This window comes from Loxodonta africana, chromosome 4 (genome assembly GCF_030014295.1).
Source record: "Loxodonta africana isolate mLoxAfr1 chromosome 4, mLoxAfr1.hap2, whole genome shotgun sequence".
In the NCBI taxonomy this organism is placed as follows: domain Eukaryota; kingdom Metazoa; phylum Chordata; class Mammalia; order Proboscidea; family Elephantidae; genus Loxodonta; species Loxodonta africana.
Window position 1 is genome coordinate 130,176,018 of NC_087345.1, and position 138,274 is coordinate 130,314,291.

At 38.1% G+C, this 138,274-nt stretch overlaps 2 protein-coding genes across 5 annotated transcripts; one reads left to right on the plus strand and one right to left on the minus strand.

The window, feature by feature from the left end:
• Positions 1–9,098: 9,098 nt before the first annotated feature.
• On the minus strand, positions 9,099–39,643 carry CLEC12A (C-type lectin domain family 12 member A). 2 transcript variants are annotated; one of them, XM_064284634.1, is made up of 6 exons: positions 39,291–39,635; positions 35,376–35,474; positions 34,929–35,096; positions 33,674–33,825; positions 31,430–31,536; positions 9,099–11,528 (listed from the first exon to the last, which is right to left on the minus strand). In XM_064284634.1, exons 1-6 carry the CDS (start codon positions 39,379–39,381, stop codon positions 11,366–11,368), a joined length of 780 nt encoding a protein of 259 aa, XP_064140704.1. In that variant the 5' UTR covers positions 39,382–39,635; the 3' UTR covers positions 9,099–11,365. The 2 variants fall into 2 exon arrangements, with proteins under 2 accessions (XP_064140704.1, XP_064140705.1); XM_064284635.1 differs by lacking the exon at positions 35,376–35,474 and having other exon boundaries at positions 39,291–39,643.
• On the plus strand, positions 35,470–81,997 carry LOC111750869 (early activation antigen CD69-like). Of its 3 annotated transcripts, XR_010321912.1 has the most exons (6): positions 35,470–37,785; positions 48,091–48,183; positions 59,449–59,636; positions 60,440–60,546; positions 63,021–73,458; positions 76,103–81,997. XR_010321912.1 is itself a non-coding variant. In XM_064284636.1 (5 exons), the coding sequence occupies exons 2-5, from the start codon at positions 48,111–48,113 to the stop codon at positions 63,133–63,135; spliced, it is 483 nt and encodes a 160-aa protein (XP_064140706.1). In that variant the 5' UTR covers positions 35,470–37,785; positions 48,091–48,110; the 3' UTR covers positions 63,136–81,997. The 3 variants fall into 3 exon arrangements, 1 of the variants encoding a protein (XP_064140706.1); XM_064284636.1 differs by having other exon boundaries at positions 63,021–81,997; XR_002785922.2 differs by lacking the exon at positions 59,449–59,636 and having other exon boundaries at positions 63,021–81,997.
• Positions 81,998–138,274: the final 56,277 nt, after the last annotated feature.

Sequence of the window (138,274 nt, forward strand, 5' to 3'; positions counted from 1 at the left end):
TTCTTGCTACACCACTGTAATAGGTTTAATTCCCCGAGAAGCAGACTCTTAGATGAAAATGACCTTGTAGGGGGTTTATTGTGCAGTGTGCCTGGGCTTAAGTACCTGTGGAAGAGAAGAAAAGAAAGAAGTCTGTGCAGAAGGAGAAATTGATAAGTGATGTATTCTAAAGAAAGCATTTGGCTGTCTTTATGCGGAATTCGGAAACCCTGCTGGCATAGTGGTTAAGAGCTATGGCAGCTAACCAAAAGGTTGAGAGTTGGAATCCCACAGCTGCTCCTTGGAAACCCTATGGGGCAGTTCTACTCTGTTCTATAGGGTCACTATAAGTTGGAATCCTCTCTAAGGCAGCGGGTTCGGTTTTGGTTTTCGATGGTAAATTCTGCGGCCCTGGTGGTGTGGCGGTTTAGAGCTTGGCCACAAACCGGGAGGCCCACAGTTGAAATCCATCACTGCACCTTGAAAACAACATGGAACTGTTCCGTTCTGCCCTATGGGGTCGCTATGAGTCGGAATTGACTGGATTGCAATAGTTTTTCTTTCTTTTTTTTTAAATGGGGAATTCTAAAGAAGCCCTCCTGGCTAAATGATTAAGGGCTTGGCTGCTCACTGAAAGTTCGAAAGTTTGTAGGGACTAGCCCCTCCGTGGGAAAATGACGTGGCGATGCAATTCTATAACGAATTATAGCCTTGGAAACCCTTTGGGGCAGTTTTACTACAGGGTCTGTATGCGTATGAGTCAGAATCTGCTAAAGGGCGATAAGTTGTTTTTGGGGGGCAGGGGCAGAATTCTGAAGCTGGGATCGCCCTTCAGAGTTTCCCCACATTGGGACAAGTGGGCAGGGTGATTTTACCCCATGCTTACCAGTCACCGGAAACGGAGGGAGATACGGAGAATATGGGGGAAGTGGATGTTACTTTGACAAAGCGACCACATTGCATGGAATTTTTTTCTTGCAGCCATTTAACAGATTTTTTTTTAATTTATTGTCATTTGTTTTTGTGTACTGTTATAAACGGTATTGCTTTTTAATTGTCCTTTTTTTTTTGCTGCCTATATATATAAAAAAAATTTTAGCAGCAATATACATTAGCATATTATTGTATACAAATATTATCCAGTGATATTGATAAATGTGTGTATGCATTCTAATATTTAAAAAAATATTTAGATATTCTAATAGTGTTGGATTTTTAATATACACCAGCATATCGTTTACAAAAATGTTTTGTTTGTTTCTCTCCCATTTTGATATTTCTTATTTATTTTATTGGCTAGAACCTTCACTAGATAGTGGAGCTTGTTAAAAAGAAGGATTGATAACAGCTATCATTATCTTGTTTCAGATCTCAAAAGAAAAACAAGTCACCATCTTACTGCAAGTTGGAAGAAGTACAGCCAGCATGTTCCTTAGAAGCAAGAATAGTGAAACTTCATCTCACTTACTTTGGACATGTGATCAAAAGGGACCGGTCCCTGGGGAAGAATATCATGCATGGTAAAGCAGAAGGTCAGTGAAAAAGAGGGAGATGCTCAACAAGGTGGATTGGCACAGTGGCTATAAGAGTACACTCAAATATAGTAACAATTGTGAGGCTGGTGTAGGGCTGGGCAAATATCCTTCTGTTATAGGGAGGGTTGTTATGAGTCAGAACTGACTTGACAACATCTAACAAAAAATAAAAAGTATGATGTTAGCTTTTGGGTTTTGTTTGTTTGCATTTACTGTCCATAAACCAAAAAAAAAAAAAAAAATCTGTTGCTGTCAAGTCAACGAATGTCAATTAAAAAAAAACAAACCCATTGCTGTCGAGTCGATTCCATATTCCTTATTAAATTAGAGAGACCTTCTGCTCCCAGTTTTCTGAGAGATTTTATCATCATTGGGTGTCGAATTTCATCAGGTGCTTCTAGGTCTACAGAAATGAACTTATTCTCTCTCTCTGTCTTTCTCAATGTTAAATCAATCTGGCATTACTGGAATAAACCCTAATTTGTAATGATGTTTTATTCCTTTTATGTTTATTTGGTTTAATTTTCTCTGATTCTCTATAAGGTTGGTATTTATCCTATTTATTTTAGGAAGAGTAGGAGGGGGAATGAGCTTCACATTCTTGTCTTCTTACCAGAAAACACTGTGTTTATGTTCATCACTGTCTGGAGTATATCTAGATGATAAATTATGACTTTATGTTACTTTCACATAGCAAAAGAGGAGAAAGAGGAAAGTTTGAAGATGGAAACGTTAAGAAAAAGTTAGAAATTTTAGTCTCACAGCATCCTTATTCCGTTTTTGTAGTCTATGCTCCCTAAAATTGCCTTCAATTACAAGATATCAGCTGGGGCAAAATAATTGTACTAACTACCCTCTTCCCTCTGGAATTTTAATCCTCAGTGTACTTTCAGTCTTCACAGGACTCATAAGTTTCTCACATACGAATTTTTTTGTTTTAATACAGTCATCGTAATAAATACATGGTCCAAAAATATATCCACAATATATCTTATCATTTAAATGTCCCTTGTTTCTTATGTACCTGGAAGAGAAAAATAAAGAATTACTCTTGGCAGGACAGGCAAGACACTGACTCCAAAATCCTATTCTTATATTTACTGACTGTCAAAATGGTCTGACGATGCAGTTGTACTATGACATACAGAGATATGAAACCAAGTCATAATATAGAAAGTGGTAGTTTCGAACCAGCTTGTAGAATTAAAAAAAAAAAAAAGAGAGAAGAAAAATAACATATAGTTCAAAGACTTTAATTTCGGGAAAAGCTTTTCTTATTTGAAAACTAAAAGAAAGCCAGAATGACTAAGAAATTGTGGTGAAGGTGAGATATGATGTTAGAAGAGTTCAAACAGAAGTGGAAGACAGATTACCCACAGGTTTCATTAGCCAGAGGGAGGAGGTAAGATCTGTTAGCCAGAGGGAGGAGGTTAGATTTGTTAGCCAGAGGAAGGAGGACCCACTGGAAGCTTTTAATCAGGAAAGAATAACAGTGGTTTATTATTATTTTTTTTAAGACCACAGTGACTGTATGTGGTGAACAAATTTCAGGGTGAGAGCACAGAAATCAGGGAAAATAGCCTGAAAACTAATGCGATATACCATATGAGAGAGAATAGTGACTTTGTTTACTTGTATTAAGTGTTGTGATGACCCATGAAAAGATTAAGAATATATTTTGATGTTAAAATTCATAGCACAAATTTTTGAATTGTTTATAAGGGATTTTTGATTTGAGAAAGTTGATGGATAATGAAAACACACTTTTATTAGCAAGACAAGAAAAAAAAAGGTTGCAGTGGAATTGATTCTGAGCATAGTGACCGTATCGGGCAGAGTAGAACTGTCCCATAGTGTTTCCAAGGAGCAGCTGGTGGATTCAAACTGCTGACCTTTTGGTTAGCAGTTGAGCTCTTAACCACTGCAACATAGGATGGTGGTAAGAAGCACAGCACAGTCTCTAGGGCTAGAATGCCTGGGCTTCAATTCTTGTTCTGTTGCTTATCACTTGTGGACTCTTGGCCAAGTTACCTAACCTCTATTTATCTCAATTTTTACATGGGTAAAAATTGGAAGAGCATAAATTAATCACAATGAAATGATTTAATAGAAAAGAGCCCTGGTGGTTCAGTAGTTAAGTGCTCATTTGCTAACTGAAAAGTCAGTGGTTTGAACCCAACAGATACTCCTCAGGAGAAAGATGTGGCAGTGTGTGTCCATAAAGATTACAGCCTTGAAAACCCTATGTGGAAGTGCACCTCTCTCCTATAAGGTCTCTGTGAGTTGGAATTAACTGGATTGCAATGAGAATATACTTAGAACAGTGCCAACACAAAGAAAACACTTGATCGTTGTCAGATTTTTATTTGTGTATTTAATGAGATGAGAGTGGTTGGAGAAAGTTAGCAGGTTTAGGGGAAAAAATATTCTATTTTTTCCATTTTTAATTTGAAATGAAATTAGAGCTCCATGTGAAAATGCCAATTAGATATTTTAGTATTTGAGTTTGAAGATCCAAAGAATGGCTGTAAAGAGGCATTTGGGAGTTATGATGATTGAAGACAAAGGATAGAATGAGTTAACTTAGAGAAATATATTGAGTGACACAAAAAAGGGAACCCAGAACTGAGCCTGGAGTTTTCCGACATACAGCATTTGGTCCAAGGAGAAGAGTCCAAACAGGAGGCTGAGAGGGAGCAGATATTGTGATGGCACACAACCAGACTGAGTGTGTCCATGGGGCTATGCAAAGGAAGAGCTTAAAGAAGAAGAGCTGCTCAACTTGGTGAATGTGGCAGGGAATTCAAGTAATAAAAGAACAGAGATGTGATCATTGGGATGAGACAAGGACATCGCTTGTGACCTAGACGAGACAGATGCTTCACAGAATAATGAGGACAGAAGCCTAATTCAGTCAGTTAAAAAGAAAATGAGATAAAACGATAAAGATCATGGAAGAAAAAATTGGGACAACCCTAGGAGCCCTAATACAAGGCATAAACAGAATACAAAACATTACCAAAAATGATGAAGAGAAACCCGATAACTGGGAGCTCCTAAAAATCAAACACCTATGCTCATCTAAAGACTTCACCAAAAGAGTAAAAAGACCACCTACAGACTGGGAAAGAATTTTCAGCTATGACATCTCCGACCAGCGCCTGATCTCTAAAATCTACATGATTCTGTCAAAACTCAACCACAAAAAGACAAACAACCCAATCAAAAAGTGGGCAAAGGATATGAACACACATTTCTCTAAAGAAGATATTCAGGCAGCCAACAGACACATGAGAAAATGCTCACGATCATTAGCCATTAGAGAAACGCAAATTAAAACTACGATGAGATTCCATCTCACACCGGCAAAGCTGGCATTAATCCAAAAAACACAAAATAATAAATGTTGGAGAGGCTGCGGAGAGATTGGAACTCTCATACACTGCTGGTGGGAATGTAAAATGGTACAACCACTTTGGAAATCTATCTGGCGTTAACTTAAACAGTTAGAAATAGAACTACCATACAACCCAGAAATCCCACTCCTGGGAATATACCCTAGAGATACAAGAGCCTTCATACAAACAGATATATGCACACCCATGTTTATTGCAGCTCTGTTTACAATAGCAAAAAGCTGGAAGCAACCAAGGTGTCCATCAACGGATGAATGGGTAAATAAATTGTGGTATATTCACACAATGGAATACTACGCATCGATAAAGAACAGTGACGAATCTCTGAAACATTTCATAACATGGAGGAACCTGGAAGGCATTATGCTGAGTGAAATTAGTCAGAGGCAAAAGGACAAATATTGTATAAGACCACTATTATAAGATCTTGAGTAATAGTAAACCTGAAAAGAACACATACTTTTGTGGTTACGAGGCGGGGAGGGAGGGAGGGTGGGAGAGGGTTTTTTATTGATTAATCAGTAGATAAGAAATGCTTTAGGTGAAGGGAAAGACAATACTCAATACATGGAAGGTCAGCTCAATTGGACTGGACCAAAAGCAAAGAAGTTTCCGGGATAAAATGAATGCTTCAAAGGTCAGCGGAGCAAGGCCGGGGGTCTGGGGAACATGGTTTGCGGGGACTTCTAAGTCAATTGGCAAAATAATTCTATTATGAAATCATTCTGCATCCCACTTTGAAAGGTGGCGTCTGGGGTCTTAAATGCTAACAAGCGGCCATCTAAGATGCATCAATTGGTCTCAACCCACCTGGAGCAAAGGAAAATGAAGAACACCAAGGCCACACTACAACTAAGAGCCCAAGAGACAGAAAGGGCCACATGAACCAGAGACCTACATCATCCTGAAACCAGAAGAACTAGTTGGTGCCCGGCCACAATCGATGACTGCCCTGACAGGGAGCACAGCAGAGGACCCCTGAGGGAGCAGGAGATCAGTGGGATACAGACCCCAAATTCTCATAAAAAGACCAAACTTAATGGTCTGACTGAGACTAGAGGAATCCCAGCAGCCATGGTCCCCAGACCTTCTGTTGGCACAGGACAGGAACCATCCCCAAAGACAACTCATCAGACATGAAAGGGACTGGTCAGCGGGTGGGAGAGAGACGCTGATGAAGAGTGAGCTAATTACATCAGGTGGACACTTGAGATTGTGTTGGCAACTCTTGTCTGGAGGGGGGATGGGAGGATAGAGAGAGAGAGAAGCCGGCAACATTGTCACGAAAGGAGAGACTGAAAGGGCTGACTCAAGAAGGGGAGAGCAAGTGGGAGTAGGGAGTGAGATGTATGTAAACTTATATGTGACAGACTGATTGGATTTGTAAACGTTCACTTGAAGCTTAATAAAAGTTAAAAAAAAAAAAAAAGAAAATGAGAGGTAAGAAATTGCGAGTCAGTGACCAGCAGTGTCACCAATGGGCTCAGGGGTACAGACTGCACTGAATGATGCTGTCAGAGTGGGTAACACCAAAATGACTGTCTATAAAATTTTTGTGCAGTGTTTCAGGAGAAATTTGTTATTATTTTTTATAAAAATATCCCCGTAGTTAGTTATAACAACAACAACAGAAAAAACACTTTTAGGAAGCCCAGCTTACATGTATCAATATACCTACAAGGCTAAAACTCTATGCTAAGTTACTTTTGAATGTTGTCTAATGCACTAGGGTCCGTTCCGAGTGAATGTAAGCTGTTTTGACTTATTGTTCTAGTAGAAATGAAGAAAAAAAATTTTCTCAGATCAGTGGTCATATACCATATACCTGAGGCCATGATAGTCTGCTCTAGCAAAGATAACTTATTTGGCATTAGAGCTTTTATTTGGACTTGTTACTCGTTTGGGATTTTGTTAGTTCAAGGACATCCTCCAGGATCCTTCTGGTTTTTATATAGATCAGAATGGTGAATTAAGTAGAGATATTATGAGGGGCGAAAACTCTGGTGGTGTAGTGGTTAAGTGCTACAGCTGCTAACCAAAAGGTTGGCAATTTGAATCTGCCAGGTGCTCCTTGGAAACTCTATGTGGCAGTTGTACTCTGTCCTATAGGGTCGCTATGAGTCGGAATCAACTAGACACCACTGGGTTTGGTTTGTTTTTGTTTTTTTTTTTTTGGTTAGAGCAGCACCCCACTCTCCGTACCAAATTTTATTTTAGTAATCTATTGCTGCCATAACAGAAATAAAACAAGTGGTTGGCTTTAAAAAAGAGAAATTTATTTTCTCACTGTCTAGTAGGTTACAAGTCAAAATTCAGGACTTGGTCTGCAGGGGAAGGCTTTCTCTCTGTGTCAGCTCTGGAGAAAGGTCCTTGTCCTCAATCTTCCCATGGTTGAGGAGCTTCTCAGGCACAGGGACCTCGTGTCCAAAGGATACATTCTGCTCCTGGTGCTGCTTTCTTGGTGGTATGAGGTCCCCAGCTCTGCTTGCTTCCCTTTCCTTTTATCTCTTGAGAGATAAAAGGTGGTACTAGGCACACCCCAGGAAAACTCCCTTTATCTTGGATCAGAGAGGTGACCTGAATAAGGGTGGTGTTGCAATCCCACCCTAATCCTCTCAACATAAAATTACAATCACAAAATGGAGGCCAACCATACAATACTGGGAATCGTGGCCTAACCAAGTTGATATACACATTTTTGGGGGGACTTAACCGAAACCCTGGTGGCATAGGGGTTAAGTGCTACGGCTGCTAACCAAAGGGTCGGCAGTTTGAATCTGCCAGGCATTCCTTGGAAACTCTATGGGGCAGTTCTACTCTGTCCTATAGGATCACTATGAGTCGGAACAGAATCGATGGCACTGGGTTTGGTTTGGTAATTCAATCTGTGACAGCTACTACCCAAAAGGTTGGAGGTTTTTTTTAAATAATTTTTATTGTGCTCTAAGTGAAAGCTTACAAATCCAGTCAGTCTCTCACACAAAAACCCATATACGCCTTGCTACACACTCCCAATGACTCTCTCCCTAATGAGACAGCCCGCTCCCTCCCTCCACAAGGTTGGAGGTTTTTGTCCACCCAGAGGCGCCCCAGAATGAAACCTACCAATCTACCTCCAAAATCTCAGTCACTGAAGGTCCTATGTAGGAGAGTCCCTGGGCATTTCCAAGGGTTGAGCGCTCAACTAGTAGCTGCAAGGTTGGCAGTTTGAGCCCACCCGTAAGGGTCTTGGAAGATAGGCCTGGTGATCTGCTTCTGAAAGGTCACAGCCTTGAACACCCTATGGAACAGTGCTATAAAACCCAGATGGGATCACCCTGAGTTGGAATTAACTGCATGGCAACTAACAACAACAAATGCAAAGAAGCAGCTGCCTCTTCTCCTCCTAAAAAGAAGAAGAGAGGAAGAAAGAAAAAAAGGGTGAGCAAGGAGTGAGGGACAGGCAAGGAGTGAAGGAGGGAGAGAAGAAGGAAGGAAGAAAGAAATTAAGAAAGGAAGAGAAAAAGAAAGAAAATAAAATCCCATGGAGGACCGTTCTACTCTGACACAACTTGGGGTCACCATGAGTTGGAGCCAACTCTGCCACAAGTGGTGGGTATCTAATGTTCTGCCCCCCGCCCTTTGTCTGCACTCTGGCATATGTACTCTCCCTACTCCTGCTATTGTGACATGTTGGCCAAGTACTGCAATTCCTGGTTGTTTTTTTTTTTTTTTCTCCCTGGCCAGGTTGCCCAGTTATTTCCCTTGTGGGTAGGAGCTAAGGTGGGTGAAGATTTTAAGGGGGCTGAACCTCAACTTTTAGTGAAAAGCCTCTACGTTGTTTTCAAGCAAGGGGAGAGTGCTAGCTATTAATAGGGGAGAGTAGTTAACTTCTCTAGTCTCGGAGAGTTCAGAAAGAGCTGTAGATAAAGATCTTGAGGGAAATTAACCAAGAGGTTTTCGTGCTTCCCTAACCAATAAAACTTTTGCAAAGGTTTTCCTAACCCTTGCAAAGGATAAAGGGCCCTAACCTTGGCAAAGCAAGTTGGCCTAGGTTAAAATTTTCACATTCTTTGAAGCTCTACAACTCATGTTATTAAGTTCTTGATCTGGTTGTCAGCTCGCTTTGTTCTCTAATTGCAGGAGATGTGTCACTTTATAAGATACCCTGACAGCATTCATGCTTAGCTTTTTTTTTTTTTTTTTAATTTATTTTCTCATAGTCTAGTAGGTTAGAAGTCCAAATTCAGGGTATTGGCTCTAGGGGAAGGCTTTCTGTCTGTCTTCTTCTTCTTTTCTGATTATTCACTTTCAGTCTGCGTTTAATTGAGCTTAGAAACAACTGCTAATTCCACTGTCCTTTTACTTTTTATCTGTTCCCTCCTATACTTCTCAAATACTTTGGTGGTATAATAATTAAGTACTCAGCTGCTAACTGAACACTTTGCGCTTTGAACATATCCAGCAGCTCCATGAGGAAAGACATGGAGATCTGCTTCCATAAAGATTAAAGACTAGGAAACCCTATGAGGAAGTTCTTTTCTGTCACATGGGGTCACTAGGAGTCAAAACTGGCTTAATGCCAGTTAAAACAACAACAGTGCATTCCCTTCCACTGGTTCATCAACCCAGTTCACCACTGGTAGGATTTTTCACAATCAGTCTGTAACTGTGCCTCATACCTGTAATGGGGTCCTCCTCATTGTCAGCTGGGCAGCAGGTGATTCATGGCCCGTATTTCTGCTTAAAGTCTGCTTTCTTGGACCATTCTTCCCACCCACTGTAACAGGTTTGGTTCCCTTAGAAGCAAACTTTTTGATGGAAATGAACTTGTGGGGGGTTTATTGTGGAGTGTGCCTGGGCTCACTACCTGAGGAAGGGAAGGAAAGACAGCAGGGTTGGGCAGAAGGGAAAATGATATATTCTCAGTGGAGTATTTGACTGTCTCTACTGAGCATTCCTAGGAGGTACAAACAGTTAAGCTCTCTACTACTAACAAAAATGTTGGTGATTTGAACCCATCCAGAGGTGCCCTATGAGTAGATATCGACTTGATGGCAACAGGTTTGGTTGGTTTGATTTAGAGGTGCCATGGAAAAAAAAGCCTGGTGATCTTCTTCTGAAAGGTCATAGCTCTGAAAACCCTGTGGATCACAGTTCCACTTTCCGACAGTTGGGGTCGCATAATTTGGAATTGACTTGAAGGCAACTGGTTTTGGTTTATGAGGAATTCTGGTGCTGGGATTATTTTTCAAAGTGGCTCTACGTCGGGGAAAAGGGCAGAGTCATTGTTCCTCCATGCTTACCAGTCATTAGATATTGAAATCCTTGGGTAAGGGATGTTACTTTGGGCTGGGGAATGACTGCAGATTGTGTGCAATTTTTCCATGTAGAGCTTTATCTCACTTTTATTTGAGTTAGTGCTATTTTAAGTTTTGAATGTTTTTTTAGATGGTATTATTTTTTTTAATTTTACTTATATCTGCTAATATATAGAAATATGACTGACTTTTATAGAGATTTTATCCCATTATTCTGATAAATGGATTTATTTAAATATTTCATATATTCTATTGGACTTTTTAATGTACACAATTATTTAAAAATAAAAATGTTCTTGGTCCTCCTTTGTACATTTTTATATTTTCTATTTCTTTTTCTTGCCTTATTCCAATAACTAGGTCTTTCATTACACAGTAAAAAAATTACACAGTGGAGGTTATTAAATAAAAGAAATGGTAATGACTATCTTTATCTTGTCCAGAACTCAAAAAAAAACAAAGACAATTTTACCAAGAGGTGTATGATCTTAGCCTTAGGCTTTTTGTTATCTTCACTTTTTTAAGGTCGACACAGTTTATTAGATTAAGGAAGTCTTCTGCTTCTAGTTTTCTGATAGGTTTTATGATGACTGAGTGTTGAATTGCATCAAATGCTTCAATATTTATAGAAATGATCCTTTTTTCCTCTTCCACTCTTTCTATCAAAATATTGAATCATCCTGGAATTACTGTGAGCCCCAATTGGTCAATACATATTTATATACACATAATTTATATATATATTTCAAAAAGAACCCCATTGCTGTCAAGAAAATTCTGACTCATAAATATACATAAATCAATATGTTCTTGGATTTAATTTTCTCTGATTTTCTATAAGGTTGGTATTTATCTTGCTTATTTAACGAAAAGAAGGGGAAAATCAGCTTCATGTTCCTGTCTTCTGACTAGAAAACACTGTAGTTATGCTCATCAGCATTTGCAAATTATGAATTTTCATTCCTTTCATTAAGAATATGAAGTGAAAGAAGAAATTTGAAGAGGTAAATGTTAAGGAAAAGGTAGAAATTTAGTTTTACCACATCTTTATTCTTCTTGTATATCCCAGGATATACCTGCTCTCTAAAGTTGCCTTCAACTACAGGATATTAGCTGAGCCAAAAAATTGCACTAACTACCCTCTTTCCTCTGGAATACTAAGCATTTCAATCTTCACTTTATCAGCCAGTTTCTGACATACGAATGTTTTTCTTGCAGTACAGTCATCATAATAAACATATGTGGTGGCTTTATATCCACAGTATTTATCATTTAAGTGGTCTGTGTTTACTGTAAACCTGAAAGAGAAAATAGACAATTATAGTTGGCAAGTCAGACACCTGAAACACATTAACAAAAAATTACCTTTCCAACATGACATTTTTGCTCCTAAGGTCTGAACTGTCTACAGTAAATTTGCGTTATTGTTCGCAGTATCAAGGATGTCCACGTTACTTGTTTTAATCCACAATTACACAATGTCAAAGACTTCCTTGTTTCTTTTGTCTTCTCCACTTTCTTACACCTGGATTATTTGCTGTCCCTTTCTTCCAGGATTAGCTCACCCACCCTCTTGTCTAATATGATATAGAAGAGTGCTATTGCATAAGATTCCCCAAGTGGTGTTTCCTTCTAGCCAGTTTCGGACATTTTACTATGAAGTTCTGAATAACAGCTGCTTGGCTACTAATCTAAAGGTTGGTGGTTTGAACCCACCCAGAGGCTCCTCAAAAGAAAGGTCTGGTGGTCTACTGCTGAAAAGCCAACCACAGGAAACCTATGGAGCACAGCTCTACTCTGCACACATTGGGTCCCCGTAAGACAAAATCGTGTCAAAGGCAACTGGTTATTGGTTAGACTAGATTAGTGATCAGGGGCTATGCATTTAAGCCAAACTTGTAAACTGAGATATTTATCATTTGGAGAAATATAACATCAATACTTGGGCCAATAAATAAGGATTAAGATACTAAATAAGTTCCATGATTGAATTTTCAAGAGGGAGATTTCCTATTTGTGGTGACACAGTACAGATGACATTGATCACCAACCCCTTCCAGAAAAACATCCAAAAATAGCAATAAGGTGGGGAAATGTTATAGATATACATTTCAGATATAGATATATATCATATACTTTCACGCTTATAAGCTAGGCGCACAAGACAGATGATATGAAAACCGGGCCGAGTTAAAGGGTGACACAAACAGAGGATGCCTGTATTAACAAATTACAGGCAGATCTGCCTGAGTACAGACTTTGTCAAAGAGGATAGCACACTCTGCAAGATCAGCAAATGGCACTTCATTTGATACATCTCGTTTGAGATAAGTGGACTGGATTCAGAGACCCGGATAGACCTACTTGAGATTGGGAGCTTTACGAGGAAAATGAAAACAATTTATGTTTAAATAAGCCAATCACCCATGTAGTAATCCAGAAAAAAAAAATAATAATAATAATTCATGGGAAGTAACCATAGAGCTGGTAATCCTTACTAGCTGCAGAGACGAGAAAGCTAATTCACCCTCCCCAAAACACAAACAAAAGTAACAGATACGGTATATACTGGGTTTCATACAGAGCTCGGGAGATGTTCCACCGGTCTGGAACAGGCTCATTTAGCTCACAGTAAAAATACTTAAAAGAGACACAACTGAGGCATCAGGACACAGAAATGTCAAATATAAACAAATGAAAGAAGGTATCATGCAAATATTAACTAAAATGATATCAATCCAAAGCCTTTGCCATTGAGTTGATTCCAACTCACAGCGAGCCTATAGAACAGAGTAGAACTGCCACATAGGGCTTCCAAAGAGCGGCTGGTGAATTTGAAAGCCAGCCTTTTGGTTAGCAGCCTGAGCTCTTAACCACTTTGCCACCAGGGCTCCACAATGATATCAGTGAAACTAAATTAATATCAGACAAAATAAACATTAAACAAAAAAGATAGAACCAGTGTAAGTTTCAATATAACAAAAATTTAAAAGTAAACGTGGATAAACTTAAAGAGTGTCAGTATGTATGACAGAAGTACAGATAGAACGTAACCTAAGACCGCTGTAGTGAAAAATTTCAATATACTTCCCTGACATTGATCAACCAAAAAAAAAGTAGAAGATTTAAACCTCATAATTAATAAAGTTGATCTAATCAACCTATACAAATCCTACATTTATTAACACTAAAAGCACACATTTTCTCAGGCAATCAAGATATTTATAAATTTCGTAAATGTAGTGGGCAAAAAACCAATTCTCAACAAATATAAAATAATATGTAATATTCAGACAACATTCTAGGATCAAAGTCTAATTAATTTTGAGAATAATGGAAGGGAGATATGTGAAAATTCCCCCATATACTTGCATGTGAAGCACATGCACTCTTAAATAACTCAAGTTCAATGGAAAAAAAAGAAAATTTCTAAAATACTCAGGAATTTTTATAATTAAATACACCAAGTGCTAGTTTTCAATTTGTAGCCTTTCAGTCCCAAATCCACCCATTTTTTGCCCTGTTTTAGGACACTGCAGATACTTCCCCATGGCCTTTGTTAGTACAGGGAGTTTCAGGGGCACTGGACAAAGAAGGGAATTAATTCCTGGTTTTGATGATTTTGTCCTTTGCTCCTATGACAGGGTGACTTGCGGGTAATTCTTTTTGCCAGTTGTATGCTGGAGACACAGTGCAATACACCCTCCTGGAAATTGTGTCAGTACTTCCTTAAACAACTGCCCTGTGAGTTTGGCTAGATCTCCAGGGAGCAGCTTCTTAGTGGAAGAGGTTTCATCCAGTTTGTTGGAATCCGATGAGTGATTTCCCTGAAATTCACCCCAATACTGCAGCAGGTGATTTCCCAAGTAGTTTTGCTAACACCTCAGAAGAGAGAGTCCTTAAGAATGAGTGTTTGCAACATTCCAGTTAATGGATACATGGAGTTTCACCAGCAGGAGGCTTTCTTTTTGCCAGCCCTGGCCTGCAGGAACTCAGAGAGCTTCTCTGACATCTAGTAGGCCACAAACACACCCTTTCCAAGGGTGGGAAAGTCATAAATTCAGGCTTGGGTGGGGACCCTCCCATAAGTTTCAAGTACTTTCTTTGGGAACTGCTCCCTGGGCCCTCATCTCTCAGGGATTTCAGCTCTAGAGCTCTTTCTTTGCTAGAGGTAATCTCCTCTCGCCAGTTAACAATTCTTAGCATTCAGTTTATCCTGTTCAAATTGCTGGTGATCACTTCCATTTCCTGAATTAACCCTGAATGATAAAGAATTGCTAAAGGAGTGGCCTGTGGAGATAGACACATGAAGATGTGATTTGGGGATTAATTTGTTCAAGTTAGCTTCAGCCCAGTGCTCAGCTCCTTGCCAGTGGAAAATGAGATATTAATGATCCAAGAAACCTTAGCGGCATCACCATTAATCAGGGTATAATCTCTGATTAATTGTGATGAAGTACCAACTGAAGCAAGTGCCTTGAAAGCCCCAGTCGTGCTGCACTAAATCTTAAGTTAATAATGACAACTACGAGGACTATGGTGTGGGATGGAATTTCCCGAGTGCACAGGAGCACTTACAGAAAGAAAATAATAAGCTCAGGGTTTTTACCTCCCATTTAAGTCATGGCCTGAGAATTGGTGAACTTCTAAACAGCTTGTAACCACAGTCTTATTCATGATAATCAAATATAAATTTAACAGTGTGTTGTTGTTAGGTACCACGGAGTTGGTTCTGACTCATGGCAACCCTGTGTAAAACGGAACAAAACACTGCCTGGTCCTGCATCATCTTCACAATTGTTGTTATGCTTGAGCCAATTGTTGTAGTCACTGTTAGTTCACCTTGATGAGGTTCTTTTTCACTGACTCTCTTCTTCACCAAGCATGAAGTCTGTCTCCAGTGACTAGTGCCTCCTGATGAAAACCAAACAATAACTAACCCACTGCCGTCGAGTCGATTCCGACTCATAGCGACCCTATAGGACAGAGTAGAACTGCCCAATGGAGTTTCCAAGGAGCGCCTGGCAGATTCAAACTGCTGACCTCTTGGTTACCAGCTGTAGCACTTAACCACTATGCTACCATGGTTTCCACCTCCTGATGACATATCCAAAATATGTGAGACAAAGTTTCATCATCCTTGCTTCCAATAAGCATTCTGGCTGTACTTGTTCCAAGACAGATTTGTTCGTCCTTTTGGCAGTCCTTGAAATATTCAATATTCTTCATCAATGCCATAATTCCAAGGCATCAATTTGTTTTCGTCTTATTTATTCATTGTCTAGCATTCATGTGCATATGAGGCAATCCATAACACCATGGCTTGGGTCAGGCATGCCTTAAAGTGACATCTATGCTTTTTAACACTTGAAAGAGGTTTTTTGCAGCAGATTTGCCCAATGCAATGTACTGTTTGATTTCTTGACTGCTGTTTCCGTGGTCCTTGATTGCGGATCCAAGTAAAATGAAATCCTTGACACCTTCAATCTTTGTTCATCATCATGTTGCTTATTGGTCCAATTGTTAGGATTTTTGTTTTCTTTATGTTGAGGTGTAATCCATACTGAAGGCTGCTAACCAAAAGGCTGGCAGTTTGAATCTACCAGGTGCTCTTTGGAAACCCCATGCTGCAGTTCTATCCTGTCCTATCGTGACGCTATAAGGCAGAATTGACTTGACAGCAATAGGTTTGTTTGGTTTTTGGTTTACATACGTGTGTGTGTGTGTGTGTGTGTATTTGTTGTTTTTGTTGTATACAATTGAGTTGCTTTTGACTCATAACCACCCAATGTGTGGAGAACAGAACTGCTCCACAGGATTTTCAAGACTGTGACCTTTTGGAAACAGATCGCCAGGCCTGTCTGCCGAGGTGCCTCTGAGTGTGTTCGAACCACCAACCTTTCATCTAGTAGTTGAAAGCTTAACCATTTAGACTACCCAGGGAGATAAATACACAGGAATACATTATCCTAAAGGGAAGGTAAGCACAGTGCTTACCTTGCTTACCAGATCATCTGTAATGAAAAATTCCACATTCTTTCAACACATCAATGATTCTGCTTCTAAACTGCCACGTCTTTATTCCACGGGGCCTCTGGTGGGGTCTAACTGCTGACCTTTCGGTTAGCAGCCGAGTGCCTCAGTACTGTACCACTAGGGCTCTTCATATTTTTTCTAGTGTCTTATAAATGTATTGCTTCCATTTACATTTTTAATTTATTTGAAGTATTAAGAGGAAGTATAAATATGTTTTCATTTAACTGAATAACTAATTGTGCCTGCTAACTTATTTTGTACTTCCTTTTTTCCCAATAATCTGAAATTCCAATGTCTAACCATTATTAAATTCCCTGGATACCTTTTTTGTCTAAGTTAAACTGTTCCATTTATCTATTTTTCTGTCACCATATCTTAGTTACAGGAGCCTGAGTTGCACAAGTGGGGTGTAATCAGCTGCCTACCTAAAGGCTGGTGGTTTCAATCCACCTGCAAAGCCCTAGAAGAAATGCCTAGTGAACTGCTCCCTAAAGATGACAGCCAGAAAATCCTATGATGCACACGGGGTTCTACTCTGTATCACAGGGGCTTGACTCAAGGGCAGCAGATTTTAATATTCCAATAACTTGATAGTTTTTAGTACCTGCCAAAGAAATTTCCATTATAAAGCTTCAATTCTTTCAGAAAACTACAATGGCATTTGCCTAATTGCAAATTATAATTAATCAAATATGAACAACCAGTAATCCTAGTACGATTCTCAGTAGCAATGGACTAAATGTGTATAAATTAACTAGTGGAGATTTAATCTCTTAATAATATAAAATTTTTCCATCTAGGAACATCAGATGGCTTCTTATAGTTCATGTTTTGTTTTATAACTTTGCTTCAAGTGGTTTAGTTTTCTATATATAGTCCACGTATCTCTCATTAAATACAGACCTAGATATCAAAGAAAGAAAAAAAAGATTCTACTTCTAGGCATGCCTGGCATCTGTCTCTCTCCCAATCCCACAGCACCTTCCTACAGGATCAGAGCCTTTTTTCAAATTTACAATCCCTGATAGGGACAGATTACCCAGGAAACAAGGTAAGCATGGGCATACTTGTGCTTTACTAATCTGTAGTGAACAATTTCACATGGGTTACACCACATAGATTTCCCATGTGAAATTGCTCACTCCAGATTAGTAAGTAAGCATACAGTAAGCCCATACTTACCTTGCTTACTGGGTAATCTGACCCCGTACACCTAGAGAAAGATAGGGGTATCAGAAAATCCTTTTTTTCTGGTGTCTGAAAACCTGATTTCAGTTTCACAGTTGAGAATTACAACTTCTCATCCTGTTTCCTGACCTAAGCCAATTCACAGGCCCATAGCTCTTTAATTGAAAAGAAGATTGTGACTGCTTAGGAAGGATCCTATAGCTTTACTGCAAGGATGCACCATAATTATTCTTCCAAGACTTCCCCAAAGAGACCTGGAGCCACTCATTCCAATGACTTTGGCTGGGGAGGAGGGATTCTCAAACAAATCAGGAGTAATGAGACACTGAATTGATGCTAATTCCTGTAAACTCCAAAACACTAATGTGAATCACTAGACCCAATGGCAACTTATGGTAGGTAGTCAGTTGATAGATGGAATATTGGCTCATGTGTGGCTACCAGTATGCCCGGTTAGTAAAGGGATACGCCCTGTGATTATTTCTCTGATTTCTGAATGCATAATTGGAATAAAACAATTTGGCAATTGGCACAATCCCCACGTTGGTTCTCTTACAGGGTGAGGGCTGTTACGATAGAAGGGCCAAGTGAAAGCTCCTAGAACTTCTTTTCTCTATAAAGAGAGTTAACCTAAAGTAATACCAGCACCCTGGGTATATAGTAGATTAATGCAACAATCAATGTCTTGAAAATGAAGGAATGTGCTACCTAACTCATCCCTGTTTAACTGACTTATTTGGACTATACAAGAGTCACATGAATCTTGGAGAATGGGAATAAACTACACTAAAATTAATCAGATACTCTCTCAGACATCAAATCTTTACTGAAGCAATTAAACATAGCTCCTTATATTTGGTCTCATTACTATATGATTCCTCCATTCTGCAAATAATTTAATCCACAGAGATCTAGATCACCTAGACATTTTACAAAATATCACACTAGCTTGATGAGCTGCAATTAGCTAGAAAGTTAGAGATAATCTCCACAATAATTCAAGGGCCTACCATCTCATTGTAGTTCCTGGGGGACTCAGTGGTATGGAGCATGTCAAGGTATCATCTCCAAAAACAAACAAAAAAAAACCCAGCACAACGTTTTTTTAGGATTTGGAGGCAACATATACCATATTTGAATGCACTAAGGTGACTCAAGTACAGAATCACCAATAGAAACAGTAATTTACAATAGAAATAAGAGCAATAGAAGGTATGTCAGCAGATCTAGACTGCAGTTCAAGCTTCTGTAATATGTGGGGTTTATGATCCAGCAAATCCAATGATATTCAAGTGTCTGTGGCAAAAGGGGTGTTAAATGGAGCCCCTGGCAAGCAACAATGGAAGAATCAGAGTAGAAGTATGTGCTTGCTGTCTATCTACCAATCTATCTTTAAAACCACGCCTACCATGCAAATCTAACACCAAAGGTTTTGCACTACCCTATCTGCTTTCCTTATTCATCATTCTCTTCTGTGAAAGAAAGAAACTTGGCTCCTACTTTCCAAAATAAATTTATTGTTTACTTATTTGCTCAATGCTAGAATTCACATGATGCATTGCATTGGCCAAATCTTCTGCAAAAATGAAATTTTTCAGGTGTTAAAAAATAAAGATGTCACTTTAAGGACTAAGATGTGTCTGACCCAAGCCATGGCATTTTCAATTCCCTCATATGCACGTGAAACCTGGACAATGAATAAGGAAGCCAGAGGAAGAATTGATGCCTTTGAATTATGGTGTTGGTGAAGAATATGCTACGGACTGCCAGAAGAACGAACAAATCTGTCTTGGAAGAAGTACAGCCAGAATGCTTATTAAAGGAAGGATGGTGAGACTTTGTCTCACATACATGGAACATGTTGTCAGGAGGCACAAGTCCCTGGAGAAGGACATCATGCTTGGTAAAGAAAAGAGTCAGTGAAAAAGAGGAAGATGCTAAATTAGATAGATTGGCACAGGGGCTGCAACAATGGGCTTAAGCATAACGATTGTGAGGATGGTGCAGAAGGGTGGTATTCTGTTGTACAGAGAGGGATGTCGCTATGAGTCAGAATTGACTTGAGGGCACCTAACAACAACAAAAAGAATTCACATGAAATAGTTTCAGAGTTTCTAATCCATGTTGTTGTTGTTTGATGCTGTCAACTCTGTTTGAACAGAAAGAGCCCTACATGCAATAGAAGGAAACACTGCCTGGTTCTGCCCCATCCTCACAATTGTTATTATGTTTGAGCCAGTTGTTACAGCCACTGTGTCAGTTCATCACAATGAGAGGCTTCCTCTTTTTCACTAGACCTCTACTTTACCAAGCATGATGTCCTCCAGGGACTGGCCCCTCCAGATAACATATACTAAATATGTGAGATGAAGTCTTATCATCCTTGCTTCTAATGAGGATTCTGGCTGTACTTCTTCCAGGACAGATTTGATCATTCTTCCGGTAGTTCATGGTATATTCAGTATTCTTTGCCAACAGCATAATTCAAAGGCATTAATTCTTCTGACTCCCTTATTCATTGTCCAGCTTTTGCAAGTGTATGAGCAATTAAAATACCATGGCTTGGGTCAGGTGCACCTTAGTCCTCAAAGTTACATTCTAATCCATACAACTGTGAAATGTTAACTTATAAGCACAGTTCAATACATGTTTATAATGATCTTGTCTTTGGTTTGGGAACATTTAATCAAAAGAGTGGATAGGAGGGGTTTTGTCTTATTTTTTGAAATCACTGTGAATTTTTTTAATCTAAAGTACAAGATAGTTTTAAAAGTCAAAAGTATACAAAAAGGCATATTCAGAAAATTGTTATACCTTGACTTGAGATGGATCACTTTTTCTGTGGCCTTTCTAGCCATGATCTTGTCACTCCGCCTCAAATGACTGGGACTGACTGTGTGAAAGGTTAATTGAGGTCTAGCAACAGGATTGGTCATTTTTGCCATCCCCTTGGGCTTACAATGAGCCACCACAGAGGCATGAGAGTGGATCCTACATCCACCATGGAAGAAGAGCCAGATCATCCTTTGGAACTGGGATCCCTGCTCTGAGAAGCTCCTGGAAAAAGGAGATGAAGACAAAGAGCAAGCTGTAACACTAAAGGCAGCAGAGACCAGGCAGCAGAGACCCAGTAGCAGGAAAACAAACAAATTGGTCTTAGAAGGAGAAGCAGAATGCTCCTTAGAAGTGAGGATACAAGCAGGGCCAAGATGGCAGAGTAGTCAGGCACTTCCACTGGTCCTCATAAAACAAAGACCAAAGGAAAAAAAAAGTGAGTCAGTTATATACATGGCAAGATATGAACTCTAAGCATCAAAGGCAACGTTAAAAAATTGGACTAAGTGACAGGGGGAGGGAGAGAAGGTACAAAAACCGAAAGGAGATGGCGAGTCAGCGGCAGTGCTACAGTCTCTATTCCCCTGTGGCGGGACTGGCAGTAGTGTTTTGAGACATGGCTGCTTCAAGGAAAGAAAGCAAGCAAAGAGGCATACCACACAACCCCAGCTATGACAGCCGTGCGGATGGCGGTGGCATAAAGGACAAGGCTCTTCGGCGAAAGAAGGTAAATGAGGTACTGCAGCCCTGGCCCCGAGCATGAACATGGAGCCAGCACACAAAATCTACACATGCCTCCGGAATCTGATATAAAACAGCATTCTCAGCACAAGATAAATGATTTTGCCTAATTTACTGCACAGATCTAATAGCTCCTCCTTTTGAAAGAACTCTCTCCTATCTATCTGATCCCTCCTCCCTCGGCCCCGTCTAGCTTCATTAACAGTCGATATCCTTGTGCCTGAAATAGGTCCTGCTGCACTCCCTGAGGGATTCCGCTGGTCTTAGAGAAGGAACAAGTTAACAAATGGGGAAATAATACTCTGCTGACTCCCCTAATCTGGAAACTCAGAGCAAAAGTGGCCCCAGTCCAGGCGCAGACTTTGTCTTCACCCCTGCATAGATCCAGGTGGCCCCCTTTACATCAGATAAGATCTGGCTGTTATATTGCAAGGGCGAATCTGTTTGAGGTCTGACTATAACTGTTTTAGCTCTGTGGTGGAGAGTCAGGTTTTTGACATCTGATACCTCTCCGTCTGTTAAACACGGCCCTTAGCTACCCACAGCTAGGGCCTGAACTGGAGGCTCCACCCATACCACCTATCCACCTGCAACAGGGCTTCAAGGATAAGTGGTACCTGCCAGATCTTACACTTAAAAACACTGGTATAGCTGCAGAGCCCACCCAGTAAGTGCTCTAGAAAACAGGCATGTGCCTTCACAGACATTCAGGGGAAAGTTGTCAGCCCCTGCCTTCCTCAAAGTGTGACACACTGCTGCTACCAAAAACATGCACATACACCAATCGCCACTGCTCCTCTAAGATCATAGATGAGAGCCTGCGTCACACACTAGGTGACAGACTACCAGGACACCTGAGCTGAATCCATACAAGAATAGTGAATGGACTCCTAGGATCATATACCTGGTAATAGCTCTAGTCATGAGGTAACAGAACATTAGTGCTTCAAAGGGTATAATAGTCAAGTTATCCCACTCTAGTAGCCTAATATTTTTTGGGGGGAGGGGATATTTTCAAAGCCATGTGTATTTTAAAAGGGTCAAAACGCAGAACAAGCCAAGGAGAACACAGATAAAGCAGTTGAGGGTATAAAGAACATTACTCAGGAGTATCACGAAAAGTTTACTAGGCTGCAAGAATCCACACAGAGAGAGCAAACAGAAATTCAGAAGATTAACAATAAAATTTCCAAATTAGACAACTCTGTAGAGAGTCAGCAGAGCAGAATTGAGGATGTAGAAGCCACAATGTGTGAGATTGATAATAAAACACTTGGCAACAATATAGTCAAAGAAAAAACAGATAAAAGAATTTTAAAAAATGAAAAACCCTGAGAATCCCGTGGGACTGTATCAAGAAAAATAACCTACAAGTGACTGGAGTACTAGAACAGGGAGGGAACACAGAAAATACAGAGAGAATTGTTTAAAATTTGTTGGCAGAAAACCTCCCTGACATCGTGAAAGATGAAAGGGTATCTATCCAAGATGCTTATTGAACCCCATACAAGGTAGATTCCAAAAGAAAGTCACCAAGACATATTATAATGAAACTTGCCAAAACCAAAGATAAACAGAAAATTTTAAGAGCAGACAGGGATAAGGAAAAATTTACCTACAAAGAAGGATCAATAAGAATAAGCTCAGACCAATCAGCAGAAACCATCCAGGGAAGAATGCAATAGGATGATATATATAAAGCATTGAAGGAGAAAAATTGCCAGCCAAGAATCATATAGCCAGCATGAGTGCCTCTGAAATATGAAGGTGAAATTAAGTCATTTCCAGATAAAGAGAAGCTTAAGGAATTTGCAAAAACCAAACCAAAACTAGAAGAAGTACTAAAGGGAATTCTCTGGTTAGAAAATCAATAATATCAGATATCAACACAACACTAGAACTCAGGACAGAGCAACCACATATAAACCCAGATAGGATAATCACAAAAATAAATCAAGATTGAAAAAAAAAAGCTCAAAACAGGGAATCAGCCATATCATTATGTAAAAGATGACAACATTAAATTAATAAGGAGGGACTAAATAACCCAGTCATAGGTCTTCCATACGGAGAGGAAATCAAATTGATATAGGGATATACAAGTTCAGTTTACACTCAGAAAAATAGGGGTAAATATTAAAGTAACCAAAAAGCAGACTAAAAATTCTACACATAAAAATACAATAGAAGAAAAACATAAAAACTCAGCAAAAACAAAATCAACAGCAATGAAAAAGAGGAAAACACAATTTACAAAGACAAACTGCTCAGCACAAAAAAATAAGTGGAAAAATGAAACTGTCAACAACACACCAAAAAAGACATCAATATGACAGCACTAAACTCATGCCTATCTATAATCATGCTGAATATAAACGGACTAAATGCACCAATAGAGAGACAGAGAGCTGCAGAATGGGCAAAAAAAAAAAAAAGAAAAAATCTATAATCTGCCTACAAGAGACACACCTTAGACTTAAAGACACAGACAAACTAAAGCTCAAAGGATGGGGAAAAATATACCAAGCAAACAACAATCAAAAAAGAGCAGGAGTGGCTATACTAATTTCTGACAAAACAAACTTCAAACATAAATCTACCACAAACAATAAGGAAGGACAATATTTAATGATTAAAGCAACACTATACCAGGAGGATGTTACCATATTAAATATTTATGCACCCAATGACAGGCCTTCAAGATACATAAAACAAACTCTAACAGCATTGAAAAGTGATATAGACAGCTCCAGAATAACAGTAGGAGACATCAACACACCACTTTTGGTAAAGGACAGAACATCCAGAAAGAACCTCAATAAACACACCGAAGAGCTAAATGCCACAATCAACCAACTTGACCTCATAGACATATAGAGAACACTCCACCCAACAGCTGTCAAAAATACTTTCTTTTCCAACGCACATGGAACATTCTCTAGACTAGACCACATATTAGGATAAAAAGCACATCTTAACAGAATCCAAAACTCCAAACTATTACAGAACATCTTCTTTGACCATAAAGCCATAAAACTAAAAGTTAATAACAGAAAAATCAGTGAAAAGAAACATATGGAAGCTGAATAATACTTTGTTCAAAAACAATTGGATTAAAGAAAAAATTGGGTATGGAATAAAGAACTTCATTGAATCCAATGAGAATGAAAATACTTCCTGTCAGAACCTTTGGGACACAGCTAAAGCGGTGCTCAAAGGTCTATTTATTTCAATAAATGCACACATACAAAAAGAAGAAAGGGCCAAAATCAAAGAATTATCCCTACAACTTGAATAATAGAAAGAGAGCAAAATAGAAACCCTCAGGCACCAGAAGGAAGCAAATAGTAAAAATTAGAGCAGAATTAAATGAAATAGAGAACAGAAACACAATTGAAAGACTTAACAAGAACAAAAGCTGATTCTCTGAAAAGATGAACAAAATCTATAAACCACGGACCAGACTGACAAAAGAAAAACAGGAGACCAAGCATATAAACCAAGTAAGAAATGAGATGGGCGATATCACAACAGTTGCAACTGAAATTAAAAGAATCATAACAGAATACTATGAAATCCTGTACTGTAACAAATTTAAAAGACTAGAGGAAACGGACAAATTTCTTGAAGCATGTTACCCACCTAAACTAACACAAACAGAGACAGAACAGCTGAATAAACCCATTACAAAAGAAGAGATTGAAAAAGTAATTAAAAAAATCCCAAGAAAGAAAAGCCCTGGCCCCGATGGCTTCACTGGAGAACTCTACCAAACTTTTAGAGAAGAGTTAACACCACTAATAACAAAAGGTATTTCAGAGCAGAGCAAAGGAAGGAATACTCCCCAACTAATTCTATGAAGCCAGCATAACCCTGATACCAAATCAGGTAACAACAACACAAAAAAAGAAAACTACAGACCTATATCTCTCATGAACTTCGATGCAAAAATCCTCAACAAAATTCTACCCAATAGAATTCAACAACATATCAAAAAAATAATTCACCAGCACCAAGTGGGATGCATACCAGGATGCAGGGATGGTTCAACATTAGAAAAACAATGTAATCCATCACATAAATAAAACAAAAGTCAAGACCACATGATCTTATCAATTGATGCACAAAAGGCATTTGACAAAGTCAAACACCCATTCATGATAAAAACTCTCAGCAAAATAGGAAAAGAAGGAAAATTCCTAAACATTATACAGTGCATTTATACAAAACGAACAGCCAACATCACCCTAAACAGAGAGAGACTGAAAGCATTCCCCTTGAGAATGGGAACCAGACAAAGATGCCCTTTATCACCACTCTTATTCAACATTGGGCTGGTGCTCCTAGCCAAAGCTATTAGGTTAGATAAAGAAACAAAGGGCACCCATATTGGCAAAGAAGAAGTAAAGGTATCTCTGTTTGCAGATGACACGATCGTATACACAGAAAAACTAAAGAATCCTCAAGAAAACTACTGAAACTCATAGGAGAGTTTAGCAGAGTATCAGAATACAAGATAAACATACATAAATCAGTTGGATTCCTCTACACCAACAAAGAGAACATCGAAGAGGAAATCACTAAATCAATACAATTTACAATAGCCCCTAAGAAGATCAAATACTTTGGAATAAATCTAACCAGAGATGTAAAAGACCTATATAAAGAAAAATATAAGACATTACTGCAAGAAACCAAAAGAGACCTATATAAGTGGAAAAACATACCTTGTTCGTGGATAGGAAGACTCAATATTGTAAAAATGTGTACTCTACCCAAAGTGACCTATAGATACAACGCAATCCCAAGCCAAATACCAGTGACATTGCTTAACAAGATGGCGAAACAAATCACCAACTTCATACGGAAGGGAAAGAGGCCCCGGATAAGTAAAGCATTACTGAAGAAAAAAGAACAAAGTGGGAGGCCTCACACTACCTGATTTTAGAGCTTATTATACCACCATAGTAGTCAAAACAGTCTGGTACTGGTACAACCACAGATACATAGAATAATGGAACAGAAATGAGAATCCAGACATAAATCCATACACATATGAGCAGATGATATTTGACAAAGGCCCAAAGTCTGTTAAATGGGGACAAGACCGTCTCTTCAACAAATGGTGCTGGCATAACTGGACATCCATCTGCAAAAAATTGAAACAATACCCGTACCTCATATCATGCTCAAAAACAGCTCAAAATGGATCAAAGACCTAAATATAAAATCTAAAATGATGAAGACCTTGGAAGGAAAAAAAAGAGGGAAAACGCTAGAAGTCTTAATGCATGGCATAAACAGTACACAAAATACTACCAACGTTGTACAAACACCAGAGGAGATATTAGATAACTAAAACCAAATCAAACCCATTGCCGTTGAGTCAATTCTGACTCACAGTGACCCTATATGACAGAGTAGAACTGCCTCATATGGTTTCCAAGGAGCACCTGGTGGATTCAAACCGCTGACCTTTTGGTTAGCAGCCGTAGCTCTTAACCACTATGCTACAAGGGTTTCCATTAGATAACTGGGAGCTTCTAAAAGTCAAACACCTATGCTCATCCAAAGACTTCACTTCACCAAAAGAATAAAAAGGTTACCTACAGACTGGGAAAAAGTGTTTAGCTATGACATTTCCGATCAGCATCTGACCTCTAAAGTCTACATGATACTGCCAAAACTCAACAACAAAAAGGCAGATAACCAATTAAAAAATTGGCAAAGGATACGAACAGACACTTTACTAAAGAAGGCATTCAGCCTGCTAACAGATACAGGAGGAAATGCCATGATCATTAGCTATTAGAGAACTGCAAATCAAAACTACAATGAGATTCCATCTCACTCCAACAAGGCTGGCATTAATCCCAAAGACAAAATAATAAATGTTGGAGAGGTTGTGGAGAGATCGGAACACTTATACACTGCTGGTGGGTATGTAAAATGGTACGGCCACTTCTGAAATCAATTTGGCCCTTCCTTGAAAAGCTAGAAATAGAACTACCATAGACTAGCAATCCTACTCCTTGGAGTATACCCTAAAGAAATAAGAGCCTTCACACGAACACATATATGCACATCCATGTTCACTACAGCACTGTTTACAATAGCAAAAATGTGGAAGCAACCAAGGTGCCCATCAAAAGATGAGTGGATAAATAAATTATGGTATATTCACACAATGGAATACTATGCAATGATTAACAACAATGAATCTGAAACATTTCGTAACATGGAGGAAGCTGGAAGGCGCTATGCTGAGTGAAATTAGTCAATGTGAAATTGATTAACATTGTATGAGACTACTATTATAAGAACTCTAGATAAAGTTTAAACACAGAAGAAAATATTCTTTGATTGTTACGAGGGTGGGGAGGGAGGGAGAGGCATATTCACTAACTAGATAGTAGACAAAAAAATTTTTAGGGGAAGGGAGAGCAACATATAACACAGTGATAGTGCAACTGGACTAAGCCAAAAGTAGTTTCCTGAATACAACCAAAAGCTGCGAAGGCCAGAGTAGCAGGGACAGGGGTCTGGGGACCATGGTTGCAGGGAATATCTAGTTCAGTTGGCATAACAAAATGCATTAAGAAAATGGTCTGCACTCCACTTTGGCGAGAGGCATCTGGGGTCTTATATGCTAACAAGTGGCCATCTAAGATGCATAAATTGGTCTCAGCACACCTGGAGCAAAGGAGAATGAAGAACACCAAAGACACAAGGTAAATAGGAGACAAAGAGACACAAAGGGCCACATAAGCCAGAGACTCCATCAGCCTGCAACCCAAAGAACTAGATGGTGACCGGCTACCCTAGATCACTGCAGAGAAACCCTGATGGAGCAGGAGAACCACAGGATGCAGATCTTAAATTCTCGTAGAAAGACCAGGCTTAGTGGTCTGACTGAGAGTGGAGGGACCCTGAAGATCTTGGTCCCTGGAGTCTTTGATAGCCCAAGATTGCAACCATTCCTGAAACCAACTGTACAGACAGGGATTGGCCTGAAGTATAAGAGAGATAATGATGCTGGTGAGGAGTGAACTTCTTGGCTCAAGTAGACACGTGGGACTATGTGGGTGACTCCTGTCTGGTGGCAAGATGAGAAGGAAGACTGGGACAGGAGCTGGTTGAATGGACATGGGAAATACCAGGTGCAGAGTCGGAATGTGCTGTCTCATTAAGGGGAGAGCAGATGGGAGCACATGGCAGGGTGTGTATGGCCTTTTGTTTGAGAGACTGCTTTGATTTGTAAACTTTCACCTAAAGTATGATAAAGAAAATTAAAGAAAAAAAGGGAGAACAGCAAGACTTCAGCTCTCTTAGTTTGGGTAAGTCATCAGGACAGAGCAATTGCTAGAAAAGGACATCATGTTTAGCAAATAAGGGCCAGTGAAAACGGGAAACCCTCAATGAGATGACTTGACACAATAGTTGCGACAATAATTTCAAATATACCATGACCTTGAAGATGGCACAGGACCTGGCAATGTTTAGTTCTGCTATCACAGGGTAGCCTTGTGTTGGAATCAACTCCACAATAATTAACAGCAATACGTTCTAGTTTTGTCCTTGTATGGTGGGTGTATACTAACTTTTTTTTCAAATTCATAGCTAGTTGCTCTGATTGTATTTATTGGGATTTGTCATTTTACTGATCAATTTTAAATGCGTAGGGTTTCCCTTAATTTTTTTTCTATTCTCTTCAGCGTTTAGTGTTCTTTTTGTTCACAGCTAACATCTAGTTGGCCCCCAAATCATGGTACCCCGTGCACAACCAGATCAGACTATCATGGTGAGTCACAGGGTTTTCATTGGCTGATTTTTGGAAGTGGATCTCCAGGTACTTTTTCCTAGTGTGCCTTAGGATGGAACTAACTAGCACATATTTTTATATGCTCCTTCATATTAGTCTTTCATCTTTAATCACATACTCATTAAAGACTATTACTTTTCCTCTGAGTATAGTTTCTGCAATTTCTTATAGTTTGGTTGTGATGTATTTTTCTAACAAATTTGCTTTTTGCCTAGAATTTATTTTTGGGCAATAACTGTTTTAAATTCAAGTTCAGATTTCCCCATTTTATAATTTTCATCCGAAGTTATCAGTAGAAAATAATCTTAAAATTTAGAATTTATTGAAGTTTGTTTTCTGAAAAATTTGTAGCTGATCTTTGAGGAAATTACGTTATAGACTAGATAAATATCTCCATACCTATCTGTCCGTATATTTGCTCATATGTTGCAAATTTACTCTTATATTTAAGCAATCATTTTCATAATGTTACTTAGATCCTTTTTTAATCTTTAAAACTGTTTCCACTCTGAAAGAGGAATGTAAAATTTATTTTTATAATTCTATTTATTAAGTTTTAAATTACTAAATTGTTTTGTTTACTTATGTAGAATCTACATTGTTTGGTATACATATGCTAAGACTATTACTGTCTCATAAATCCAGCCTTTTGTCATCACATATCTCTCTGTCTTATATTTGGCTTTTAACTTGAAATTCCTGTTAATAATATTAATATTACAATATCATTATTATAATAAGATTGCTTTCTATTTATTTGCATTTCCTGATATGTATTTGCTATTTTTTTATTTTTTTATACTTTGACACCATGTTTTAGAAACAACTTATAACTGAATTTATTAAGAACATTTGACAGTTTTAACATGTCTCTAGAGGATTCAGCTTTCTTTCTTCAGTTGTTTTGATATATTAATTTTACTCTTTCATCTTGCTCCATGTTCACTACTTATTCCACACTGTGTTTTTTTCGTTTTTATTTTTCTTCATTTTTTGTGGTTTATCCACCTTTTTATTTCATTATACATGTATACATTTTTTTCCTCTAGTTAATTCTGACTTATGATGACCCATGCGTAACAGAGTAGAACTGTACTCCATAGGTGTACATTAATTTTTTGAAAGTAGATCAGTAGGTCTTCGTTCTCAGACACCTCTGGGTGGACTTGAACCTCCAAACTTTCAGTTAGCACCCAAGCTCATTAAAGCTTTTTACCACCAGGTTTTCTATGAGTTGGAAGCAAATTGATGGCAACAGGATTTTTTTTTTTTTTTGCATCATTAGTCCTTGGTAATTAGAAACATCTACTGTGTTCTCCACTCTATTGCGGATTACCTTCCCATTTGCTATAATTACAACTAAGCACACATTATTCTACTATATTCTCAACACGAGATTCCATCTATAGTCTCCAGACACGTACACTACTTTGCCTCTAGTTCTTCACTCCAAGTAGTACCTTTACAGCATATATTCTTCCTTCCTCCATTTTTACATATCCTTTCCCCATTCTGTCCTCTCATTGCCCAACCATCAAAGATAGTGCCACCTTTTTTTCTGACCCCAAAGCCTAAACCCACTATTTCTTTCTGAAGGAAAAAACAAACAAAATGGCAAAACTTGCATTTGCTCCTGACCCACTGTGCTGAGGATGCAGGAATCAGTGCTTAGATTCAGTGCGGCAGCACCCCACACAGGTGCCGCTGAGTTCTCTCCTGTTAGTTCTCTCAACTAACAGACCAGTGTTCACTCTTGGGCTTCCAACAGTATTCACCACTTTGAGACTCCTGTTTCTCTCTTTGGTCTGACCCTATCTGCTTCCCAAAGGTGGGATTATAAAATAGAATGGAATTTCAGAGTCGTTTTTATGTAAAGCAGTGAAGTGTCTTTCCCATTACAAGCTGGACAAATACAGTATAAAAGTCCACTAATAATAGCATAGGCATAAACACGTTCCTCAAGGTATTACACAACAAAATATTAGATACGGCCCACGCATGCAATATGCCGTGCTAAATTCGCTTCATTCTCTTGACTTAAAATGCGCTTCTAGACTGTCTCTATATATTTCACTCAAAAATGTCCTTTTGAAAGGTCAGTTATAACACACATTTCAAAGCTAAAATCTATTTTGGTTATTTTATATATTTTTACTGAAGCATTTATTATATTCTATTCTGTTTATCTCTGGATTGTTTATCAATCTGCACATGCAATTGATAACTAACTTAAGAGAAGAATCAATCTTTCACTTCTATTTGTATCTCCAGCACTTCGTCTCATTTTTAGTGTAGGTTAGAGTACAGTGAATTTTGTTGACCTCTAGAATTTCCTTAGACGAAAGTATTAGTCACTGAAGTTCTACCATATGTGGCTCTTAAACTTAGTATTGGTCAAAATAAGGACATTTATTGCAACTTTCTACATTTTCAAACATCAGAGAAGCCTGATAGAAAAGAGTTCTTGATGCATGCAGTTCCAGTCGAAGCTGATTGTAATTGGAATCTAAATGATCCAAAGGGAAATAACTCCACGCAAATCCAAGTAGAAAAAATTTGGCAAGAAATGAGGCTTACCAGTCAGAAGAGTTAATTTTGTCTTTCAAGAGCATATAGTCGTATCTCTTTTGTCCCGGAGATAATCCCAGCCAAACGTCATTAAACCTCTGGAGTTTTACAAATTCCTACCAGAAATAGAGGTGATCTGATTAAAATTTTTTTTTCTCATTTCTGCACCTTACCTCCTTACATGATTTTTTGCAAGCTACTTTTTAAAGGTAACATATTTTAGGTAACATTGTACTACTACTTGTCAACACCATCACAGGAAATGGAAAGAGTGCTTGCTTTGATAACCTCCTCATGATGCGGGTCGTGAAGAAGGGATTCCTGCTCTAGGGTGAGGGGAATGGCTGAACACACAGCACACAGCACTGCACAGATGAGATGGGCAGCAGTTTGTTAGTCACACGCACTCAGCTCAGGGAAGGAGGACACCAGCTGCCATGCAGGGCTACACAGGGGTTGTACTCGGGAACAGTGTGAACAAGCAGGGGCTTCGGAGGCAGGCTCTGTATTATCAAGGATGGGGTGCCCCTTGGTTTCTAAGGGAGGATGTGATTGGCTTGTTTGTATAATTCAGTGAACTGGCAGAAAACAAATACCTAGCCTACTACTCAGGGATAAGCAGGAGCTGATGTTAGCCCATGTGACAAGGAGTGTTCTTTGACTAATGGACCTAATCTGTGGGGGTGGGAAACTTGCAGTTAGGCCATTTGAGCCTTCACCCCTTCACCCCCTGCGGTACCAAGGCAGCACATAATATTGAACATTAATTTTAGATCCTACATCACAGTGCCCCTTACTATAAGATTTCCTCCAGCATTTGTACACTATGAAGTACTGTCTCACATGAAGAAAGGATCTACATTTCCATGCATAACTTTAAGTTAGGGTCAATGAAAGTTCACAAGTTACAGGATGCAAATATTTGAGTACTAAACATTCAGTCCAGGGCAAAAGAGGTAGTTAATGACTGTAAACTTAAGTTAATAGAAACGGAAAAAGAATAGGTGAAAAATGCAGCAAAGTCAGACGAGAGTGCTTATAAGAACAGAATTTGGAATCAACCCAATGCAGTTGAAGTAACATTTTTTTTTCTTATTCCAGGCTTTTTTTTTTTTTTAATAAGTAACTATGAATGTGTCATTTGAGAATGATAGAGAGAGAAAGAGATTGATTTCCTGTTGTATAAAGATTGACAAATATTCTCATAGCAGGGAAGCAGAGTCTCTTAGGAAAATGTAATTTTGCATAAAGAATAAATATATGATTATTTCCTGAGACATCAAAACAGAGTAATAAAAAAGCGTGGAGAGATTATTTAGATCCAAGAAAACATTAAATAAGTAAAATAAATAGATAAACCTACTAGAGAACTCATTTTTCCTGAGACCCAAAGACTCAGTGCCATATAAATGGTTGGTATTTGACTTTGCCATCCCAGCTCAATATTTACTTTTACATATTTTGATGACCTTTTCTAGGCATTGGCCTTTCGTGAGAAACTGTCCAGTGTGAGTGAGCCAAAGCCTTGTCATCCTCATTTCTAAGGAGCATTCTGATAGGATTTTTTCTAAGATTGATTATATTTGATAAAGTAAAGGGTCAGCAAAAATGAAGAAAACCGTTAAAGAGATGAATTGATATCGGAGCCATGGCAATGGGCTCAAAATGTCCATAACATGAAGATGGCTCAGGATTAGGCACCATTTCATCCTGTTTTACATAAGGTAGCCATAAGGCAGAACCAAGCAGATGGGGACTAACAATAGTTATTTCATCAAAACCATCTGCTGTCCTAGGATATCTTAACTTTTCCTCTTCATTAAAAAAAAAAAAAAAAAAGAAACCCAAAATGGTGAAAACAATTTCCGCCTGTGTAGCTTTTATGGAATTAGTAACCCTTAGAAATAATCCCCAGATTCCCTGTTTTTAGATAAATGTTCAGAAGCTGTGTTCTGAGATTTGATTTCAGAGCTCCAGTTGGAAATATTAAGACCTGAGTATTCCGGGTATGTTGTATCTATGCATACACCCATCAGTTTCTAAGTACCCCAGTGATCCTAAGGTCCTAGGCTAAAGAATAATACGACTTATCTTGGCTATGATACACAAAGGTAAGTCAGTTGATATCTCAACTAAAATAGGCAGAATCATGTCAGGGTTAATATATTTCTCCCTCCAAACGTCCCACTGCTTTCTATTCTTTGATGGAAAAGGGATTTCCATCCTCACAGGTAGAGAGCCGTGGGTCCTTACCAAAACACTTTCTGACGTAATCTTCAGTAGACTGGCATTCCAAGCAGAACATCTGCTTATACTGTTTTGCCATGTTTCAGCATCATCAGATAAGCCATAACAGGTGTCCTCATGCCACAGCCATTTCTCTGGACAAGGTTTACATTTGTGCTCTGGAAGAAGAACATGGTTTCATGTCACCTGTATTGTTATTCTCTGTCATTTTTGTCTTTACCTCTGAATTACTTTGATTAAATTCACTTGTATTTCTTCTTTTTTAATCAAAAGAGAAGAAAAAGAATTCCATATTCTAGATCTCTACCTTATAATAAGGAGTCCCCAGGTGTTGAAAATGGTGAATGTACTTGGCTGCTAATGAAAACACCAGAGGTTCAAGTCCACCCAGAAGCACCTTGGAAAATAGGCCTAGTGAACCAGCCACTGAAAATCAAACAGAGCACAGTTCTACTCTGACACACATGGGGTTGCCATGAGTAGAGCTGACTCCACAGCAACGGGTTACATGTCACTATAATGTGTCCAACACATAACCTGAAGCACCGATTTCAAATTAAGCACCTGGATTCCAGTCTAGCGCGTCTTCCTACTTTAGGAGTCCTGAAGGATGATTCATTACTTTTCCTATCTCCTTATTTCATTTTTTAACCCTCCCTGGCAATAAAATCTAATCACAAGAAGTATTCTATGTGGGGGAATCAACCCAAAATACCTGCGTGAACCATGTCTTCTCCAATAAGAGCACCTCTAGCTCTCTGACTTACTGGATACTTCAGAGGCTTCTCAGGAGCTCAAACAGCTCATAAGACTACAAATATAATCCCTGAATATTTTTTTCCTACTGACTATTTTTCTCCTCAAGCATTGACTATAATTTAGGAACTAGGTTGCCTATGCAGTGATATCCTTTCAGACCTATCTTCTATTGACCTCAGTGCCTCAGAATAACAGTAGTAAATGTCAGATAAGAGAAAATGCATCCTATGAAAATAATGGGATTGGCCTCACCATTAATGTGTAATGTTTTATGGGTAACTGTCACTCCTTGACAATTTGGGGGCTTACAGTTATTATTCCTTTTTCTATTTTTCTTCTAAGTGTGAGGTAATATCAATGAGTTCTCTGGCAGCAATACTTAATCTCCTCATTCAAATAACGGCTCCATCAGGAAAGGCCCTTAGTTACTGACAAAATGATTCTCAATTGACTCTAAAGTTTAGTTCACCGTCTAATAACTCAGAGAGGAATTCAAGGCTACCTTTTTGGGTTTTGTATAGCTCACGACACAATTCGGTGGCTATCTTTTGCAGTGTGATGGAAATATTCATGATGCTTCTGTGTTGCAGAGAAATATTTCTCTCAAGTTCTTCTTTGAGATTTTGCAGTTTATTCAGTTTTCTCATTTCTATCTTCGAGGTTCTGTAAACTCCAGATCAAAAAAAAAAAAAAAAAGAGCTAATCAAATATTTTTATCCCTGAATAGAACTGGCACCTCCTTTTTGCAGAAATAATACTGAGCAGATTAAAGGGGTAGAGAAGTAGTTGCTACACAGGAGTGAGAGAAAAAACTAAATACTGTGTTTATGTACCAAGTTGTAAGTGCCCTTTTTGGACACATCACCTATAATAACCCTAATGTCTCAAATCAAAGAGAAAATTTTGGTTGTAAAATTCATGCAATTCTAGGTGCTGAAGGAATACGTACATATGCTTCCCAAGATTCCCAATCCAATCAGCAGTAGAAGGCATAGAAGACTCAGGGCCCAGGTAGTTCGACGCCACACCCGGGATGGAGCAGAAGGTGCTGTGGGAGGCAAAATCATCATAGAGGTCTGGAAATGGTATACTTCTTAATGGGACTGATTGATTGATTTTTGCCAATTTTTTTTTAACATTTTCTTCTAAAGAAATATGATTTGCCAGAAACCACAGGCATTTAAAAAATCTTTCAGAAGAAGTCAAGAATAAGTAAAAAAAATTTAGTGTGCATGCAAATTGATTCTCACAGGAGAGGCAGTAAACTGATAGGCCAATTCAAGAAATGAAGAGTCAAAAGCAGGATTTATAAAAGAGAGAGGGAGAAAGTTAACCAATCTGGATACATTATTATCTTATTTGTACACATTTGGGAGAAATCAAACAGCCGTACTAACAAAGAAGTAACCTGGGTGTTCCTTGCTTTAGCAGCTAACATAGGGTGACAAAGAAAATAATTCCCTTTGTGTATGGATTCCCCAGAGCACCCTGAATTATTATTAAGTCATTGTATTCTATAAATACATTATGTGTACGTGTGAAGACTAGATATTTCAAGAAAATATAATTTGGTGATCACATGATAATCTTACTAAACTTCTGTTAAATACCCATCAACTCAATTGGTGGTGTAATAATATTTTGAAGTACAGGGAGGATTGCCAAGAAAATGTGTAAGTTTCTTCATACTTTGGAAAATAGTAGTGAAAGATCTACTTTTGAGGTCTGAGCTAAGATTAAAATGATGATTTCAAGTGCTTTCTTTTGAATTATTTTCTCACTTATTCAAAAGATATTTATTTAGGACTTTTATACATTACATAGTATTCTACATGCTAGCAATATAGGAGTGAGTAAAACACAAAGGCCCTGGCTATCATAGAAGTTAATTTCAATTGTGAGAGAAAATAAATGAACAGATAGGTAAATAAATAGACAAATAAATAATAGGGAAAATCTCAAGTTGTACTATGCTATGCAGAGATTTGAAATCAAGTGATAATATAGAAAGTGGCTAACTCACACTTTATGGCTAATGGGAACCGGCAAGCAAAATCAGTGGAAAGAACGTTCAAAGACACCAGCAACATCAAGAGGAGAGAACCTTATTTGGGGAAAAGCTTTGCCTATTTGGAAAGCAAAAGAAATCCAGAGTGACTAAAGAATTGTGGTCAAGGCAGGATATGATGTCAGAAGAGGTCAAAGAGAAAGGAAACAGACAGACAAAGGCATTGTTAGCCAGAGAAACAAGGTTGCATTTTTTCAGAAATCACCAGAAATGTTTAACTAGAAGAGAAAAATAGCTGATTTCTTTCTTTTCTTCTTCTTCTTTTTTTTTTTTTAAAGAAAGATTACTGTGACTTCATGTGAAGAATGAATTTTGGGCTACAGTACTGAAATCAGGGAAAATAGTACAAAAGTGAATGCAATATACCTTCTGAGAGAAAACAGCATCCTGATTTACTAGTCGTAAGGAATGTGATAACCCATGAGTAGATTAAGGATGCATTTTGAGGTCAGAATTTACAGCATACCTTTATGAATTATTTATAGCAGATTTTTGATTTGCAAAACTTGGTGGATACTGAACATACACACAGTTACAAACAATATAGCGTAGTGATAAAAAGCACAGCACAATCTCTAGAAGCAGAATACTCAGTTTTGAAAACATGTTCTGTGGCTTATAATTTGTGGGTCCTTGAGCAAGTTACTTAGCCTCTGTATGCCTCCGTTTCTACATTAGTATATACCCACCAAAACCAAAACCGTATATAGGAAGACCATAAAGATTGGAAAAGTAAATGATTTAATGTATTTGATATATACAATGCAGTCATTACAGTTCTGGCACATAGTAAATATTTGATCATTAAAATAATATTTGATCATTAAAATATTTGATCATTGCTCGATTTTTATTTCTGTATCTAATGAGATGAGGATGATTGGGGAGAGTGAGCAGGTTCAAGGAGAAAATAAATATTTCTATTTTTTTGATTTTTAATTTGAAATGAATTTAGACATCTGTATGGAAATGTCAAATAGACACCAGAATTTTGTAGTCTAGAGATCCAAAGATAGGCCATAAAGAGATATTTGGGAGTCATTGTGTTTGAAGGCAAAGGATTGAATGAGGTAACCTATAAAAGTATATTAAGTGGCAAAAGAAAGGGGGACCCAGAACAGAGCCCTGAAGTGTTCCAACATAGAGAATTTGATCAGGGATAAGAATCAAAACAGGAAGCTGAGAGGGAGCAGGCACTGTGATAGCAGAAAACCAGATGCTGTGTGTCCATGAGGATATGCAAAGAAAGTGTTTAAAGAAGAAGGACTATTCACCTTAGTGAATGTTGCAGGTAAGTCAAGTAATAAAAGAACAGAGATGTGACCATTGTGATGATATAAGGAGACCACCGGTTATCTAGACAAGAGCAGTAGTTCATGGAATAACGAAGGCAGAAACCTAATTCAGTCAGGTGAGAAGAAAATGAGAGGTGAGGTACTGGAAGTCAGTAACTTCAGATAATGCTCTCAATAAGTTTGATTGAGACAGAAAACTAAAGAAATGGAACACTAGATGGAAAGGTGGAAGTAGACAATCGAGGATTGTGTCTTGTTAAGCCAGAAAAAGTAGAGTATGTCAGGGCACTAAGGGGGAACATTCAACTACATAATGAGGAAAGATCAACGCAGCAGGGGAGCAAGAAGAAAATCACAGAAAAAAATGTACTTGCAAAAGACGGGCTGGAATTCAGAGCAAAATGAGTAGGGTGTCTTTTGATGAAAGCAAGCAAGTATTTTGTAAATAGTATCTAGAAGGAAGGCTAAGACAGCGAGTACAGATATGGCAGAATGGAAATTTGGGTAGTAGAAAAAGGTGTAGAATGAAGCAGAAAGAAAGGCCATCGGTGAAAGTACACTGGGGTTGAGAGAGTGTATTTTTTAACCAGTGGTGCTTAGCTATTCAAAGGGGGCAGAGTGGGAGGATATTTGTATTTAACCACTATTGAGTTTTTGAAGGAAAAAACAAAATACATTGAAGTGGGTGAGTGAGAATGTAATGGTAGGTATTACATGATATATACTTTTTACTATGTAACATAGACTCTAAGCTGGGTAATAGGAAAATTAAAAAGCATTGAAGAAGTAAAGATGGCATGACTTCACATTTCCATGGTGTTGAAGCATTTCTGATTTGAAAATTTAGAATACAGCATATTAGAAGGAAAAGAAATGGGAAGGGATGGAATGGGATGCTAAAAGTCATTATGTTGGCAAAGTTCTAGTTGTTAGCCCACCAGTGAGCCCATCCTGATATCCCATAAAATAAAGGAGAAATGCAAGGAAGGAAAAAAGACAGAAAATATTACAAAATCCCTACACTCTTCTTTCCAAACAAGAAAATCTGTATAAAAGAATAATCACATAGAATTATTCTGTTACTCTTCCTGAAGATTTAGCATGTGACTATAAATGGATCTGAGATCTAACAATTTATGAAATAATGTTTCTGTTCATAGTAATCTTAGAGTTTCAAAGATGTCATATGTTGTTGACAAAATCTTAAATAAAACATGAGAATTCTTCTGTCACTCCCTTCTCTATTCATTGTTTCTACCAACATTAAAAATGGATAAAATTTCATAGACTGCTGGTGTTTGAGGCACTAATCAGTGCTTCTTGAAGAGCTTCTATAATCATTTTGTATGGCTCCTTCTGGCAACTTCTGTAAAAATGGTAGCCTTAACTAACAATTTAAGCTAAAAGAATACCGATATCATTGTCAATTCACTAATACCTAAGACGTAGGGCTATAACCACTTCTACCACCTTGCAACACATTCAGAGCACAAAAGCTTACCTTTTTTCTCCAAATGGTCAGATTCCTGAATAGTTTCTGTCTTACTGGAGTGCTGGAAGTTTAGATCTGCATAAGTAACTTCTTCAGACATTGGTGGATAGGCAAAGAATGTGCCACAGGCTGTAAAAATAATAATAATAAAACAAAAGATGGGGCAGAACTAACAGAGTTGAATGGTAAACAGGATCTGATATTTTAAGTCTAGATGTTTAAATTCCCAATTATAAATCCGCTGTGTCAATCGTGCGTACGTCTGCAAATAAACTGTAATCCACCTGCAACCTCAGAGAAGAGCAGAGGAGCTATTGCAAATGTTGCAAGAGAGAACAAACTTCTTCCTCTTATTGCTTCCCTTTTCTGGTCACCGTGAGTCAGAGTTAAAACTAACAAGAACTAACAGCAACTGCAGAAACTAACAACAACATCACCAATCACAGAAAAAGCCTTTTTTGAAATTGTGTTTGGGTAATGTAATCAGTATTCTCCACGAGGGGGTCACTAGCATCATGTGGTGGTGCAATTATAACCCAAGATTTATTGGAGAAAAACTTTCAATGAGAAGCTACAGAAAGGACAGACGCAGTCCGCGAAGAACACCGGTTATTCCACCACAGTGGCCTGACACAGAAGTTTTGTATGTGTTATGGCTAAGGTTCCAACTGAGAAGGGCTGCCTTAGCCAGGAGAATGAACACGCACAGAAAACAGTCCAGAGAGGAGAGAGCAAGTCCTGCCCTTCAGGCTGTTACTAAGGCAACAGTTAGCCTCAGAGGAACTAGGACAAATCTAGTTTCTCTAAGTGAAAAAAAAAAATTAAGGAACCTAGGGCGCAGGAACCATGTTTAGGGCCCAGGAACCATGTCAGAGAGTATACTCATGGTCCAAGTGCATACCCCAGATTCTAGAAACAGCTTAACATGCCAGGAAAGCTGGGGTCAGTCTTAACTGTCTCTCTGAAGACTCAGTAGAGACAAATCTTAGCTAAACTACCAAAAACGAGGAGGGAATGAGCATCAGGGTCATGCCGATTTGTGCCTCATCAGCTGGACTCAGCATTCATAGGTGAAGGGGTTGAATGATTTCTGAATCAATTTCTTAATCAATTTTCGCTGACACTCTACTTTACCAGACAAGAGTTTCTTCTCCAGGGACTGGTCCTTCCTATTAACATGTTCAAAGTACTCGAGACAAAGTCTCACCATCCTTACTTCCATGAAGCATTCTGGCTGTACTTCTTCCAAGACAGATTTCGTTCTTCTGGCAGTCCACGGAATATTCAATATTCTTCACCAGCACCATAATTCAAAGGCATCAATTGTTCTTTGGTCTTCCTTATTCATTGTCCAGCTTTCACATGCATATGAAAAATGCATATGAGGCAATTGAAAATACCATGGCTTGGGTCAGGCTTACCTGAGTCCTCAAAGTGACATCTTTGCTTTTCAACACTTTAAAGAGGTCTTTGCAGCAGATATGTCCAGTACAATACGTCATTTGGTTTCTTGATTATGGCTTCCTTGTGTGTTGATTGTGGATCCAAGTAAAATTAAATTCCATTTATCAAGATGTTACTTACTGGTCCAGTTGTGAAGACTTTTATTTTAGGTTGAGGTGTAACCTATACTGAAAGCTGTCGTCTTTGGTATTCATCAGTAAGAGCTTCAAGTCCTTTTCACTTTCAGCAAGCAAGGTTGTATCATCTGCATAACACAGGTTGCCAATGAGTTTTCCTCCAATCCTGGTGCCCAGTTCTTCTTCACATAGTCCAGTATCTAGGATCATTTGCTCAGCACACAGATTGAATAGGTATGGTGAAACCAAACAACCCTGATGCACACCTTTCCTGATTTTAAACCACATGGTATCTCCTTGTTCTTTTTGAATGACTGCCTCTTGGTCTATGTACAGGTTCCTCATGAGCACAATTAAGTGTTCTGGACTTTCCCTTCTTTGCAATGTTATCCATAATTCGTTATGGTCCACACAGTGAAATGCCTTTGAATAGTTAATAAAATACAGGTAAACATCTCGTTGGTATTCTCTGCTTTCAGCCAAGATCCATCTGTCATCAGTTATGATATGTCTCATTCCATGTCCTCTTCTGAATCCAGTTTGAATTTCTGGCAGTTCCCTGTTGATGGACTGCTGTAACCACTTTTTAATTGTCTTCAATAAATATTTACTTCCATGTGATATTAATGATATGGTTTGATAATTTCCACATTCTGATGGATCACCCTTCTTTGTAATGGATACAAATATGGATTTCTTCCAGTCAGGTGGCCAGGTAGGTAGCTTCCAAATTTCTCAGCATAGATGAGGTAGCACCTCCAGTGTTGCTTGCATCTGTTTGTTGAAACATCTCAATTGGTCTTTTGTCAATTCCCGCGGCCTTGTTTTTCACCAGAGCCCAGGCGGCACAATGGTTAATAGTTCAACTGTTAACCAAAAGATCTGCAGTTCAAATCTACCAGATGATTTTTAAAAATCCTATGGGGCAGTCCTACTCTGCCCTATAGAGTCTCTATGAGTCAGAATCTACCAGACAGCAATATTTTTTGTCTTTTTTTTCACCAATGCCTTCAGTGCAGCTTGGATTTCTTCCTTCAGAGCTATTGGTTCTTGATCATATGCTATCTCCTGAAATGGTTGAACGTCAACCAATTCTTTTTGGTACAGTGACTCCGTGTATTCCTTCCATCTTCTTTTGATTCTTCCTGCATTGTTTAATATTGCAATACTGCAACTTGAGGCTTGAATTTTTTCTTCAGATTTTTCAGCTTAAGAAATCCTGAGCATGTTCTTCCCTTCTGGTTTTCTAACTCCAGGTCTCTGCACATTTTATTATAACACTTGACTTTATTTTCTCAAGCCACCCTTTGAAATCTTCTGTTCAGCTCTTTTAATTCATCATTTCTTCCATTTGCTTTAACTACTCTAAGTTCAAAAGCAAGTTTCATAGTCTCTTCTGACATCCGTTTGGTCTTTTGTTTCCTGTGTTTTTAATGACCTCTTGCTTTTTTCATGTCTGATGTCCTTGATGTCATTCCAAAATTCATCTGGTCTTTGGTCATTTGTGTTTATATATTAGCTCTATCTTGAGATGGTCTCTAAATTCAGTGGGATACACTCAAGGTCATATTTTGGCTCTTGTGGACTTATTTTAATTTTCCTCAACTTGAACTTTCATAGGACAGTTGATGGTCTGTTCCACAAACAGCCCCTGCCCTTATTCTGACTAATGATATTGAGCTTCTCCATCATCTCTGTCATGGCTTGAATTGTGTCCCCTAAAAATGTGTGTCAATGTGGCTAGGCCATGATTCCCACCATTATGTGATTGTCCACCATTTTGTTATCTGAAGTGATTTTTCAATGAGTTGTAAATCCTGCCTCTATGATGTTAATGAGGCAGGATTAGAGACAATTATGTTAATGAAGCAGGACTCAATGTACAAGGTTAGATTTTTATCTGAAGTCAATCTCTTGAAATATAAAAGAGAGAAGTGAGCAGAGAGACATGGGGACCTCATCCCATCAAGAAACAAGAGCCAAGAGAATAGTGTGCCCTTCGGACCCAGGGTCCCTGCACTGAGATGCTCCTCAACCAGGGAAAATTGATGACAAGAACTTTCCCATGGGGATGGTACCCTGAATTTAGACTTCTAGCCTCCCAGACTGTCAATGAATTTTTCTTTGTTAAAGCCATCAACTTGGGTATTTCTGCCATAGCAGCACTAGAAAACTAAGACAATCTCTTTCTACAGATGTAGTCGATTTAATTCCTGTGCATTTCATCTAGGGAGGTTCACATGTATAATCACTATTTTTGATGTTGAAAAAAAGGTGTTTGTAATGAACAAGCATTTGGTTTTGCAAAATTCTATCATGAGAAACATGGCATTGTTTCTATCACCGATGCCGTATTTTTCAACTACTGATCCTTCTTTGTTTCTAACTTTCACATTTCAATCACCAGAAGTTATCAATGTATCTTGATTGCACATTTGGTAATTACGGATTGCAGAGTTGGTAAAAATCTTCAATTTCTTCATCCTTGGCTTGAGTGGTTAGTGCATAATTATGAATAATACTTGTATTAACTGGTCTTCCTTGTAGGTGTGTAGCTATTATGCTGTCACTGATAGTATTGCACTTCAGGATAGATCTTGAAATGTTCTTTTCACCAATGAATGTGATGCCATTCCTCTTCATTATGCCATTTCCAGCATAGCAGGCTATATGATTGATTCAAAATGGCCAATACCAGTCTATTTCAGCTAACTAATGCCTAGGATATCAATCTTTATGCATTCCATTTCATTTTTGACAACTTCTAATTTTCCTAGATTCATACTTCATATATTCCACATTCTGGTTAACAGACGTTTGCAACTGTTTCTTCTCATTTTGAGTAGTGTCACATCAGCAAATGAAGGCACCAAAATCTTGACTCCAATCATCCACACCATTAAGGTCGACTCTACTTTGAGGAAGCTCTTCCTCCCCAATCATATTTTTAGTATCTTCCAACCTGTGGGAGTCAACTTCTGGCACTGTATCAGACATTGTTCTGCTGCTATACATAAGGTTTTCACTGGCCAATTTATTTAGAAGTAGATAGCTGGGTCCTTCTTCCTAGTCTTTCTTAATCTGAAAGTTCCACTGAAATCTGTCCACCATGGGTCACCCTGCTGGTATTCGAAATACCGGTGGCATAACTTCCAGCATCACAACAACACATAAGCCACCACATGATGACAAACTGACAGACGAGTGACGGCAGCCTTGCACACCTGGAATATATCCCACTTGGTCACAGTGTTTAATTATTTTTGTACTGTTTAAAATTCTATTTGCTAATATTTTGTTGAGGATTTTTGAGTCTATGTTTATGAGAGATATTAATATATAGTTTTCTTTCATTGTAATATGTTTAAATGGTTTAGGTTTTAAGGTAATGATGGCCTCATAGAATGAATTATGAAGTGTTCCCTCTGCTTCTAAATCCTGGAAGAAATTGCGATGTTTAGTAGTATTTCTTCCTTAGATGTTTAGAAGGATTCACTAGGGAAACCATATGGGCCTGGTATTTTAATTTTGGCAAGGTTATCAAATATTGATTCAATTTAAAAATATATATAGGAGTATTCAGATTATCAATTTCTTCTTATGTGAGTTATGGTAGTTTGTACCTTTTAAGACATCGGTCCATTGATCTGTTTCATCTATTGCGTTATTAGCTTTGTGAGCATAAACTGTTTCATAGTTTTCTTTTATTGTCCTTTTAAGGTTCATTGGAATTAGTAATGATGACCCCTGTTTCGTTTCTGATATTGGTGATCTGTATCATTTATATTTAATGGCTGTGGTAGGTCAAAAATGGCTCCCAAAAAAGATACATCCATGTTCTAATTCCAGGGACCTTTGAATATTACCTTATATTGCAAAAGAGTAATTTTTAACCTATAACAAAAGATATGATTACGTTAAGGATCCTAGAGGAGGCGTTTATCCTGGAGTAGCGAGGTAGGCCCTAGATGTAATCACATGTATCTTTATAAGAGAGAGGCAGAGAGATTTTGGAGCCAGAGAAACAGAGGAGAAGATATACACAAAAGGGAAGGCTATGTGAAGATGGAAGCAGAAACTGGAGTGATGCACCTTCAAGCCAAGGGACACCAAAGGTTGCCAGTCAGCAGCTACCAGAAGCTAAGAGACAAGCATATAAGGGATAATCCCCAGATCCTTTGAATTTCAGCCCTACCAACACCTTTATTTTAGATATTTGGCCTCCAGAACAGTGAGAGAATATGTTTCTGTGTTTTAAGCCACCAAATTTGTGGTAATCTGTTATAACAGCCACAGGAAACAAATAATTACGTACATATGTATGCACATATATAAAAAAAATATGGAATTACATATATAGAGAATAATATATGTATAGCATAATGTATATGCCTATATATCTACCTGTGTATATATATATTTGAAAATGAATGTGTACATGTGTGTTGTATATATTTCAGCAGTTCTTTGTGTGGTTATGAGTTATACAAATTTCACTTATCAAGTTTAGGTTATATAACACCAGTCTCCGACAACATGGTTAAAATTCTCATTTAATATATTTACTGTAACTTAGTGTATAAAGTATAACATTCAACACTAGCTTTCAGTCCACAAATCACTACATAAATAAGAAATGCTCAGTACAATCACTGAAGGATCATGTCATTTCTTTCAAAGACTGCCAGTGATTGGCCACGAGGCAGCTGTTAGGCGGTGCACACACAGACATCAACGTGTGGAGTTACGTTGTCTCCTTGTCTCCTTGTCTCCCAGTGTTAAACTCATGTGACACTTGACAAAAAATGGAAAATCAAAAGAAGGAATTGGCTCTCAACGATTAAAGCACAACAAAGAATCAAAGGAAACCCTGGTGGTGTAGTGGTTAAGAGGTATGGCTGCTAACCAACCAAAAGGTCAACAGTTCAAATCTGCCAGGCGCTTCTTGGAAATTCTTTGGGGCAGTTCTACTTTGTCCTATACTGTCAGTATGAGTCAGAATTGACTCGACAGCAAGGGTTTTTTTTTTTTTTTAAAGAATCAAAAAGTGGTAATGTTGGAAGTGAAGTTCAAATAGAAGCTAACTAGATTTGTAGAAGAAATAGCTGATCACAGAGCTATTGATACTGCTACTGTTGGAGAGACTCTACATAAGTATCCAGAGGACTTTAGGGAAAGCAAACTTACTGACAAAAACAGAAACTGGTTGTGATGGAAAAAAAAAAAAAAATGATGATGACGAAGAAATTTCAGAGGAAGTTACTCCAGCAAAAAAAAAAAAAAAAAGAAAGAAACTTCACACCGAAGAAGCTCTCGGAGATACTTCACAATATTGCAAGTAGGGATGATAAAATGTTGAAAACCTACCCAAACTTAGAAAGGAGCATGATAATTTGACAAGGATAGAAAATATGCTGGCTCCATATTGCCATTTATACAAAAAGAAGAAGACATACACTGTTCAAACTACTCTTGAGATATATATATATATATAGCAAACACTTGAATTGTCAATATTTCTGTTTTAAATTACAATGTACTAAACAAATATTAGTTTTACTATTTTTAAAAAAATTTATCTGTACACTTACAAATGACAGAAAATTTTTAATGTTTTGACAAAAATTTTTAACAGTCAGGGAACAATAGTCTACCTATTGAGACAGCTTGACATTCTGTGCTGCACTACTGTGCAAAGTAAGGACTGCCTGTATGAGAAACCAACCTTCATTCAACTGCTATGGAAACACGTCAAAAAATGGGCATTGTTTCCCCAAATGTCTCTAACCAATCCACAAACTTAGAACTCAGAGGTTAAAAAGGTAGAACATAAGGTGAACTTGTTTTTTAAAAACAAAAGCAATCAAACAAACAGAGGAAAAACTCAGGTTGGGGCCAGAACCTCCTAGGGTGCTAGAAAGTATGCAGTTTACAGGACAGAAAACCCACACTTGGTAAAACTGTCCCTGATTTGAATTTAATGAGCGCATGTAAGGGAGCCCAAAGGGAAGCGTCAGACTGCCCATCCTCTGCTTTGAGTGACTAGCGGATGGGAGATGAGGCGCCAATCAGGGATTGAATTCTCAGGGCCGTCACTGCTCCAGCCAATCCCGAGGCAAGAGGGACCAGTTAGCGCTTAGCCGTTGCTCTCCCCTCCTGTAAAAGGTCAGAGGACAGGGCAAAGGCGATGCTCCTCCGTCGGGTCATCAGGCTGAAGTCCAATCTGCTGGACTGAGTGTCGAATGCTAGACTGCTCCTGAGACTCAGTTCTGGCTGTTTCCGGTTCAGCCTTGGTGCCGCGGAACCCTCCCAGATAACGGGCACCTCAGTTTCCTCCAGTATACTGTCACCAAACATGAGGGACTGATCCCTGGATTTTCCCAACTACTGTGGCCACAGAATATCTTTCTCTGTAAGGGTCGGAAATGGAGGGAGGAAGGGTTAAGGAAAAGAATGGGACGGAGACCAAGACACCGGGTAAGGAAGATGGCAGAGGCTATCTGTTAGAGCGGGAAGTATGCCCCCTGTGATTATCCTGGGATCCCTTCTACACGCCCCCTTTTTGGGGGGGTGGGAGGAGGGCGGGTATCTTCAATAACGTAGACCTTAAGTAAAAGTGGTCTTCATTAATAAAACAAAGACTTCGAAGAAATGGTGAATTCACCCCTCTCCAGCAGATATCCCTAAAAATACTAAGCTTGTGGATAGGTTCTTACATTGTTGCTTTCCCTCTTCCCCTTGGAAAAGGCAGACTTTCATTAAAAGCCCCCAGGAGGCTACTCTGGAAACCCTGGTGGCTTAGTAGTTAACAGCTACTGTTGCTAACTAAAAAGGTGAGGAGTTTGAATCCACCAGGCCTCCCTGGAAACTCTCTGGGGCAGTTCTACTCTGTCCCGTAAGGTCGCCGTGAGTCGGAATCCACTCGACTGCAACGGGCTACGGTTTAGGAGGCTACTCCTGGTTTTCTGTTCTGAAATCAGGACAGAGTAATGACTATTATAGTTCTCAGAAATGGCACAAAGAAGTGGAGTCAAAGCACTTTTGAGGCTGCTGCTGCTAAAAAGTCAAATTTTACTACCTTTTTTTAACTTTCTTATATAAGACATTAATTATTGGGTTGTGAAAAGTAGAGGGTCCAGAAGATACCAACAGAAAAGATATGAAAACAACAGCTGATTTTCGTTTGTTTATTTTTCTCTAAAAGATAAACAATGATGTGTTTCCTATAGGTATAGTAACAAAGAAAAGGATGATCATTGCAAGTACCATATGCGGAGGCTTGGTTGTTTTTCTTTGGGGGCTTCTAGGATTTCCTAAAAAACGTAAGTGAACCACTTCTACTCCCTCCAAAAACACACTAATTATATTGATATTGATTCAATCTGATACAGTGACTAGACTTTCTGCCCCTCACATTGAACAATGGGAATAAGAAAGAATTTTCCCAATCAGAGCATCTAATGGCACTTCAAATTCAGTTAACTTGCTTTGCATTCTAGAATGGTCATTCTTTCAATAAGTATCTAACTGGGCTCTAGGCACGGTGCTAGGTGGTGATGATACAAACATGAAAACTTGGAATTTCTGGCTGAAAGGAATTTATCTTTAACTGAAAAAACAAACATGTATGCAAACATTTGTAATACAATAGTATAATTGTTAAATGAAAGGAAATTTAACTTGAAGCAAAAGAAGAGGAGATTATAAACTTGCTTCTGGTAGTCAAGTAAGGCTTTGCCAAGGAGGAAGTACTCGTGCTGATCTTAAGGTCAAGTAAACATTTATCAGAAATGCCGCAGATGGCCAGAAGAACACGTGTGCCAGAGGACCACACTAGGTTGAGTTATGCTGAAGTTAAAAAGGGGTGAGCTGTGCAGGGCTGGCTATTGTATTTCATTCCTCTAGTGCATTGACTCTCTCACTCCCACAGAGGTGTATTTTCCACCTTCTTTATCTTCGAACCTTCAACACCTCATGCCTCATGGTCATTCTCAAATCCATATCCTTGCTCCAACTTTACTTCAAAAATTGTAACAATTAGTAGAGAACTCCCATCATCACGCCTACTTGCTTACCTGCATGACTCCTATTATTATACATGGGGTGTCCATGCTATATTCTGTCTTCTCTCACTTCATCAATATTATTACTCCAGTAATTTTCCCCTCCCTCCCCTATATCAGTTTTTCCTGCTCAACTGAAAGATTCTCATCAGCATATAACATGGTGGTAGCTCCTCTACCTTAAAAAAAGAAAGAAAAAGGCGCAGCCAAGATGGCGGACTAGGCAGACGCTACCTCGGATCCCTCTTACAACAAAGACACGGAAAAACAAGTGAATCGATCACATACATAACAATCTATGAACACTGAACAACAAACACAGATTTAGAGACGGAGAACGAACTAATATGGGGAAGCAGCAATTGTTTCCAGAGCCTGGAGCCAGTGTACCAGTCAGGTACGGCACAAGCACAGAGAGCTGCTCCACCCCCCTGAACTAACCCCGGGAGGGGGACCAGCCGGTTCCGCGGGCGGCGTGGGACGCAGCCGGTAGGAGAAGTCCCCGGGAGGCAGCAACTGGTATTGGAGCGGGGAGAGCAGCGTCCCAGCCGGGACACTCGGTCACGGCAGAAGCACAGGGAGCTGCTCCACCTCCACCCACCTGAACTAACCCCGGGAGGGGGCCCAACTGGTTCGCGGAGGCAGCGCGGAAAAACGGCTGGAGGGACGAGAAGTCCCCGGGAGGCAGCGACTGATTTTGGAGTCGAGAGTGCACCGTCCCAGCAGGGGAGCCTTGACGCTGGGCTTGGGGCTGGAAGCAGAGGATCTGACCGTGACTCCAGCGGGCCAGACCCCCCGGGGGCAATCTCCACACAGCCAGCACACATAGGCGACGCGCCCCGTGGGAATCTCAGATATAATAGTCATTCCAAGCAAGACAAGCAACTCTGGCTATATTCTGAGGTGCTACTCTCCTATCTCTCTGTTCCCTCCCCCACCCTCCCCAGGTGGCTTCATTAACATCTCAATAGCCTGAGCCAGAGGGAGAACTCTGATAGAGATCTGACTGCATTTTTTTTTTAGCGGATTTTCTGGAAAAACTAGTTTCCCAGTGATGGCTCGGAGACAACAATCCATATCAAACCACTTAAAGAAGCAGACCATGACAGCTTCTCCAACCCCCCAAACAAAAGAATCAAAATCTTTCCCAAATGAAGATACAATCCTGGAATTATCAGATACAGAATATAAAAAACTAATTTACAGAATGCTTAAAGACATCACAAATGAAATAAGGCAAACTGCAGAAAAAGCCAAGGAACACACTGATAAAACTGTTGAAGAACTCAAAAAGATTATTCAAGAACATAGTGGAAAAATTAATAAGTTGCAAGAATCCATAGAGAGACAGCATGTAGAAATCCAAAGGATTAACAATAAAATTACAGAATTAGACAACGCAATAGGAAGTCAGAGGAGCAGACTCGAGCAATTAGAATTCAGACTGGGACATCTGGAGGACCAGGGAATCAACACGAACATAGCTGAAAAAAATCAGATAAAAGAATTAAAAAAAATGAAGAAACCCTAAGAATCATGTGGAACTCTATCAAGAAGGATAACTTGCGAGTGATTGGAGTCCCAGAACAGGGAGGGGGGACAGAAAACACAGAGAAAATAGTTGAAGAACTCCTGACAGAAAACTTCCCTGACATCATGAAAGATTAAAGGATATCTATCCAAGATGCTCATCGAACCCCATTTAAGATTGATCCAAAAAGAAAAACACCAAGACATATTATCATCAAACTCACCAAAACCAAAGATAAACAGAAAATTTTAAAAGCAGCCAGGGAGAAAAGAAAGGTTTCCTTCAAGGGAGAATCAATAAGAATAAGTTCAGACTACTCAGCAGAAACCATGCAGGCAAGAAGGGAATGTGACGACATATACAGAGCACTGAAGGAGAAAAACTGCCAGCCAAGGATCATATATCCAGCAAAACTCTCTCTGAAATATGAAGGCGAAATTAAGATATTTACAGATAAACACAAGTTTAGAGAATTTGCAAAAACCAAACCAAAGCTACAAGAAATACTAAAAGATATTGTTTGGTCAGAGAACCAATAATATCAGATATCAGCACAACACAAGGTCACAAAACAGAACGTCCTGATATCAACTCAAATAGGGAAATCACAAAAACAAACAAATTAAGACTAATTGAAAAAAAAATACACATAACAGGGAATCATGGAAGTCAATAGGTAAAAGATCACAATAATAAAAAAGAGGGACTAAATACAGGAGGCATTGAACTGCCAGATGGAGAGTGATACAAGGCGATATAGAAGGATACAAGTTAGGTTTTTACTTAGAAAAATAGGGGTAAATAATAAGGTAACCACAAAAAGGTATAACAACTCCATAACTCAACAAAAACGTAACGACTCAACTAACATAAAGTCAAGCACTATGAAAATGAGGATCTCACAATTTACTAAGAAAAACGCCTCAATACAAAAAAGTATGTGGAAAAATGAAATTGTCAACAACACACATAAAAAGGCATCAAAATGACAGCACTAAAAACTTATTTATCGATAATTACCCTGAATATAAATGGACGAAATGCACCAATAAAGAGACAGAGAGTCATAGACTGGATAAAGAAACATGATCCATCTATATGCTGCCTACAAGAGACACACCTTAGACTTAGAGACACAAACAAACTAAAACTCAAAGGATGGAAAAAAATATATCAAGCAAACAATAAGCAAAAAAGAAGAGGAGTAGCAATATTAATTTCTGACAAAATAGACTTTAGACTTAAATCCACCACAAAGGATAAAGAAGGACACTATATAATGATAAAAGGGACAATTGATCAGGAAGACATAACCATATTAAATATTTACGCACCCAATGACAGGGCTGCAAGATACATAAATCAGATTTTAACAGAACTGAAAAGCGAGATAGATACCTCCACAATTATAGTAGGAGACTTCAACACACCACTTTCGGAGAAGGACAGGACATCCAGTAAGAAGCTCAATAGAAACACGGAAGATCTAATTACAACAATCAACCAACTTGACCTCATTGACTTATACAGAACTCTCCACCCAACTGCTGCAAAATATACTTTTTTTTCTAGCGTACATGGAACATTCTCTAGAATAGACCACATATTAGGTCATAAAACAAACCTTTGCAGAGTCCAAAACATCGAAATATTACAAAGCATCTTCTCAGACCACAAGGCAATAAAACTAGAGATCAATAACAGAAAAACGAGGGAAAAGAAATCAAATACTTGGAAAATGAACAATACCCTCCTGAAAAAAGACTGGGTTATAGAAGACATCAAGGAGGGAATAAGGAAATTCATAGAAAGCAACGAGAATGAAAATACTTCCTATCAAAACCTCTGGGACACAGCAAAAGCCGTGCTCAGAGGCCAATTTATATCGATAAATGCACACATACAAAAAGAAGAAAGAGCCAAAACCAGGGAACTGTCCCTACAACTTGAACAAATAGAAACTGAGCAACAAAAGAATCCATCAGGCACCAGAAGAAAACAAATAATAAAAATTAGAGCTGAACTAAATGAATTAGAGAACAGAAAAACAATTGAAAGAATTAACAAAGCCAAAAGCTGGTTCTTTGAAAAAATTAACAAAATTGATAAACCATTGGCTAGACTGACTAAAGAAATACAGGAAAGGAAACAAATAACCCGAATAAGAAACGAGAAGGACCACATCACAACAGAACCAAATGAAATTAAAAGAATCATTTCAGATTATTATGAAAAATTGTACTCTAACAAATTTGAAAACCTAGAAGAAATGGATGAATTCCTGGAAAAACACTATCTACCTAAACTAACACATTCAGAAGTAGAACAACTAAATAGACCCATAACAAAAAAAGAGATTGAAACGGTAATCAAAAAACTCCCAACCAAAAAAAGCCCTGGCCCGGACGGCTTCACTGCAGAGTTCTACCAAACTTTCAGAGAAGAGTTAACACCACTACTTCTGAAGGTATTCCAAAGCATAGAAAATGACGGAATACTACCCAACTCATCCTATGAAGCCACCATCTCCCTGATACCAAAACCAGGTAAAGACATTACAAAAAAAGAAAATTATAGACCTATATCCCTCATGAACATTGATGCAAAAATCCTCAACAAAATTCTAGCCAATAGAATCCAACAACACATCAAAAAAATAATTCACCCTGATCAAGTGGGATTTATACCAGGTATGCAAGGCTGGTTTAATATCAGAAAAACCATTAATGTAATCCATCACATAAATAAAACAAAAGACAAAAACCACATGATCTTATCAATTGATGCAGAAAAGGCATTTGACAAAGTCCAACACCGATTCATGATAAAAACTCTTACCAAAATAGGAATTGAAGGAAAATTCCTCAACATAATAAAGGGCATCTATGCAAAGCCAACAGCCAATATCACTCTAAATGGAGAGAACCTGAAAGCATTTCCCTTGAGAACGGGAACCAGACAAGGATGCCCTTTATCACCGCTCTTATTCAACACCGTGTTGGAAGTCTTAGCCAGGGCAATTAGGCTAGACAAAGAAATAAAAGGTATCCGGATTGGCAAGGAAGAAGGAAAGTTATCACTATTTGCAGATGACATGATTATATACACAGAAAACCCTAAGGAATCCTCCAGAAAACTACTGAAACTAATAGAAGAGTTTGGCAGAGTCTCAGGTTATAAAATAAACATCCAAAAATCACTTGGATTCCTCTACATCAACAAAAAGAACACCAAAGAGGAAATCACCAAATCAATACCATCCACAGTAGCCCCCAAGAAGATAAGATACTTAGGAATAAATCTTACCAAGGATGTAAAAGACCTATACAAAGAAAACTACAAAGCTCTACTACAAAAAAATCAAAAGGACATACTTAAGTGGAAAAACATACCCTGCTCATGGATGGGAAGACTTAACATAGTAAAAATGTCTATTCTACCAAAAGCCATCTATACCTTTAACGCACTTCCGATCCAAATTCCAATGTCATATTTTAAGGGGATAGAGAAACAAATCACCAATTTCATATGGAAGGGAAAGAAGCCCCGGATAAGCAAAGCACTACTGAAAAAGAAGAAGAAAGTGGGAGGCCTCACCTTACCCGACTTCAGAACCTATTATACAGCCACAGTAGTCAAAACAGCCTGGTACTGGTACAACAACAGACACATAGACCAATGGAACAGAATTGAGAACCCAGACATAGATCCATCCACGTATGAGCAGCTGATATTTGACAAAGGACCAGTGTCAATTAACTGGGGAAAAGATAGCCTTTTTAACAAATGGTGCTGGCATAACTGGATATCCATTTGCAAAAAAATGAAACAGGACCCATACCTCACACCATGCACAAAAACTAACTCCAAGTGGATCAAAGACCTAAACATAAAGACTAAAACGATAAAGATCATGGAAGAAAAAATAGGATCTACCCTAGGAGCCCTAATACAAGGTATAAACAGAATACAAAACATTACCAAAAATGATGAAGAGAAACCCGATAAATGGGAGCTCCTAAAAATCAAACACCTATGCTCATCTAAAGACTTCACCAAAAGAGTAAAAAGACCACCTACAGATTGGGAAAGAATTTTCAGCTATGACATCTCCGACCAGCGCCTGATCTCTAAAATCTACATGATTCTGTCAAAACTCAACCACAAAAAGACAAACAACCCAATCAAGAAGTGGGCAAAGGATATGAACACACATTTCTCTAAAGAAGATATTCAGGCAGCCAACAGATACATGAGAAAATGCTCTCGATCATTAGCCATTAGAGAAATGCAAATTAAAACTACGATGAGATTCCATCTCACACCAGCAAGGCTGGCATTAATCCAAAAAACACCAAATAATAAATGTTGGAGAGGCTGCGGAGAGATTGGAACTCTCATACACTGCTGGTGGGAATGTAAAATGGTACAACCACTTTGGAAATCTATCTGGCGTTATCTTAAACAGTTAGAAATAGAACTACCATACAACCCAGAAATCCCACTCCTCAGAATATACCCTAGAGATACAAGAGCCTTCACACAAACAGATACATGCACACCCATGTTTATTGCAGCTCTGTTTACAATAGCAAAAAGTTGGAAGCAACCAAGGTGTCCATCAACGGATGAATGGGTAAATAAATTGTGGTATATTCACAGACAAGGAATACTACGCATCGATAAAGAACAGTGACGAATCTGTGAAACATTTCATAACATGGAGGAACCTGGAAGGCATTATGCTGAGCGAAATTAGTCAGAGACAAAAGGACAAATATTGTATAAGACCACTATTATAAGATCTTGAGAAATAGTAAACCTGAGAAGAACACATACTTTTGTGGTTACGAGGGGGGAGGGAGGGAGGGTGGGTGAGGGTTTTTTATTGATTAATCAGTAGATAAGAGCTGCTTTAGGTGAAGGGAAAGACAACACTCAATACATGGAAGGTCAGCTCAATTGGACTGGACCAAAAGCAAAGAAGTTTCCGGGATAAAATGAATGCTTCAAAGCTCAGCAGAGCAAGGGCAGGGGTCTGGGGAACATGGTTTGCGGGGACTTCTAAGTCAATTGGCAAAATAATTCCATTATGAAATCATTCTGCATCCCACTTTGAAATGTGGCGTCTGGGGTCTTAAAGGCTAACAAGCGGCCATCTAAGATGCAGCAATTGGTCTCAACCCACCTGGAGCAAAGGAAAATGAAGAACACCAAGGCCACACTACAACTAAGAGCCCAAGAGACAGAAAGGGCCACATGAACCAGAGACCTACATCATCCTGAGACCAAAAGAACTAGTTGGTGCCCAGCCACAATCGATGACTGCCCTGACAGGGAGCACAGCAGAGGACCCCTGAGGGAGCAGGAGATCAGTGGGATACAGACCCCAAATTCTCATAAAAAGACCAAACTTAATGGTCTGACTGAGACTAGAGGAATCCCGGCGGCCATGGTCCCCAGACCTTCTGTTGGCACAGGACAGGAACCATCTCCGAAGACAACTCATCAGACATGAAAGGGACTGGTCAGCGGGTGGGAGAGAGATGCTGATGAAGAGTGAGCTAATTATATCAGGTGGACACTTGAGATTGTGTTGGCAACTCTTGTCTGGAGGGGGGATGGGAGGATAGAGAGAGAGGGAAGCCGGCAAAATTGTCAAGAAAGGAGAGACTGAAAGGGCTGACTCAAGAGGGGGAGAGCAAGTGGGAGTAGGGAGAGAGATGTATGTAAACTTATATGTGACAGACTGATTGGATTTGTAAAGGTTCACTTGAAGCTTAATAAAAGTTAATAAAAAAAAAAAAGAAAGAAAAAATGCATTAAATCCCACTCTTTCTTAGCTACCAACTTACTTCATTTTCCCCTGTACAGCAATCTCTTTGGGAATTTTTTTTTTTTTTTTTTTTTTTGCTAGCTGTTTAGAATTTCTATCTTCTCAGTTTCTGTTATATCCATTCTGATCAGGCTTTCATTTAACTTGCCCACAAACCTCTTCTTTCAAGTTCACGGTAACTTCTGTGTTGCTAAATTCAACGATCCATTCTCAGTCATCATCTTACTTGATCTATCAGCAGCATTTGACACTCTGTTCCTGGAAAGGGTCCCTGGGTGGTGCAAATGGTTTAGGCTAGACTATTAACCTAAAGGTTGACAGTTTGAACCCACCCAGTGGACCATAGATGAAAGACCATAAAGATTACAGCCAAGAAAATCCTATGGAGCAGTTCTACTGTGTAATACATGGGGTCACTATGAGTTGGAATCAACTCAACTGTTGTTGTTTTGTTCCTGGAAATAGTTTGTTTGGCTTCCAAGACATCATACTCTCATGATTTGCTTCCTACTTACCTTGTTGCTCTTCTAGGTTTCCTTTGCTGCTTCTTTCTTTTCTCCCTGATCTCTTAATGTTGGTATTCCCAGGGCTTAGTCCTTGAAAAAGTCACCTCTTTAGCTACCCTTGAGCCTTAGATGATCTCATCCAGACTTACAACTTGAAATATCAGAAATGCTGATGACTTCCAAATTTATATCTCAGTCTGAGTCTCTCTCCTGAATTCTATATTTTTAAATCCAGCTGTTTATTTGACTGTCTAAAAACACCTCAAACTTAACAATGTCAAGCTGAAATCTTGCTCTTCATCTCTCCCATAACCTGCTTGTCTGTGCTCTACCTTACCCCCAGGTAACAGCAACTTCGTTCTTTCCATTTTCAGATCATAAACCTTACAGTTAATTTTTAACTTTTTTTTTTCTTTCTCTCATATTCCAAACAGAATCAGCAAATTCTGCCTGATCTTTCAAAATATACCCAGAATCTGTTCACTTTTCACCACCTATATTGCTACCTCTACTGTCCTTAGCCATCATGTTCTCTTATTTCTCTACCCTTGACTTCCTGGAGCAGCACTAAAACACAAAAAAGCAGTTGTAGCACTTAACCACGATGCCACCAGGGTTTCCAGAGCAGCACTATCTAATGGAAGTATAATGCAAGCCACAAATGGGAGTTATGTATTAAATTTTTAGAAGCTACATTTAAAAAGTCAAAAGAAACAATTGAAAATAGTTGTAATTATATTTTTTTATTTTACCAATTATAAGCAATACATTATTATTTCACCCTGTACCCAAGTTAAAAATATTCTGAGATTTTTATATTCTCTCTCTTCTTTTTTTTTTTTTTTGTACTGTTTGAAATTCAGTGTGCGGTTTACATTTGCAGGGCATCTTGATTTGAACTAGCCATATTTCAAGTGCTTAATAGCCACATGCAGCTGGTGGTTATTGAATTGGACAGAACAGTTCTATAATCTATTTTAAACAAGTATTTTAAAGCTTAAATTAGATCTGTTCGATCTTCTAAAAAACCTGGAAGGGTTTTTCATTCTCTTGAAATAAAACCAAAATCCTGGCAATGGCCTAAAAGGTCTTATTCAATCTAGTCATCCAATTAGCTCTCTATGTCACCTCCTACTAATCATCCCTTGACTCAGTCTTTCTCAGATACCTTGGACATCCTCACTGTTTTGTGAACAAGCCAGGCACATTCACCCAGGGGCCTTTGTACTCTCTCTCTTCTTTGCTTGGAAGGTCACGTCCTGTATGTGCTATGCCTGTCTAGCTCATTCGCCTTTAAGCCTTTACTTAGCTTTCACCTTCTCATTGAAGTCACCCTGACTACTCTATTAAAATAGCAAGTCTCACCAACACCCCTGATCCTCTTTACTCTAACTCAGGACAAAGTACAGAATTTGCTAGAATGTAAGTCCCACAAGAGCCAGGATTTTTTGCATGCTATGTACAAAAAAATTTTTTTTTTTTTTTTTTATGTACACAGTTGTATTCTGAGAGCCTACAATAATGTGCGGCACATGGTAGGTGCTCAGTTGGTACTTGTTGAATGAATGACTGAATGAATTAGTGAATAAATGAGAAAATTTGGCTTTCTTGTGATCCAGCTTCAGAACAGATAGCTGGTTTTTGTACTCCCTGCTTATTTGAACCTGACACTTAAATCATTTTGAACTTGACACTTGCAAAATAATTTTGGTGACCTGCTTTTTTCCATTTTGGCTTTCAGACCAGGGCTCTTTTGTATTGACCCACAAGGCTGGTTTATCTTCCCTAAAGCTTTTATTTAAGCTACGGGTAAGAAACAGCCTTTTGATGAACCTCGTTTTTCTCTTGGAGACCCTGTTTGCAAAGTGGTTAAGTGCTACAGCTGCTAACCAAGAAGTCGGCAGTTCAAATCCACCAGGCGCTCCATCCACCCGGCGCTCCTTGGAAATTCTATGGGGCAGTTTTACTCAGTCCTATAGGGTTGCTATGAGTTGGAATCGACTCAACAGCAGTGGGTTTTGGTTTGCTTTCCTCGCAGGGTTATGCCTAGCAAGTAACTTTACTTATTGCTGTAAGCTGAGGAGGGAAAATGGCTAGGAAAAAAGCTGGTAAATTTTGATTTTTTTTTTTCCGTCTATTATTTTGCGTTTAAGGATAGAGGCGCAACTTCAACTTCTAGGGAATTGCTGCCTTTGAAAGACAGTCTAGTTTCAGTTAAGTGAGCCACAGAGATAAGCTCTCTGAGGTTACGGGTATAGGGGAATTTGTTTATTTACAGTAAAATCTGTTCTAGGTGGTATAATAAATTATAGGAAAGGAAGTGGGTAAAAAAAAAAAACCGTAGTATGAAATAATGGTATAAAAAACTGCCAGAGTAGATTGCTTGGGTTTCTGGCAGTTGGTTGGTTGGTTGTTACTGTTTTAAATTATGCATAGATCTTCATTTTTCAATGCTGATTTCTTTTGAGCTCTGTTCTTGATCTTCAATTTTTTCTGAGTTGATATTTAAAGTGAAATCATGTGACCTGAATATACATTTTCTCAGTCTGAAATATATATGAGACTCTTTTACCCTGAATGTCAAACCCTTCCTTTCTCTCACACTTTCTTCATTTATTCCCCTTTTTACTCTATCACTCTGCTAATTTTAGTTGGAAGCCCAAAGATCTTTAAAGACCAGACATGCACAGGGGATGCATCTGCATGTTCACAAGGCTGGAATCGAATCAATAGGAATTGCTTCTTTCAATCTGAACGTGAAACAACCTGGATCGATGGCCAGGCAAACTGCATGACCTATAATGGATCTCTGGCCATGCTCAGCTCCAAGAATGAAATGGTTAGGTTTCTCCTTTGTAACATAAATCCCCTTTAATTTACTGTGTAGCTACTACCTGGCAACCGTACTTCTAACATGCAATGTGTCGGTCAACAAAATAGTCAAAGATCCTTGCCCTTGTGGAGCTTACATCCCAGGGGGAAAGATAATCAAGGAAAAGTAATCATAATAAATATGTAAATTATATAGTATGCTGGCAGTTAGTAAGCTTATTCAGTTAAAAGGACAAATTAAGAGGTACTAGCAGTGGGTAGATGGCAGGTAAGGTAATCAAATAAACATTTTTCAGATGATGACGTTTGAACAAAGTTGTGAAGCAGGTGAGGGAATTAGTCAAGGGGATACATGGGGGATGAGCTTTCCAGGAAGACAAAATAGGTAAAGCACAGGTCTTCGGTAGATGCATGCCTGGAATATTCAATGAGCAGCAAAGAGGCATCAGCCAATGTGTCTAGGACGAGGGACTAAATGAGGGGTGTGGATCCTAAGGGTCATGTAGGCTAGTGTAAAGAATTTGGTTTTTGCTCCAAGGAAAATGGGGAGATATTACAGAATTATGACCAAGGCTGTGACATGATCTGACTTAAGTTTTAAAAGAGTCCTTTTCATAGCTATAATGAGAATGGCTAGTGAGTGACAAGTAGCAAGTATAAAAGCATGGAGTTATGTTACAAGGCTGTTGCAGTAATAAGGCTGTTGCAAAAAGAGATCATGATGGACTCAGATAAGGATGATGACATTAGAGGTAGTGATAACAAGAAAACCGAGAGTGATGAATCACAGAAATCTGTATTTTGTAAAAGGACTCTTTGATGCACAGTCTGGGACCCTCTTCATACTGGTTTGGACTGAGCAAACAAAATGGAAGCACACTGTGGATGTGGGCAAACGGAGCTGCATTCGACAATTGGTGAGCTTTAATAACATGTATTTACCATTTACTCGTTAAGGATGGTCAGAATCATGAGTCTGTAACCACCTACCTCCATAGGTTCCTCCACGCAACCTTCCAAAAAGGCCCTCAAAAAAAAGGTGCCAAAGAGAGCTTTCAGAAAAAGTCACACTCTTTAGTAAGGCTTTGGCATCAGATGGCAGTATTTCCTTCTACATGGTGAATTGGACAATACTAAATGTAAGCCACCGGTGTTTCTTTTATCCTAGACTAGAGGCAGGCGTAAGCAGTTTGACCCGTGCCTCTTTTCACTCGGGACTTTGCCGTGTTTTTGTTTGTTTGTTTGTTGTCCTGGGCTTTCATTGGCAGGAAAGCCTCAGAAGGAAAGTATATTCAAGATGACGCTTGCAACACTGGTAGCCTGAAATGGAAGAGAGTGAGTGAGGAAGAGAAAGTGTTTACCCCAGTTGACTTTTAATTAAAAATTTCACAACTTCTCTGTTCTTTAACTTGAAAAATCAATTGTACCTTTAGACCCCATTTTTGTTCTTGAAGTATTTAAGATTTTCTAAACTTGAGGGAGGAGAAAGGGTCCAAAAGGAGGGGCCACTAAATCTGTTGCTGTCAAGTTGACTCCTACTCATAGCGACCCTATAGAACAGAGCAGAACTGCCCCATAGGATTTCCAAGGAGTGGCTGGTGGATTCAAACTGCTGACCTTTTGGTTAGCAGCTGGGCTTTTAATCCCTGTACCACCAGTTTTCCAAGAGGCCACTAAAAAAATCAAACCAAACTCGCTGCCATAGAGTCGATTTCGACTCATAGAGACTCTATAGGGCAGAGTAGAACTGCCCCATAGGGTTTCCAAGGAGCGCCTGGTGGATTCAAACTGCTGCCATTTTGGTTAGCAGCCATAGCTCTTAACCACTACATCACCAGGGTTTCCTAAGGGGCCACTAGCTACCATTTATTGGGTACTTAAAAAAAAAATTTTTTTTTACTATGTGATAGGTGCAGTATAAGATAGGTGCAGTATAAGTTCTATGGAATTCTGTGCCAGACATTGTATGTGTCATGTACATGTCCTGTACACAGAAATATATGATATTGTAAAGTCAGTTTCTAAATTTAGAGAAACTTCTATCATCACAGTATTTGCATCCAGCCCAAGGTGAATGATCACAATTTTAGAGCAATAATACAGCCAACAATTATGATTTTAACTTCAAAAATGAAAAAAAAGTATGACATATATTAAACTTTCTGACTGCAAACCTAATATTTTCTCATGAGAAAATGTTATGTACTTGGTAGCTTAACATGATATTATATGTAGTCATGTTTAGAGAAAAAAATAGGATGAGAGAGAAGTGAAAGAACTATAAGTTGGTTATAGTTGGTCAGTTCTGTGTTGGCACTAAAAAATGCATAGGCACGAAAATGCACATATATTTTGGAAAGGGCAGGATAAAAATTTGAAGGTACTCACAAGTTAAGAAAGGATATATTAGTGCCACAAAATTTCCAGAAAATAAAGTGCTGAAAGTGTCTAATTATCACACAACAAAAACTTTGTCATGACTCACCCTTCTATTTTTCTTTTACTCGTTTTGAATTTTCAATTTGAGATTTATATAGGATCTAAGTAAGACTGTAGAAAATCCTTTATAGATATTTTATTTAAGATCAATTACCTGTATCATGAGTTGGAATCGACTTGACAGCAACTGGTTTTTTTTTGTTTTTTAACCTGTATCATAATGTATCCAATAAAGAGTATCTATTTCACTCTAGTGACAGTGGCTCAGTGAGCATCTATTTCAGCATTGCTGCTGCTGTAGGTTTCAGCCAAGTTGATTCCGTCCTACTCATCGCGAATTACGTATGCAGAGCAGGTGTGCAGAGTAGAGCTACCCCTTAAGGTTTTCAATGCTGTGACCTTTCCGAAGCAGATTGCCAGGCCTGTCTTCCAAGACACATCTGAGTATCTTTGAACCACCAGTTTTTCAGCTACTAATCACACACTTAACTGTTCGTGCCACCCATGGACTCCTTATTTCAGCACTAAGATGGACTCATTTTATAATATATGAAAAGTGTTCAATGAAATATCAATTGCATCCCCCTTCTATATAATTTCTGAATGGCTAAATACATTGATTTATAAATTTTTATTCTAAAGTATAAAAAGGTAGAATCCACTCCCTCACAAAATAATGTGTAGTGTTTGTTACATTAGCAACAGTATGAAGTTCCAGGACCCTCTTTGATGTTAAGACACCAGAACTCCCTAGTTTTCTTTTCTCTCACCATCACAGTCCTGAGGTAAACTTTGGAGACTGATAAAAAGAAAGAAAGGGTTTTACCTCACTTCCTTTACTCATTCCACATTGCACATTTTAGAAACCTGGTCACTAAGGTTTACAACATGAGTCTGAGGCTGGCCCATTTAATTTAATTAGTAAAGAATTAATCACTGTGTTTTGTTCCAGGTTCAATATTGAAGAAGGAGGAAATTGTGCCTTCATGTTTAAGGAAGGGATAAGTAGTGCCAGTTGTGATGATGCAAGAAAATATATTTGCAGCAGAAAAAGCCTCTGTCCCTAGTTAAGAGCTCTCCCACAGCAGGAATAAAGTAATTAAAGCGAAACAATGCTGCTTTTGATGTATTATATACTTATCGAAATACATTTCCTTACCATCAAACATCTCTTTTATGTTGATGATGAAATTTTAGATGATTTTTATCTTCATTTGAATTATTATCTAGAAGACTAGAAACTGAACTGAGTTTTTATATGGTGGTAGCAGACCACATAAGCTGGTGGATCTATGCCTACGGAATACTGGTGGACTTGATCAAAGGTGATTTCTAATTGATGCCTCAATGGAATAGATATGAGTATAAAGGGAAGGGAGGGAAAGATACCTCTACTTATTTGAAGTTCAATTACCTTTCCCTAAGGTCAATAAAAGAGATATAGTACTAGGTAAGCAGTAAGTAGAGTTCCATTCAGCCTGGAGTGGTATATAACTTCTTTAGAATTTGGAAAGAAGGTCCATGGAAGATATATTTAGATGCTGATTAGGGACTCCTATCTTGCTTCACCATCAGAGACCAAATTCCCTGGAAATAAAGTTCATACTGAGTCAAGTGCAACTTTCCTTGATACCCTACATCTTTAGTCCAGTTACTGAAATAAAGCATTACTTAACATTGAATGGATTTATTGTTCTTACTGTTGATGCAACCTGTGAAGGAATTAGACTTAGTGATTTGAGACCTGGGAAGCAGAACAAAACCACTTAGAGATGAAGAGGAACAAGAGGAGGGAAACTCTCAACTTGTGTTAATAATGACAATTTCTCTAAACTCTCACAAAGGTATGGGATTAAGATTCCAGGTAATGTTTAAACAAGTCTCTGAGGGACAGAGGGTGAGGAATAAGGAGTGGTTTTCATTAAAAATTTATGCAACTCCTTTTATACTTTACCATAACTTTATGTTCTTCATGTTTATGTTTACAAATATAATGTGTGTTATTCCCTTGTATTAATGTATACTGTGAGCTATGTTGTGTTTTCGCCTCAGTGGTGAATATTTTGTATCAATTTTTCTTAAGTAAGCAAATGAAGGCTTAGATTATTCATTGTTGTTAGCTGCCATCAAGTCAGCTCCAACACACAGCAACCACGTGTATAACAAAACTAAACATTGCCTGGCCCTGTGCCATCCTCACAATTGTTGTTATGTTTGAGCCCATTCTTGCAGCTATTGCATCGATTCATGTTACGGAGGGCTTTCTTCTTTTTCAGTGACTCTGTGCTTTACCAAAAATGATGTCCTTCTTTAGTGATGTGTCCCTCCTAATGACACGTTCAAAGTAAGCAAGACAAAGTCTCACTTCTAAGGAACGTTCTGGCTGTACTTCCTCCATGACTGATTTGTTTGTTTTTATGGCAGTCTGTAGATTATTTACCTAAGATTATATTAAATGGTACATTCATAGTTTTAAAAAATTAGTGTTGTCTCATCCACATGGTAGTAATCCAAGCAATATGGACAATAGTGTAGAAAAATTAGAAGTCTTTATATAGCATCAGAGCCCTGGTGATGGAGTAGTTAAGAGCTTGGCTGCTAACCAAAAGGCCAGCGGTTTAAATTCACCAACTATTCCTTGGAAACCAAATGGGGCAGTTCTACTCTGTCCTATAGGGCTGCTATGATTCAGAATTCACTCAACTGCAGTGAGTTTGGTTTTGGTATGCATAGCACCACCCAGAAGCAAATTTTGTCAATATCTTTCCATTTCCATGAGTATATTTTACATGCATATATATACTCATGTAATACACACACAAATATACCTAATCGAAAGAGACCTGGAGTGGGTATATTAATACCAGACAAAGTAGATTTTAGAAGAAGGCATATTTCTGTGGATTAGGAAGTGTGCTACATAATTATAAATGGATGAATTCATCAAGAAAACAATCCTAATTGCATGTGTACCTAATAAAGGAAATTCACATATACGAAGCAAAACCTACACTGAAAGGTGAGGTAGACAAACAATTATGACTGGGGATTTCATCCCCTTTTTTCTCAGTAGTTTATACAAAAGAAGACCAACTTATAAACTATAAACCAACTTAATTTGATATTTATAGAACACTCAACAGTAACAGTACACTTTTTTTCAAAGTCACACAAAAAACTAAAGATAGATTATATCCAGGCTACAAAAGAAGACAAAATAAATTTTGAAGTATCAGAATCAAAGTACTTCTCTGACTACAGTAGAGTTAAACTGGAAAGCAATAACCACAAGGTATCTGGAGAATTGCCACACATTTAGAAAGTAATAGCATACTCCAAATTGGTGCATGGGAAGAAAGGAGAAATCATAGGGAAAATCAAGTATTTTGAGAAGTGAATGAAAATTAAAACAGCATATCTTATTGTTGAGTACAGCTAAAGTAATGGATAGAAGGAAATGTACAGGAATAAAATGCTAACATAAGAAAAGAAAGAAAGTCTCAAATTATAGGTTGGGCTTCCACCCTAAGAAAGTAGAAAAATAAGAGCAAATTAAACCCAAAGTAAAAAGAAAGGAGTAGATGTAAAAATAGACATTAATGAAATAGTAGAGAAAATGAACGGAAAAAATAGCCAGTGCTTTGGAAAGAGCAATAAAATTGATAAACTTCTAGTCAGATTGATCAGCAAAATAGAAAGGAACTTTCTCAAGCTGATAAACAGCATTTACAAAACACCTGTTGCTGACATCATACTTTACGGTGGAAGACAATGTTTTCCGCCATTGAAGCTTGAAGACATTGCAATAATAGGCAGTCTTCCATTCCACGCAACATTGCACAGTAGGAGCTAACTAAAAAAAAAAAAATTTTTTTTAGAGCAATAAGAATTAAGTAAATAAAGAATTAAATAAACAAATAAGCAAAATTGTCTTTATTCACAACTAACATAAAACCACTTATGTGAAAATCCTAAGGAATTTGTAATATATAATGGAAATAATAAGTAAATAGTTTGGTAAAGTCTCAGGATTCAAATCAATACACAAAAATCTATTGCATTTATATTTCTTAACAAAAAACAATCAGAGGTGGAAATTAAATACACATTGTTTGCACTAGTATCAGAAATATCAAGTACTTAGTGATATTATTAACATATGTTCAATATCTCTACACTAAAAACTATAAAACATTGCTGAGTAACAATTACAAAACAAGAGTCCTAAACTGAAGATGGAGCCCTGGTAGCACAGTGTTTAAGAGCTTGGCTGCTAACCAAAATGTTGGCAGTTCGAATCCACCATCTTCTCTTGGAAACCCTATGGGGCAGTTCTTCTCTGTTCTATAGGGTGACTATGAGTCATTATCTACTCAGTGACAGCAGGCAATGGACTAAATTGAGGATAAGGAGCCCTGGTCACACAACAGTTAAGTGCCTGGCTGCTAACAGAAATGATGGCTATTCAAACTGACCCAGCCACTCTATGAGAGAAAGTCCTGCCCATCTGTTCCTGTAAAGACAATCTAGTTCTTCAGGTCTCAGGCTGATGGAATCTCTGGCCTATGTGGCCCTCTGTCTCTTGGGCTCATATAAAATGAAATACTCTTGATATACACAACAAATATTGAAGAAAATAAAAAGTGAAGCCCAGACTGGGATATAAACATATATAGGATGAGAAATTTATATCCAGAATACTTGAAGAATTTTTGCAACTTAATCATTGACAAAGAACCCAATTAAAAATGGGCCAAGTATTGAACAAACATGCCACCAGTGAAGATATCTGAATGGCAAAGAGGCACATAAAAAAATGCTTGACTTCATCAGTCACTACTGGAACCATTTGCCTTTGAGTAGTTTCTGATTCATGGTGACCCCAAGTGTTTCAGATGTGCATAGGGTTTTCATTGACTATGACCTTTCTCAAGTAAATTGTCAGGCATTTCTTCCCAGGTGCCTCTGGGCACATTCAAACCACCAACCTCTCTGTTAGTAGCCAAGCTCTTAACCATTTGCTCGAAACGGGAACTCGAAAAATGTAAATTAAAACCATTTGAGACAGAAATGCACATCTACTAGGCTAATTAAAATTTAAAAAGATTAAAAATAACAAATGTTGCGAGAATGTGGATCAGCTGAAAGTCTCATACGTTGCTGGTAAGAATTGCAAGTCATGCACCCACTTGGTAACCGTGGCAGGTTTTTAGAAGTTAAACATACGGTATGGCTCGACAGTCCTACTCCTGGGAATTTATCCAAGAGACATAAAAACACATGCCAATTAAAAGACTTGTTATGAAATGTGCTGAGCAGCTTCATTCATAGTAACCCAAAACTGGAAACTAGAGTCCATCTTTTGTTTGGTGATTGGATAGACAAACTATGCTATAAAGATACAATGGGAATACTACTCAGAAATAAAGAGGAACAAACTACTGATATGAATAATTTGTGTGAATCCCCAAAACATTACTATAAATGAAATAAACCAGGTACAAATGCTACACATTATACGATTCATTTATATGAAATTCCAGAAAAGGTAAAACTATATTGACATGAAGCAAATGAATGCTGTCCAGAGACCGGGATTGGAAGGGATTGAGCATGAAATGAAACAAGGGAATTTTGGGAGTGTGATGAAAATATTGTAAACCATACTTTTGGTGGTGGTTACATGATTATATTTGTCCAAATCCACCAAATTGTACACTAAAAACTGGTATATGGTCTAATGTGTAAAATATACTTTAATAGAGATGATTTTTAAAAGGCATCAAATGAAAGCATTCAAAAAATCTGATTTATAATGCTTTTTTAGGTTTATTTATTTATTTATTTTTATTTGATGCTCAATATGGAGAAGGTTGAGAGAGTGGATCTGTATCAAGGGCTTAAGCCTTTACATGTCGTAAACTGGTCTTCTGCATGTGTGTACATGCACTGCTCAAGAGTAAGGAAAGCAGGACTTTTCACCCAGGGGCCTTGTGGCAACATTTAAATGGAGAGTGGGAGATACTATAAGGGTTGCTTTAGAACTGCCTCCCTCAAATAGCATTTGTTCAATGTAAAAATTGCATGTGTTTAAGGAAGAGCCCCGCTTTAAACAGCGTTTCTGAGGTTTTAAGATGGGGAAAAAAGTGAATTATACTAGAAGGAAAATAGGGAAAGGAATCAATATGGTAAGCATGAAATCTGGAGTCAGAAGCTATGGATTCAAATCCCAGCATGCCTATTTTTAGTTTTTATAATGATCTTAAGCCAACTGTTTGATTTTTCATTTTTTTATCAGTAAAGTTCAAATATTTTATGTATATGTGTATGTGTAAAAATATAACACTATTTTTGTAAAGTAAATGTAATCCGTAAAAATGCTTTGTACACTGCTGATCACTGGCTAAAAGTTGCTTGTTGTTAGGGTTCCCTTTGGAATCAGTAAGGACTCTTCTGGAAAGGAAAGCCCCTCCTAATCACCTCTAAAATGAAAGGTTGTCCATCTGTAGTGTTTCATATGCCATTAAACTCAAAGAAAACTGGAATCAGCTTGTAACACACACAGGTAACAACTCCATGCCATCCCCAAGCAATCTGATACCCCAAGCAATCTAATACCTTAATATAGATTCCCATGAAAGTTAATCAAAAGGGAAAGTGAAAGAAAAAATAACTATTTTATTAAATTGCTATGATATCACATTTTATAATGGGAATATAAATTAGTATAAGCTCTTTGGAAAGCAATTTGACCAGATCTACCAAAATATAAAATGCATATGTCTTCTGACTCAGCCATTCCACTTCTAGAAGTTTATCCGTCAGATATAATTTATATCAGTGCAAATATTAATCTATATGTATTTGTGCTTAAAAGATCGGGAAACAGCCTTATTATCTACCAAAGGGGCAGGATGTTGTTGCATGCCATCAGGTTAATTCTGACTCATATGGGCAGGATAGATGTTATACCCATACAGTAGGATATCTTGTAGCTCTTAGAAATGAGCTCTAAAACAATATTGAATATACATTGTTAAATACTAAGACGGTACAGTAAAATCTGTGAAAGCTTGAACTCGAAGGGACTGTCTCGTTTTTCAGGGCCCCACAAGTTTTCTTCATTTAACAGGGTGCAGTCTTACCACTTCTTTTTTAAATTTTTTACTTATTTTTTATTGAACTTTAGATGAAGGTTTACAGAGCAAACTAGTTTCTCATCAAACAGTACACACATTGTTGTATGACATTGGTTAACAACCCCATGACATGTCAACACTCTCCCTTCTCAACCCTGTGTTCCCTGCCCCCAGCTTTCCTGTTCCCTCGTACCTTCCAGTCCCTGCTCCAGGGCTGGTGTGCCCCTTTAGTCTTGTTTTGTTCCATGGGCTGGTCCAATCTTTGGCTGAAGGGTGAACCTCAGGAGTGGACTCATTACTGAGCTGAAGGAATGTCGGGGGGCCATACTCTCAGGCTTTCTCCAGTCTCTGTCAGGCCAGTAAGTTTGGTCTTTCTATTTGGGTTAGAATTTTGTTCTACATTTTTCTCCAGCTCTGTCCAGGACCTTCTATTGTGATCCCTGTCTGAGCAGTCGGTGGTGGTAGCTGGGCACCATCTAGTTGCACTGGACTCAGTCTGGTTTACCCCTTTTCTGCAGCTCGTTTTAGTGAAAAATATTTTACTTTTCCTTCCCTGGCAGGTTTCTGCCTTACGTACGTCCCAGCTTTTGCAGGTTTTACTGTCCATTATATTTTAACATTGTATAATAAAATGATATACACGCATATAAGCGTGCATGAACATATACACTTGGTATGTGTACAGATAAATTTATATAATGTGTGTGTGTGTAAAACTTCAGGTATTTGAGATATCTGCCTCTAACCCTTGCAGAGCCCATGGAGGACAAATTGAGGCTCAAATTCCTTGTGTATACGTATTTAACAGTTATAATTCAACGTGACAGAATTATTTATGCTCCATTTTCTTACCTGGACAAATATAACTTCATAACCTCCAAATAAAAAAAATATATACAAAAATGGATCGGGGTGACAGAGGGAATTATGGAGTTTCTATTGTTTTATCTGATAAAGCAAGAAGTCAAGGTATATTGCCTGGCTTTAAGAAAACAAAAAATCAGCATTTAACGTGGTATTTAAAATTGTAGATGTGACCATTGAATATGTTTAAGGAGTTGTGGAAGGGTGGATAAAGCCAATATTTTTCACTTATCCTCAGTTATTAAGAAGGATTTTAATAGATAATATCTAGAAACAGTGACATTGTTGTGCACTAACCGGTCGATTCTGACTTATAGTGACTCTATATGACAGAGTTGAACTGTCCCCATAGAGTTGCCTAGGCTGTAATCTTTACGGGAGCAGATCGCCAGGTCTTTTCACCCACAGAGCCACTGCTGGGTTCCAACCAACGACCTTTCAGTTAGCAGCCAAGTTCTTAACTATTGCAAAACCAAGGGTCCTTAGAAAGGGTGATATAAGCATATTATTTATATTTTAGTAACTACAGGAAAAACTAAGAACAACAATATGTTTTCTTTTTTTGTTGTTTTATTTATTTTATTACAAATTTGCTTTATTATATTGGTAAATATTTTGAAAGAAATAATTTCTTTTAAAAAACAAAACAAATGATCAGCATTTTAGATATCCTATAAATCAATAATGGTCTTCCTGTTAGTGCATTCTGAATTGCAAATAGCTAGAGTACTGCAATTCTAATTTGAAATCATGTTATCTAAAAAAAAAATTTTTTTTTTAGATAACATGGCTTCAGATGATTTATTAGCCATTCATAATGTACAAAACAAAACACCCACAAAATCTTCCCCAAAAGCCACAAATAGGTTAAGCATATCTAAATTCTCCAGCAAATAGGAGTTAAAGCAAAAATGAGTGTGCTAATTGTTGTAGAAAAGTAATGAAGTTAACGAAGAAATTTGGATATATGTACGGAATCAATGTTTACCTTTTCATTGTTAAGCGCCACTATGAGAATCTTCCAGTACCAGTTGCCATCAAGCCAATTTCGACTCATGGCGGCCTCATTTGTGTCAGAGTAGAACTGTACCCCAGAGGGTTTTTGGTAACTGATTTTTCAGAAGTAGATCACAAGGCCTTTCTTTCTTCCAAGGCACTTCTGGTGAACTCAAACCTTCAACCTTTCAGTTAACAGCCCAGTGCGTTAACTATTTGTACCACTCAAGGTTGCCATGAGTTGGTGTCAACTTGAAGGCAACTGGCATGAATATCTAGAAAACAGAAAATAACCTGGGACATTTTTGTTTCTGGACATTCCGTGATCATTCCCCTCAGGAGGTAAAGTGGAGGTTTATTGTTTGATGTTACCGTGAAAATTGAAGTGGACCAAATAATCCATATTTTTTGAGGTGTGGCCAGTTTTTCCAGAGCTTTCTGACAAGCCACCAACAAACTTCAGGAATCTGATTGTTTTAGAAAGAGGTGCATAAAAAAAGCTACTTTAATTCAACAAACTTTTATTGATTTTTACGTTTCAGGCCCTAGGGATGCAATGCGAATATTTCATGCCATCTGCCAGTCATGGGGAAAAATAAACCAAATAATTGCAATACAAAATGATAACCAAAATAAACAAATGAAACGTGTTGCCATCAAGTTCATTCTGACTCATAGTGACCCTATAGGACAGAGTGGAACTGTCCCCACGGGTTTTGCAAGGTTGTAAATCTTTACAGAAGCAGACTGCCACATCTTTCTCTCCCGGAGCAAATGGTGGGTTCAAACCTCTGGCTAGTATCCAGGTGCTTAAACCATTGTACCTCCAGGGCCCCTACAAAATGATAGATGATTTAATAAATGCATATGCAAGGTTATAGTGGAATATATAAGAGAAGGAAATTTTTTAACATTCACTGAAGACCATCTATGCCATTACTATCTATGCCTTTACCAGTGTACTTTTTCATGTCCTCTCGTTTAATAATCTTCCAAACTATATGGGTAAGGTATGTGTTTCTACAATAGCAATGAGAAATAGGCAATGAAGAGAGTTCATGTAACTTTGATGAAGCTAAAAAAACTATCAAATGGTATACTCAGGAATACAGTCAGGCCTGTGTGAATCCAAAGCTCGTGCTTTTTCTACAAGTCCACAAGACATAGAATGATCATGCTGAAGGTATCAGGGGGATCTATCATGACTGCCCCAAACTTGGGACAATTATTCTTTTCCCCATATGTAATACTTTCACATTTACAGAAATGAACAGAGCGCAGAGCATATAAGAGGTATGTATAGATTTTTGGTTGTCATAATTGAACATTTTTATACATATCCACGTCCAATGAAAAATATTGATAGTAACCATGAAAGTGGATCAATGATCTAAATAGCAAACACTTTAAATGTAAAATTACTTTAACATAATACAGCTTCATACACAAAAAAATGCAAGAGTTTTAACTCATAATTTAATATTTTAATTCTGATACGTGCTGTCATTCATAAGTAGATTTCAAAGTGCCAAAAGATATGCAAGAAAAAAAATACATAGCAATGATATGCTAAGCAAATACTTAGCATAGTAACTAAGACATATGTTATCCTTGTCATTTTAAACACTTACATAAATAAATAGCATATCCACTGTGAACTTCTGCCTAGGCAGTATTGAGAAATATTAGAGCAAAATAACTACGAAAAGATACTCTAGATGTCTGCATAGTCTCAAATCCATATATTGTTTGACCTTGGGAAAATCAGACTCTCTGAGACTCAGTTTTGTCTTTTGTAAAATTGAGACCAAATGATATTTATCTTATAAGAATGTCACCATGGCCAAATGAGATACGACATGGAAAATGCTTAGACCAATACTTGGCATTTATAGCTTATTTAAGTGCTATCTAATATTATTGTTGTCATTAGTGATTTGTACATAGTTTTTTGATAAAAATGTGAAATGAGATCATTCCAAGAATGAGCACAGAATTATATATGATGAAGATTACTTTCCACGTGTTCTTCTCAATGTACCATGTAAGGCTTTTATCTTAACTGAGGACAAAATATTTTTGCTTACATCATGGGCTTCTTGCTTATGGATGAGTCAGGTTTCCATTTTCTTCACTAAACAAGTCTGCCTATTTTTATCTTTATCTTAATCAGGTACTCTCCCTGAGAACTTTCACATAGTGTTTCATTGTATTGGGTAAGAGCCCATGTTGATTGGTAATTTGCCAAATGTTTAAATATCATTGTACATGTAAACAGCCTTCTTTCCTATTAAAAAAAAAAAAAAAAATTTTTTTTTTTTTTTCCTATTAGTCTAGATCAATTACCACATTAGCCATATGCCATCATGGCCGTCTCAGAGTTAAGTCATGGTGAGTATGGCAGCTGGAGACAAAGGAGGACAAGTAAGTTTTGTTGGGTGCATGTGAAGGAACAGATGGAAGTTAAAAACAAAATCCAGGGAAGCCTAAAAATGCTGACTTCTTTACTTAGGACATAAGATTATTAAAGTGAGTGAGGTGGGAAAGCACTTGTGTAGAGTCGTGGAGGATGTGTGGGAGTATGTAGAGTTTTCTATCTGCAAGAGAGGGCATATGCTTGTCCATGAGATGGTATTTAAGGTGCATTTTATATATGTGTATTATATCTTGGTAAAGAAATTTTTTAAAGTACTTTTATAGAAAAAAAGAATTTATTTACCACAGCTTGTCTTTTTTCCAGAAGAGAAAGCAAATGCCTTACTTACCCTCTAAGCCAGATTGCTCTCCCTGTCTTAAACTGCACAGCACTTGGATTGGTACAATTAGTTTATGTCTGTCTGAAGTGGATAAAAGTGCTTCTAAATAATTGACCTACAGTCTGGTTAACTGTAAACATTATTACAGTGTAAACACTGTAAACACTGTATCCAATGTCTTCTATTGTTTCTCCAACCTCTTCTTAATGTTATAGAAAATAGGAACAGAGGTAGAGAAAATTTCAAAGCTGATCTGAGGACACTTAACAAGACTGAAAAGAGCTTCTGAAGAATTTAAAAGTAGGCTGAGCTCAGTGGTGAAGTTGGTTTTTCATGCATTGAAAAATAAGGAAACAAACCAACAAATGACAACAATAAGGAACAACAGCCACAAAAAACAAAGCTCACCACAATTTATAGGTTTTAGGCTGGAGAAAAACTGAATGAATTGTGGGTCAAATGACTGGAATAGCAAACCTGCCAATACTTCAAGATGAAGGTAGCGGTTGAGAGATAAAAAGTAGACACTTGAAATGAGTTACAGATATCAACTGAAACCACTGTTATAGTTAAAATAGTTAGCTAGTATGAATTCAGATGTCACCTATTTAGTAATTCCCTTGATAATAAATAAGTCCAATAAACTTAAAGGTACAAGAGTAATTGTAGTTACATAATAAAACTCTTCCGTAATATGGCATTCCTAGCTACTGCATTTCTAGCAGGCTAAAATAAAAATAAATAAATAAATATTTTTATTTATTTATTTATTTTTATTACTAGAATATTTTTGGTGATAGCAATACCTTTGCCTTGCAAGGTAGTCCATTTCAACCTTTTGAGAAATTTTAACAGGAAGTTTCTTTAGGGTAAATTTAAAGTTGCTTTCTTGTATTCTCTCACCGTTGTTCATAGTTCTGCACTCTTAAGCTATTTTGAGTAGTTAATTAATTAGTAGAATAAAAACCCATTGCCATCAAGTCAATTCTGACTCCTAGGGACACTATAGAACAAAGTAGAACTGTCCCATAGGGTTTCCAAGGAGCATTTGGTGGATCCAAACTGACCCTTAGTTAGCAAATGAATTCTTAACCCCTGAGTCACCAGGGCTCCTAATTAGTAGAATGGATGCTGATTTAAGAGTGACTGTGTCATTTGACTCTTTTACAAAAAATAACAGAAAAGCATAAGAGGTAGAAAATATAAAACAAAAGCTCAGAGATGTGGAAAGTAGAAGTAAAAATGCTAACTTTTAGACAATATAAATCTGAAAGAGAAAGAATGATGGGTAGGTACTATTTAAAGAAGTAATGATGTGCTAACTACCAAAATTAATGAAAGCCAAACCCTTCAGAGTAGCAGTGCCTTAAGACGTTCAAATGAGATAGATAAGGGAAAACCTACACCTAGATACAATAGAGATAAATAAAAATATTATAATTGAAAAGAGTAACAAAAAAAGAAGAAATGCGAAGGGTAAAATCAAATGGTGGTTGTCTGAAAAGATTAAATAACCAGATGTATATGCAAAGAAGAAATAAACAAAATAGTAAATAGGAAGTATCAATAATTACATGAAATGCAAATATTAAGTGTTAGCAAGATATTATGAAAATGGTTCATCAATATATGTGTAAGTTTAGATGACAGGAAATAGACTTCTGGAAAAATACAAAATACCAGCATATAACAAGAATAAATAACTGAAATAAGTATTATAGGAACTGAAATGAAAATTAAAATCAAATAAATTTACCTATCTTTCAAGGAACAGCTAATTTTTGCATCATACAGCTTGCTCCAGAAAATAGTAAAAAAGGAGAATATGCCCAGCTCTTTTTTATAGACTAATGTAAATTTAATTTCAAAACAATGTAAGAAGACAAAAAGAAATAGATCTAGTTCTTAAATATAATATTATTTGACGAAGTACAGCAATATAACTTAAAAATGTATTCAAATATGGTTATTCTAGGAGTGCTTCCATATCAGATAATTAGTCTATGTAAATAGCTTCATTAACATGCTTTAAAAGTCACGTGATTGTCCAATAATGCATAGAAAACATTGGGTAATATTCAATCTCTTATCTGAGATATTCAAACTTTTACCTGAGATAAACCTTCTTAGGAAACTAGGAGTAGGAGAAACATTTCTGAAACTGGTAATGTTAAATTTATACAGTATTCACAATGATTAAGAATGAGACTTTATTCAGATTCCATTTAAGATCAAGAACAAAATAAAAATTTTCACTGTAATTTCTATTTTTAAACTAGTATAGTATTGGAGATTGTAACAAATTTTGCTGAGGATCGTTCAAAAGAAGCTGCAGTGGTACATCTGTAAGGAACTGCCAGAAATTCAAGCCGGATTTAGAAGAGCATGTGAACCAAGGATGTCATTGATGATGTCAGATGGATCCTGGCTGAAAGCAGAGAATATCAGAAAGATGTTTACCTGTGTTTTATTAACTATGCAAAAGCATTCAACTGCCTGAATCATAACAAATTATGGATAACATTGCAAAGAATGTGAATTCCAGAGCACTTAATTGTGCTCATAAGGAACCCGTACATAGATCAAGAGGTAGTCAGTCATTCAAACAGAATATTGTGTGGTTTAAAGTCAGGAAAGGTGTGTGTCAGGGTTGTATCCTTTCACCACACTTACTCAATATATGCTGAGCTAATAATCTGAGAAGCTGGACTATATGAAAAACGGGGCATCAGGATTGGAGGAAGACTCATTAACAACCTGTGTTATGCAGATGACACAACCTTGCTTGCTGAAAGTGAAGAGGACTTGAAGCACTTACTGACAAAGATCAAAGACCATAACCTTCAGTATGGATTGTACCTCAAGATAAAGGAAACAAAAATCCTCACAACTGGACCAATAAGCAACATCATGATAAATGGAGAAAAGATTGACATTGTCAAGGATTTCATTTTACTTGGATCCACAGTCAACACCCATGGAAGCAGCAGGCAAGAAATCAAAAGACAGAATCCCTGAAGAAGCAGGAGAACAGAGGGATGCAGACCTCAAATTCTCATAAAAAGACCAGACTTAATGGTCTGACTGAGACTAGAAGGACCCTGGAGGTCATGGTCCCCAGATCTTCTATTAGCCCAAGACGGTGAAGAGTGAGCCTCTTGGATCAAGTAGACACATGAAACTATGTGGTCAGCTCCTGTCTGGAGGGGAGATGTGAAGACTGAGGGGGACAGAAGCTGGCTAAATGGACAAGGAAATACAGGGTAGAGAGAAGGATTGTGTTGTCTCATTAGGGAGAGAGAAACTAGGAGTATATAACAAGGTATATATAAGTTTTTGTATGAGAGACTGACTTGATTTGTAAACTTTCACTTAAAGCACAATAAAAATTAAAAAAAAGAAATCAGGTCCTTGATGATGTAATTGTGTCCCTTGATCAAACCAATCCTGACAACGACATACTTCTGGACTTCCAGTTACGTGAACTGTTAAATCGCTTTATTGCTTAGCTAGTTTGAATTGTGTTTTATGATACCTGCAAATGAGTTCTTTTTTCTTAGTTACCAAGTGCTGCTAAAACAGAAGTGTCGTAAATGGATGGCTTTAACAAATGGAAATCTATTCTTTCACAGTCTAGGAGGCTAAAGTCCAAATGCAGGGTTCCAGCTCCAGGGGGAAGACTTTCTTTCTCTGTCGGCTCTGGGGGAAGGTCCTTGTCATCAGTCATCCCCTGGTCTAGGAGTTTTTCAGTGCAGCGACACTAGATCTAAAGGATGCACAACCTTGGCTCTTCTTGCTTGGTGGTAATTAGGTCTCCATGCCCCTCTGTTCGATTCTGTTATATCTCAAAAGAGATTGACTTAAGATACAACCTAATCTTGTAGATTGAGTCCTGCTTCATTAACATAACTGCCACTAATTTCACCTTATTAACATCATAGAGGTAGGATTTACAACACATAGAAAAATAACATCAGATGACAAAATGGACAGTCACACAATTCTGGGAATTGTAGCCTAGCCAATTGACACACATTCTTGGGGGACACAATTCAATCCATAACAGCCTTAAAACTGATAGTGATCAAGTAATAGAGTGGAAACTGGCAAAACATGTCAAAGACACCAGGGAAGTGAAAGGCCAGAGAGGGCCAACGAAGATTTCACAAATGTCTTCAAAAGTACCTTTGAAGTAAATACAGATGTGGCAGAAGAGGAAGAGAATAGGCCTTGTCATCTGCAAGGAGGGCTAGAGAAATGCACTAGGACCAGCTGAGCATGGCTCTGCCCTTTCCTCTTTCTGACAGTTATGGAAAGGAATTCTTCCATTTCCTGGTGAGCAGAGACTGCCTCTTGCACTAGTTTGCTGTGGTGGCCTAATGTCCTCTCCTTAACCAGATACGGTAACTAGAGGAAGTGAATGCCATGTTGTAAAAACAGAAAAACAAGTAAAGGGAAGTTCTCTCCTGGAGAAATGCAGGGGAAGATAGTGAGCAAGCCGAAGTGCCACGTATTTCATAAGTGAGGCACAGACTATAGTGGCACGTATTATACGGCCTTGGACAACTATTTGAGAAATTTGCCCTGTCAAATGTGATATATATTTTTAGTTTGATGTTCTGTAATTCAATTAAGAAAAAAATATCTAGAATCCAAATAATTGTACATAATGAGTCCATCAAAGCTGGGGGTGTCAGAGTGATACTTTCAGATTGGAGAAGCTGCCCTTCTGTAATTAGACACACAGGCATTTGTTGCTGCCCCATATCCACACAGCCTTTTAGAGTCAGTGAACATGGAAACAGATCTTATGAAGGGGAAAAAAGACAAAAATAATAGGCAGTAAAAAATCTGAGACTAAAATTGGAGAGAGACAGAGATAAAGGAGAGGGGAAGAGGCAGAAGAGAATACAAGCAAAAACACATGAGAATGAAGTGGGTTGACAAAAGACAACCATCCACAGTTTTTAAGATTATACTTCCTTTGTTCAAGTGAGGCAGTATCACACGGAGGCTAGCAGCATAGGCTCCAGAATCCATCAGAGCTCATAAGGAACGGAATCCTACCAACAACTATGTGAACTTGGAAGCAGGCCTTTCCGCATTCAGCCATTCAGATGAGACTTCAGCCCTGGCCAGCACTGACTACAACCTGGTGAGGAACCTTAACTCAGAAAACCTAGCTAAGCTGTGCCACGATTCCCGACCCAAGGAAACTGAGAGATAATAAATGTGTGTTGTTTAAAAAAAAAAAAAAGGAATCAAAAGAGTCATTGCATTGGGTAAATCTGCTGCAAAGGAGCTCTTTGAAGTGTTGAATAGCAAAGATGTCACACATTTCCATATCCTCCTCCTATTCCTGATGCTCCTTCTTCCTCTGCTGCTCCAGGTGAGTAGAGACCAATTCTTGTGCCTGGGAGAGCTGTTTGCAAGCTTTTAAGACCCCAGGCACTTTACAAAAAACTAGGAGGTAGAACAATAACAACAAAAAAAGTTGCCTTCAAGCTGATTCTGACTCATAGCGACTCTGTAGGATAGGGTAGAACGGCCCCACTGGGTTTCCAAGGAGCAGCTGGTGAATTTGAAGTGCCAACATTTTGGTTAGCAGCTGAACCCTTAACTACTGTGCAGGAACACTAAACATGTTATTAGGCCAATTAACTGGGATATCCCATATAACCATGACCCTAAACCCCCAAGCCAAGAAACCAAATCCCATGAGGTTTCTTTTTGTTGGTTGTACATAAGCAGCCTCAGCAGCTACTTTTTTTTTCCCCCTTTTCATCCCTGTTGTAAATATATCTACCGTACAACTTTTGCCAATTCAACTTTTCTTTTTAAATAATTTTTATTGTGCTTTAAGTGAACGGAAGTTTACAAATCAAGTCAATCTCTCACACGGAAACTAATATTCACCCTACTACATACTCCCATTTACTCTCCCCCTAATGAGTCAGCGCACTTCCTCCTTCCAGTCTTTCCTTTCGTAACCGTTTTGCCAGTTTCTAACCCTCTCTACCCTCCCATTTCCCCTCTAGACAGGAGATGCCAACACAGTCTCAAATGTCCACCTGATAAAAGTAGCCCACTCCTCGTCAGCATCTCTCTCCAACCCATTGTCCAGTCCAATCCATGTCTGATGAGTTGGCTTCGGGAATGGTTCCTGTCCTGGGCCAATAGAAGGTTTGGGGACCATGACCGCTGGGATTCTTCTAGCCTCAGTCAGACCATTAAGTCTGGACTTTTTATGAGAATTTGGGGTCTGCATCCCACTGTTCTCCTGCTCCCTCAGGGATTCTCTGTTGTGCTCCCTGTCAGGGCAGTCATCGGTTGTGGCCAGGCACCATCTAGTTCGTCTGGTCTCAGGATGATGTAAGTCTCTAGTTCATGTTGCCCTTTCCGTCCCTTGGGCTCATGATTATCTTGTGACCTTGGTGTTCCTCATTCTCCTTTCATCCAGGTGGGTTGAGACCAATTGATGCACCTTAGATGGCCGCTTGTTAGCATTTAAGACCCCAGACGACACACTTCTAAGTGGGCTGCAGAATGTTTTCTTAATAGAATTTATTTTGCCAATTGACTTAGATGTCCCCTGAAGACATAGTCCCCAAACCCCAGCCCTAGCTCCACTGACCTTCGAAGCATTCAGTTCATTCAGGAAACTTCTTTGCTTTTGGTCCATTCCAGTTATGCTGACCTTCCCTTTATTGAGTGTTGTCCTTCCCTTCACCTTAAGTAGTTTTATCTACTATCTAATTAGTAAATAACCCTCTGCCACCCTCCCTCCCTCCCCCATCTCGTAACCACAAAAGAATGTGTTCTTCTCAGTTTAAACAATTTCTCAAGATCTTATAATATTGCTCGTATACAATATTTGTCCTTTTGCATCTGACTAATTTCACTCAGCATAATGCCTTCCAGGTCCCTGCATGTTATGAAATGTTTCACAGATTCATCACTGCTCTTTATCGATGTGTAGTATTCCACTGTGTGAATATACCATAATTTATTTATCCATTCATCCCTTGATGGACACCTTGGTTGCTTCCAGCTTTTTGCTATTGTAAACAGTGCAGCAATAAACATGGGTGTGCATATATCTGTTCATGTAAAGGCTCTTATTTCTTTAGGATATATTCCAAGGAGTGAGATTTCTGGGTTCTATGGTAGTTCTATTTCTAACTTTTTAAGGAACCTCCAGATAGATTTCCAAAGTTGTACCATTTTACATTCCCACCAGCAGTGTATAAGAGTTCCAATCTCTCTGCAGCCTCTCCAGCATTTATTATTTTGTGTTTTTTGGATAAATGCCAACCTTGTTGGAGTGAGATGGAATCTCATGGTAGTTTTAATTTGCATTTTTCTAATGGTTAATGATCAAGAGCATTACCTCATGTATCTGTTAGCTACCTGAACGTCTTCTTTAGTGACGTGTCTGTTCATATCCTTTGCCCAATTTTTAATAGGGTTGTTTGTCTTTCTGTGGTTGAGTTTTAACAGAATCATATAGTTTTAGGGATCAGGCACTGGCTGGAGATATCATAGCTGAAAATTTTTTCCCAACCTGTAGGTGGTCATTTTACTCTTTTGGTGAAGTCCTTAGATGAGCATAGGTGTTTGATTTTTAGGAGCTCCCAGTTATCTGGTTTCTTTTTGTCATTTTTAGTAATGTTGGTATTCTGTTTATGCCTTGTATTAGGGCTCCTAACGTTGTCCCTATTTTTTATTTCCATGATCTTTATCATTTTAGTCTTTATGTTTAGGTCTTTGATCCACTTGGAGTTAGTTTTTGTGCATGGTGTGAAGTATTGGTCCTGTTTCATTTGTTTGCAAATGGATATCCAGTTATGCCAGCACCATTTGTTAAAAAGACTATCTTTTCCCCATTTAAATGACCCTGGGCCTTTGTCAAATATCAACTGCTCATATGGGGATGGATTTATATCTGGGTTCTCAATTCTGTTCCATTGGTCTATGTGCCTGTTGTTATACCAGTACCAGGCTGTTTTGACTACTGTGGCTATATAATATGTTCTAAAATCAGGTAGAATGAGGCCTCCCACTTTCTTCTTTTTCAGTAATGCTTTACTTATCCGGGGCTTCTTTCCCTTCAATATGAAGTTGGTGATTTGTTTCTCCATCACGTTAAAAAATGTCATTGGAATTTGGATTGGAAGTGCAATGTGTATATATATATATATATATATATATATAATTTTTTTTTATATATATATATAGACGGCTTTTGGTAGAATGGACATTTTTGCTATGTTAAGTCTTCCTGTCCATTAGCAAGGCATGTTTTTCCACTTATATAGGTCCTTTTTAGTTTCTTGCACTAGTACTTTGTAGTTTTCTTTGTATAGGTCTTTTACATCTTTGGTAAGATTTATTCCAAAGTATTTTATCTTCTTGGGGGCTACTGTGAATGGTATTGATTTGGTGATTTCCTCTTCGATGTTCTTTTTGTTGATGTAGAGGAATCCAAGTGATTTTTCTATGTTTATCTTATAACCTGAAACTCTGCCAAACTCTTCTATTAGTTTCAGTAGTTTTCTGGAGGATTCTTTAGGGTTTTCTGTGTATAAGATCACGTCATCTGCAAATAGAAATAATTTTACTTCTTCCTTGCCAATCTGGATGCCCTTTATTTCTTTGTCTAGCCTAATTGCACTGGCTAGGACCTCTAGCATCATGTTGAATAAGAGCAATGATAAAGGGCATCCTTGTCTGGTTCCCGTTCTCAATGAAAATGCTTTCAGGCTCTCTCCATTTGGAATGATGTTGGCTGTTGGCTTTGTATAGAAACCCTTTATTTTGTTGAGGAATTTTCCTTCATTTCCTATTTTGCTGTGAGTTTTTATCATGAATGGGTGTTGGACTTTGTCAAATGCCTTTTCTGCATCAAGTGATAGGATCGTGTGGTCTTTGTCTTTTGTTTTATTTATATGGTGGATTACATTAATGGTTTTTCTAATTTTGAACCAACCTTGGATACCTGGTATAAATCTCACTTGGTTGTGGTGGATTATTTTTTTGATATGTTATTGAATTCTATTGGCTAGAATTTTGTTGAGGATTTTTGCGTCTATGTTCATTAGGGATATCGGTCTGTAATTTTCTTTTTTTGTGGTGTATCTTTACCTGGTTTTGGTATCAGGGATATGCTGGCTTCATAGAATGAGTTTGGGAGTATTCCGTCATTTTCTATGCTCTGAAATACCTTTAGTAGTAGCGGTGTTAACTCTTCTCTGAAAGTTTGGTAGAACTCTGCAGTGAAGCTGTTGGGGCCAGGGCTTTTTTTTGTTGGGAGTTTTTTGATTAATTTTTCAATCTCTTTTTTTGTTATGGGTCTATTTAGTTGTTCTACTTCTGATTGTGTTAGTTTAGGTAGGTAGTGTTTTTCTAGGAATTCATCCTTTTCTTCTAGGTTTGCAAGTTTGTTAGAGTACAATTTTTCGTAATAATCTGATATGATTCTTTTAATTTCAGTTGGGTCTGTTGTGATATGGCCGATCTCATTTCTTATTCGGGTTATTTGTTTCCTTCCCTGTATTTCTTTAGTCACTCTGGCCAATGGCTTATCAATTTTGTTAGTTTTTTCAAAGGACCAGCTTTTGGCTTTGTTAATACTTTCAATTGTTTTTCTGGTCTCTATTTCATTAAGTTCAGCTCTAATTTTTATTATTTTTTTCTTCTGGTGCATGAAGGATTATTTTGTGCTCACTTTCTATTTGCTCAAGTCGTAGGGACAATTCTCTGATTTTGACTCTTTCTTCTTTATGTATGTGTGCATTTATCAATATAAATTGAACTCTGAGCACTGCTTTTGCTGTGTCCCAGAGGTTTTGATAGGAAGTGTTTTCATTCTCGTTGCATTCTATGAATTTCTTTATTCCCTACTTAATATCTTCTATAACCCAGTCTTTTTTGAGCAGCGTATTGTTCAGTTTCCAAGTATTTGATTTCTTTTCCTTGATTTTTCTGTTATTGATTTCTACTTTTATGGCCTTGTGGTCTAAGAAGATGCTTTGTAATATTTCGATGTTTTGGATCCTGGAAAGGTTTGTTTTATGACCTCGAAAATGTTCCATGTGCACTAGAAAAAAAAACTATACTTTGCAGCTGTTGGGTGGAGTGTTCTGTATAGGTCTATGAAGTCAAGTTGGTTGATTGTAGCAATTAGATCTTCCGTGTCTCTATTGAGCTTCTTACTGGAAGTACTATCTCTCCAAAAGTGGTGTGTTGAAGTCTCCTACTATAATCGTGGAGGTGTCTATCTCTCTTTTCAATTCTGTTAAAGCTTGTTTTATGTATCTTGCAGCCCTGTCATTGGGTGCATAAATATTTAATATGGTTATATCTTCATGGTCAATTGTCCCTTTAATCATTATGTAGTGTACTTCTTTATCCTTTGTGGTGGATTTAACTTTAAAGTCTATTTTGTCAGAAATTAATATTGCCACTCCTGCTCTTTTTTGCTTATTGTTTGCTTGATATATTTTTTTCCATCCTTTGAGTTTTAGTTTGTTTGTGTCTCTAAGTCTAAGGTGTGTCTCTTGTAGGCAGCCTATACACGGACCGTGTTTCTTTATCTAGTCTGAGACTCTCTTTCTCTTCATTGGTGTATTTAGTCCATTTATATTCAGCGTAATTATAGATAAGTATGAGTTTAGTGCTGTCATTTTGATGCCTTTTTATTTGTGTTGTTGACAGTTTCATTTTTCCACTTACTTTTTGTGCTGAGAGGTTTTTCTTTGTAAATTATGTGTTCCTCATTTTCATAGTAGTTGAATGTGTTTGCTGAGTCATTATGTTTTTCTTGGTTTTTATTTTGAATTATGGAATTGTTAGACCTCTTTGTGGTTACCTTAATATTTATCCCTATTTTTCTAAGTAAAAACCTAACTTGCATCGTCCTATATCTCTTTGTTTTCCTTTCCATATGGAAGATCTATGTCTCCTGTATTTAGTCCCTCTTTCTGATTATTGTGATCTTTTACATAATGACTTTGATGATTCCCTGTTTTGAGCATTTTTTCTTTTTAAAATTAATCTTAATTTGTTTTTGTGATTTCCCTATTTGAGTTGATATCAGGATGTTCTGTTCTGTGACCTTGTGTTGTGTTGTTATCTGATATTATTGATTTTGTTACCAAACAATTTCCTTTAGTAATTCCTGTAGCTTTGGTTTGGTTTTTGCAAATTCTCTAAGCTGTGTTTATCTGTAAATGTTTTAATTTCACCTTCATATTTGAGAGAGAGTTTTGCTGCATATATGATCCTTGGCTGGCAGTTTTTCTCCTTCAGTGCTCTATATATGTCATCCCATTGCCTGCTTGCCTGCATGGTTTCTGCTGAGTAGTCTGAACTTATTGTTATTGATTCTCCTTTGTAGAAGACCTTTCTTTTATCCCTGGCTGCTTTTAAAATTTTCTCTTTATCTTTGGTTTTGGCAAGTTTGATAATAATATGCCTTGGTGATTTTATTTTTGGATCAATCTTATATGGGGTTTAATGAGCACCTTGGGTAGGTATCCTTTAGTCTTTCATGATGCCAGAAGGTTTCTGCCAACAGATCTTCAACTATTATCTCTGTATTTTCTGTTATCCCTCCCTGTTCTGGAACTCCAATCACACGCAAGTTATTCTTCTTGATAGAGTCCCACATGATTCTTAGGGTTTCTTCATTTTTTTTAATTCTTTTATCTGATTTTTCTTCAACTGTATTGGTATATATTGCCTTATCCTCCAACTCCCCCACTCTGCATTCCAATTGCTCGATTCTGCTCCTCTAACTTCCTACTGAGTTGTCTAATTCTGTAATTTTGCTGTTAATCTTTTGGATTTCTGAATGCTGTCTCTCTATGGATTCTTGCAGCTTATTAATTTTTCCACTATATTCTTGAATAATCTTTTTTATTTCTTCAACTGCTTTATTAGTGTGTTCCCTGGCTTTTTCTGTGGAAAAAAAAATTTTCTGTAGATTGTCTTATTTCATTTCTGAGGTCATCCCTCATGTCTTGAAGCATTCTGTAAATTAGTTTTTATATTCTGCATCTGGCAATTCCAGGATTGTATCTTCATTTGGGAAAGATTTTGATTCTTTAGTTTGGGGAGTTGTAGAAGCAATCATGGTCTGCTTCTTTATGTGGTTTGATATCGACTGCTGTCTCCGAGCCATCTATAAGATATTGTAATGATTTATTTTATATTTGCTCACTGAGTCTTATCTTGTTTTGTTTTCTTTCAGTATACCCAGACAGGCTACTAGGTTGTGCTGTCTTGATTGTTGTAGCCTTTGAATCACTTATGTCCTATTACCGGCTGTTTTGGTCTGTTACCAGATATATAAAAGCCTAGGCTTATATAGTGAATATATCTATTCATTATTCTTGAATAGAATCAGCTCAGGTATTCTGATTTTGGGTCAGCAAATGTGTGGTGTAGACTGTCACCTATTAACTTAGAGGAGTAGTGGTGATCATTGTGTGCACCAGATTCTAGTAGCAGCAGGGGGTCACACTCCAGGGAGGCAGGATGCTGACAGCCTTCCCCCACATGCCAGTAAGGTAGGTGTGTCTCTATTCCTAAAGCACTTTGGTGGGTGGGCTCTGCAGCTGTACCTTAGGCACCCAATGCTTGTACCTCTAAAGATTTGTACGTGTCAGTATCCTTAGACCCCTTTGGCAGGTGGCTAGGTTGTTTAGGTGGAGCTTTGGCCCTTAGTTCTCCATTGTGGATCAGCGAGGGCTCTGTTCAATAGGTAGAGATATCAGACCTGGAAAACTTGTCTTTCCAGTGATCTGCTAAAACAATTACAATCAGATCTCTATCAGAATTGCCTGTGCATTATAATAACCACCTTGTTCCCTTTAGGGATGAAAGCCAAAGACTGTGAATCTCATATGCTTGGCTGGAGCTAGTCCTGTATTTTTATTCCAGTTTAGGTAAGTCAGGGAAAGATTTTTCCTCCCTGGGTTTTTAGTAGCTGCTTCCCTCAGGCCAGGAGAATGGGTTAGGAAAAGAAAAGAAAAAAAAAAAACAGCTGAGCACTTCACTCCCTTGTCCAGGAAATTCCAGTATTAATGAAGCCACCTGGGGCAGGGAGGGGAGGGATCAGATAGATAGGAGAGAGTAGCACCCAGCAATATATACGAGGTTACTTATCTTGCTTGGTGATGACTGTTTTATCTGAGTTTCCTGAGGGGCGTGTGACCTGTTTGCTCCGGCTGGGTCGAGATTGCCCCCGAGGGTCAGGCCCACATCCTGTGCTTGTGCTGTCTCAGAAGCCGTGCTCAACTCCTCCACTCCCAGTCCAAAGCCCAATGCCGAGGTTCCCTGGCTGGGACGCCTCACTCCAGCCTCCAAAACCAGTCGCTGCCTCCTGGTGACTTCTCCTGTCAGCTGCACTCCTGCGCTGCCTGCATGCACTGGCTGGGCTTCCCCTGAGGTCACTTCAGGGGGCTAGAGCTGCGTCCTGTGCTTTCGCAGTCTCAGGAAGCCGTGTTCAGCTCCGCTGTGCCCAGTCCAAAGCCCAGCAGCAAGGTTTTCTGACTGGGATGCTGGCTCCAGGCTCTGAAAACAGTCGCTGCTTCCCCGTGGTTGCTCGTTCTCTCATTAGCTGCATCAGCGTGCAGCCTACTTGTGCTGACTGAGTCTGTACCGAGGTTACCCCAGGGGGCTAGGGGTTAGGAGTGTGTTCCGTGCCTGCCCCGCCTCAGCAAGCCGCAATCAGCCTGGCCACTCAGCACCAGGGAACCGCAAGGGCTCAAGGCTGTGGAGTGGGACTCTGATTCCAGAGGCTGTCGCTGCTTCAGGGTGCAGCTTTTCACTCACCTGTCACTCAGGTCAACTCTTTAGATCTGTGTTTGATGGTCCAGTGTTCGTGGATTGTCATGTATGTGATCCATTCACTTGTTTTTCCAAGTCTTTGTTGCAAGAGGGATCTGCGGTAGCTTCTACCTAGTCAGCCATCTTGGCCCCGCCTTCAATTCAACTTTTTCCAGGTGTACAACTTATTGACAGCAATTACAATAACCAGCTGTGCAATCCTACACTTAATGGGATATTTCCATCACTGCTATCCTCCCTTTCCCCCTTCCTCCAGCCCCTGGTAACCACTAATAAATTTTGTTCTCTATACATTTACCTTTTCACTCCCACTAGGATAGCTAATGGAAGAAAAAAAAAACCTGAAAATAACAAATGTTGGCAAAGATGTGGGGAAATTGGAACCCTTCCCCTTTCCTGGTAGGAATGAAAATGGTACAGCTGTTGTGAAAAACGGTGTGACAATTCCTAAAAAAACTAAAAATAGGACTAGCATATGATGCAGTGATTCCAGTTCTAGGTATGTGCCCATATTTGGAGGCAGAGATGCAAACAGAGACTTCTACAATAATGGTCATTGCAGCACTATTTACAATAGCCAAAATGTGGAAACAACCTAAATGCTGATCAATAGATAAATGGATAAACAAAATGTGGTACATACATGCAGTTGTAAGAAATAATGCAGAGTGGTCCTTTGTACCTTTTATGCAGGTATCTCTAGTGATAACATTTTGCCAAACTATAGTACAGTATCACAACAAGGATACTGACATTGATAGAATCAAGATACAGAATAGTTCCATTACCGCAATGGTCACTCGGTCATCTGTGTTGCCTTTTTAGACCTGCATACATCTGCCTCCCACTCTACTGCCCTCATTCCTGACCCCTAGCAACTAATCTATTCTCCATCTATATAATTTTGTCATTTCAAGAAAGACACATAAATGAAATCATACAGTGTGTGAACTTTTGGGATTGAATTTTTTTTTTACTCAGCATAATTCTCTGAAGCTCCATCTAAGTTGTTGCATTTATCAATAGTGTGTTCCTTTTTATTGTTAGGTAATATTCCATAGTATGGATGCACTCCACAATATGTAACTGTTCACTCCTTGGAGAATATTTGTTTTTTATCCAGTTTTTGGCTATTATGAAAAACATTCACGTACAGGTTTTTATGTCATCATAAGTTTTTATTTCTCTGGGATCAATGCCCAAACTGCAACTGCAGGGTCATATTGTAGTGGCATGTTTAGTTTTATTAAAAATTGCCTAATTGTTTCCTCAAGCTATTATACCATTTTGCATTGCCAGTGTAGGAGTGATCCAGTTTCTCTGCATCCTCACCAGAATTCAGAGTTGTCATTATTTGTTCTTTTAAGAGACCATTTTTAGAGCAGTTTCAGGTTTACAGACAATTAAGCAGCTATTAAAGAGTTTGCCATATTCTGTTCTTTTGATCTATTTGTCTGTTCTTTCGTTGGTACCATGCTGTCTTTGTTATTGTGGCTTTAGAATAAGTCTTGAAATCAGGTAGTGCCAGTTGTCTGACTTTGTTCTTCTTCAGTATTGTTTTGGCTCTTCTTTGTCTTTTGTCTTTCTATATAAACTTTAGAATCAGTTTGTCAATATCCACAAAATAATTTGCTAGTGTTTTGATGGATATTGTGTTGGATTTATGCATCAAGTTGGGAAGAATTGACATCCTACCAATATGGAATCTTCAAATCATTGAACACAGAATATTCTTGCATTTATTTTGAACTTTTTTAAATTTATTTCATCACTTTTATAGTTTTTGGCATATAGATCATAGAAGCCCTGGTGGCGCAGTGGTTAAGAGCTTGGCTGATAACCCAAAGGTCAATAGTTCGAATCCACCAACTGCTCCTTGGAAACCCTGTGGGACAGTTCCACTCTGTCCTATAGGGCAGCTATGAGTCTTATAGGGTAGGAAACCCTACGGGACGGTTCTATTCTGTCCTATAAGGTAGCTATGAAATCAACTCTACAGCAATGGTTTTTTGTGTTTGGGGTTTTTTTGGTATCATATGTATCACAGATAATATTTCAATAGATTTACTCCTAAGTACTTCATTTTTTGGTGCTAAAGTAAATGGTATTATGTTTTAAATTTCAAATCCCAATTGTTCATTGCTGGTATACTGGAAAGCAATCAAATTTTTTATAGTAATTTTATATGCTGCAACTTTAATTTTCTCTGTTGTTTTACTGTTTTTGATTTCATTGATTCTATTTTATTTTTTATTGTTTACTTCTGCTTGCTTTAGTGTCACATTGCTTTTAGATTATTGATTTTTTTTTTTTCTTCTTCTAGTCTGTACAGTCAAAACTATAAATTTCTAAGCACTGCTTTTGCTGCATCCCACACATTTGGTAAGTTTTATTTACAGTTTTCATTTAGTTCAAAATACTTTTCAATTCCTCTTGAGACTTCTTCATTGATGTACATGTTATTTAGAAGTACATTTTTTAGTCTCCAAATATTTTGAGTATTTTTAGCTATCTTTCTCTTGTTGATTTTTAATTTAATTCTATTGTTGTCTGCAAATATTCTTTGCATAATTTCTATTTTTTTAATTTTGTTAAGGTGTGTTTCATGGCTTAAAATATGGCCCGTCTGGGTGAATGTTCCATGTGAGCTGGGGAAGAATGTAGCCCTGTTGTTGTAAGGTATGGGAGAAGAAGAAGCATTCTGTAATTATATGGTTAGGTCTCCATCTTTTAGTGAGTCTGTGCCTCTGAGTTGTGACCTTCACAAGTGCTTCTCAACTTTTTGAGATGGGAAAACTAGAGGGAACTGGAATTGAGTATTCTCCTTTACCCATATGGCTTAGGCTTTCGTTAAATAGATTCCCTTGAAGGCAGGTGGAGAACGGAACACTCTGGGTATTTCATAATCGTTACTTTTGTCCTGGGAGTATTTTTAAGTGGTTACTTTCTCCTTTTCCTTGGTGGAAGTACAAGGGGATATTTCTCTGATCTTTGCCCTGAGAACCTGATGGGGCTCTTGGAGGTAAAAATTCAGGAAAGTGTGGGGACTCCCCTGAGATTGGGCTCCCAAGAGCTTTGAACTCTCAGGATAGTCTACGTTCAGCCTCCAGCAGTTTGTCAATTACAAGTTAAGTTTTCCTACCAGTTCCTGGCTCCAGCTGCTTCTGCTCCTGGTAAGCTACAATTTTTTGTTTTCATCTGTCTCCAGTTTTCAGGTGTTGGCTTGCCCTGTAACCTTAATTCTTTAAATGAATCTAAGAAGAGTTTTTGATTTTTATTTTTTCCTGTTGTGCAGACTAGAGTGATCACTTTCCAGTTCTTTATATGTTGGAATGGAAGCCCAGAAGAGGTATTTTTAACTTTTTAAGAAAAATGCTAGTCTTTCAAAGCCGTTGTACTTTCTAATACTCCCACCAGTGATATACAAGTGTTCAGTTTACTCCACATACTTGCCAACACTTTATGTTGTCAGTTTTTGCATGTTTGTTTGTTTTTTGTTTGTCTTTAATTTTAGATGTGAAAGTGATAATTAGTCATATTTCATTGTAGTTTTAATTTGCCTTTCCCTCATGACTAATGAAGTACAACATTTTTTGTGTGCTTATTGCTCAGTCATGAATCTTCTTTTGTCAAGTCTTTGGCTCATTATTTTTAGGTTGTTTGTATTTTATTACAGAATTGTAAAACCTTTTATATATAATCTGGACACTAGTCCAGTTTTGGACATATATATTACAAATATTTTCTCCCAGTCTTCTAAAGAGAAGTTTTTGTTTTTGTTTTTTGAGTATGTTCAATTTATAATTTTCATTTACTTTATCGATAGTGCCTTCTGTGCCCTCTTTAAGAACTCTTGGAGGCAGAGCCAAGATGGCAGAATGGAAAGACACTTCTGGCAAGTCCTCACACAACAAAGACCCAAAAAACAAGCAAAACAAGTATATTTAGACAAGCTAGCAGCCCTGAACACCAAAGGCAAGCTTAGAAAATGAACTGAGGGTCAAGGGGAGAAAGAGATGGTTCAGATGCAGAGATGAGTTACCGGACCTGAATTGAGGGCAGCCCTCAGACACCATTCCCAGGAGTGGTGGGGGAGGGCTGACACTAGCATTCAGCCACAGTTTCCTCAGGGAGAAGCAGCCAGCCTGCAGCTTACTCACACCTCTGGAACCAGAGAAGAAGGCTGTTCTCAGCAAAAGCTAAGTACTTGCATATATTTTACCACCCCCTCTCCCCCCGCTACCAAGCCAGCTTCAGCGGCTGATTTCCCTGGGCCTGAGATAGGCACCGTTGAGCACCTAGTGCCATCCTCCCAGCCTTGGAGAAGAAATAAATTTGCAATTTTTCCTTTTTTTTTTTTTTTTTAACTAACCAGGGGAGCTCAAGACAGAAGCAGCTCCTGTCCAGGCATAAACGGCCCATGGACTTTGAGTACCCTTTCCCTCTGCATGGACCTCTGTGGGCCTCTTTCAGGAGAATAGGCCCTTGTAGGCAGACTCTAACCATTTCAGCTGTGCAGCAGAGAAGTGGGTGTTTGACATTGCTTTGCCTATTAAACAGAGTCCTCACCTACCCACATCAGAGGCCTAAGGACAGGTGGCTCCACTCAGGTCACCCAGCCATCTGTGACAGGGGTTCAAGGATAACTGGTACTTACCAGTCATAAAAACCAAAAACATTGGGTGCCCATGGTCCATCTTCAGAACCCGTCTGTATGCTCTAGGAAACAGGGACATGCTTTCCTCAGAGACACGTGGGGGATGATTCTCAGCCCCCTGCTTTGTTCAGAGTGTGACCCCCTGCTGCAACCAGATACCGGTACTTACACCAATCACCCCTCTGCCTCTAAGACTACAGAGCAGTTCCTGTACCACACACTGGATGATCAGCTACCCGGACACCTGAGCTGAATTCATACAAGAAAAGTTGAATGGGCTCCTAGACTGATATACCTGATAACAGCTCTAGCCATCTGAGGACAGGACACAAGAGCTCCAAAGGTGAAAATAATCAAGCTAGTTCACTCAAGCAACCCATTTCAGCATATCAAAACAAAGCAAAAAGCTAAGACACAGTAAGCAAACATGAAATAAACTAATACAATAACTTATAGACAGCTAGGAGACAACAGTCAATATCAAATCACATAAAGAAACAGACCATGATCGCCTCAACAAGCTCTCAAAACAAAGAATCCAGGGATCTTTTAGGTGAAAGTGCATTCCTGGAATTACCAGCTGCAGAATACAAAAGTTTAATATACAGAAACCTTCAAGACATTATGAAGGAAATGAGGCAATTTGCAGAACAAGCCAAGGAACACACAGATAAAGCAATTGAAGAAATTAAAAAGATTATTCAGGGACATAATGAAAAATTTAATGAGCTGGAATAATCCATAGACAGACAGCAATGAGAAATTCAGAAGATTAACAATAAAATCACAGAAGTAGACAACTCAGTAGACAGTCAGAGGAGCAGAATTGAGCAAGTAGAAGGAAGAATCTCTGAACTTGAAGATAAAGTACTTGGCACTAATATATTTGAAGAAAAATCAGATAAAAGAATTAAAAAAATGAAGAAACCTTAAGACTCATGTGGGACTCTATCAAGAGAAATAACCTACAAGTGATTGGAGTACCAGAACAGGGAGGGATAACAGAAAGTACAGAGAGAATTGTTGAAGATTTGTTGGCAGAAAACTTCCCTGATATCATGAAAGATGAGAAGATATCTATCCAAAATGCTCACCGAACCCCACATAAGGTAGATTTTTAAAAAAACTCACCAAGACATGTTACAATCAAACTTGCCAAAATCAATGACGAAGAGAGAATTTTAAGAGCAGCTAGGGATAAACCAAAAGTCATCTACAAAGGAGAGTCAATAAGAATAAGCCGGGACTACTCAACAGAAACCATGCAGGCAAGAAGGCAATGAGATAAACTATATAAAAAAATGAAGGAAAAAAATTGCCTGCCAAGAATCATATATCCAGCAAAACTGTCTCTCAAATATGAAGGTGAAATTAGGACATTTACAGATAAACAGAAGTTTAGGGAATTTGTAAAAACCAAACCAAAACTACAGAAAATACTAAAGGAAGTTCTTTGATTAGAAAATCAATGATATCAGGCATAAACACAAGTCTAGAACACTGGGCAGAGCAATCAGAAGTCGACCCAGACAGGGAAATCACAAAAATTAATCAAGACTAAAAAAAAAGCTCAAACCAGGGAAACAGCAATGTTATTATATAAAAGAAGACAACATTTAAGCAATAAAGAGGGGCAAAGAAATAAAGTCATAGATCTTCCATATGGACCGGAAGACAAGGCAATAAAAAGAAATAAAATTTCGCTTTAAATTTAGAAACATAGGAGTAAATAATAAGGAAACCAAAAAGGAGACAAACTATCCTACACCGCAAAATAAAATAAAAGAAAAAAATACAGACTCAGCAGAAACAAAATCGACAACAACAAATATGAGGAAACTACAATATATATAATCTACTCAGCACATAAAATTAAGTGGGAAAAAGAAACTGCCAACAACACACAAAAAAAGACGTCAAAATGATAGCACTAAATTCATACCTATCCATAATTATGCTAAATGTAAATGGACTAAACACATCAATAAAGAGACAGAGAGTGGCAGAATGGATTAAAAAACATGATCCATCTATATGCTGCCTACAAGCGACACACCTTAGACTTAGAGACACAAACAAACTAAAACTCAAAGGATGGAAAAAAATATATCAAGCAAACAACAATCAAAAAAAAGTGTGAGTGACACTATTAATTTTTAACAAAATAGTCTTTAAAGTTAAATCCATCATAAAGGATAAGGAAGGACACTATATAATGATTAAAGGGAAAATATGCCGGGAAGATATAACCATATAAAATATTTATGCATCCAGTGACAAGGCTGCAAGATACATAAAAGAAACTCTATCAGCATTGAAAAGTGAGATAGACAGCTCCACAATAATAGTAGGAGACATCAACACACCACTTTCGGTGAAGCACAGGAAATCCAGAAAAAAAGCTCAATAAAGACACAGAAGATCTAAATGCCACAACCAACTTGACCTCATAAACATATACAGAACACTCCACCCAACAGCAACCAAGTATACTTTCTTTTCCAGTACACAAGGAACATTCTCTAGAACAGACCACATATTAGGTAATAAAGCAAGCCTTAGCAGAACCTGAAACACTGAAATATTACAAAGCATCTTCTCTGACCATAAGGCCATAAAAGTGGAAATCAATAACAGAAAAAGCAGGAAAATAAATCAAACACTTGGAAACAGAACAATACCCTGCTCAAAAAAGACTGGATTATAGAAGACATTAAGGATGGGATAAAGAAATGCATAGAATCCAATGAGAATGAAAACACTTCCTATCAGAACCTTTGGGAAACAGTGAAAGCAGTACTCAGAGGTCAATTTATATCAATAAATGCACACATCCAAAAAGGAGAAAGGACCAAAATCAAAAAATTATCCCTACAACTTGAAAAAAAAGAAAGAGAGCAACAAAAGAAACCCTCTGGCACCAGAAGAAAACAAATAATAAAAATTAGAGCAGAAAGAAATGAAATAGAAAACAGAATAACAATTGAAAGAATGAACAAGACCAAAAGCTGTTTCTTTGAAAAAAATCAACAAAATTGATAAACCATCGGCCAAACTGACAAAAGAAAAACAGGAGAGGAAGCAAATAACCTGAATAAGAAATAAGATGGGTGATATTACAAGAGACTCAACTGAAATTAAAAGAATCATATCAGATTACTATGAAAAATTGTACTCTAACAAATTTGAAAACCTAGAAGAAATGGATGAATTCCTAGAAACACACTACCTACCTAAACTAACACAATCAGAAGTAGAACAACTAAATAGACCCATAACAAAAAAAGAGATTGAAAAGGTAATCAAAAAACTCCCAACCAAAAAAAAAAAAAACCTGGTCCGGATGGCTTCACTGCAAAGTTCTACCAAACTTTCAGAGAAGAGTTAACACCACTACTACTAAAGGTATTTCAGAGCATAGAAAAGGACAGAATACTCCCAAACTCATTCTATGAAGCCAGCATATCTTGATACCAAAACCAGGTAAAAAAAAAAAAAAAAAAAAGACACCAGAAAAAAAGAAAATTACAGGCCTATATCCCAGTTTTTTTTATCCCTCATAAACACAGATGCAAAAATCCTTAACTAAATTCTAGCCAATAGAATTCAACAACATATCAAAAAAATAATTCACCATGACCAAGTGGGATTCATACCAGGTATGCAGGGATGGTTCAACATTAGAAAAACAATTAATGTAATCCCTCATATAAACAAAAGACAAGAATCACATGATTTTATCAATTGATGCAGAAAAGGCATTTGACAAAGCTCAACACTCATTCATGATAAAAACTCTCAGCAAAATAGGAATAGAAGGAAAACTCAACATAATAAAGGGTATTTATACAAAGCCAATAGCCAACATCATCCTAAATGGAGAGAGCCTGAAAGTGTTCCCCTTGAGATAGGAAAACAGACAAGGCTACCGTTTATCACCACTCTTATTCAACAGTGTGCTGGAGGTTCTAGCCAGAGCAATTAGGCAAGATAAGGAAATAAAGGGCATCCACATTGGCAAGGAAGAAGTAAAAGTATCTCTATTTACAGACGACATGATCTTATACACAGAAAACCCTAAGGAATCCTCAAGAAAACTACTGAAACTAATAGAAAAGTTCAGCAGTGTATCAGGATATAAGATAAACATACAAAAATCAGTTGGATTCCCTACACCAACAAAAAGAGCATTGAAAAGGAAATCACCAAATCAATACCATTTACAGTAGCCCCCAAGAAGATAAAATACTTAGGAATAAACCTTGCCAGAAATGTAAAAGACTTATACAAAGAAAACTACAAAACACTTCTGCAAGAAACCAAAAGAGAACTATAAAAGTGGAAAAACATACCTTGCTCATGGATAGGAAGACTTAACATTGTAAAAATGTCTATTCTACCAAAAGCGATTTATAGATACAATGCAATTCCGATCCAAATTCCAACGACATTTTTTAACGAGATGGAAAAACAAATCACCACCTTCATATGGAAGGGAAAGAGGCCCTGGATAAGTACAGCATTACGGAAATAGAAAAAAGTGGCAGGCCTTACTCTACCTGATTTTAGAACTTATTATACCACCTCAGTAGTTAAAACAGCCTGATACTTTTACAACAACAGATACATAGACCAATGGAAAAGAACTGAGAATCCAAAAATAAATTCCTCCACATATGAGCAGCTGATATTTGACAAAGACCCCAAAACATTTAAATGGGGAAATAACAGTCTTTTTAACAAATGGTGCTGGCATAACTGGATATCCTTCTGCAAAAAAATGAAACAAGACCCATACCTCACACCATGCACAAAAATGATCTCTAAATGGATCAAAGACCTACATATAAAATCTAAAACAATAAAAATCATGGAAGAAAAAATAAGGACAATGTTAGGAGCCCTAATACATGGCATAAACAGAATACAAAACATTACTAACAATGCAGAAGAAAAACTAGATAACTGGGAGCTTCTAAAAATCAAACACCTATGCTCATGGAAAGACTTCACCAGAAGAGTAAAAAGATTAGCTACAGACTGGGAAAAAGTTTTTAGCTATGATATTTCCAATCGGTGCCTGGTCTCTGAAATCTACATGATACTGCAAAAACTCAGCTACAAAAAGACAAATAACCCAATTAAGAAAAGGACAAAAGATATGAACAGACACTTCACTAAAGAAGACATTCAAGTAGCTAACATATATATGAGGAATTGCTCATGATCATTAGCCATTAGAGAAATGCAAATCAAAACTACAAAGAAATTTCATCTCACTCCAACAAGGCTGGCATTAATCCAAAAAACACAAGCTAATAAATGTTGGAGAGGCTCTGGCAAGATTGGAGCACTTATATACTGCTGGTGGGAAGGTAAAATGGTACAACCACTTTGGAAATTGATTTGGCACTCCCTTAAAAATTTAGAAATTGAGGTACCATAAGACTCAGCAATCCCACTCCTTGGAATATATCCTAGAGAGATAAGAGCCTTTACACGAACAGATATATGGACACCCATGTTTATTGCAGGACTGTTTACAATAGCAAAAAGATGGAAGCAACCAATGTGCCCATCAATGGATGAATAAATAAATAAATTTTGGTATATTCACACAATGGACTACTACCCATTGATAAAGAACAGTGATGAATCTGTGAAAGATTTCATAACCTGGAGGAATCTGGAAGGCATTATACTGAGTGAAATTAGTCAGTTGAAAAGGACAAATATTGTATGAGACCACTATTATAAGAACTCAAGAAATAGTTTAAACAGAGAAGAAAATATTCTTTGATGGTTATGAGAAGGGGGGAGGGAGGGAGGGAGAGGGGTATTCACTAATTAGATAGTAGAGAAGAACTACTTTAGGTGACAGGAAAGACAACACACAATACAGGCGAGGTCAGCACAACTGGACTAAATCAAAAGCAGTTTCCTGAAAAAACTAAATGCTTCTAAGGCCAGCGTAGCAGGGGCGGAGGCTTGGGAACCATGATTTCAGGGGACATCTAAGTCAATTGGCATAAGAAAATCTACTAAAAAAACATTCTGCCTACTAAGAAAACATTCTGCCTCCCACTTTGGAGAGTAGTGTCTGGGGTCTTAAACGCTAGCAAGCAGCCATCTAAGGTGCATCGATTGGTCTCAACCCACCTGGATCAAAGGAGAATGAAGCACACCAAGGACACAAGGTAATTATGAGCCCAAGAGACAGACAGGGCCACATAAACCAGAAACTACATCAGCCTGAGACCAGAAGAACTAGATGGTGCACAGCTACAACTGATAACTGCCCTGACAGGGAACACAACAGAGAGCCCCTGAGGGAGCAGGAGAGCAGTGGGATGTGGACCCCAAATTCTCATAAAATGACCAGACTTAATGGTCTGACTGAGAGTAGAAGGACCCCAGTGGTCATGGCCCCTAGACCTTCTGTTGGCCCAGGACAGGAACCATTCCCAAAGCCAACTCTTCAGACAGGGATTGGACTAGACCAATGAGTTGGAGAGGGATGCTGTTGAGAAATGAGCTTCTTGGATCAGTTGGACGCTTGAGACTATGTTGGCATCTCCTGCCTGGAGGGGAGATAAGAGCGTAGAAGGTGTTCGAAGCCGGCAAAATGGGCATGAAAAGAGAGAGTGAAGGGAGGGAATGGGCTATAATTCATTACGGGGAGAGGAGTTGGGGGTATGTAGCAAGGTGTATATAAGTTTTTGTGTGAGAGACTGGCTTGATTTATAAACTTTCACTTAAAGCACAATAAAAAAAAATTGCTGATGCTGGCTGAAAGGTAAAAAAGGTACATGGAGGTTTATTATGCTATTCTCTCTACTTTCATTTATACATTTTCAGAATAAAAATTTTAAGAATATAATAAAATAAAACCTTATAAAGCAGATGTTATTATCACCCCAATTGACAGATGAGGAAACTGAGTTACACAGGGATTACATAATTTTCCCAAAGCCAAACAATGGACAAGTATCAAAGCTGAAATTCCACACCAGTTGATTTGGCTCTATAGCCCCTGCTCTTAACCACTGCCCTATATGCCATATGCCTGTATACTATTTTAGTTGATTTAATCTGCATTAAATATCCTATTACATAGTTATTGGTATTCCCACTTGAAAATATAAGAAATCGAGTTTTAATTTCCCTAAATTATATAACTAGTTAATTGAAATCTCTTTATTCAAACACAGGTCTGTCTTCAAACCCGTACTCTTTCCACTGTAGCCTATAGCCATTATGTCCCACACCTATCAATTGGTGCTCAATACATGCTTGAACAGTTGGATGTGACAGGAAATCACTACTACTCTATTTTTTGATCCACTGCAACACTATTTGTGTTTCCTCCTAAATTTACTTCAATTGTCCTTCCTTTCAGCATCATTCAATAAAGCAGCAATGGCACTTAGGAAGGGGTTGTCCCATCCACTCCCATGCCTTTCTCTCCCAGTGTTACTGGCTTATCATATAATGTGGACGAGTGGAGAAAGCGGGAATTCAAAACTAAATTCATCCCTAAGAGCAGCAGACTACAAATGAAAAAAGGAAACAGTACCTGCCAGACTGCTGATATTTACATTCTGAGGCATATCCATTTCCTTATCTGTACTCAGGGCAAATAAATAAATAAATATATATAGTAAGAAATATTTTAAAATTAATAACAATATAAAAAACCAAAACCTGTTGCCATTGAGTAGATTCCAACTCATAGTAGACCCTATAGGACAGAGAAGAACTGTCCCATAGCGTTTCTAAGGAATGGCCGTTGGATTCAGACTGCCAGCCTTTCAGTTAGCAGATAAGCTCTTAACTCCTGTGCCACCAGGGCTCCAATAACATGTGAAAAATACTAACACAAAATAAAGGAACACAAGTAAAATTAAAAGTATCTCTTCCTTTCTTCTACTATGCTTCTAGTCTTCTTCTTCTCCAGAATTAACCACTTTGACTATTTCGTTTTTGCTCTTTTAAGTGCTAATCATCACAACTTTAAATATTATATATATCCCAGAAGTCATATATAAAAAAAAAAATTTTTGTATTTATTTATTTTTCTATTTTCTTTTTTCCCTGCCTTTTTTAAGTGATCTTACTTATTTTAGCAGACAAAAAAAAAAAAACAAACTTTTTTTTTTTAAACCAGGTCATTAGGTTCTTTCAGCATCTTAGTTGTATTATTTATAAATTGTTTTCATATAAACTGAATAAATTGCTTTCTAGGGATACAGAAGAGTTGTTATCATGAAATGCTTTTTAATTACATTCTTGGGCTAGCTTCACTCTGTCTTAGGTAATAGACCCCTTTTTGTTCCAAAAGTATGCACATTTCCTGTTGACCTTTGTTTTAAAATAATATTGTTTGCTCATGAATTTGAAGGTACTATCCCAATGGTGTCTTTTAGTTTGCTTTTTTTTTTTTTAACCCTGATGTCATCTATTTCTCTTTTCTTTGAGAGAACATGAATATTTTCTTTTTGTAAGACTTTTTTTTTAATAATTTTTATTGCGCTTTAAGTGAAAGTTTACAAAGTCAGTGTGTCACATATAAGCTTATATACACCTTACTCCATACTCCCACTTACTCTCCCCCTAATGAGTCAGCCCTTCCAGTCTCTCCTTTCATGACAATTTTGCCAGTTTCTAACCCTCTCTACCCTCCTATCTCCCCTCCAGACAGGAGATGCCAACACAGTCTCAAGTGTCCACCTGATATAAGTAGCTCACTCTTCGTGAGCATCTCTCTCCAACCCATTGTCCAGTCCCTTCCATGTCTGATGAGCTGTCTTCGGGAATGGTTCCTGTCCTGGGCCAACAGAAGGTTTCGGGACTATGACCGCCAGGATTCTTCTAGTCTCAGTCAGACCATTAAGTCTGGTCTTTTTATGAGAATTTGGGGTCTGCATCCTGCTGTTCTGCTCCTTCAGGGGTTCTCTGTTGTGCTCCCTGTCAGGGCAGTCATCGGTTGTGGCCGGGCACCATCTAGTTCTTCTGGTCTCAGGATGATGTAAGTCTCTGGTTCATGTGGCCGTTTCTGTCTCAGGCTCATAGTTATCGTGTGACCTTGGCGTTCTTCATTCTCCTTTGATCCAGGTGGGTTGAGACCAATGGATGCATCTTAGATGGCCCCTTGTAAGCGTTTAAGACCCCAGACGACACATCTCAAAGTGGGATGCAGAATGTTTTCACAATAGAATTATTTTGCCAATCGACTTAGAAGTCTCCTTAAGCCATAGTCCCCAAAACCCCGCCCTTGCTCCGCTGACCTTTGAAGCATTCAGTTTATCCCAGAAACTTCTTTGCTTTTGGTCCAGTCCAATTGAGCTGACCTTCCATGTATTGAGTGTTGTCTTTCCCTTCACCTAAAGCATTTCTTATCTACTGATTAATCAATAAAAAACCCTCTCCCACCCTCCCTCCCTCCCCCCCTCGTAACCACAAAAGTATGTGTTCTTCTCAGGTTTACTATTACTCAAGATCTTATAATAGTGGTCTTATACAATATTTGTCCTTTTGCCTCTGACTAATTTCACTCAGCATAATGCCTTCCAGGTTCCTCCATGTTAGGAAATGTTTCACAGATTCGTCACTGTTCTTTATCGATGCGTAGTATTCCATTGTGTGAATATACCACAATTTATTTAACCATTCATCTGTTGATGGACACCTTGGTTGCTTCCAGCTTTTTGCTATTGTAAACAGAGCTGCAATAAACATGGGTGTGCATATATCTGTTCATGTAAAGGCTCTTATTTCTCTAGGGTATATTCTGAAGAGAGGGATTTCTGGGTTGTATGGTAGTTCTATTTCTAACTTTTTAAGAAAACGCCAGATAGATTTCCAAAGTGGTCGTACCATTTGACATTCCCACCAGCAGTGTATAAGAGTTCCAATCTCTCTGCAGCCTCTCCAACATTTATTATTTTGTGTTTTTTGGATTAATGCCAGCCTTGTTGGAGTGAGATGGAATCTCATCGTAGTTTTTATTTGCATTTCTCTAATGGCTAATGATCAAGAGCATTTTCTCATGTACCTGTTAGCTGCCTGAATATCTTCTTTAGTGAAGTGTGTGTTCATATCCTTTGCCCACTTCTTGATTGGGTTGTTTGTCTTTTTGTGGTTGAGTTTTAACAGAATCATATGGATTTTAGAGATCAGGTGCTGGTCGGAGATGTCACAGCTGAAAATTCTTTCCCAATCTGTAGGTGGTCTTTTTACTCTTTTGGTGAAGTCTTTAGATGTTCTTTTTTTTTTTTTTTAGATGAGCACAGGTGTTTGATTTTTAGGAGCTTCCAGTTATCTGGTTTCTCTTCGTCTTTTTTAGTAATGTTTTGTATTCTGTTTATGCCTTGTATTAGGGCTCCTAACATTGCCCCTATTTTTTCTTCCGTGATCTTTATCGTTTTAGTCTTTATGTTTAGGTCTTTGATCCACTTGGAGTTAGTTTCTGTGCATGGTGTGAGGTATGGGTCCTGTTTCATTTTTTTGCAAATGGATATCCAGTTATGCCAGCACCATTTGTTAAAAAGACTATCTTTTCCCCAATTAACTGACACTGGGCCTCTGTCAAATATCAGCTGCTCATATGTGGATGGATTTATATCTGGGTTCTCAATTCTGTTCCCTTGGTCTATGTGCCTGTTGTTGTACCAGTACCAGGCTGTTTTGACTAATGTGGCTGTATAATACGTTCTAAAATCAGGTAGAGTGAGGCCTCCCACTTTCTTCTTTTTCAGTAATTCTTTACTTATCCGAGGCTTCTTTCCCTTCCACATAAAGTTGGTGATTTGTTTCTCCATCACATTAAAAAATGTCATTGGAATTTGGATCGGAAGTGCATTGTATGTATAGATGGCTTTTGGTAGAACAGACGTTTTTACTATGTTGTCTTCCTATCCATGAGCAAGGTATGTTTTTCCACTTATGTAGGTCCTTTTTAGTTTCTTGCACTAGTACTTTGTAGTTTTGTTTGTATAGGTCTTTTACATTTTGGTAAGATTTATTCCTAAGTATTTTATCTTCTTGGGGGCTACTGTGAATGGTATTGATTTGGTGATTTCCTCTTCGATGTTCTTTTTGTTGATGTAGAGGAATCCAAGTGACTTTTGTATGTTTATCTTATAATCTGAGACTCTGCCAAACTCTTCTATTAGTATCAGTAGTTTTCTGGAGGATTCCTTAGGGTTTTCTGTGTATAAGATCATGTCATCTGCAAATAGAGATAATTTTACTTCCTCCTTGCCAATCCGGATGCCCTTCATTTCTTTGTCTAGCTTAATTGCTCTGGCTAGGCCCTCTAGCACAATATCGAGTAAGAGCGGTGATAAAGGGCATCCTTGTCTGGTTCCCGTTCTCAAGGGAAATGCTTTCAGGCTCTCTCCATTTAGAGTGATATTGGCTGTTGGCTTTGTATAAAAAAGATGCCCTTTATTATGTTGAGGAATTTTCCTTCAATTCCTATTCTGCTGAGAGTTTTTATCATAAATGGGTGTTGGACTTTGTCAAATGCCTTTTCTGCATCAATTGATAAGATCATGTGGTTTTTGTCTTTTGTTTTATTTATATAGTGGATTACATTAATGGTTTTTCTAATATTAAACCAGCCTTGCACCTGGTATAAATTCCACTTGGTTGCGGTGGATTATTGTTTTGATATGTTGTTGAATTCTTTGGGCTAGAATTTTGTTGAGGATTTTTGCATCTAAGTTCATGAGGGATATAGGTCTGTAATTTTCTTTTTTTGTGATGTCTTTACCTGGTTTTGGTATCAGGGATATGCTGGCTTCATAGAATGAGTTAGGTAGTATTCCTTCATTTTCTATGCTTTGAAATGCCTTTAGTAGTAGTGGTGTTAACTCTTCTCTAAATGTTTGGTAGAACTCTGTGGTAAAGCCGTCCGGGCCAGGGCTTTTTTTGTTGGGAGTTTTTGGATTACCTTTTCAATCTCTTTTTTTGTTATGGATCTATTTAGTTTTTCTACTTCTGATTGTGTTGGTTTAGGTAGGTAGTGTTTTTCTAGGAATTTATCCATTTCTTCTAGGTTTGCAAACTTGTTAGAGTATAATTTTTCGTAATAATCTGATATGATTCTTTTAATTTCAGTTGGGTTTGTTGTGCTGCAGCCCATCTCATTTCTTATTCGGGTTTTTTGTTTCCTTTCCTGTATTTCTTTAGTCACTCTGGCCAATGGTGTATCAATTTTGTTAATTTTTTCAAAGAACCAGCTTTTGGCTTTGTTAATTCTTTCAATTGTTTTTCTGTTCTCTAATTCATTTAGTTCAGCTCTAATTTTTATTATTTGTTTCCTTCCGGTGCCTGATGGGTTCTTTTGTTGCTCACTTTCTATTTGTTCAAGTTATAGGGACAGTTCTCTGATTTTGGCTCTTTCTTCTTTATGTATGTGTGCATTTATCGATATAAATTGACCTCTGAGCACTGCTTTTGCTTTGTACCAGAGGTTTTGATAGGAAGTGTTTTCATTCTCATTGCATTCTATGAATTTCTTTATTCCCTCCTTAATGTCTTCTATAACCCAGTCTTTTTTCAGCAGGGTATTGTTCAGTTTCCAAGTATTTGATTTCTTTTCCCTAATTTTTCTGTTATTGATTTCCACTTTTATGGCCTTGTGGTCTGAGAAGATACTTTGTAGTATTTCAATGTTTTGGATTCTGCAAAGATTTGTTTTATGCCCTAATATGTGGTCTATTCTAGAGAATGTTCCATGTGTGCTAGAAAAAAAAAAGTATACTTTGCAGCAGTTGGGTGGAGTGTTCTGTATAAGTCAATGAGGTCAAGTTGGTTGATTGTAGCAATTAGGTCTTCCGTGTCTCTATTGAGCTTCTTACTGGCAGTCCTGTCTTTCTCTGACAGTGGTGTGTTGAAGTCTCCTACTATAATTGTGGAGGTGTCTATCTCACTTTTCAGTTCTGTTGAAGTTTGTTTTGTGTATCTTGCAGCCCTGTCATTGGGTGCATAAATATTTAATATGGTTATATCTTCCTGGTCAATTGTCCCTTTAATCATTATGTAGTGTCCTTCTTTATCCTTTGTATTGGATTTAACTTTGAAGTCTATTTTGTCAGAAATTAATATTGCTACTCCTGCTCTTTTTTGCTTGTTGTTTGCTTGATATATTTTTTTCCATCCTTTGAGTTTTAGTTTGTTTGTGTCTCTAAGTCTAAGGTGTGTCTCTTGTAGGCAGCCTATAGACGGATCGTGTTTCTTTATCCAGTCTGAGACTCTCTGTCGCTTTATTGGCACATTTAGTCCTTTTACATTCAGCGTATTTAAAGATAAGTATGTGTTTAGTGTTGTCATGTTGATGCCTTTTTATGTGTGTTGTTGACAGTTTCATTTTTCCACTAACTTTTTGTGCTGAGAGGTTTTTCTTTGTAAATTGTGTGTTCCTCATTTTCATAGTAGTTGACTATGTTTGCTGAGTCATTATGTTTTTCTTGGTTTTTGTTTTGAGTTATGGAGTTGTTAGACCTCTTTGTGGTTACCATAATATTTACCCCTATTTTTCTAAGTAAAAACCTAACTTGTATTGTCCTATATCGCCCTGTTTCCCTCTCCATATGGCAGTTCTATGCCACCTGTGTTTAGTCCCTCTTTTGATTATTGTGATCTTTTACATAATGACTTCAATGATTCCCTGTTTTAAGCATTTTTTTCCTTTAAAATTAATCTTAATTTGTTTTTGTGATTTCCCTATTTCAGTTGATATCAGGATGTTCTGTTCTGTGACCTTGTGTTGTTATCTGATATTATTGATTTTCTCACCAAACAATTTCCTTTAGTAATTCCTGTAGCTTTGGTTTGGTTTTTAGAAATTCTCTAACCTTGTGTTTTTCTGTAAATGTTTTAATTTCATCTTCATATTTGAGAGAGAGTTTTGCTGGATATATGATCCTTGGCTGGCAGTTTTTCTCCTTCAGTGCTCTATATATGTCATCCCATTACTTTCTTGCCTGCATGGTTTCTGCTGAGTAGTCTGAGCTTATTCTTATTGATTCGCCTTTGTAGGAGACTTTTCTTTTATCCCTGGCTGCTTTTAAAATTTTCTCTTTACCTTTGGTTTTGGCAAATTTGATGATAATATGCCTTGGTGATTTTCTTTTTAGATCAATCTTATATGGGGTTTGATGAGCACCTTGGATAGATAGCCTTTCGTCTTTCATGATGTCAGGGAAGTTTTCTGCCAACAGATCTTCAACTATTATCTCTGTATTTTCTGTTATCCCTCCCTGTTCTGGGACTCCAATCACACGCAAGTTATTCTTCTTGATACAGTCCCACATGATTCTTAGGGTTTCTTCATTTTTTTTAATTCTTTTATCTGATTTTTTTTCAGCCATATTGATGTCAATTCCCTTGTCCTCCAGATCTCCCACCCTGCATTCCAATTGCTCGAGTCTGCTCCTCTGACTTCCTATTGCATTGTCTAATTCTGTAATTTTACTGTTAATCTTTTAGATTTCTGAATGCTGTCTCTCTATGGATTCTTGCAACTTATTAATTTTTCCACTATGTTCTTGAATAATCTTTTTGATTTCTTCAACTGCTTTATCAGTGTGTTCCTTGGCTTTTTCTGTAGATTGCCTTATTTCATTTCTGAAAGGCATCATCCCCGATGCCTTGAAGCATTCTGTAAATTATTATTTTTTTTTATTCTGCATCCGGCAATTCCAGGATTGTATCTTCATTTGGGAAAGATTTTGATTCTTTTGTTTGGGGAGTTGTAGAAGCAATCATGATCTGCTTCTTTATGTGGTTTGATATCGACTGCTGTCTCCGAGCCATCTCTAATATATTGTAGTGATTTATTCTACATTTGCTCACTGAATTGTATCTTGTTTTGTTTTCTTTCAATATACGTAGATGGGCTACTAGATTGTGCTGTCTTGATTGTTGTAGCCCTTGAATCACTTATGTCCTATTACCAGCTGGTTTGGGCTTTCACCAGATATATAAGCCTAAGAGTCCATCCACTATTCTTGAGTAGAATCTGATTTTGGGTCATCAAGTGTGTGGTGCAGAATGTCACCTATCCACCTAGAGAAGTAGTAGTGATAGTTGTGTGCACCAGATTATAGTAGCAGCAGGGGTTCACACTCCGGAGGGGCAGGATGCTGACAGGCTTCCCCCAAGTGCCAGTGCGGTAGGTGTGTCTCTATTCCTAAAGCACTTTGGTGGGTGGGCTCTGCAGCTGTATCTTAGGCCCCCAATGCAGGTACCTCTACAGATTGGTAGGTGTCACCCTCCTTAGACCCCTAAGGCAGGAGGCTAGGTGGTCTGGGGGGAGCTTTAGCCCTCAGTTCCCTGTTTTGGGTCAGTGAGGGCTCTGTTGAATACGCAGAGATATCAGACCTGGGATACTTCTCTTTCCAGTAATCCGCTAAAACATTTACAGTCAGATCCCTATCAGAATTGCCTTTGGAATATAATAGCCACCTTGTTCCCTGTAGGGATGAAAGCCCAAGACTGTGGATCACTATGTTTTGCTGGAGCTGGTTCTGTATTTTTAGTCCAATTGGGGAAGGATTTTTGGTCCCTGGGTTTTTTGTAGCTGCTTCTCTCAGGCCAGGAGATTGGGTTAGGAAAAGACCAAAAAAAAAAACAAAAAAACGAAAAACGCAGCACGCTTCACTCTCTGGCTCAGGAAATTCCAATGTTAATGAAGCCGCCTGAGAAGGGGAGGGGAGGGTTCAGATAAATAGGAGAGAGTATATGTATATATATCCCCGGAATATAGACAAAGTTACCTATCTTGTTTGGTGATGACTGTTTTATCTGAGATTCCCGAGGGGTGTTTAGCCTGTGTGCATTGGCTGCGTCAAGATTGCCCCCGAGGGTCAGGTCCACGTCCCGTGCTTGTGCTGTCTCAGAAGCTGTGGTCAGTTCCTCCGCTCCCAATCCAAAGCCCAGCGCCAAGGTTCCCCAGCTGGGATGCCGCACTCCAGGCTCCAAAACCAGTCGCTGCCTCCCGATGACTTCTCTTCCTGTCAGCTGTGTCGCTGTGCTGCCTGCATGCACTGGCTGGGCTTCCCCCGAGGTCACTTCTGGGGACTAGGACTGCATCCCGTGTTTGCGCCATCTCAGGATGCCATGCTCAGCTTCCCTGTGCCCAGTCCAAAGCCCGGCGCCAAGGTTTTCTGGCTGGGATGCTGGCTCCAGGCTCCAAAAACAGTTGCTGCTTCCCCATGGTTGTTCGTTCTCAGTCTCTGTCACTCAGGTCAACTCTTTAGATCTGTGTTTGATGGTCAGGGTTTGTAGATTGTCATGTATGTGATCGATTCACTTGTTTTTCCTAGTCTTTGTTGCAAGAGGGATCCAAGGTAGCTTCTATCTAGTCAGCAATCTTGGCCCCCAATACTCTTAATATTATGTCTTTTTGCTTGGTGTCCTGAAACATGAGGAAGATTTCTATTTATCTTTCATCTGTATATGTACCTGTATGTCGTTCTATTTATCTAATTTTTTATCTTGTTCCAAATCAGTGAGTTTTTGTGAATTTAAAACACATTATTTTGGTTTGTTTGTTTTCTCCTAAAAACTTTCTTCTATTATTTCTTTTATTATTTCATACTCTACCTTTCTATTTTCTTTTTCTGGAAAATTGTTGAAGAGATATTGTTCTTCCTGGGCATGTTGTTGTTAGCTGCCTTTAAGTAGGGCCCCAACTCATAGTAACGCTATACAAAACTGAACAAAACACTGCCAGGTCCTTTGCCATCTCCATGATTGGTTGCAGAATGGACCATTGTGATTGACAGGGTTTTTATTGGTTAATTTTTTGGGAGAAGATTGCCAGGCCTTCCTAGGCCATCTGAGTCTGGAAACTCCATTGAAACCTGTTTAGCCCTATAGAAACATGCAAACCTCCAGTGACAGATCGGTGATGGCTATGCATGAGGAGCATTTGCTGGAATTAAACCCCAGTCTCCCGTATGGAAGGCAAGAATTCTACTACTGAACCACCATTGCCCCTTCCTTCGCATGCAGTTTTGTTTTTCTTGTCTTGGATAGTCTCAGATTTATTTATTTACTCTTCTGCTCTATGTTCTGGAATATTTGGTTAGCTGCCATAAGTTTATAGATAGAAATGACACAGAAAATAGTCAAACTTTATTTTAGAGTGTCTAGGTATAAAATTAGACTAATACATTACTCTTCTCTCCCATTCAAATCCAAAAGAAGGGAGACATATAATCTGTGGCACCAAAAAAAAAATAAATTAGGAACCCTGGCTTCTTCTAGCTATGTATCTCATTGTTTTAAAAGATTTTTTGCTTGATTTGGGGCAAATGCCACTGTGTGAATAGAAAAGAAGATAGTCAAGACACCAATCCACACAATCATTCCTCAGAAAGTTTTTCAGTACACAAAAAAACAAAAATCCATTACTCACCCTGGGAGTTCAAGACAATCACTGTCATTATGAAAACAAGGATCCCAATACATCCAAGTACTAGCATAAGACAATAATATCATAGATACTGGGAGAAATCTGAAATGTTGAGATTTATTTTCCTGAATTTTAATACTATCTAGTGATTATTCACTTTATAAACATTTTCTAGTTTTATTTTATTACAGAGATAATCAGTATTCATTTTAGATGCCACATGAGAATTTATGGTCAACAACTAAACAACAACAACAACAAAAAAACTGCCATCGAAAAATACAGAGATAACTACCGCTATTTAGTGTTTTGGAGTGTACTGGCATTGTCTTGCTTCTTTGATAATTATTTGGTATATTTTTGATGATTTGAAAAAAATTGATTTATTAAATTCCTAATATGTATCAGGCACTCTTATGTGTTTTGTTAAAATAATTTGCTGTAAGAAATAAGAGAGAAAGGAATATTTATTGAGATTCTATTACCTACCAGTGTATTGGTAATATTCACATGCTATTTCACCCTTTACATATTATATGTTGTATTTCATATCATGACTTTTTCATTGCTGGCTTTGACTTTTTGGACAGGAATCAGGCATCAGCATTGATCTCCAGTTAAGGCTTATGTGGAATACACCCCATAGTACTTCCTTGTGATCAGGGTTGATAGAAATGGTCTCTTCACAGGAAAAGGAACAAGGAATCTCCAGAGATGTTAAACAAGGATATATATATATTATGATTGTCTTTGAATTTCATCTATTTGCTTCCATTTATTAGCATTTTTAAATAAGTTAGACATATACACTCTTTCCACAAAGAAAATGAAAACTAGCACCCCTTTATATGCGGATATAGGAATTATGCAGATTATCTCAACTGTATCATAGGAATTAATCTCAGTCTAGAAGGTTTCTAGCCAATTTACCATTTTAATGACCAAAGAGCAGCCAAGTACTTTAATTATTATTCCCCAAATTTTATTGGTTTTAAATAAACATGCACTAAATTTAGTTACTTTGGTTGTGCATTTCACATTTCTAAGTCAAAAAAAAGTGTGATTTCCCAAGGTGAGGCAATGCATGGATGTTTTACTTCAATTGACTTTATAGCCATAGAGTACCTGGTTATATTTATAGTCCACACATATGATTTGCTATATGTAGTAAAATTTCTGAAATTTACTGCCTAATTCGTCTACCATATTGAATAACTCAAAATAAGTTTCAATTTCTTTTTCTTTTTTTCTTTGGATACTTCTTCTGCTCAAGCAAAAGTAGAAAGAACTACTAAGCTGAACATATTTGCAGTACAGCTCTGCAACTTTAAGAGGAGATACCAGTCCTAGACATAGGTATATGTGATTAATCAGTCATCTAGAACAGGTGTTCTCTCCCTACTTTCCAGGGAGGGAAATTTTAAACTCATTAATATATAATAGTTATCAAAAATCTTAGCTATAAATTAAAGATTGACATTCTTATAGATAAGCCATGATTTGCATGCTATATCAAGCTCAAAAAGACAAAGTAAAGTATTATAACGACATGTGCAAAGAGCTGGAAATGGAAAACCAAAAGGGAAGAACACGCTCAGTGTTTCTCAAGCTGAAAGAACTGAAGAAAAAATTCAAGCCTCTAGTTGCAATAGTGAAGGATTCTTTGGGGAACTCATTACATGACATAGGAAGCATCAAAAGAAGATGGAAGGAATACACAGATTCTCATTATACCAAAAAGAATTAGTCAATGTTCAACCATTTCAAGAGGTAGCAAAAGATCAGGAACCGATCATACTGAAGCAAGAAGTCCAAGCTTGGACTCTGAAGGCATTGGCGAAAAACAAAGCTCCAGGAATTGATGGAATATCAATTGAGATGTTTCAACAAATGGATGCAACGTTGGAAATGCTCACTCGTCCATGCCAAGAAATATGAAAGACAGCTTCCTGGCCAACTGACTGGAAGAGATCCATGTTTATGCCTATTCCCAAGAAAGGTGATCCAATTGAATGTGGAAATTATAGAACAAGATCATTAATATCACACACAAGCAAAATTTTGCTAAAGATCATTCAAAAATGGCTGCAGCAGTATATCGACAGGGAACTGCCAGAAGTTCAGGCTGGTTTCAGAAGAGGACGTGGAACCAGGGATATCATTGCTGATGTCAGATGGATCCTGGCTGAAAGCAGAGAATACCAGAAGGATGTTTACATGCGTTTTATTGATTATGCAAAGGCATTCAATTGTGTGGATCGTAACAAATTATGGATAACGTTGTAAAGAACTGGGAATTCCAGAACACTTAATTGTGCTCATGAGGAACCTTTATATAGATCAAGAGGCAGTTGTTCGGACAGAACAAGGGGATACTGATTGGTTTAAAGTTAGGAAAGGTGTGCACCAGGGTTCTATTCTTTCACCGTACCTGTTCAATCTGTATGCTGAGCAAATAATCTGAGAAGCTGGACTATCTGAAGAACAACGGGTCATCAGGATTGGAGTAAGACTCATTAACAACCTGCGTTATACAGATGACACAACCTTGCTTGCTGAAAGTGAACAGAACTTAAAGCACTTACTAATGAAGATCAAACACCACAGCCTTCAGTATGGATTGCACCTCAACATAAAAAAAACAAAAATCCTCAAACTGGACCAATAAGCAACATCATGATAAATGCAGAAAAGATTGAAGTTGTCAAGGATTTCATTTTACTTAGATCCACAATCAACAGCCATGGAAGCAGCAGTCAAGAAATCAAAAGACACATTGCATTGGGCAAATCTGCTGCAAAGGGCCTCTTCAAAGTGTTGAAGAGCAAAGATGTCACCTTGAAGACTAAGGTGTGCCTGACCCAAGTCATGGTATTTCCAATCACATCGTATGCATGTGAAAGCTGGACAATGAATAAGGAAGACTGAAGAAGAATTGATGCCTTTGAATTGTGGTGTTGGTGAAGAATATTGAATACACCATGGACTGCCAGAAGAAAGAATAAATCTGTCTTAGAGGAAGTACGACCAGAATGCTCCTTAGAAGCAAGGATGGCGAGACTGGATCTTACATACTTTGGACATGTTGTCAGAAGGGATCGGTCTCTGGAGAAGGACATCATGCTTGGCAAAGTACAGGGCCAGCGGAAAAGAGGAAGACCCTCAACGAGATGGAATGACACAGTGGCTGCAACAATGGGCTCAAGCATAACAAGGATTGTAAGTGTGGTGCAGGACCGGGCAGTGGTTCATTCTGTTTTGCATAGGGTTGCTATGAGTCGGAACCGACTCGGCGGCACCTAACAACAACAACGACAACAATCAAGCCAGGTGAACAGAAAGATGAGTACGAGGAGTACAGTGTACTTGCTCATCCTAGAACTGTTTGTCTGCAATGCCATTGGCATACATTGGGTAATATTAAGAGATTGTTCTATAAAACTTCTTATTATGTTGAAAGAATACTAATTATGTTATTTATATCTGTTTTATGAGAACAGAAGCTATAGATGTAACTTATCTTACAGATAATGTGAGTGGAATAACTGGTCAGATTTCCCTTATCTCATCAAAAATAAGGAAGCTTAGAAGCAAATTAAATGCAAACATGCCTGTTTAATTTCAGCCCTGTCCCAACTTTATCCTTTTTTAATTACAGCTTTAATAGATGCTGTCATGGATTGAATTGTGTTCCCCAAAAATATCTGTCAACTTGGCTAGGTCATGATTTCCTTGTATGATTGTATGATTGTCTACCATTCTATCTTCTGAATTGATTTCCCTATGTGTCATAAATCCTACCACTATGATGTAATAAAATGGATTAATGGCAGTTATACTGATGAGGTCTACAAGATTAGATAGTGTCTTAAGCCAATCCTTTTTTGAGATATAAAAGAGAGAAGAGAGCAGAGAGACAAGGGGACCCCATACCGCCAAGAAACGGTGCTGGGAGCGGAGCACGTCCTTTGGACCTGAGGTTCCTGCTCTGAAATGCTCCCACACCAAGGGAAGACTGATGACAAGGACCTTCCTCCAGAGCAGACAGAGGGAAAGAAACTTCCCCTGGAGCTGGTGCCCTGAATTCAGACTTCTAGCCCTGCTGGACTGCGAGAGAATAAACTTCTGTTTGTTAAAGCTATCCACTTGTGGCATTTCTGTTATAGCAGCACTATAACACATTCTATTTTATATTTTATGTATCTACAGTTAGATTTTACATATCTGTTCTCACTTGTATGTTAAGAAGTGATTTATAAATTAAAGAAAAATAGTTAATAATTTAAATTAACATCCACACAAAAGCATTACAAGATAAAAATTTCCTATATTATACATAAAAGAACTGAGAAATATAAAGTACTTTCCCAAGGCCATGCACTTAACTCATTAACATCACAGAGGTGTTAGGATTTATAACATACAGGATAATCACATCAGATCACAAAATGGAAGACAACCACGTGATACTGGGAATCATGGCCTAGCCAAGCTGATACATATTTTAGGGGGACACTATTCAATCCATGACAGGGGTGTTCTACTATTTTTGAGGTGCTCATGTGCAAGAAACACAGCAACCTTTACTTTCACCTTGAATTAACTGGTTTTTGTTTCAAGCCCTCAGTCTTCCATGTCTGAGGAACTAAATTTGATTCCTCTGGGCCTAGGGGAGCCTAGGCTTCTGACCCGTTTCCAGCTGCTGAGATGGGCAATTTTTCAGAAGTAAATTGATAGGACTTTCCTCCGAGGCGCCTCTAGGTGGAGCTCCAGTCTTTCTGTTACCAGGCGAGCCTGTCAACCATTTGCACCACTCAGGGACTGTCAATATTTATTGCATGAATGAAATAAAATAATGAAAAGAGACACTAATTCAGCTGGGTACAGTGGGCTGGAAATATATGAGCTTGCTCTAAGTAAAAGCTCAGTGCTTTCGCTAAAGGAGCAGGGAAAGCAAAACCCCCAATCAGCATCAGAATGAAGTCTTTTCCCCAAAGAGCAGCCCACGGCCTCTGCAGCTGCCACAGATCAGTCAGCCAGAAAAGACATCTCAGCCACTGGACCAGGGACACTGGCTCATTGCGCATGGAGCCCTGCAAGTGACAATTCTGTACTGTCCCCCAGGGCAAAGGGTTCAACCCACTTCCCATGGAACAGCACACGTTAATTTCCTACTGAGAACTAGGCACATGATGACACTTGAGATATGCAGCCTCACACCATGTTTCTTACCAAGCACATAGCACTTTTGTCTCCACTGGGCAGTTGGCAAACCTGAAGCCTAGAGAGGTGGAGTAATTTACCCAAGGCCACACAGCTGCCCAAGGTGGAGGTGGGATACGAGTCCAGGTGTGATGACACAAAACCTCTTGTCCCAAACGCTGCATCTGTAGAAGCAGGAGTATGTTGAATTAGTTAGGTCTGGACTTTGCTGCGAGTAAGAGAAAACTGGTCTAACAATGGCATCAATCATAAGGCCATTCCTTAATAACTTAGGAGGGCATCAGGAAGTAGATGGTGCCCAGGTGGGTGTAGGAGTCCCTCAATATCATGATCTTCAGTTTGCTTGGCCTTCCCCTCATGGTGGCAAGATGGCTGCCACAGCTCCAAACATCACATCCTCACACAACAACCAGTGGCAGGAAGCAAGATGTGGAGTGGGAAGAAAAGGGAAACAGTTTCTCCTTCTGTGTCTTTCTCATTTTATTAGTGAGGCCTCTCTTTCCCAGAAGCCTCTAGCAGACTTCCATTACATCTCAGCAGCTGGAAATAGGTCAGAGGCCCACTCCAGGCTCCCCTAGGCCCAGAGGAATCAAATTTAGTTCCTCAGATGTGGAAGACTGAGGGCTTGAAGCAAAAACCAGTTAAGGTGAAAGTAAAGGTTGCTGTGTTTCTTGCATATTGTGTTTGGGGTGAGATTTGTACCTGCTACTCTTGGCTCACCAGCCCATGAGCACCTCGAAAATAGTAGAACACCCCTGTCATGGATTGAATAGTGTCCTCCTAAAATATGCATCAGCTTGGCTAGGCCATGATTCCCAGTATCACGTGGTTGTCTTCCATTTTGTGATCTGATGTGATTATCCTGTATGTTATAAATCCTAACACCTCTGTGATGTTAATGAGGCAGGATTAGAGGCAGGACTCAATCTACAGGATTAGGTTGTATTTTTGAGTCAGTCTCTTTTGAGATATAAGAGAGAACTGATTTCCACTGTATGGACTGAATTGTGTCCCCCCAAAATGTGTAACAATTCGGCTAGACCATGATTCCCAGTATTTGTGGTTGTCCATCATTTTGTTATCTGATGTGATTATCCCAGTGTCAAGAGAATTGCAGATCATGATATTGGGGAACTCCTACATCTGATGTGATTATCCTATCCTATCTTATCTCTATGATGTTAGTGAGGCAGGATTAGAAGCAGTTATACTAATGACCCAGAACACAATCTACAGGATTAGGTTGTATCTTGAGTCAATCTCTTTGAGATTTAAAAGAGAGAAGCGAGCAAAGAAGGACCTCATTATACCAAGCAAGTAGAGTCATAAATAGAGCGCATTCTTTGGACCTGGGGTCTGTTCACTGACATGCTCCTTGACCAGAGAAGATTGATGACAAGGACCTTCCCCAAAGCCAACAGAGAGAAAGCCTTCCCCTGGAGCTGGTGCACTGAATTCAGACTTCTAGCCTCCTAACGTGTGAGAGAACAAATTTCTATTTGTTAAAGCCATCCACTTGTGGTATTTCTGTTACAGCAGCGCTAGGTAACTAAGACAACCCCATTCAGATTTCTCCCAGAATCCTACTACTGTTCTCCATACTTTCTTCTTTCTCTTTTTTTAAAATAGTTTATTGAGATGTAGTTCACATACATCATACACCTCACCCATTTAAAGTATACAATTCAGTGGTGTCCAGTATATTCACAAGGCTGTGCAACTGTCACTACAGTCAACTTTAGAACATTTTTGTCACTCCCAAAAGAAATCCAGTATGCTTTAGTCATCACCCCCCCACACACACCCCAGATTTCCCGCTAACACCCCACATGGATGCACCACCAGCACATGCCTGCACCATTGCCGCAGACTTCTTCCTGGATCTCTGGCCTCTACCCCAGCTCTTCATCCAGCTGTTTTCATCACAGCAGCAAGAGGGATCCTCTGCTGCTCAGAGGGCTCCTTCGTCCATCTCACTCTCAGAAAGAGCCAAGTCCTTCCCTGGCCCACGAGACCCTGCACAATCTGATCACATCTTCTTCTACTCTCGCTCCATCACACCAGCCTCCTCACTCATCATTTCATCCCCAAAGCCCGCTCCCACCCCAGGGCCTTTGCACCTGCTGCTCCTTCTGCCAGCACTAATGGCTCTAGTTTTTACTGCATCAAGGTAAGTTACTAGTGAACGAGGAAGTGTTAGTTTCCTGATACCGAGACCACAGGAAAGACCCCAAGGTAACAACCAAAGTATCACACTTTTGTGGGGGGGGGGAATCTTGAGTTTACTAGATGGAAACTGAGATAATAAATACCTGAGTCTATTCAATTATTCAATGAATGTACATATGTTAGAGCTGTAGTTATGACCAACAATCCTCCATTTCTGTAGATTAGGCCTTGGTTATTTCAGTAAAATTGTTTTCAAAAACAATTTTTTTTTTTAGCAGACTAAATTCAAGCAGCAGTGTGTTGTTTATTAAACCTTTGTATAGAACCTGTAACAGACCTGAGGAAAACAAACTTGACCCAGATACAGCGGCACTAGGAGTGGCAAAGAATAATTCCTTTTTTTTTTTTTTTTTTCATCTTTCCCTTTTCTTGTTCTTAACTGACTGATCTACCAGCCTTTTGGGTCTTTTTTGAAGATTAAAAAAGGCAATATATATGAAGATGCTTTGTAAACTGTCAAACACTATGAGACAACTGCTACGCCTACCATCACCATTATATCTTTACCTTTCAAGTATAATAGGCATCTTTACTGTATGTATTTATATGGAATCATGCCTATGTAATTGCTTTTGTGAAACTTACGCTTTACATAAGGGAAAATTTTGGTAAAAATTATTTTAGGCCTTTTATTTTAAATTTACACTCTTATTCTTATGCTACAACTTTAAGGGGGTTATGTAATGTCCCACTAACATTACACAGCCCACTGTGACTGCAAAAATACTGACTTTTTATTGTTGATATTTACATTAACCTAAAGAGTCTATCTTAATCTCTGAATGTTTTCAAAATCTCAGAATATGGTCAATTTAAAAATATTCTCAGATGATTATCTAAGCAAATAATGAACTTTTCATATGGAGTCTGAATTGAGGGAGCAGGGACCATGTTTCTACCTGTAGATCTCTGCCTGAATTTGAGACAATTCTTGAAATTCAGCACCATATAACCATCTTCATTCTCCATCTCCTTAAATGTTTTCATGAGTTATTACCTAGAAAATAGTGAAATTAAAATAGAGATTAATTTCAACCTTGGATTTTACTCTTAGATCCAAAGGATATCCAAAAATAGTCAAAAGTTACTCAGGCACAGCTGTCTAAAACCAACAGGATGTGTCAGTGAAAGAAAATTGATAAGCATACTAATTTCCAACTAAAATTCTGCATGTTGTAAGATAAAGATGGCTATTTTGTTCCATTCTATTCAACAAATATATATTGTGCACTTACTATGTCCCAGGAGAGTGTGTGATGCTATACTAGAAATGTGATAGTGAACAAGAAGGGCTTATTTCCTACCTTCATGTCTTTTAGATTCAAGTAAGAGGCAAAAATGAAATAAAGCCAAATAAACAACCAACAAATAAAACAAGTGACTGGCTAGATAAGCATTAAAATTTAAAAATTGTTATTAATAAAAAAAAAAAATTTTAGACACTGATATTTTGGAACGTATCTAAGAGAGTCTAAATATCAATACTCAGATGAAGTAAAACAAGAAATGGATCAATAATTCTCAAATTAGTGGAAATAAGAGTCACCCAAAGAACTCTGGGAAAGTGATTTTCAGAAAAATTCTAGGCAAAGTTATTTGTATTTAGGAGGTTTAGCATGTAGTATAGGAATCTGCACTTTAATAAACACCACCCAATGATATGTACACAAGAATCATACACCTCACAATATTTTAAGGAATACTGTGTCACTGAATAGTGTTTAAATATAGTTTATTTAAGCTGAATTAATGTGTTATAGCTATAAATACCTTATTTTGGAGATATCATTTTTAAAAACTTTTAAAATGGAGAACTTTAAGCTAGGAGTGGCTACAATAATAGTCTATACTTCAGAATCTTCTTGTCCTGTCTACGATCTACTGATCTGATGACATAAGCTCCTGCTTTTTGCCATGTGAAGCTCTGGTGGCACAGTGGTTAAGCACTCGGCTGCTAACCAAAAGGTCAACAGTTCTAACCCACCAGCCACTTCACAGGAAATAGATGTGGCAGTCTGCTTCCCGTAAACATTATGGCCTTGGAAAACCTATGGGACAGTTCTACTCTCTCCTGTTGGGTTGTGTCTTAGTCATCTAGTGCTGCCATAACAGAAATACCACAAGCGGATGGCTTTAACAGAGAGAAATTTATTCTCTCACAGTATAGTGTGTTGCAAGTCCAAATTCAGGGTGTCAGCTCCAGGGGATAGCTTTCTCTCTCTATTGGCTCCAGAGGAAGATTCCTTGTCATCAATCTTCCCCTGGTCAAGAAGCTTCTCAGGAGCAGGGACCCAAGTCCAAAGGACCACTCTGCTCCCCGTGCTGGTGCTGCTTTCTTGGTGGTATGAGGTCCCCAACTCTACTTGCTTCCCTTTCCTTTTATCTCTTGTAAAAAAATAAATAAATACTTTTTTTTTTTTTTTTTTTAAGATAAAAGCTGGTATAGGCCACACTCCAGGGAAATTCCCTTTACCTTGAATCAGGGATCTGATCTTAGTAAGGGTGTTACAATCCCAACCTAATCCTCTTTAACATAAAATTACCATCACAGAATGGAGGACCACCACACAATTTGGCCTAACCAAGTTGACACATGTTTTTTGGGGGGACACAATTTAATCCATGACAGGTCGCTACAAGTTGGAATGGACTTGGCAGTAATGGGTTTGGTTTTTCAGTTTGGTGTTTTCTCACGTATAAGCTTGATGTGTAATGTTACTCTGGCTTCAGAGCCCTATTATAATGCAAGGAAATTTTGTCCCTCTCCTGTCTCCTCAGCCCACACTAATCTGTCTGCTGTCATTTCAGTGAAAAATGACTCTCACTTAAATCTTCTACTATTTCATGATGCTAATTGAATTATATAGAATTCTGCCCTTATCTTACAGGACTGCTTGGCATCATTTAACTTCTATGTTTTTCCTTATAATTTCCTTCTTCTTGAAAATTTACTTCTCTTTTCAGTGTTGTGCCACCACTTTCCTCTTGTGTTTCTCTACCCTCTCTGATTGCATCTTTTTCATTTTCTGTGTAGATTCATCTTCCTTTCACTACGTATTTAATGTTAGATTTCTTTCAATCCTTTTCTTGTTCTGTTGTCTTAAGGAAATTTCATTCACAATCATGCCTTAAATTCAGACCTACACTTCAACACTTTACAAAGTTTATCACTGAAACTTCCTTTGAAGCTTATCACAGAAACTTCTTTTGAACTCTAAACACCATACGCAACTGTCTTCTTGGCATCTTCAACTGGATGACTCAGTGGTTCAAACTGAACATTTCTAAAATTTAATACATGATTTCTCCCCCAAATTTGGTGTTTATCCAGTATTTTACCACCATCCATCCAGTTGTGCAAAACAAATATCTTTCGCCTCATATTCAAATAAACACCAAGTCCCGTTTTTTGTTCCTAAATATTTCCCCAATCTATTCCCTTCACTCCATCTCAGTAGGCTTATCAGAGTCCAAGATACCCTCATCTTTAGCCTATAATACTACAATAACCTCTGTTTGAGTATTCAGGCATCTTTTATTTCCCGCTAGTGTCTATTTTCTACACTGCAACCAGAGAGATCTTTTTAGTCCAACTCTTTCAGCTCTTTACTGTCTTTCATTGGCTCTTTTAGCGGAGATGAAAATGCACACAAAATGTGACCTGTAAACACTATGGTTGCCAGCAATGCTTCATTTTAAGTACCAGCTTTCCTCTCCTCTGGATCACTGCCACCACCTAACCTATTCATAAGATTCTTCTTTTCTCTAAGATGAAAGGTATGGCAGTCACTGGACCTTTGCCCCTCCTTCTGGCTGCTCCCTTTTAAGGGTTTTAATGGTAAATGTAATTCGCACACAGCCTTTCTAGCCTTTCACCTTATAACTGCATTAAAAGCACCAAAGCCTGAAAAATGCAAACAATACTCTTTAGATCTATCAGCTGCAACATTTTAAAAGTTTCTTTAAGTTAAGAAATTCTTTCATTTTCTCTATTGTCTTCTAGTCTTTTTTTCTCTAATGAAATTTTTTTCTCCCTTTTAATATGCTATTTTAGTCACTATTTTTTCTAAATATGATATTTGGGAAGTTTTCCTTCATTATCAAATCATCTGTCTTTTCTTACTATGTCTTGCTTTCCTTTAGCCCTCTCAAATGAGTTACTTTGACAGACATGGGGTCGCCCTTGAGCTGGAATCCACTCTATGGCAAGAATTTTGTTTTACTTTTTTACTCAATTGCAAATCAAAAGAGTTAAGACTCTATAAAACTATGCAAATATGCCTTGAACAAATGAGTTATCTATATTTTGGTGATTCATTAAGAGGTGGCGAAATCCAGGAGTCAGAACATTTATCTATTTAAATCCTTAATAACAACGATATTACTTTTTAAAATCTTTATCTATATTATCTATTTAAATCCCCACAATGACATTTTTATGTAGAAATTATTACCTTTATTGTACAGATCAATCAGTCTCAGAGAGCTTAAGTAATTTCCACAAAACAGCAACAGCAGCTAAGTTATGGAAGTAGGACCTAGATCCAGGGCTCTTTTGCTTCCCTGACACCACTTTTGCTCAGAATAGCTATTGACTATCTCAAAACTGTATCATGCAAGACATGGACTTTGACAGTTCTCCCTTGGCCACTTGGAGCCTAAGGACCTTTTCCAATGTCTAGTTGTCATCCTTCATCAACAGATGCACAATGACAGAGAAAAATCAGCTCAAGCTTTACAAAAGTATATATGAGGGTATTTTAGCTAAGGGCTTTTAAAGTGTAAATAGATGTTACCTTACCTGTTTGTAAAAAGCTGTAAAGTCAAAGCAAGACTCAAACTCCCAACCTCAAGGACCACTTATGCCTCAAGGTAAAATTTGATTTTATTCTGCTGTCCAAATCATAAAACTTTCAAAAATATTTTAGTGCAAATTTGCAATTTGCTTGAAGCTTTCCCTTACCAAAAGATTAGTAAACTAACTACTACAAAAAATTATAGATTTTGAATTTCATACCTGAAGATACACTTAATACCCTCTAATGATTAAACGAAGGAGTCCCTGGGTGGCACAAATGGTTAAGAGATTGACTACTAGCTCAGGAATCTAGGAAGACAGGCCTGATGATCTGCTTCTGAAAGCCAAGGCCTTGAAAACTTCATGGGGCAGTTCCACTCTGCACACATGGGGTCACCATGAGTACAGAATTGACTCAACAGCAGCTAACAACAACAACAATGATTAAGAGATTATATTTACAGGTGAAATACTTAAGGATCTCTGCAATTGGCCATTGAGTCTTTGCAGGCTTTGCACCTCACTGCAGTGTATGTGTTTTTTACTGCCTCCAATATACTTGCCCCTTCTTTCTCACCCAATCCAGTTAGTATGATGTCATTAATATAGTGCAATGTTCTATACTTGAAGCACTTACTGATGAATATCAAAGAATATCCATACTGAACAGCCTTCAGTATGGATCACACAGCAACCTTAAAAAAAAAAAAAAGAGCATCCTCACAACTGGACCAATAAGCAACATCATGATAAATGGAGGAAATATTAAAATTGTCAAGGATTTCATTTTACTTGGTTCCACAATCAATGCTCATGGAAGTAGCAGTCAAGAAATCAAATGACATATTGCATTGGGCAAATTTCCTGCAAAAGACTTCTTTAAAGTATCAAAAAGAAAAGATGTCACCTTGAGGACTAAGGTGTACTTAGTGCAAGCCATGTATTTTCAATCACCTCATACATATGCAAAAGCTGGACATTGAACAAGGAAGACCAAAGAAGAATTGATACCTTTGAATTATGGTGTTGGCAAAGAATATTGAATCCACCATGGACTGCCAGAAAAGCCAACAAATCTATCTTGGAAGACATACAACTAGAATACTCCTTAGAAGCGAGGTTAGTGAGACTTTGACTCATGTATTTTGAACATGCTATCAGGAACAACCAGTCTCTGGAGAATGACACCATGCTTGGTAAGGTAGAGAGTCAGTGAAAAAGAAGGAGACCCTCAATGAGATCTATTCATACAGTGGCTGCAAAAATGGGCTCAAGGATAACAATGATTGTGAAGATAGCGCAAGTCAAGACAGTGTTTCTTTCTGATGTACTTGGGGTTTCTGTGAGTCGGAACTGACTCATTGGCACCTAACAACAAGATTAATATACTAAACCAGAGTTATCCTCTGCAGGATATCCATGCATTCCAAATCTCTTCATGTTATATTATGATAGGGAGGGGAGAAGAGTTAACACAGCCTTGAGGTAAGAAAATAAATGATTGCTTGTGTCTAGTCCAAATAAACTCCAAAGGTTTCTGGTCCTCCTTTTTTATATAAGTAGAAAATTATTCTTTTGTCAGATCAATAGTCATAACCCATGTACCTGAGGTTGTGTTAATCTATTCTAATATGTATACTATGTCTGAATCAGCAGTTGCAACTGGAGTTATTGGATTGAACTTGCAATAGTCAATTATCATCCTCTAAAATCCATCTAGTTTTTGTAATATCTACACTGGTGAATTAAATAGAGATAAATGGGCACCATTATCCTTAAATATTTGAGGTGATCGTATTCTTGTTGTTAGGTGCTGTCAAGTTGGTTCCGACTCATAGCGACCCTATGCACAACAGAACGAAACACTGCCTGGTCCTGTGCCATCCTCACCATTGTTGTTATGGTTGAGCTTATTGTTGCAGCCACTGTGTCAGTCCACCTCATTGAGGGTCTTCCTTTTTTCCACTGACCCTGTACTTTGCCAAGCATGATGTCCTTCTCCAGGGACTGATCTCTCCTGACAACATGTCCAAATTATGTAAGACGCAGTCTCGCCATCCTTGCTTCTAAGGAGCATTCTGGTTGCACTTCTTCCCAGGCAGATTTGTTCATTTTTTTGGCAGCCCATGGTATATTCAATATTCTTCACCAACACCACAATTCAAAGGTGTCAACTCTTCTTTGGTCTTCCTTATTCATTGTCCAGCTTTCACATGCATATGATGCAATTGCAAATGCCATGGCTTGGGTCAGGGGCACCTTAGTCTTCAAGGTGACATCTTTGCTCTTCAACACTTTAAAGAGGTCCTTTGCCGCAGATTCACCCAATGCAATGCATCTTTTGATTTCTTGACTGCTGCTTCCATGGCTGTTGATTGTGGGTCTAAGTAAAATGAAATCCTTGACAACTTCAATCTTTTTTCCTTTTATCATGATGTTGCTTATTGGTCTAGTTGTGAGGATTTTTGTTTTCTTTATGTTGCTGTGCAATCCATACTGAAGGTTGTGGTCTCTGATCTTCATTAGTAGGTGATTGTAGGTGACACTAATTCCTGCCATTCCTTTTGGCATGCCAAATTATTTCTGGTTTACTATCACAGCCACTGAAGGGGTAGCAGAGCAGTTTCAGAAGTCTGTAATTGCCCCCCCACCCCCGCCCTGGCCAGGTACTAATGTGGAGCTTTTACCAATACTAAGAATTTGCTGTCAAATTATAAATTCAAGGACCATGGAAATGACAACTGGATAAATTCATGGACCTACTGTGAATGAGACCTAGATAAGGACTTCTTGTACTACCCGGCCTTCATAAGCCCCTATTCTAACAGGAGAGTCATGATGATGATTCAGATCTTGGGAACCAGTGTCAACTTAGACCTGAATTCTATCATTCTAGAAATGTATGTGCTATATCATCTCAAATAAACAGGTTGAATCCTCTTGGGTTGTATTATTTATTGGTATTGAAAGGTCTTCCTCCTGATGACCTGTCTTCTCTTTCAATAATTGGATTCTAGGTCAGAAACCTGGCTCAGGCAAGACTAGAGCTGAGAAATAATGTGTAACTTTTGGGAGCATGACTGATCATCCATCTTTGATTTATTTCTATTGTAGATATTGAACAAAACCCAGTAGTGTGCTTACGCGGGCTAACTATTAAATTTTCAGGAATGTTGTGAGCCAATTCTTAACGTAGTCATTATTAAAAACTAAAAATCTAAGTTTTCAATTAATAAATTATATCAAAAACAAAGGTAATAAATACTTAAAACTCTTTAATCCCTGATTATTTTACTACATTTTACCATTATCTGTGCCCACGGTTATTTACATCTATTACATCTGTATAGTGGAAATAGTTGATGATGGTGCATTCCTTCCTGATTTTTCACTCAGTGAAGTTACCTTAGTAACCTGAAATCAACCACAATTACCCCACAGAAATCAGCAAATGCTACAAACCAGGTATTTTCTTTATCGTAGTGCCAAATGTTAAAGATCAGCATACAAGTGGAAATCTTTATAGCTACCTTTCTTTCCCCTAGGAACATTGAGTTCCATCAGATATTTCTATAGCTTTCTGTGGGTCAGAAATCCTGGCTGCCACTTCAAACTCAAGCCTTGTTATAATTGCGCCCACCTTTTATTTCTGACAGTTGAGCTCTGCCACTTGTCCTCAACTACTTCAAGATTCCATCATTTCCAATGCTATCTGTAAATTCAGTTCTGTGAGGATATCTTCTGCTGTCATCTCTGAACAACAGAGAAGTGCCACACTGACCCTCTCAGTGATGTTGTTGTTGTTGTTAGGTGCCGTCAAGTCAGTTCCGGCTCATAGCAACCCTATACACAACAGAAAGAAACACTGCCCTGTCCTGAGCCATCATTACAATCATTGTTATGCTTGAGCTCATTGTTGCAGCCACTGTGTCAATCCACCTTGTTGGAGGTCTTCCTCTTTTCTGCTGACCCTGTACTCTGCCAAGCATGCTGTCCTTCTCCAGGGACTGATCTCTCCTCACAACATGTCCAAAGTATGTAAGATGCAGTCTCACCATCCTTGCCTCTAAGGAGCATTCTGGCCGCACTTCTTCCATGACAGATTTGTTCGTTCTTTTGGCAGTCCATGGTATATTCAATATTCTTCACCAACACCACAATTCAAAAGCGTCAACTCTTCTTCGGTCTTCCTTATTCATTGTCCAGCTTTCACATGCATATGATCCTCAGGCACACCTTAGTCTTCAGGGTGACGTCTTTGCTCTTCAACACTTTGAAGATGTCCTTTGCAGCAGATTCACCCAATGCAATGCGTCTTTTGATTTCTTGACTGCTGCTTCTATGGCTGTTGATTGTGGATCCAAGTAAAATGAAGTCCTTGACAACTTCAATCTTTTCTCCGTTTATCATGATGTTGCTCATTGGTCCAGTTGTGAGGATTTTTGTTTTCTTTATGTTGAGGTGTAATCCGTACTGAAGGCCGTGGTGTTTGATCTTCATTAGTAAGTGCTTCAAGTCCTGCTCACTTTCAGCAGGCAAGGTTGTGTCATCTGCATAACGCAAGTTGTTAATACTGACATTAAACTTAGGCCTCTTCTTCTATCCTAACTGCTTTTTCCTCTATACCACACTGTCTTTTTAGGCAGTTTCCTTCTATAACATCCAGCAATACTAAAATATAAGTATTAATTCATTAATTCACTCTTTCATATCATGAATTCATCAATGTAGCAAGCATTTACTGAGTAGCTCCTATATAGTGGATACTGAGGTCATATCAATAAACAAGAACATGAACCTATGCAAAAGTAGTTAAAGGGGGACTTCTGTTTCCAGCCAAGATAGAGGAATGGTATCTGACTTTCATTCCATCCGTAGATTTTTTTTTTTTTTTTCAGTTCATGTGATGGATTACATTGTTTCTCATGTATTTTTTATTTTTGGAAAAAATATACAGGACAAAACAGACATCAATTCAATAATTTCTACATGTACAATTCAATCACACTGGTTACATTCTTCAAGTTGTGCCACCTTTCTAGATATCCTTTTCCAAAGTATTTCGTCATCATAAACACAAACTCCTCCAAAGTATTTTATCATCATTAACACAAACTCACTATTCCCTAAGCTTATTTAACCCTTTGAGTTGCTTTTGTCAGTTTGATCACATATAGATAATTCTTTAAAAGAGCATAATACTCAAGGCAGACATTATTTTCTAATTAAGCTAAACTACTGTTTGGTTTGGAGCCCTGGTGGCACAGCGGTTAAGAGCTCAGCTGCTAACCAAAAGGTCAGCAGTTCGAATTCACCAGCTGCCCCTTGGAAACTCTATGGGGCAGTTCTACTCTGTCCTATAGGGTTGTTATGAGTTGGAATCGACTCAATAGCAATGGGTTTTATTTTGGTTTATTCTTTTGTTTAAAGATGGCTTTAGAGGACAGTTTTGGTTTAAGGTTTAAAGATTTCCTCAAGGAAATAGTTTTGAGATGGGTCATCTAGTCTCAATGGCTCTAGAAAGTCTGGATTCCATGAGAATTTGAGATTGTGTTTTACATTTTCCCCCTTTTGATCAAGATTCTTCTATAGAATCTTTGATGAAAAGGTCTGTACATTATTAGAACAACGACAAAATATTTGAAACAATATATTTTATATTGGATAATATATCCGGCACAGGACTGTAATTGGAAACAAAGAAGTATAGCCCTACAATATCCATGCCTTTCTCCCTGGGAGCATATTTCAGACCATGGTGCACAAAAGAATAATCCAAACAAAGAATAGAACCCTTGCATAGCTAAGGAGACAGAGGTTAGAGTCAGAGAAGTAGAGGTGGTTAGAATTCTTAGAAAAAGTACTAGAGAGGAAGCAACAATGCAGAGAAAGGGTTATAACATTTCATGTGACACACTTGAATGTGAATATTGAATTTCTGAGTACTGAACCATGTATGCTCAGGGTAGAAACCCATAGTTTGATAAGTATGACCAGAGAGCTGTAGACTGAACAATTCTGAGAGTACACTCAAGTTTGGGACATATTAGAGTCTGATCTGCCACAATACAGATTCCTTGTGCAGGACCCATGGCTTTTAGTGTCAGAAGAAGGATTGCTGTTTGAGGATGGCACAGGATTGGTCGGTGTTTCATTCTATTGTACATAGCGTTGCTATGAGTCAGAACCTACTTGATAGCACCTAACAACAACAACAACAACAGAAGGGTTACACCTTAATAATAAAGCCAAATAAGCCTTAGAATAAAGGCCACTCTAGACTTAAAAAAAAAAAATCAAGATGCAAATAACTTACTGCCCAAACAAAGCCCAGAATTCCTTAAAAAGGGCAACAAAGAGCAGCACTCATCAATTTAATATTCACGATTCTAAGTATTCATCAAAAATGAGAACGTATGCAAAGAAAAAGAAAATATGGCCCATAACTAGGGAAAAAATCAACCAATAAAAATAGATGCCAAAGTGAAAGACATGATAGAATAAGCAGACAAAGATTTAAAACAGATATTTTAAATATCCTCAAGGATTTAACAGCAAACAAGAGAACCTGAGAAGAGAAATGGATTAAAAAAGAAAAAGAACCTACACATAGAACTTCAACAGATGAAAAGTGTAATATCTGAAAGAAAAGTTTCAAAGATAGAATTCACAGCATATTAGACACAGAAGAAGAAAAGTTCAGTGAACTTGAAAACATCAATAGAAAATATCCAATCCAAAGCACAGACCTTCTGTTGGGGGAATGGTCTGCTTCTATGCCTCCCATCTGGGCTGCCTAAGTAAAGTCCTTGGGTCCAAAGCATCCTGCGATACAGAGGCTGGGAATTGGGCTGTCTTCTCTCTTCCTGTTCCTTCTCCTTATCAGAGAAGCCTCCCCCACATTCTGGGAACACAGTAACTTTCTCTGTCTTTTGCACATGTGTGGGTACCATATGGTACCTGGCCAACTTCACTTGTATATCTGCTCCCAGGGGAAGGGAACAGATCTCTCATACTATAGAGCAAGAGAAGGAAGAGCACAAGAGGGGAAGCATGACAGATTGTAAGAGCTGGCCTCGAGGGTTGGATTGAAGGGGAAACAGGCTTTGGGAGACAGAACATGAGTTCCCTCATGTGGTCTGCTAGTTCAGTACAGTTTGCATTCTTATGTAAGTCTCTGGCATGGAGCCGCTATCATCCACCAGCACTATAAAACCTCTGCCCTCCCACTGTGGGGTGCAGAGATCTGCTCTGATCCTGCTGCCACCAAAAACTTTGCCTCATAGGTAAGTCTCTCTAATAAATCTCCTTCACTGCCACCCTGGAGTTGCCTGCCTCTTTCTTTGGTCTCTCAGAGCCCTTCATGTTTTGAAACAAATTTCGAGTTACTGGTTCTTGCCAGGACACCCTCCCAAGTTCAAAACGTACCACAAAGCTAGGGTAATCCAGGCAATGTGGTACTAACATAATTATAGGCATATAGATCAATGGACTATAAATGAAAACCTGAAAATATGCCCTTACATCTATGCTCAATTTATTTCAATAACGGTGCCAAAACTATTCAGAAAGGGCAAACAATAGTATTTTCAACAAATATTTCTGTCACAACTGGATATTTTCAAGCAAAAGAATGAATCTGGACGACTCCCTTGCACCACATACAAAAATTAACTTAGAATTAAAAATCAGAAGCTTAGATTTAAGATCTACAACTAAAGAAAAAAAATCTTAGAAGAAAATATTGGCATAGATTTTCATGACCCTGGATTAGGCAATAGTTTCTTTGGTATGGTGTCAAAAGCAAAAGAAACCAAGAGAATAGATAAATTGGACTTCATCTAAATTAAAAACATCTGTGCTTCAAAGGACACTAATGAGAAAGTGAAAAGATAATTCACAATATGAGAAATATTTGCAAATCCTAAATCGGATAAGACTGTACTAACACAAATGCATATAGAACTATTGTAACCCTACCAAGGCAGGATATGTTCATTTCCTTCTAAACATTCTGTCTTCTCTCTGTCCACAAATAATTTTGTTATCCATCCCTCACTTCTGCACTTCACCTTGCATCATTTGCTTATGGGTGATCACAGACGTGACCAGAATTATACATTTGAGGCCACCCAGGATGTTTAATTCTGTACTTTTTTTTAATTATTATTTTTATTGTGGTGAATTATACATGTTAAAACATTTGTAATTTCAACTGTTTTTTCATGTATGATTCAGTGGTATTAATTACATTCACTATTTTGTGCAATCATCACTACTATTTCCAATTTTTTTCATCCTGTTCTTATTCTCTTCACATTTTCTTTATTGTATCCCTTTGTACTTGCTTTTTTTTCTCTATTCTCTTTCTCTTTTCTCCTCCTAGTCTTTCTGTCAGAATAAATATGCTATTAGTCCAGAATCAGCTTATGAGACATCAGCTGCTTCTTCTCAGTTTTCTCCAAAGTGTATTTATTGAGCCAAAATAGGAAATAATTTGAAAATTATTATGGTGACAGGTTTGAAAAGGACATTGTGACCTAATCAGTGACATAATTAGGGTTGGTGTCTCCCAGTGCAGTAACTCATGATGTCACCCGCCATGGACCTCCTTCCATACGAGATTATACAGAATCCTAGTAATGTTTATTATCAAATTTAATCATAGAATATGTGATAAATATAGTTGTAAATTGCTTAAATATAATATTTCTTAGATCATATGATACTAACAACAAAATTGTCTTGTAAAATCTTTCTACATTGAATTACTACAGTATTAGTTACAACATTGTTAGTAACTGAGTAGAAGCCGTTTTTTATTTTTCTCCTTCTTTTCCTTTAATTACTGCTTCATTCTGAAAAGAGTTATAGATATAGGTTCACAAACACTAAATACCACAATATTGTAGCTAAAACACCAGAAAATTTGACAAAATCAGCACTATAAAAATACCGGCAGCAATGAAAACAACAGCATCTGCCTGTAGCGAGTGCAGACGAAACCAAGTATTGTAATTGTAATTGAGTAAGAATTTCAGCTCTGACAGGAGCACATTAGAAGATTCAAAAGTAAATTAGCACATAACATGGCACAAATTTGCCACCTTGGACTACAGTCACCAAGGAACACAGACACAGAGTACTAGAAGGTGACTCCACAGAGCTCCCAACAGGAGACAGAATACCCAGGAACCAGGAATACACACTTCCACCCTTCTTCCCTGTAAGTGGCCTCCAACACTTACCAACAGGCCACCGTCTCTCAGCTGGAGAGACAAGAGCTCACTACCATCTGGATTTCCCATCTTGGATCTCAGCCACCAAGGACCGTGAACAGGGAGTACAGGAAGGCAACTTCAAGAACCTCCCAACAGGAGACAGTGCACCTGGCCCTCACTGCCTCCGCCACTTCCTGACTGGCTGTGCCTTGCCACATGGTGAGAAAGACATCAGTATGCTCCCACCTCAATTCTACCACATCCCAAACAGCAGGCTCCCCAAACACCATATTTATCTTGTTATTGTTGTTTTTATTTTATTTTTGTTTGTTGATTTCTTCTCTCTCTTTCCCCTCTTGCCTTTCCCAGCCCTTTGAACCATCTACACCCCTTCTTTTTTTTTTTTTTTATTGAGCTTCAAGTGAATGTTTACAAATCAAGTCAGTCTGTCACATATAAGTTTATATACACCTTACTCCATACTCCCACTTGCTCTCCCCCTAATGAGTCAGCCCTTCCAGTCTCTCCTTTCGTGACAATTTTGCCAGCTTCCAACCCTCTCTACCCTCCCATCCCCCCTCCAGACAGGAGATGCCAATACAGTCTCAAGTGTCTATCTGATACAAATAGCTCACTCTTCATCAGCATCTCTCTCCTACCCACTGTCCAGTCCCTTCCATGTCTGATGAGTTGTCTTCGGGAATGGTTCCTGTCCTGGGCCAGCGGAAGGTTTGGGGACCATGACCGCCGGGATTCCTCTAGTCTCAGTCAGACCATTCAGTATGGTCTTTTTGTGAGAATTTGGGGTGTGCATCTTTTTTATCCCACTGAACTCCTGCTCCCTCAGGGGTTCTCTGTTGTGCTCCCTGTCAGGGCAGTCATCATCGGTTGTGGCCGGGCACCAACTAGTTCTTCTGGTCTCAGGATGATGTAAGTCTCTGGTTCACTTAGCCCTTTCTGTCTCTTGGGCTCGTAGTTATCGTGTGACCTTGGAGTTCTTCATTCTCCTTTGATCCAGGTGGGTTGAGACCAATTGATGCATCTTAGATGGCCGCTTGTTAGCATTTAAGACCCCAGACGCCACATTTCAAAGTGAGGTGCAGAATGTTTTCATAATAGAATTATTTTGCCAATTGACTTAGAAGTCCCCTTAAATCTTGGTCCCCAAACCCCCGCCCTTGCTCCGCTGACTTTTGAAGCATTCAGTTTATCCCGGAAGCTTCTTTGCTTTTGGTCCAGTCCAGTTGAGCTGACCTTCCGTGTATTGAGTATTGTCCTTCCCTTCACCCAAAGTAGTTCTTATCTACTAACTAATCAGTAAATAACCCTCTCCCATCCTCCCTCCCTTCCCACCTCATAATCACAAAAGTATGTATTCTTCTCAGTTTATACTATTTCTCAAGATCTTAGAATAGTGGTCTTATACAATATTTGTCCTTTTGCCTCTAACTAATTTCACTCAGCATAATGCCTTCCAGGTTCCTCCATGTTATGAAATGTTTCACAGATTCGTCACTGTTCTTTATCAATGCATAGTATTCCATTGTGTGAATATACCACAATTTACTTAGCCATTCATCCGCTGATGGACACCTTGGTTGCTTCCAGCTTTTTGCTATTGTAAACAGAGCTGCAATAAACACGGGTGTGCATATATCTGTTCTTGTGAAGGCTCTTATTTCTCTAGGGTATATTCCGAGGAGTGAGATTTCTAGGTTGTATGGTAGTTCTATTTCTAACTGTTTAAGATAATGCCAGATAGATTTCCAAAGTGGTTGTACCATTTTACATTCCCACCAGCAGTGTATAAGAGTTCCAATCTCTCTGCAGCCTCTCCAACATTTATTATTTTGTGGTTTTTAGATTAATGCCAGCCTTGTTGGAGTGAGATGGAATCTCATCGTAGTTTTAATTTGCATTTCTCTAATGGCTAATGATCTAGAGCATTTTCTCATGTACTTCTTAGCTGCCTGAATATCTTCTTTAGTGAAATGTGTGTTCATATCCTTTGGCCACTTCTTGATTGGGTTATTTGTCTTTTTGTGGTTGAGTTTTGACAGAATCATATAGATTTTAGAGATCAGGTGCTGGTCTGAGATGTCATAGCTGAAAATTCTTTCCCAGTCTGTAGGTGGTCTTTTTACTCTTTTGGTGGAGTCTTTAGATGAGCATAGGTGTTTGATTTTTAGGAGCTCCCAGTTATCTGGTTTCTCTTTGTCATTTTTGGTAATGTTTTGTATTCTGTTTATGCCTTGTATTAGGGCTCCTGACATTGTCCTTATTTTTTCTTCCATGATCTTTATAGTTTTAGTCTTTATGTTTGGGTCTTTGATCCACTTGGAGTTAGTTTTTGTGCATGGTGTGAAGTATGGGTCCTGTTTCATTTGTTTGCAAATGGATATCCAGTTATGCCAGCACCATTTGTTAAAAAGACTATCTTTTCCCCAATTAAGTGACACTGGGCCTTTGTCAAATATCAACTGCTCATATGGGGATGGATTTATATCCGGGTTCTCAATTCTGTTCCATTGGTCTATGTGCCTGTTGTTGTACCAGTACCAGGCTGTTTTGACTACTGTGGCTGTATAATAGGTTCTGAAATCAGGTAGAGTGAGGCCTCCCACTTTCTTCTTCTTTTTCAATAATGCTTTGCTTATCTGAGGCTTCTTTCCCTTCCATATGAAGTTGGTGATTTGTTCCTCCATCAAGTTAAAAAATTACATTGGAATTTGGATCGGAAGTGCATTGTATGTATAGATCGATTTTGGCAGAATAGATATTTTTACTATGTTAAGTCTTCCTATCCATGAGCAAGGTATGTTTTTCCACTTAAGTAGGTCCTTTTTAGTTTCTTGTAGTAGTACTTTGTAGTTTTCTTTGTATAGGTCTTTTACATCTTTGGTAAGATTTATTCCTAAGTATTTTATCTTCTTGGGGGCTACTGTGAATGGTATTGATTTGGTGATTTCCTCTTCGATGTTCTTTTTGTTGATGTAGAGGAATCCAAGTGATTTTTGTATGTTTATCTTATAACCTGAGACTCTGCCAAACTCTTCTATTAGTATCAGTAGTTTTCTGGAGGATTCCTTAGGGTTTTCTGTGTATAAGATCATGTCATCTGCAAATAGAGATAATTTTACTTCTTCCTTGCCAATCTGGATGCCCTTTATTTCTTTGTGTAGCCTAATTGCACTGGCTAGGACCTCTAGCACGATGTTGAATAAGAGCGGTGATAAAGGGCATCCTTGTCTGGTTCCCGTTCTCAAGGAAAATGCTTTCAAGCTCTCTCCATTTAGAGTGATGTTGGCTGTTGGCTTTGTATAAAAAAGATGCCCTTTATTATGTTGAGGAATTTTCCTTCAATTCCTATTCTGCTGAGAGTTTTTATCATAAATGGGTGTTGCACTTTGTCAAATGCCTTTTCTGCATCAATTGATAAGACCATGTGGTTTTTGTCTTTTGTTTTATTTATATCGTGGATTACATTAATGGTTTTTCTAATATTAAACCAGCCTTGCATACCTGGTATAAATCCCACTTGATCATGGTGGATTATTTTTTTGATATGTTGTTGTTGAATTCTATTGGCTAGAATTTTGTTGAGGATTTTTGCATCTATGTTCATGAGGGATATAGGTCTGTAATTTTCTTTTCTTGTGATATCTTTACCTGGTTTTGGTATCAGGGATATGGTGGCTTCATAGAATGAGTTAGGTAGTATTCCAACATCTTCTATGCTTTGAAATACCTTTAGTAGTAGTGGTGTTAACTCTTCTCTGAAAGTCTGGTAGAACTCTGCAGTAAAGCGATCTGGGCCAGGGCTTTTTTTTGTTGGGAGTTTTTTGATTACCATTTCAATCTCTTTTTTTGTTCTGGGTCTATTTAGTTGTTCTACTTCTGATTGTGTTAGTTTAGGTAGGTAGTGTTTTTCCAGGAATTCATCCATTTCTTCTAGGTTTGCAAATTTGTTAGAGTACAATTTTTCATAGTAATCTGATATGATTCTTTTAATTTCAGTTGGGTTTGTTGTGCTGCGGCCCATCTCGTTTCTTATTCGGGTTATTTATTTCCTTTCCTGTATTTCTTTAGTCACTCTGGCCAATGGTTTATCAATTTTGTTAATTTTTTCAAAGAACCAGCTTTTGGCTTTGTAAATTCTTTCAATTGTTTTTCTGTTCTCTATTTCATTTAGTTCAGCTCTAATTTTTATTATTTGTTTTCTTCTGGTGCCTGATGGATTCTTTTGTTGCTCACTTTCTATTTGTTCAAGTTGTAGGGACAGTTCTCTGATTTTGGCTCTTTCTTCTTTTTGTGTGTGTGCATTTATCGATATAAATTGGCCTCTGAGCACTGCTTTTGCTGTGTCCCAGAGGTTTTGATAGGAAGTATTTTCATTCTTGTTGCATTCTATGAATTTCTTTATCCCCTCCTTAATGTCTTCTATAACCCAGGCTTTTTTCAGGAGGGTATTATTGAGTTTCCAAGTATTTGATTTCTTTTCCCTAATTTTTCTGTATTGATTTCCACTTTTACGGCCTTGTGGTCTGAGAAGATGCTTTGTAATATTTTGATGTTTTGGATTCTGCAAAGGTTTGTTTTATGACCTAATATGTGGTCTATTGTAGAGAATGTTCCATGTGCGCTAGAAAAAAGTATACTTTGCAGCAGTTGGGTGGAGAGTTCTGTATAAGTCAATGAGGTCAAGTTGGTTGATTGTTGTAAGTAGGTCTTCCGTGTCTGTATTGAGCTTCTTACTGGATGTCCTGTCCTTCTCCGAAAGTGGTGTGTTGAAGTCTCCTACTATAATTGTGGAGGTGTCTATCTCACTTTTCAGTTCTGTTGAAGTTTGTTTTGTGTATCTTGCAGCCCTGTCATTGGGTGCATAAATATTTAATATGGTTATATCTTCCTGGTCAATTGTCCCTTTAATCATTATGTAGTGTCCTTCTTTATCTTTTGTGGTGGATTTAACTTTAAAGCCTACTTTGTCAGAAATTAATATTGCTACTCCTGCTCTTTTTTGCTTATTGTTTGCTTGATATATTTTTTTCCATCCTTTGAGTTTTAGTTTGTTTGTGTCTCTAAGTCTAAGGTGTGTCTCTTGTAGGCAGCCTATAGACGGATCGCGTTTCTTTATCCAGTCTGAGATTCTCTGTCTCTTTATTGGTGCGTTTAGTCCATTTACATTCAGCGTCATTATAGATATGTGTTTAGTGCTGTCATTTTGATGCCTTTTTATGTGTGTTGTTGACAATTTCATTTTTCCACTTACTTTTTTGTGCTGAGACATTTTTCTTTGTACATTGTGTGTACTTCATTTTCATAGTATTTGACTTTATGTTTCCTGAGTCATTATGTTTTTCTTGGTTTTTATTTTGAGTTATGGAGTTGTTATACCTCTTTGTGGTTACCTTAATATTAACCCTATTTTTCTAAGTAAAAACCTAACTTGTAATGTCCTATATGGCCTTGCATCCCTCTCCATATGGCAGTTCTATGCCACCTATATTTAGTCCCTCTTTTTGATTATTGTGATCTTTTACATATTGACTTCAATGATTCCCCGTTTTCAGCGTTTTTTTGTTTTTTTTTTTTAATTAATCTTAATTTGTTTTTGTGATTTCCCTATTTGAGTTGATATCAGGATGTTCTGTTCTGTGACCTTGTGTTGTGCTGGTATCTGATATTATTGGTTTTCTGACCAAACAATTTCCTTTAGTATTTCTTGTAGCTTTGGTTTGGTTTTTGCAAATTTTCTAAGCTTGTGTTTATCTGTAAATATCTTAATTTCGCCTTCATATTTCAGAGAGAGTTTTGCTGGATATATGATCCTTGGTTGGCAGTTTTTCTCCTTCTGTGCTCTATATATGTCATCCCATTGCCTTCTTGCCTGCACGGTTTCTGCCTAGTAGTCTGAACTTATTCTTATTGATTCTCCTTTGTAGGAGACCTTTCTTTTATCCCTGGCTGCTTTTAGAATTTTCTCTTTATCTTTGGTTTTGGCAAGTTTGATGATAATATGTCTTGGTGTTTTTCTTTTTGGATCAATCTTAAATGGGGTTCAATGAGCATCTTGGATAGGTATCCTTTCGTCTTTCATGATGTCAGGGAAGTTTTCTGCCAGCAGATCTTCGACTATTCTCTCTGTGTTTTCTGTTATCCCTCCCTGTTCTGGGACTCCAATCACATGCAAGTTATTCTTCTGGATAGAGTCCCACATGATTCTTAGGGTTTCTTCATTTTTTTTAATTCTTTTATCTGATTTTTTTTCAGCTATATTGGTGTTAATTCCCTGGTCCTCCAGATTTCCCACTCTGCATTCTAATTGCTCAAGTCTGCTCCTCTGACTTCCAATTGTGTTGTCTAATTCTGTAATTTTATTGTTAATCTTTTGGATTTCTGAATGCTGTCTCTCTATGGATTCTTGAAACTTACTAATTTTTCCACTATGCTCTTGAATAATCTTTTTGAGTTCTTCAACTGCTTGATCAGTGTGTTCCTTGGCTTTTTCTGTAGCTTGCCTTATTTCATTTCTGAGATCATCCTTGATGTCTTGAAGCATTCTGTAAATTAGTTTTTTATATTCTGTGTCTGGCAATTCCAGGATTGTATCTTCATTTGGGAAAGATTTTGATTCTTTAGTTTGGGGGGTTGTAGAAGCAATCATGGTCTGCTTCTTTATGTGGTTTGATATCGACTGCTGTCTCCGAGCCATCTATAAGATATTGTAGTGATTTATTCTATATTTGCTCACTGAGCCTGATCTTGTTTTGTTTTCTTTCAATATACATAGATGGGCTACTAGATTGCGCTGTCTTGATTGTTGTAGCCCTTGACTCACTTATGACCTATTACCAGCTGGTTTGGGCTGTTACCAGATATATATGCCTGAGTCCATTCACTATTCTTGAGTAGAATCTGATTTTGGGTCATCAAATATGTGATGCAGACTGTCACCTATCCACCTAGAGAAGTAGTGGTGATAGTTGTGTGCACCAGATTCTAGTAGCAGCTGGGGTTCACACTCCAGGGGGGGGTGCA

Coding starts and splice junctions, on each gene's coding strand:
- CLEC12A (XM_064284634.1), bottom strand. CDS start 39,381: ATGTCTGAAGAAGTTACTTATGCAGATCTAAACTTCCAGCACTCCAGT. Junction 35,475..39,290: donor TGACCATTTGGAGAAAAAAG/GTAAGCTTTTGT, acceptor TGCCTCCCACAG/CACCTTCTGCTCCATCCCGG. Junction 33,826..34,928: donor GCTATACAAAACCCAAAAAG/GTAGCCTTGAAT, acceptor TTCTTCTTCCAG/AGCACAAATGTAAACCTTGT.
- LOC111750869 (XM_064284636.1), top strand. CDS start 48,111: ATGATCATTGCAAGTACCATATGCGGAGGCTTGGTTGTTTTTCTTTGG. Junction 59,637..60,439: donor TCAGCTCCAAGAATGAAATG/GTTAGGTTTCTC, acceptor ATTTTGTAAAAG/GACTCTTTGATGCACAGTCT. Junction 60,547..63,020: donor GGAGCTGCATTCGACAATTG/GTGAGCTTTAAT, acceptor GTTTTGTTCCAG/GTTCAATATTGAAGAAGGAG.